General features: G+C 39.8%; 1 protein-coding gene across 1 annotated transcript; it reads left to right on the forward strand.

Moving 5' to 3' along the window:
- The first annotated feature begins 18,331 nt into the window (after window positions 1-18,331).
- Window positions 18,332-104,233, forward strand: LOC145985272 (uncharacterized). The gene is made up of 3 exons (XM_083119091.1): window positions 18,332-18,409; window positions 54,582-54,870; window positions 101,370-104,233. The coding sequence occupies exons 2-3, from the start codon at window positions 54,582-54,584 to the stop codon at window positions 102,983-102,985; spliced, it is 1,905 nt and encodes a 634-aa protein (XP_082975217.1). The 5' UTR covers window positions 18,332-18,409; the 3' UTR covers window positions 102,986-104,233.
- Window positions 104,234-144,179: the final 39,946 nt, after the last annotated feature.

Raw genomic sequence — 144,179 nt, forward strand, 5'->3', positions numbered from 1 at the left:
CCTTACATCACTAACGTGGAAGTCCTATCGCACTGCTTAAAAATATACATTGCGTTACGTCCTGTGGGAATGTGGATGTGTTACTTAACGTCGTTTTTATATCTATTTGTGTACATGATGATTCGATTTAATTACTAAAAGAACAAAATGACGGAAGACCCTTGTCCTGAGTAAGATCCGAATACAAAACATTGGCGAAATCTCGAGTCGAACGCTCAACGTGGTGGACCTATTTCTATACATATTTTGGTTACTTTGCGCCTCTTCTCTACCTCCTTGGTTAATGGCGACGATGAGGATGATGGGATAAATGACATTTTGCAGTCTTTCTTAAAGAAAAGCTGGGCCAGGAACCGGTGCGGAGACCGCCTTTATGGCAGTGACCCTCTGTTGCCGCGTTTACCTGCGAAGGATCTCGCGGTCAAACAGCCAATTAGACCACCGCTTGGGCAAGAACCGACAACGTTAAAATGCAACCTCCCCAAAGCAGCCATTAGGGAAACAGGATCTTGTCAAAATAACCGTTCTGCGCTGTGGTCGCACACCGGTTTGTACGCCGACCCAACTGTAGGGTTCGAAGCGGGTTAGGCAGACCTCTTAGCTCAGGAAGCTGGTCGAACTAAACCACCACTCTTATGTGTGTGTGTGTGTGGCAGAACACACTAAATCAAAACTACAAGATTGTTCTCTGGAGGTCACGGCACATATTTCTTGAGTCAGTTCTTAGCATAGCTCCGGTTCGCGAATAGAAATGTCTCCGATATTATTGAAGCAAGATTAACGACATGGCGTGGGGTTCCTGGAATTAAGAAGAAAAGTAAAAAGAAAAAGAGACCGAGCGAACAATATCAACAAAGCTTCCCGAGGGAGTCGAATTGCGCCGGGAAAATGCGTCCGCCTCGATCCATGTCGCTGGTGAATAAGAGGGGCAATACGTTAGCAGAGCAGAGCCACGGCTACACCGGTCAACATGACCGCTTTTTCATCTGTTGTTCTGGCGGAATGCGCGCCACATTTTCCGCAGCGGCGGGAAGAGAATATATATATATATTTAAAGATTGATTAGAGCGAAGCAGCAATATCACCGTGGAATACGTCGGCGTATCGTTTCATTGTGGAGAAAAGTGATTCTTGATTTCGGAGGGTTACAATCAATCATGGAAACCGTCTCGAAATGTCTTACGCACACAAAGGAATCCCAAAAGTCACATTTCTGCCTTTCAAAACGGCTACATGTTTGCTGAATGTTACAAATTATGGACAAAATAGATGCTAGCACGTTCGCCATGGGCTCGAAAGTAATTATAGTGAACTATTAAACTGTTCAGGGAACAAGTTGGTAATCACGAGTTCAAATTTCGGCACAATGATTAAGATGATTTTCCTCTCTCGATCCAACTCAGCAGTTTTCCGTTTGGCTCTGGTCGTCTTTTGTATTTCCATTCTCCTACAAGTAGGAATTGTAATTAAATGAATTAATGAACATTACTTTATAGACATACTATGTAGTTGAATCTGTACTATTCCCTATCCACTGCAGGAACGAAGTTAATGGATACAAAAGTACGTGACTTCTGATGAATGTATTGATCGTAGCAACACAGATCATAACATACGGTTCCAAAACATTAAGATACACTGTTAAGAATGACAATCAAAAAGAACTAAATACCGCGTGGCCCAGAAGTATTTACCTGATTACAAACTTTATTCATATCCGCTATATGCAATGTAAAGATGTGAAAGTGGTGCCAAAATGTTGGAAAACTAACCAAGTTTTTTTGCTCCAGGTTTCAGTAACGTGGCTGCAGTGTCAGTGCCCAGGAAACCGGAAATGTTCACAAATCAGGAAAAATCTCAGTGTGTCACGAGACCCGGTCACCAATAACAGTGAAGAGGAACTTTCAAACAACTTATGGAAAGATGCCGCCCGATGTTGAGAGCATTAAGTCGTGGTATGACAAGTTCAAGACCATAGAATCTGTTGCTGATTTGCCGAGAAGGGGCCGAACCACCAACCTCAGCGATTTCAAACAACGTAAAACATCAGCCAAAAAGTTATCTTTATGATATCTTACACAAACGTTTATTTTTTCGTGCATACAAAGTGCAAATTGTACAGGCTTTGTTGCCTGATGATACCAGGGGACACACAGCTTTTTTCTGATTTGTGAACATTTCCGGTTTCCTGGGCACTGACACTGCTACACTACAGCCACGTTACTGAAACCTGGAACAAAGAAAACTTGGTTAGTTTTCCAACATATTGGCAACACTATCACATCTTTACCTTACATATAGGGGATATGAATAAAGTTTGTAATTAGGGAAAGACTTCTGGGACATCCGGTATATTTGCGTGTTATTTACTCGGGTTCGAAAATTTGCTTGCAAAAACCAACTATTTTGGCATTCTCACAATTTAATAACTATCAATCATTTTCTTCGTACTTTCTGGCATAGCACATCAACTGTTCTAAGCTTAGAACTATATCAGTTTTCCTTGGAGCCAATACTGAAATAAATGGGGAGTCTTCTTACGAACGTAGAGCACGGTAGTAATGATAGATTAAGAATACAGAAGAGCTCAATGACTAAATGCCGGTTGCTAATTTTGACTATTATTCGATTTGATCAAAACTGATTCGTTTTTATTCACTTTTGAGGTAATCAGTGTAGCAGCCGACTGATTCCACGTCAAATCACCCAGGCCATGACACCTACCGATTCAGTAATGAAACTTGGTGCATTCGTTAATACTACCAAGGTAAGAACACATGCACATTTCTTCTTCTGCATACCTCACAGTTACTGAGAAACACGATGCTGAAGTTTCAGAACTTTACCCGGATCGGTCATTGCCAAGGGCATGATGGTGGCGTGCAGTGCTTAACGCAAAAAGTTATATCTGAGTCAAATCGACATATCACTTTGAATTCTTTTTCTAAAGTTCATATATTCCATTTAAAAAGTTGTCACCAAGATTTCTTTGCACTGAGAGTCAGGAAAAATTATTGTATTGTAAATAATGTTAATTTTATTGTGTCAATATCTGACGTTACTAAAATTGCATTATCACTAAAAGGCACTGCAGTTATCATGCATCAAGATTTCTCAGAAGCCGCGTGTATTTGTTTGCATAAAGGTATGATAAAGCAACATCACTCAACGTCGAAGCTGTTGGACCTTACGAGTTGTAGAGCTACGATCAATATATCCATGTGCAATTTCAGTTATGTTTACTTGAACGCGTGGAAGAAGTTGCCAAACATCTTGCTCCGCTGTCAATCCAGCTCGATCAAGGAAGAATGGAGGATGCGTGGAAACAAGACTAGATGCAAGAGTCGTTCCCTTCTCCCAGCCAATGTAATCTCCTGCTCAACGTACGGAGAGATCGGATATCATCTCCGGATCATTATCAGGGGAAACGTTATCTTTGTTCCGGTGGCATTATGCAAAGTGGCTGTCGTGGGTAAATCCCCGTCAGTGCGATGGTGACAATTTCTTGCAATCCAACTGTCTGGAGAAGTAATGTTGATTGTGTGAATGGTACGGAGACGAGACATGGCTTGTCACAGCCTCTTCTCTTCTTTTGAGCAATGAAGTCTGCACTGGCGGACACCGGACATGCTCACTAAACTCGGGGCTCTCCAGAAATTTTGCCAAATTGCACTGCTCTACAATGTAATTTTTACCAAAAAAAAAGTTATTTATAGAGTTTGCGGTGCTGAATTTCAAAATGACTTTTGTTGACCGGCCTTTGCTTGTTTTCATGTTACGCAGTAAAATATAACTTTGAATTCTTGTCTTATGCACAAATAGGCCACTCGGGCCACTCCGAACCACTCTGTAACCTTCAACTGAACCCGGGATCCCATGATTACAAGTCAACGACGTTATCACTATACAATCGGGGAGGGCCGGGAAAAGTATCTAAAGCCATATACAAACGTACTTTATGCCCTACATATGCAAGAACTATTATTTATAATTGCAATAACACGAAAATACGTTGATCATTGCCAAAAAAAAATGCTCGTATGCGGATGAAATAACACATGATAAAAACACATTTTCTTATGCAAACAAAGCCGAGAAATAATGTAGATGTAATAGTTTGCATGATTCTTTAATGTTTCTCGCAAATATCAACATATTTGTAAATTTCCTACTATGTTAGTCATGTTGCCATGGCAATACTATATAGTAGTCTGAATAGTTATTTCAGTGTTATTTTCCCCAACCATTTTTCAAAATATTTTTTTTATCGGAGGTTTTGCCCAATCCTCCCACAAATTCTTGCTACGCAACTAAACTTCCATCTGGTTCTTCGCCTTGGTCTCTCACAAAATAGTTAAAACATGCACAAATTTCTCCGATGAAGAGCCAAGTTTCGCCTGAGCACGTCGTACCACTTTTACATGCAAAGTTTTAAGAGGCCTTACATGTTAATATCATACATTTTTTTCTTTCCAAGAGTATTGACGTTCGTTGGCGATGCATGCGTGTTATTTCCAATTGGCAGCGCAACAAACAGTTCCGAGAAATTGCCTATGCGGTATTTTCCATACGTGAGAGAACCTTCGGACAACAGTAACAATTATATGGTCTTCACGAGCACTAGAGACCTTATAACGTTTTTATTGTGTTAGTTACAGACAAAACCTGACGTAGATGGTGGTAAAGAAAGACAAACAAGCTACAACACGTGATAATTTGGCACGCACTATGTAGCAATTTAAGTTAAAAATAAAAGCATCGACCAGGACTCGAATCCATGGCATTTCTCTACCAACTGATCTGCAGAGCCAGAATTAATTAGTTGCTTCCCGCTGTTTTCTACGGAGTTTGCCAAATCATAAGGTACTCGCCAGGGAGTCTGGGTTCGAATCCTGGGCTGGGTGTTCTCTGTGTGCCCGTTCATCAATTTCATCGTATCATCACTCATCCTCGCCTCACTACCAAGTAGTACATCCTGGATTGCATTTAGCAGACTACGTAGGCTCTGGCGGCTGGACCTGCAGTCAGGATAATCCTCTGCAAGTCTTGTGTTGTGTGGTCCGTATGTGTTTGTGATTGTATTTTCATCAACATTTATCATTACAATTAGCCAAAAGTTGCAGAAATACGAAGTAAAATAAATAAATAAATAAATCATCCTTATCGTCGCGATTAGCAGAAAAGTGGAGGAAAAGTGGCTCTAAACACCAAATCAGATCATAAGGTAATATACAGCTATATGATGGGAGGTACTATGCAACGTCGACGTCTTCAGTGTTGTAAAGACAAAAGGGTACCATTAACTCGGACTATTTTCGCACCAAAAGCGAAACCAGTGCTTGCTCACTAGCTCTACTGGTAGAGAAATAGAACGGCATGCCATAGACGCGCGTTTAAGCTATAACACTGTCGAAGAGGTGAACTACACATGATGACATGCGTATTTCGGGCAAGTAGCACTTTGAACAGATTGCTGAATTACATACAGAATCATCATTTCTTATCATTCCTTTCCGCCGATAAGCCCGTCTCAACTTCCGGTATCTCAGAAAATACCAACGTTACAAGAAGGAAATTGGGTGCGGGGTAGGGCTACCATATAAAAGCTCGGTACAAAATAAACAGACTTAATCTGACTGTGAGAGACAACAACCGATATAAACGAATGTGTATATCTCTATATCGAACTAACAAACGTCTTAGAATCTTGAGAAGATGAAAACTTATCAAATTTAACGTAAGATGAAGTAATTCGATTGATCTGTTTGTTTGTTATATCACAGCAAAATGGATTGTTTTCAAGATATCGCAACATAAACAATCAAGCAACAAATATAAAATTAATCGATTTGGAAAATCTCGAAAAGGTTCTATTCCTGGGGATGCTTCGCCCCTTTTGGGTACGTACTTAAATGTTATTTACCACGGCTACAGACATCTTAATCTCAGGGGGATAGGTTCTTTGTTTGAGAATTCCAAATAAGAAAGCGTTTTATAGCCAAGAGGATATAGTTAAATGCGGATCTATATTCTGAGAACTATACAAAATACAGAGAAAATATATATATATATATGTATAATCGACAAGGCTTCTTCTTCTTTTCTTCTTTTATCATCAAAAGGCTTCTTCTTCTTTTAATATGGAAAAGGCTTCTTCTTCTTTTAAATGGCTTCCTTTTTTAAAAGGCTTCTTCTTCTTTTATTATCAAAAAGCTTCTTCTTCTTTAAAGGGCTTCTTCTTCTTTTAAAAGCTTCTTCTTCTTTTAATATGGAAAGGCTTCTTCTTCTTTTATTATCAACAAGGCTTCTTCTTCTTTGATTATCGTAAGGCTTCTTCTTCTTTTATTATCAAAATTCTTCTTCTTCTTTTATTATCAATTTCTTCTATGAACAAAATATATGCATGTCTTCTTCTTTCTTCTATTTACAAAAAATAGTCATTCCCGTTTTTATTCATCGCTGTTCTTATTTCCTCTATTCATATCAATTCTTATTTCTTCTTTCAGCAGCAATTCTTATTATCTTCTATATTCCGCCGAGATATTCTTATATTCTCGATAAATTCTTCTATTTATTCTTTCCGCAGCAAATTCTTATTTCTTCTATTCTTCTTTGCCACTGGAAAAGAATCTTATTTCTTTCATTTATCGCAAATATTTCTCTTTACCGTATCTCTTCTCAATAATATAGACAAATCATTATGCTGCATTCCTTGTAGAGAATTGAACCAAAGCTATAGAGGATTCTTAGGGGCGTCTAATCTGACAACAGCGCCACCTCCTATTTAACGACCAAAGGGGAATAACCAGTATCGCTAATAGCAAGCACTGCCAATGGCCCAGTGCGACTAAGAAAAAGCGCAACCGAAAAGTGCTTCGGGGCGTCTAATTTGACAACAGCGCCACCGGGGACAAACAACCAAAACACTGACGATGTTCTCCTCGTCAGGAAAATAAAAAGAGATTGAGATGAGATGCATTTCTGAATTTCATTTACTCACTTAATAACTTTCCTAAACGTTCCATATGCGGCCATATTCTTAATTCTTTTAATTTACTATATACATCATTCTATTTACTTCTTTTATAGTATTTGAACTCTTCTTTTATATATTTCTCAATTTACTATAATATATATAATCCCTCTTCTCCGCTCTAAGTTTTTATAATTTCCTTTGCTCCTCTTTATATAGCGTGCTGCCATCTCTTGTCGATTCCGAGAAACCATTTCTCCTTGCAACATTCATTGAGTTGTGTGAAACTGGCACGTGACAGGGAGATCATTACATTTATTCTTTTACTAACTAACTCTGTGGTCAACAATGCTTTCTCGTTGGGTGACATGTGTTCAGCGCACCTAGTCCCATCGCCGCTGTTTTCTGGCTTTTGAGACTGGATTATTTCTTCACTGATTTCATCCACTCGTTCTCATCGTCTCAATTAGCCGAGGAAGGTGGAGCAGCGACGTGAAGTAACCACAATGAAAGTCTAGGTACATTTCTAATGACAAGCGACAGGCGACAAACTATAAGCGACGACCAACTCTTTTCCTTATGGAAATGAACCTTCAGAAATAAACGCAACCTTTCGCACCAGGGTGACATGAAAAGATGCACGTGTCGTATGTAGCTTGCGTGTCAGTAGAACTGCACCGTTTTCTCGATCGTGGTTCTGTGCAGTGAATGCTTTTTTTACAAACTGGACGTGTTCGTGTCGCTTATCACTTCGGTCTGAAAGCTCTTATAAGAAGGATAAGTACAATTCCGGGAATTTTACCGTAGAAAAAGGAAATTTTTGGCATCCGATAGGGAAATTTCTACCTGACCCAAGTACAACCCTGGCGCCATCAAAAGCCCTCAAGACCCCATCGAAAGCCCTCAAGACCCGTAAGACAATCTCCTGTTGATTCGGCGTGCTCTCATCTTTCAGTCAAGGTCCCTAGGCGGCTAACTGGTCGTTGTATCGATCCCATCACGGGTCCAAACTTGGAGGTAAACATCCCTGGTGCCTCGAGAGCACAGCTCAAATAAAGTACCACTCCCGAGGAAGAAGGCCGTGTCCACAGCTCATTGTGAAACAAGTTTGCCTCCGGCTCCAACGGTAAATACAAAGCGAACTTTTAACCTTTGTGTTTTTCCGAACTACTTCGAAACTTTTAGTTCATTGATTCAAGAAACAACTTAAAATATATCTGTTTTCTCTCTCTTGTCGGGTCGTTCTATTCCATCCTGGTTCTTACCAACTCTTCTTCTTATCACGTATTTTAATCGCCTGTATTTTGCTTTCTCCAGAAAATTCATTACAATTTTCTTCCCATGACTAAGATAGATTAGACATTACGTTTTGTAACAATTATTCTATTTCGAGTATTTGATAGAAAAAAATGTCCTATACTTTTCCTCCATGAATTTCGTTTGCGGGAGCTTGTTTTAGATATTGATTAATTAAAATTTAAAATATAGGTTCACCAGCGATTAGGCTACTTGCGCCTGTCAGTTCATACGGGCAAGGCCTGCATCAATAAGGATACGTAGGGCAGATGTAGAAAATAAAAATGTTAATCATTTCGCGATGAACTAGTCAAGAACCTAGAAAAAATCTGCCTCAATCATATTATGCTAAACTATCTAGACGGAGGCAGTGGCGTAGCATGGCATGAGGGTGTCGTGTCGTTTGCGCCGAGGCTTCTTATCGGTTCATTTCCGCCGTGACATATGTCAAGACCTTCCTTGGCTGGTTTTCCCACAATCCAGAGTGTCATCACCGCCGCGCGCACTTGTGTTTATGGGCACATGGTGCATAAGGTGGACTTAAAACATAAAATCGAACGTGTGTTTATGACGATGCACAGAGTTCTGTGTTTACACTGAAATGTTAAACCTATCCAGAGAGTCAAATATGACTTTTCTTTACTTTTTTCAAACGACGTTACACAGGATTACTTGTATCAATTTTATTCCACAACAGAAAATACATAAATCAGTATCAGCCTATTAACTATTAATCATTTATCGTTAATCGTAAAAAAAAAACATTGTAAATACAGTATTGTTAAAATATTGAAAGCATTCTACAAGTACTACGTAAATGTACACTTTGGAAGCAACATAAATGTGCCAGTCTATTACACTTAATTAATATACACTACATAAACACACATGCGCGCGGCGGTAATGACACTCCGGATTGTGGGAAAACCCACCAAGGAAGGTTTTGACATATGTCGCGGCGGAAATAAACCGATAAGAAGCCTCGGCGCAAGCGACACGGACTCTGGCATGAGCTCACCGGGGCAGCCAGGACCCTTCCTGAATTTTGTACGAACGACACTGCTATACTATGAATTCCTAACAAAAGCATAAATAGTTATTCTTTATAAATTTTGGGGTAACAAATCTGAAAATGACTTGTGTTGATTGGCTACTGTTATGTTACGCAAGGAATGTATGTAACGCTTACATGTATTCATAAGGTGTTGACCGTTCTTCAGTTTTCTCTCGTGTAGCCAGTGTAAAAGTTCGACCAAAACCGGATCCAACGTGAGCATAGCCTTAAAAAGGGCAGACAACTATGTGATTTTACGCACCAAAGCACGCGTGAAGACATCCAGAGAACAAGAATTAACGGTGAAAAGGTTCGCCTGAGTTCATTTTACAGAAGCGCTTTCCTTTTATTTCTGTAGCTCTAGGTAACCTTGAAGGTTTTTACAATGCACCGGAGGGTTCTTGAGAAGTGTGGCTGCTCACTGCCGTGGGAACCGGCATCCGTCGCAGAGGCGCGAGGCGTTTAACCCTCATTTAGCAGCAATTAGACGAGGTAATTAAATCAAGCAAAGCAGCATCTCGCTCAATTACTTTTGCTCAGAATGGAAAGTACTCTGCAAGGAAAAGCATCTCGCCTACTCTTAATTCGTCAATTAAGATAATTTCCACTAGGACTCCGCCCAGCTGTTCCAAACACACATTCATCTCTCGCTGCCACGTTCAACATCTTGAGTATTCTGCAGCAGAATTCCGTGGCGAAACCTGTGTTCGAATCTCAGTAATTTTATTGGGTGGCCTGTTGTGTTTTTTTCTTTTTGCATCGCGTTTAGTCGACTCCCGTGGCGGAGTGGTGAGCACAGCGCGCTACGACGCCAGAAGTCCAGGGTTCGTGTGAGTGAGCGATTTAAAATTGGTGGGTTCGTCGCCACATATGGCCATTTTGTACCTTTCAATGTATACAGGGAAATCCTCATATCTAAAATTCTTACTTAAAAATGTTAAAACCACGGTTGTAAGAAGACCCTTCAGAAAAGTTAAAAGAAAAGTGCGAGGTTGTAAAGTGACCTGTACAAGACGAACAACACATTAAAAAGTACGAAAAAACTAAAAACTTCTTCACAGACAGTGCAAGAGACCAGCTCTTGGTAAAAAGCTAAGAACATTTGTTAAACGATTGTCATATCCCAACAGGGATGACAAGCAGTTGGGAAGATGAAAAGTCTGTCGAAGGAAAGAAAAATCAGCACATATGCCGAACACTTAAAACGAAATTACAGACACGAAACCTTGGAGGGTCCAGTCTTTTCAACCAAATCATCCACATCGCCGTGATTAATAAAAAGGTGGAAGAAAAGCGACGTAAAATAACCTAATCAATCAATCCTGAAAGAGCAAGGGTAAAAACCAAGGGTAAAATGTAAAAAAAAGGGGAGAAACAGAGGAAACGAGAGAGGAAATAAAAATAAAGAAAAGGGGGGATGAACCACTTGTAACTATTTCGTCCATCCTTGAGCTTCGCCCTCTAGCGACGCCACTGGACAATCTTCATGCCAACTACACACTCACGAAACATTCTCACTGGCGATTCATTCATTCAACTTTTCAAAATGAAATTTGCCTTCTGCAGTTGCGAAAACCACCATCCTGCTGCAGCTTATTTTAAGCTACTTACAGGCAAATACCTCTTGCATTATCTATGTAGCGAAACGCGTGGTTGGACGGCGTTGAGCCGTGGCCAACAAGTAACATTTGGGCTAAATATAGGTTTTGAAAGGATTTCCATTTTTTCTACTATTTTCATTATTCATCTGCTAACGTTACAACAAAAACACAAAAGACAGCGTATCCTGCAAGGAGATTAACAAACAATTCATCCAATATTCAAAATGAGTTTATGAAATTTCAGTTTTTTAAAGTAATAATGCTTCTATGTTATCTATTTTTATCAGCTCCGACGTTTCAGATGCTTGACGATGGATACAATAGGTTCTGTCCGCGAGGCTAGCGACGCCAGGCGACGGACAGACGAACTACTGCACTTTTAATCCAAAGACAATCAAAACGGATGCCTGCGTAGAGACAATATATTGATCCATTTAAATGTTCATCACCTTATATTGCAGAGGGAAGTTGCGATATCTCAAGAGAGAAAAGGTGAACACTGTCTTTTCCCAACGAAATACATAAAAATTGTTTACAGCTGAGGCCCATGATACGAATACCTACAAGATTTCAACTTCTGTAAACCCCGGGTTCGATCCTCTGTGTAGGAACATTCCGGAACGCACGTTAAGCTGCAGGTCCAACCCAGACTAACATACCTGGGCATAAAGCGGACTTGAAACAAAGTTTTTGGAGCAAGAACAACATAGTTTGCAACACTAGCGATGCTTTTCAACGAAGGAACAAGCCAAGAACTCAGCATCAGTTGGTCATGAGGGAGCCATCTTCTCGGACGTGGGGTGTAAAGGGCGACTTTTTCTACAGACACCTAAATGTCAACCTCACTTCCACGTAGTACACCCTAGACTGCATTTTGCAGACTAACGAGGCTCTGGCACTGGACTCACAGACAGTATAAGCCTCAGTAGGGCTCGTGTTGTGTCGTCCCTATTTGTTTGATTGTGATGGCTTTTCATCCATATTTCCACCATTCATCCTCATATTCGCGATTAGCCAAAAGTGCGTAGAACGTTTACAAAGCTCTACACAGCATATCAGAGTGGATAACTCCAACAGAAATGCCTTTGGACTAGCATATGAGCACAGCTCCTGTTAAAATTAGGAGGTTCACCATAATTCATAAGATTCTCTTTCCCAGGCACTCGTAGCTGATGCTTAACGCTAGTACCTTCTAACAAGGGTCATTCAGTTCGATTAACTGTGAAAACACATTTCGGTGTCTCGAATACAATTTTAAACTGTAGGCCACAAGCTTGAGTAATTCGCTTGTGAGTGTAAATGCTAGCGAGCTCTCCGTTCGGTGCGAGATTTCCTACTGTAGGCAGGTCTTCAAGAGAGTAAGCTAGCTATCCTCCTGCAGGCAGGTCTTCCAAGAGAGTAAGCGAGCTTTCCTCCTGCAGCATGGTCTTCAAGAGAGTAAGCGAGCTTTCCTCCTGCAGCATGGTCTTCAAGAGAGTAAGCGAGCTTTCCTCCTGCAGCAAGGTCTTCAAGAGAGTAAGCGAGCTATCCTCCTGCAACAATGTATTCAAGAGAGTAAGCGAGCTATCCTCCTTCAGACAGGTCTTCAAGAGAGTAAGCGAGCTTTCCTCCTGCAGCAAGATCTTCAAGAGATTAAGCGAGCTTTCCTCCTGCAGGCAGGTCTTCTTCAAGAGAGTAAGCGAGCTTTCCTCCTGCAGCAAGGTCTTCAAGACAGTAAGCGAGCTTTCCTCCTGCAGCAAGGTCTTCAAGAGAGTAAGCGAGCTTTCCTCCTGTAGCAAGGTCTTCTACAAGAGAGTAAGCGAGCTATCCTCCTGCAGCAATGTCTTCAAGAGAGTAAGCGAGCTTTCCTCCTGCAGCAAGGTCTTCAACAGAGTAAGCGAGCTTTCCTCCTGCAACAATGTCTTCAACAGATTAAGCGAGCTTTCCTCCTGCAGCAAGGTCTTCAAGAGGGTAAGCGAGCTTTCCTCCTGCAGGCAGGTCTTCAACAGAGTAAGCGAGCTTTCCTCCTGCAGGCAGGTTTTCAAGAGAGTAAGCCAGCTTTCCTCCTGCAGGCACGTCTTCAAGAGAGTAAGCGAGCTTTCCTCCTGCAGCAATGTCTTCAACAGAGTAAGATAGCTTTCCTCCTACAACAATGTCTTCAACAGAGTAAGCGAGCTTTCCTCCTGCAGCATGGTCTTCAAGAGGGTAAGCGAGCTTTCCTCCTGCAGGCAGGTCTTCAACAGAGTAAGCGAGCTCTCCTCTTGCAGGCAGGTCTTCAAGAGAGTAAGCGAGCTTTCCTCCTGCAGGCAGTTCTTCAAGAGACTAAGCAGCAAAGCAAAAGTGGGAGAACCGCTTGCGTTTGGAAGGCGTCCAACTTTTCACTGTGCCACTTCCTGTATCCTCCGCCATGATTACAAGTGCACATATAATAGCCATCAATACTTAATAACGGTAATGGTCACTCTAAACGGTCACTTTTTACGGTAATTATATGGCAGCGGAAATTGTCATTTCTCCAGCCAACATTTTATATCACGCACAAACCGGAACTCGAACCCACAACCTTGGGTACTGGCATCGTGACCAGCAACTCAGAAACTCGGCCTCCGAGGTAACTGAGCGAGTGGGCTTCTTCGTATTGTGTAGACAAACTAAGCTAATGATGCATGAAACCATTAAGGTTTTCTTCACAGGTATTTTTTACTTGCAACGGAAAAACATGGAAAGCCCTATAATATAAATTTGCTCTGAACCTTTGAACTTGTAGCAGAAAGGAGGCTGCAGAACTTTTCTGCTTGTAACAGGGCACTTGTCTACTATTTAAGCAAAGGGAACACACTACAGTGTTTGCTATGTTAATCGTCTCTATTGTTCCGAACCAGTGTAAAGAGTTAAGGTCTTCTTGTATACCAATGACCCAAATAGTTATATTTTTACTAGCTATAAATATCATAGAACTGCGACATCCACAATAATAATATGCTTTATTTAACTCCATTATGTGGATAGTTCCGTATTTCACGTCATAAAAGTTGCAGATTTTACGCCAGATGTTTCTGCATAAAAGTAGGACGCGATTATTGTGAAGCTCTCTTTTATTAAAAAAAAAGAAAATGAGTCGGCATAACCGGTACTTACTTCGTGACAGTTCAGCAAACATTTTTCCGGTCTGGAAGAAGATTTTTTTTTATTTTGATTTGATTTATTTTACTTCGTTGTTGTGCCACTTTTGGCTAATTTGCGAAAATGGAGATGAGTGATGATATGATGAAATTGATGAATGGACACTCACAAACATCAACGCCCAGGCCGGGATTCGAACCCGGGAGCCCCTAGCGTCGTAGTGCGATGTGCTAACCACTCTCTTTTAAGGACAGTCCCTAAGCGGCAGCTTTCCCCATCACACTTCATTCACTCATTTCACATTATTACTCAATTTTCTGTATCATTTCTTTCAAGACAGACAATACAAACATCCAAGTCCAAGCGGGATTCGATCCCGGGACCCCTGGCGTTGTAGCGCCAACCACTCCGCCACGGGAGCCGGCGGAAAAAGGAAAAGGTTAACACATTAGTTGTTCTTAATTTTCCAATTCCACTCGTGTTGCCGGACTTAACCAAATTTAATCTTCTCTGACCGAAGATTATGCGCCTTTTGTTTTTAGTTTCTTTATCTGACGCGCCGATGCGATGATTATAAATCAGTTTTGGACTGAAAAAACAGGGTTCAACGATCAGGGTGATGAAATACTGTATTTTATTTCGGTCTTCATTATCTTGTTCTCTTTCAATTCAGCTTCTTCTTAATTGATCGGTCTAGTGTGTAGCCGGCGCAATAAAGAAAGTGGTCGGGGGGGGGGGGGGTCCACCGCTTTCATTATAGGCTGTATCCCGGATTCTATACCCGGTAGAGGCACAAGTGGTTCGGATCCCACTTTAAACTGTAGGTCCAGTCCCGATTAGCCTTACTGTGCATAAAGTGGACTTAAAACACTAACTCAACTCATTTAAGGCTGTGTCCGAATCGACAGCTGTTGCCGCCAAAACTACCGTTCCGACCCGCGGGATTCACGTGCCGTTATAGTCCGAATCCGAAGCACCGTTCCACCCTTCGAAATCTCGTACAGTTACAGTCCGAATTCGCGACATGAGTTGATGTTTAAGGGAGAGATGGAAGATGCAACAAGTGCACGCTTCAATTCGCCGTAGCCCTGCGCTCGCCAGCCACATTGCAACTTTCGCTTTGTAGAGGCAACGTTTACTGAATATATAGCCCAACACTCAGTGCTATTTGGACATGTTACCGATGCTACAGCATTAAAAGAAATGTAAAACAAGAAATTCACATTCCACGCTTTCAATTCAAGTATAGGTATTTTCCACTCTTGCGGCGGCCGGTCCTAGTTCTGGCGAGGTAAGTGGGGAGCGGGGATTACACCGCAGACTAACCAGACAACAGCGGTGGCACCGAGAGACACGACGCGGCGGGAAGAAGTACTACTGGCTGCTGCGTTTCTTATCGTGCTGGATTGGTCGCTTCCTCGCTCCCCACTTCCCTTGCCATTATTAGGATCGGCCGCCGTAACAGTAGAAAAGACCTTTAGTAGGGAAGCATCGTGTCTGCATTCTGGTTCCATATTATGTGCCTGCGCGGTGGGAAACGTTTGAGCTGACATCTGGCGGCAAAAGAGGAAACTGTACGACTCGGGAGCCTTTCGATTTGGACGACTTTGAAAGGAGTAACGGAGCGGTTGCGAATTCGGACCCGGCAATAATCATTTGGAACTGATCTAGTAGTAAGATCACACCTAATGAACTTTGGTGATCACAAGAAGGCATACATGTATTAAATGAAGATGCCAGCAGAAAAATTCAGTGGTGCAACGTCAAGCGTTCTTGTAATATTTGCGCTTGGGCGCCACGTACAGTTTCATGAGGGACAGTTATCGCAGATGAAAAATTATCGACAGCGTCCTTGCATGAAGCGGCTCTAAGGTTCATCCAGCCTCTAATCTCTAGGTGCCTGGGAGCAACCATTGGGTGTAAAACGTGGTGCTGATCACGCATTTCCACTTTGGCTTAGAACGAGAATGCACGAAGCTCTACCTCCACAACCCCCTTTGTGCTGTGCCTTCATGGGAAGCTGCAATGCTTTACCTTTTCATTGTTACAATCGTGTTTTAAGCCAAGACAGAATCCTGTATATTTAATATTTATAGATACATAATATACATAATACCAAAACTACTTCTCTGCCAACATTTAACGTTTCTACGCCGTGCCTATTCAAGTACTCGTTCAAACAATTCACGAAAGCGTAATGCCTCCAAGGCCTCGCTTTGAACATCGTTCTCTGTGTTTTGCAGTTTTCGGTACGAGCAGACAAGGGCAGTCACAAGAAAACGGTGTCGTCCGCAGCAAGCTCAGCTTTCAATTGTTTTACACGACTGCTAAAGAGGTAGTTCCAACAGCTTTCTCCTTAGTTTCTGCAATTTCAGTTCCAGGGTACTGGTCAGCACAGCTTCTAAAAAATATTAACATGTAATGATTGCATACGTCTGTTTGTGTCAACCTTGGCCCCCTAAATGCAAACCGATTGCCTATCTGTGTTGTTTTGCATGTTCTCGATCGCTCTCTTTTCCCTTTATTTCGCTCTTGCTTGCTCTTCCTTTGCCTCTCCTTACTCTCTTTTACTTGCTCTGTCTCTCTCCCTCTCTTCCTCTTTCTCGGTCTCTCTCCTTTGCTTCTATCTTTCTATCCCCATCTTCTTTCTTTCGCCCTCTCTTTTCTCTCGCTTTTCCTTCTTTCCTTTCACTCCCTCCCTTGCTTATTTTGTCTCTATATCTCCTTTTAGCATCTCTTTTTTCTTTTTTCGTCTCCTTTCTTCTATCTTTATCTTTTACCTCCTTGTTTCTCCTCTATCTCCTTTCCTCTTCCTTGGCCCACTCTTACCTCTATTCCTCTTGCTTCTTCTTTCTCCCTCGAGCGCTTGTTCTTTCTTTTTCTGTCTTTCTCTCTTTGCCTCTTCCTTCTTTTCCTCTTTTACTTGCTCTCTCTTTCTCCATCTCTTTCTCGTTCCCTCCCTCCTATCTCTCTCTCTCTCTCGCTTTCTTTCTTTCTGAAAGTCTCCGACCATTTACAATTCCGGTCCGGGAAAGGAAATCAGCAAGCGTAAATGGTTCCTGGACCGTAAGGAACCTGTTTATCTTCAAAGTATTTTAGTTTGGTTCAGGAACACTTTTTCCGGAACAATTTAAACACGGTTCAAGTTCGGTATTGAACTGAAACAATACGCAACTTGTACCGAACTTCAATTGCGCGAGATAAAGGGTTCCGGTCCGGTTACGAAACTCAATAGAATCCATTCGAACTTATGGATTACTGAACCTTTAACAACCCTGGTTTTCTTTTCGCTCTCCTTGCAGCTGGTCGGTCTTTCCTTCACCAATTCTTCTAACGATCCTCCTGCATCAACACAACCACTACATTATGGTTAAATGATAAGCGATGGCATGGAACGTGAAAATTTTCGTCCGTCCTACGCGCAACGAATGGCATTCTGCAGTAATTAGGAAAACATAAAACGAGCACCCACATGTATCGCGTTTGCCGCCGAACAGTAGCTAATTGATATTCGGTTCGACAAATTATGGTCTCCTCTCACATACGACCCGCAGAGCAGTCAGCTTCGATCACTTGAAACATTCATCAACTAGATTTCTGCGTTCCCGATACACATTGTGCGTGGGGAATTGTTCATTGTTAATACTGCTATTTCCACATACATACTTGGTCCTTGATCTACGTACATTATCCAGAGGCGGGAGTGGAATCGGACTGCGGACGCAAAGAGTGTCTCTGATCAGTGCTGCCCCACAGGGGATATTCTAAGTTTCATTAAACGTCAAGTGGACGCCATGTTTCTATTAACTTTGGATTATGTTTTCGTTAAATATACGGATGAAACCTTTTTTAAAAAATCATTCATGGAAGAATACTGATGATGATGATGATGATGATGTTGATATAACCATAATTGTAATAAAAGAAGGTGTTAACATTCGGAAAATCTATTATTGTCCATGTTTTTTTTTTCTCTGGTCTCCTTAAACCCGTACATAAAAACTATTATATGGATACTTTTCTAAACATTTCTCATTATAGCCGCTTTTATACTGATGCGGCCTCCCCAATGGCGTAGTGGTAAAGTTGTCGCTTTCTAATCAAGTAGTGCCTGGTCTGATTCCAGGTGGAAGCACTTAGTTGTTCGGAAAAGCGGATTTAAAAAACAACTCAACAAAACTTATACTGATAGATTTATCTTATTTTTCTAGTAAGATTTTTTATTCTAATGTACATTTTATTATTATCAATATTATTTACAGTATTTTTTAATCATTAATAACAATGAATATTCTATTTCGTTCCAGGAAAGGGATACATCTATGAAGTACACTCAGGTGGTCAGCAAAGGCAACTGACTTCAATCTCTCCATACAACTCAAGGTAAGACGGTGAATCGCGCTATTCTTTCTGCTATTTGTATATCAGCGTCGCTTCTCAGAGTATTGCAGAAATCTTTCTCTATAAAAAAGTGTGCCCTGTCCTCACTAACTGACTCCTGAATACACAGCCCAAACCTATGGACCTATAAACCTAGAAAGTTTAAGGCCATCTTCCTCATGACCTAAGCGCCCACCACTATAAACCAGGGCTGGGCAACTCGCGTAAATTTTAAAAGCCCGCTCTCGTATGCACGTGTGCACTCAGAGCGAGCTAGATTCCAGAAGCGCTGTGAAAGGGACGGAGAGGAGGGTGCAGTGTTGCCTTAGATTTACTTACGAAATACACTGAAATTGAAACTGCACACCCACTCAAATTGAAAAACCACCCACACTCCGTACAATGTTTAGCTGACAACTGTCGACTCGGGGCATAATCTGTAGGAGCAAGTAAAGAAATTTCCCATGCTAAAAGTAGGAGAAAGGAAACTAACTAACTAACTCTCTAGCCTTCTTAAACCCGAAGGTTTATGGCTGCAGCAACACAAGCGTTCCGTGTGTTCCTATCGTGGGCAAGATCAATCCAATCTTTTCCATCCTTACCAATTTCCATTAGGTTCATCTCAATGTTATCACTCCATCTTCGTCTTGGCCTTCTTACAGGTCTCTTACCATCAAGTTTTCCAACAATCCTGTAAACTCTTCTTTCCTCTCCCATTCGTGCAACACGGCCTGTCCATCTAAATTTTCCTGACTTAATATTCTAATATCATCTGGGCATGAATACAAATTATATAGTTCTAAATTTTGTAACCTTCTCCACTCACCTGTCTCCTCATCTCTTTTAAGTCCATATATTTTTCTATTTTCAAATACTCTTAAATTATGTTCCTCTTTTAATGTAAGGTACCAAGTTTCACATCCATGTAATACTACAGGCAAAATAATTGTTTTGTATTATTAACTTTCAGTTACTTAGATATTGTATGAGAAGAGAAAAGTAACACACATTTCCTGAAATAAGTCTGCTTTTTATTTCCTCTATAATATCATTTTCCTTTGTTAGTATTACTTCTAAGTGTCTTGATAAATGCTATTATTATCATAATTAGTATTAATACTGTTAGTTTAACAGAAACTATGTGCATGCTTTCATGAGATGCTGTGAAGTGAACGATGAAGAGTCGGAACCAAATGAAACATGTACGTATTACCCAGGATTCGAACTCAGAACCTCCGGCTTCCGCTCTGCCACGAAGTGGAACGAAAAACTGTCGAACTCATTTTTCCTCATTAGTAATGCCGAACCCCGTACTAGGTCGATTGGCGAAACAAATATAATTGAGCTGCGTACGCCTATAATTAACTTACCGGGAGAATGGGAGTTCAGTTCGACAGCAAACATCGAATGCCGGGAACAACAAAGCCGTCGCCAAATGGAAAATTAATGGCCGTCCTGTGCTGTTAGATAAAAGCTTCGGTGGGTGGAGATTACGTTTGAGATATTAACTGGTGGAAGTTGATTTACGTGTGTCTCTTACTGCCTTGTTGGCATGTGGCAACGAATCATTGTGGGAGAGAGAGAAGTTCTTGTCTTCAGTGGACCGTTCGATTCTTGTGTTTTTGTGGTTGTGACACACTTTTCCTGCTACCAGGGGCGGCACGGTGGGGGGGGGGCGCACCCCCATTTTCAAAACCTACTTTAAACCGTAAACATTATTAACTCTTGGATGGCCATATTAACTTATGACCAGGAAACGGATATATTTATAAATATATATATATCTATGTATGAAGCTGAAATCAGTTATATTTTATATTATCTTAGCGCATCATGGCATGTAGACTCGAAATATTCAGTTTGTATTTTCCATATTAGGTTTTGGCTCATATTTTACATATTTTATTTATTTTTACATATTATTGCCATACATCAGAACATTTCTCAACATATACTCCATATTCGTGAAATAACTATGTCCCTGTGTGACAGAAAGAGTTGGATGAATTTCTTGCTAATAACTGACAAATTTGAAATATACTCCAATAACTTCTTCCATATTGAACGCAGTTTTAGGCAATATAAATTCACGTTCGAACATTTACAACAAAATTTTGATATTCATTGGTTTGGAAACAGAAAATGAAAACACATTTTGTGTCGTTTTACAACTAATGTGAATATAAGCGTACTGTATTCTATGTAGCTCGTTTTACAAATTTACCTCCATATTTAACTCCATATTTTGATGGAAATAACTAATATATATTTACACATTTAGCACATTTTTTACTACATATAAAAATCCGCTCCCTGGTTATGACTTAATAAAAGCTTGGTATCGCAGAAGGTTTGGTGTTGAAGTGACACCGCTGTTATTGTATACAACAGGGACATGCCATTGATCCTAATCTGAAGGAAACCCCACATTTAGTTTCCTTTACTTTGGGGTAGTTCTACAATGATTAGTGGCTGTTGCCTTTCTTTCGCCTTTATTGTTGTTACAAATTTATTCTTCATTTGAAACACAGAATATATGTCATTGGCCTGCCTAAATAAGCTTCGTTGTTTCAAATTACACAAAAAAACGTTTGTTGTGGCCAAAACAAACAAATTAAGTAAATCTCTTGTAATCTTCAGTTTCATTGGCGTATTTTCATAAAGCACACTAAAACTTGATTGGTATTTGATGTAATGGCTAAAGCATGCATGTTTCATGTTTTCTTTATTTTCAACATTGCATCCTCAAAATTTCATTCTTCACTCCCTCAACACTCTAAAATAGTGATGGACGATATCGGAAATTTGACATCGCAATATATCGTCAAGAAAATATCGTCACAGACGATACGATACGATATTTTTCCGTATCGTGATATCGGCAATATATCGTCTCCACGATATATATCACGAAATATCGTCACGATATATCGCAAACACGATATATATCGCTAAAATATCGTGACGATATATCGCCAACAAGACATATATCGCCAAATATCGTGACGATATATCGCCAACATGATATACATCGCCAAATATCGTGACGATATATCGCCAACACGATATATATCGCCAAATATTGTGACGATATATCGTCTAGTTGATATCGGCTGGACGATATTTTTTCAATATCGCGATCTACCGGCTGGCCGTTTATCGGCCTACTCTAAAATGAATAATCCTGGCACTGCCGCTGCTTCCTGGTACTTCCAAGTGAATCGCGACGATGAGGATCAATTGCTGAAATTGACGAGACAAGCAAAAATGACACGCGTATATACCGAGTGCTCACGCTGAAGAAACGTAATGGGGCATGTGTATACGAAGTGTTCGATCTGACGCCCAGTGTTCGAACACGTGAACAGCTGAAGAAAGGTGTTCGAGCACGTGTTCCACGGCTGGCCAGGTAGCCGAACACCCGGGTTCGAGTCCTGGTCGGGTACACAAACCACTGGAGTCGTACCGCGCTGCGCTGACCACTCCGCCACGGAGGTTTACGTTTGTAGATCCCCCACCGGGGATCGAACCCGGGACCCTTGATCCCAAGGTGACATCATTACCACCACGTCACGAAGGAGGTCACGCGCTCCCCCGCCGAGGCGTACCTTGTGGAATAAAATCTTTTGATAGCCGTGTAAAATAAACAAAAGTTACCAGTACCTTGCAGTTGTGTTTCGCAGAAAAATTATTAAAAGCCTCGCTAGGGAACTACAGCAAAAAGAACCACAGAGAACAGAGAACAATAAAAACAGGAATTTCCTCGTCTTTTGATCGACAGAAATTGTTTGATCCGTGCAGACCTACAAGTAAAGTAGACTTTACCTCTTTACTCTATCTTTCTATTTGTATTTTTTTTTAAAAAAAAAAGAAAGGGAAAAATAAAAAAGCCTCTCTTGGAGTTCGCGTTCCGCTTTCTCCATTAACCCTGTCCTCGGTGCGAAGCTATGTTGTAATGTTTGGGCTCCTTGCGTTGTAAATGGCTCTGTGAAGTTCGATTAAATCGCCAGATGGGATGTTAGTGTTGAAAGGGAATTTGTAATTACATAATGGAAGTTCTCGCCATATAGAATCTTCATTTTAAAAAATATTCGAGTTGCTTTTTCGCATATCGGTTCCAGACAAATGGCGACATTTCAAGCTTAACTTTCGTCTGGAACCTTCTTCTCGGAGCGATTTTATCAAGCGGCAAGCGTTCCTACACTTGCAGGAAAAAAATATTATTTAGCACAAGAGTTCCTTGCTATCGTGTGCTTATATATAAACTGCTCACAAAAAGTTTTGCATCACCAACAAAAACTGTATTCCTGGGAAGAAAATAAACATACAATTGCTCAATCAGTACAAGAAAGAAGAAAACGTGGAAAACATGGGAATGGCATGAAAAAGAACGTTCACACTAATCCAAAAAAAAGAAAAAATGACACACTGCTGAAGTAGCAAAGGGAAACAAATGGCACAACAATGCTACCTGCCTATTTGTTATGTCAGACAGGATGTTTACCACCTGGTATATCCCCCTCGAGCTGCAAAGAGGTCTTCAACACGCCGGGGCATGCTCGCAATGAGATGATCAAGGTCATCCTGTGGTAAACGATCCCATTCCTCCTGTGCTGCCAAAAGAAGCTCACGTGGAGAGTCTGGGAGCACAGGACGGTGTGCCATTGCATTCCTCACCATGGCCCAAGCATGCTCGATACAATTCATGTCTGGGCTTCCTGGCGGCCAGGGCATTCTGTTAATTTGGGCCTGCTGCAGATAATCTTGCACCACCCCTGCACGATGTGGCCGGGCATTATCATCCATGAACACAAGAGTTGGACCAATGTTCTGACGGTATGGTTCCACAGTTGTTTGTAGGATGTCTCTGATGTAACGCGGTCCTGTCAGTGTCCCTTGAATTGCAATTAGGGGCGTTCGGTGGCCGTGCATAATCCCTGCCCAAACCATAATGCCACGTCCTTGGAATGGATGAACAGGTTGCACATGACGAAGTCTCTCCCGCGGTCCTACGCCTCTCCACACTCTCACACGTCTCGAATCAGGCCTCAGACAAAGCCTACATTCATCTGTAAAGAGTACACACGACCAATCTGCAGGTCCCCAATGCACATGTTCGCGTGCTCACACCAAACGATCACGCTGTTGGTTTGCACTTAGAGGTTGCCGACGCATGGGTCTTCGGCAACGTAAGCCTCTTGCTCGCAGTCTATTGCGAACAGTCTGGGTCGAAACACGTACGCCTGAGGCTTGTTGGAGGTCATTTCGCAACTCATTTGCGGTCCTGGTATTGTGCCGCAGGGCTGCGATTCCTAGCAAACGGTCCTGGGATGTTGATGTTACCCGTGGTCGACCTGAACGGTGGCGATCTGCTACTGTCCCACTGTCTGTGTACCTTCTCCATGTTCTGCTGACATCGCTCTGTGCGATTCCCATCGTCGCGGCTACCGCCCGTTGTGACATCCCACTCTGCACGAAGGCGATAACCCTTGCCCGATCGAACTGCGATATTGTACGCCTGGGCATGTCTACAACGCACCTTCACTACTTGAGTCTCTCTACGTAAGTGGGAGATATAGCCTTGACCATTACCACCCACAATACTGAGATGTTCGAACACACAAATATGCTCAGCTGGTCGTGGCTGTCGTCTGAAGAGCGAGTTATGCGGGGTTGAATGGGTATCTTGCACAGCACAGTGTGCTTTCTTACAGCTGGCCCAGTGGGACATGTTGCGATTGTTCTTTCTATTGGGACATGTTGCGATTGTTCTTTCTATCATTTCTTGGGTGATGCAAAACTTTTTGTGAGCAGTTTATATGGAATATACGTAATACATAACTGTAAATGCATCAAATCAAGGTTGATTAACTATGTCGTGCATTAATTGACACAGTTAAACGTGTAATTCCGGTTTTCTTGAAATTATTATATCAACTGGTCCTCCCAGATGGCGTAGTGGTAACGTTATCGCCTTGTAATCAAGGGATCCCGGGTTCGATACCCGGTGGAGCCACATAGAGGTTCGGATTCCACTTTAAACTGTAGTCCCAGTCCCGATTAGCCCTCCTGTGCATAAAGTGGATTTAAAATCAAAACTAAACCTATTATATCTGTTCGTTTGATGCATTTTTAGTGCATCACACGGAAAAGCAGATCATAAAAGTGCCTCTGTGTATTTTGATGCATTTGAATGTGGTATTACTGCGGTTATTGGTATCAACTCGACAATATTCACGTATATTGTAGGCAAATACGAGGGTTACATCAAAAGTCATGGCAACCATTTTTTTCCCACGATAACGCGGTCAGGCAAGAAATTATAAAATATACAGTAGTGGAGACCCCGTCACATGCAATGTATTGTGACGCCACTAGATGGCAGTGGCTGCCAAGACATTGAACTGAGCGAAGTCAGTGCGTGTTGAACAGTCGTGCAGGATGAATGTGACCCGGCGTGAACGGCGTTCTTATGTGAAAAATAGCAGTTCTCCGTGGAAAAAATGCGAGAGAATGTCACACTGAGCTTGTGGAAGGAAGCTCTGGGAAATGATGCACTACCATTCCGAACTGTTGCGAGGTGGGCAGCAGCATTCGGCCGTGGAAGAGAAGCAACTGCCGACATGCAACGTTCAGGACGACCTGTGACTGCGCGTATTTTGTATTTTTTTTCTATCCTGATACAGATTCCTATGTTGTCCACATTATCGTGGAAAAAAGTAGTTTCCATGACTTTTGCTGTAACTTTCGTATACACATTGTCAAATTCTACGCAGGATGCAGATAATTTTCGTTGGTTACCTCCAAACAAGATTTTCTATATTTAGCCCTTCTTCCTGCTAATCCTCCAATTACAGTTGCTAAAATTCCACATACAAGATAAACCACAATAGATTAGAATACACCCGCATTTCGGCGTGCAAACAACCATCTCCCAGCAAAATCTACAGATTTATCAATATCCACTTCGTGAAACTACAAATTTGCGCCATCTATTAGCATTGACGTCATAATACATGAAGAGTGTTCTGTTTTCATTCTTGCATTTCAAATGTCCAAAAACTCAATTATGCATGATTTAGAGGAAAGTGTAAATGACATTTCAATGGAAATTATCATCTAATGCGGTCGTGTAACCAGATGATCATATTCGAAATATTCAGTGGCCGATCAGCCTGTATCGTTACTATGCCAGGCTGTGTCATGTACATTCTTGCCGAACTGAGTGGCATGCTGATAACCAACAATAGATCACGTGCAGATAAGGAGAACGCAAACCCGTAACTAATTCAAACACAATTGACTTTCCTCATAGACTCTGCATGCAACCTGGTGAAGTGTGCCATTGTAATGCTAATATATATGTTATCGTTCTGTTTACACTATATAACAAGTGGATATGTTACTTCAGCGGATACGGAAACAAATTCATCGTGTAGAAAGGAAAACTGACTATTCCTATTTCCTATTAATCTTACTTCTGTGTCTATTTTAAGGAACTTTGTTATTTTTACTCGCTTTTCTTCGGCTCTTGTTAACCGCGACATGAGGACCAATGTCGAACTTACGAAATGGACGATGGGACAAAAAATGTTTTTATGTAAGTTTTATGTAATAACATAGTTACTTTCGTTTGAGTTTAACCAAAGCAAAAATGACAAATTTCTGAGAATTAAGCTGGTATGAATGATATACATGAATAACCCGTGGCGCAATAGCCCTTGAGGGCCAGGGACCCACCTGATACTACTCACTCACTCACCAGAGGTGGGACATGTTCCAACCAGTTACGGTGTGACGTGTGGTGAACACGACGAACCCCCAGTCGTTGTTGTAGATTTTCAATGACCGGGTTACGCTACTCATTCGTATCTCCCCGATTTTTTCACGATGGTGGGTGGCCACCGGTCCCACTCACAGGCCGGCAGCCCTCCCCCCCCCAAAAAAAACTTTGCTTGGGCACCCCTTACAAGGAGCCTAACGTATAAGTTTCTACATTATTTCATTTTGGAACAACATACTATTTGTGTGATTAAAGTTCATAAATTAATTGGGAATTCTATGTGAGAACATTTTAGGTCCTTATTACTTCGGATTTCTAATTCGAATTATTTCTTCCATTTGCGATTATAAAACTTTTGCACACAGCACTTTTCATACAAAGAAGGAAAAAATGCGCATGATTCTCTTCTGAAATGGGCAATCAACACTGTGCAATCCACCCAGCTAAGTCTTTATAGTGTCCAGCGTGCCTTTGCGTTTACTCCATTTCAGAATTTCTTCTTTCGAGCACCTTGTGAATTTAGAGAAAACAAGATGCCTCGCTCGCCTCGCTAATTTTAAGGACAATACAATAATATGGATTTGCTCTCTCTCCTCTTGAACTTATGAAGAAAGAGGGGAACAACTGCCTCTGGATTATTAGATGTTTCACAAAAGGAAACATTTTTGTAAACCTGCACATTTCTGTTGGTGTATTCAGTCCCTTGGAAAATGTTAACCAGTGGCTGCAAGGTAAGCAGTGTGTCCCTACTACTGAAAAAAAAAAAAACGGCACCCCGCAAACGAAAAAAAAAGTCTGCATTTATGCTTTGCTTAGCTTTGGACCCCCAGAATATGGGAAGAAATCGACGCCTATGCAGTGATGCCTAACGGTGGGGGTTGATATGAATTTCTTATTAAATATTTTATATATTTGAAAGTGGTGCGTTACATATTTTCCTTTTAGAGTGCATAATCCTACATGAAATTCATATTTATATTTGTGGGTTTGTTACTTCGCGTCGGATTTTCTGCCACCTTTGGCTAGTCGCGACGACGAGGATGAATGAATGATTAAATTAACGAAGGGACACTCACAAAGAACGCACATACCTAGACCGGGATTCGAATCTGGGAACTTCGCTGGCGAGTCCAAAAGTCGGTCACTTGAAAGCGTTCGACCACCAAGCCAACTACATGGATTTGCGCCATTTTTCTACTTTTCATTGAGTATGCAGTTGTCTTAAAATTCAAAATATGGTTTATCCAAAATTTGAATAATTTCTATCTGATTTTAGCAGGTCTGTTACCTTACTTTCGCTTCAATAGTGTTTTGAACAATGAAAGTCACATCGCAAAATAATAAGATGCGCGTGTAGATTCATCTCTACGATTTCCATATTTCTCAAAAAATTCCTGCCGATTCTGAATTGTGCTTGCAATTCAATAGTGGCACAGACGACATTTGCAAGTAAAGTACTCGAACAAATAAAGAAAAATGAAAGAAGTGACAGAAAAATAGTTTAATATATTTTTACATATTTTAGTGATTTATTGCAAGCTTCCGTGTTTGAATTGTACAAAAATACTGACCTTAATAATGACGTGGCCAGCTCGCCCAGGATTCAAACCCAGGACCCTTGACTCCGCAGCACGTTTACCACTTCCTCAGAGATGCCAGCTTCCTATAAACCCATTTCTTTGCATAATGTTAGCTGGTTGGCGAGAATATCTCGCTGAGTGCATAATATACACAAGAATCCCTCGAGCTTACGGAAATTCTCAGAAATTTCCTTCGCATTTGAGTTTCTCTGGGTTTTTTCTTTGTTCGTTTTCTTTTTATTTTTTTGCCGGGTACAAACTTCGTCCTTGTGATGCGCTTTCATACTCCTGACGTATCTTGTCTCCTTTGCGGTGGGAGCCCTTGCAACGGCATTCCTCGCGTTGTCAGTCTGCCGGATGTGGATGAAATGTGACAAAGCGATGTCTGGAGAAGACTGGAAGCTGAGATACGGACGCAGGCAGAGTTGGAAGAGACAATCACGTGATCGAGAGAAAGCTTGGACCATTCTGACTGTACCAAGCAAATGTGATGATCCAACTGAACATACTTCACCCACCCTTTGCTTAGTAAATAAGAAAGGGAATCGAATTAGTTGAGATGAAGATGTGAAACATTTGTTTTCTAAACCGTACAGTCAACAGCAATAAAAACGGGGCACCTGTACTCTGCCCCGGCTATCTCTGGCGCAAGGCCATGCATAGCGGCTTCCTTGTGTAACGTTATGTGTGTTTCCTAACTATACGACGGTAGCCAAATTCGCTACTGTAAAGTCCCTATTGAAATTCGAGCACCGCCGTAGAGATAGGCAACACACAACACATTCCAGGTAAGCGAGTATTTCAAGACTTAGCTGTCCCAATTTTATTGAGGCAGACTGTACGCAAGTCAACAAACTCTAGACTAAATTTCGTGAACGCACATTGTCATTGAGGCAGATTGTACGCAAGTCAACAAACTCTGGAGAAAATCTCGCGACCACACATTTTTATTGCGGCCGATTGTACGGAAATCAACAAACTTTGGAGCAAATCTCGTGAACACAATTTTTTTATTGCGGCCGACTGTACGCAAGTCAACATTTCTAGACCAAATTTCGTGAACGCACATTGTTATTGAGGCAGACTGTACGCATGTCAACAAACTCTGAACCAAATCTCCCGAAGACACGTTTTATTGCGGCTGACTGTGCCAAAGTCAACGAACTCTTGAGAGACAGTCTCGGTTCGATATCACTGGTGAACGCTGCATCATTTCCACACACCCTGACTTTTCCGCATGCAGCATGATCGCCTTGGCTAGAAATACAGTGGGTTTTGTGCATATTTTTCGCATGCCAAGTCGGAGTCGTGATGCAGTCGGCAAAGGTTAAAAAAGAAAGAAAGAAAAATGGACGTCGATGTTTTGTAGCACGTTCGTAATCCTCCAATATCCCGAGTGAAACCTCATGAATAATTTACGCGGTAATTACGACTTATGTCACATATTGGCTCCCCCAAGCAACACCTTCTCGTAAATCACGCGGGAAAAGCTGCCGAGAGTCGCCGGTCTTTGCCTCCAACTGCCCCGTTCAACCCTTCCCCAAGGCCCATTTACACATGGCGGGACACCATAGTGTGGTGTGGTGTGTGTGTGCTTCACATACATCACAGATGCTATAAGGTAAAGGTCAGTGTTGTAGCACCAAATGTTCAGAGGGCAGTGGCGGCGATTAGGTGCCACTTTTGACACCCGCGCTATATGCTAAATCTTATGTGCCAAGGGAAAGCAAACTGTCCTTGCCCCCCAGTTTTGGAACGCAATCGCCGCCACTATCAGAGTATATACGCTAACATTCGTGAAACTTTGTGTGAACACCATGTCCCCATTAACTTTGGATTATATTTCCGTTACATATATGGATTAAATCAATTAACTTCTCAAAAAATGCCATTAATGATAGAACACTGACGGCGACGGTGATGAAATACTCATAATTGAAGGGCTCGTATGTAAACATGATTTTTGAGTTACAAAGTAAAATGTGCCATCCTTGAATTTTCGAGTGAAATTGCCATGTCATACAATTTCCATTGGACTCAGTGAAGCCTTGAAATAGGTAAACACAACACGAAAACAACTTCCCTACAGTATAGCTTCTAATAACCTTTTTTCTTAATGAACTCAGCAATGACAGAAATGTCACTTACCATGTTTTACACCCGAGACCTTCAATTGGCATAAATGAGGCGTGTTACAATACACAAAGTATTTTTAAAATGCTAAATGCGCGTTTCAATGATTGCATTAGAACGTAAAGGATACAGTACAATATGAAAAACTTGGAAAAAATATATTTTAAAGACTTCGGTATTTACATTGAGCAGTAAAGTCTTCAGAAGCTGTTTCTACCTATAAAGTGCCTCTTTTGATACGTGTTCATACTTGTCACAAGAACATTTTGCACAAATTCTAGAATGAGTGAGGTTTGCCAGAAGGTATACGGCGTATGCCCTCGACTACAGGCCTGGTAAAGCTGGTATCAGAGATTGCACAAGTCTAAATCTCTCGCTCTTTCTCCTCTTTGCTCTCCTTCTCTGGAAGAGAGAGAAAGATAGTCTCTCTCTCTCTGTCTCTCTCTCTGTCCCATGTGTAGAAATAGGAATAATACCACAGTATCGTCTGTCGCGTTGTCGTCTCAAAATTATAGAAGGTAAAGGTATCCACTGTCCATTACGCCATGCCATGAAAGCACATAAACGGTGTGGAGATATTATATACAGTATGTATATATTTAACTTTCCATTTCCATCAGAAATATATTTCTAAAAACTGAATCAGTAAATTACATTAATTAGATTAACTATGTAATAGCTTAAAAATCGTCATCGTCTTTTTTACGGTAGTTGAATTGCAGAGAAATTGATGTTCATATCCAAAGGCGCCCGCGGGGGGGGGGGGGGCTGAAAGCACCTAATGTAATTCGAATTGTGAAATTGTAGCGTGAAAACCAAGACGAAGAGTGCCGTGGAAGACAGCGGATTAAGTGTCTATGGAAATTATCCTACGTGGGGATGATTTATGAGAATTTTCTTACCTGGGTGAAAGCATCACTCTACGTTTCCCTCACTTTGAGCACTGCTAGCCCCTTAGAAAAAATCCTGCGGGCGGACTTGGTCAATTGTCCACTCGACATTTGCAGGGTGGTTACGGCTTCACCTAACATACCGATACAGGCGTTTGTAAAAATATTAACAACTCAGTTTTGGTGATTTTTCTTAATTGTACGGATTCTATTCCTCGAGCTTCAATGTGTCTAACTAAATTGAAGCTAATAAACGGAACAGACGGAAAGAAACGGAAAAAGCGCGCTAGACTCCATACGCAAAGGAAATCCAGTACTTAGCAATCCCTGTAAAAGTTTCATATCCACACGGTGCGATACACGGGGACTTCAAAGAACCGTTTGCTGGCGGCGGCGATTCAGCAAAGAGAATCCCTTTACACCCACCGGCAGCCGTTATTTCCAGCTTGCTGATCGAACTCTCCAGGACCACCTGTTGCGGCAGTTGGAGGAAGCTCGTGGCTTTCGGAAGCTAAAACTTTGGTCACGGGTTGCCGCCAGATACTCTTGCACGTGTAAATGCCAAGGAAAATTTCCTTGTGCGTTTGACTTGTATTAGAACTAGTGATGGGCATTAGTCGACTAATATTAGTCGATTAGTCGATTATTAAAACCATCGAAAAAATTATCGACTAATGAAAATTAGTCGACTGAAAAAATTAGTCGACTAATATTAGTCGAATTAGTCGTTCGACTAATATTAGTCGAATTAGTCATTCGACTAATATTAGTCGAATTAGTCGTTCGACTAATATTAGTCGAATTAGTCGTTCGACTAATATTAGTCGAATTAGTCGTTCGACTAATATTAGTCGAATTAGTCGTTCGACTAATATTAGTCGGATTAGTCGTTCGACTAATATTAGTCGGAAACATTCCGACTAATATTAGTCGGAAACATTCCGACTAATATTAGTCGGAAACATTTCGACTGATTTCAGTCGGGAACATTCCCACTAATATTAGTCGAAATGACCGAACATGTCTCATTTCCAGACGAACAATCGACTACTTGAGCAGAGGGCTTATTGTCAAGAAGGGAAGCAAAGCAGGTAGGTATTTCTTGGAAAGGTCAGTGACTGGACCAGCTCTGGTATGGAAAGGGAAAGCTGACCCTGCTGTAGCTCTATCCCCCCCTACCTCCAGGGGGCGATGCCTACCGTCATTCATGTCGCTATTTTTGTTTTCTCTCAAGGGATACACATTCATAGTTCCGAGAGTTTCTTGGTATTCACAGGCCAGTGCACATTGTTGGTGCAAGAAAGACACCGCAACATTTTAAAAGCAAAACTATCCATTTCTGACCTTCAGATGAATTAGAGGGTTTATGATAAATGCATTTTACTGAAATGGAAATATTCTTAAACTTAAAAAAACCGGTCGAATATAAGAAGAGAGTTTACAATCCACCAGCTCTGATGCAAGGTAAGGTAAAATTAATTTAATTAAAAATAAACATTAATTATGTTCGTGGGGCAAATACTAAAATATACGCTGTCCAGAACGATCTCAAACTTGCTGCAGTCGCTAGATGTTAATTTACCTTTCTGCCCCTTATGGGGTACAAATTTGCCAGTACCTTCCCGATGGCGCAGTGGTAGCGTCGTCGCCTTGTAACCAAGGGGTCCCGGGTTCGATACCCGGTGGAGGCACAAGTGGTTCGGATCCCACTTTAAACTGTAGGTCCAGTCCCGATTAGCCTTACTGTGCATAAAGTGGACTTAAAACACCAACCCAACTCAACAAATTTGCCAGCAACATCGGTGGCAGAGCGCGCAGGGTGGTTCATTCACATTCACGCCTTTTACGGCTCCGGGTTCGAATCCTGTGGTGGACATGGGTGTTTCTTGTAAGTTTCCACTCATCCATTTCCTGTAATCACAATTCATTCTCATCATCCCGATTAGCCTAAAGAGGCATAAAAGCGATGTAAAATGAGGATAATAATAAAGAAAGATAGATGATGTATGTTACTTTGGGTAACCACGACGATGAGGACGAATTGATCAAAAAGAACATCCATGTCCAGCCTAATACTCAAGGGGTGGGGTAATGGGGTCATTTACCCCCTCCAACTATGAAATGTTAATTAATTTCGTGTAGGCCAAATGCATTTTATTCAGTAAGATGAGCTGCTTGAAAGTGCCATTTTTCACAATTATAAATCCATACTTAACTCCCTCATATTTCGATTATAATCACGAACATTTGTGCCCGCGGTGGCTCAGTCGGTAACGCGTCTGACCACCCTGCAAAAGGTCCGGGGTGCGTTCCCCAGCCGGTTCAAATCCGGGAACCTTTCTAACGTTGGAAGCGGCCCCAGCGCCCACCCAGCGTCGAATGACATGGGTACCTGGGGCCTGGGGGGTAAAGGCGATCAGGGGCGTGATGCTGATCACATCACCCCCACTCACGACCGGATCAAGAAAGTGTGGGGCGTTAGCCCCACACCCCCTATACGCCTTTATGGCGTGTTGCTAAGCACAGGGGAGCACTTTACCTTTATAACGAACATTTTTTGGTACATATCAATCCGTTCCCTATAACCCTTGTTTTCCTATCAATGAATATTCATTACTCTAAAGGATTGTGTCGAATTTTGCCTGTATTTGCAGTTTTGATAATTAGCATTGCATTTCTGCCACTTTTGGCTAATCGCGACGATGAGGATGAGTCATGATCAGATGAATTTTGATGAAGATACTATCGCAAAGTGTCATGAAAAGATATGGATTTTATTTGAACCAGGAACTTTCGGTGGTAACTTCGTTAATCCAGAACTCAACACGTTCGTCCACCGAGTCTGCCATGACAATGCGTTGTCTTACACTATCATTTTGTAATCAATAGATCGCTGGATTTATATGCTGGGGCCTACATATTTTATACTGCCCCATTGAGCCTACATGAGTATAAACGTAGAATTAAAGAATCTCAAATAATAATAAAAGTTCAACTTTTATTAGTTAGGAAAGGAGTGAATTAGAGGTTCGACTGAACTTCATGTCCAGCCACGTCAGCAATGGGGCCATTTTTTCCTAGAACTATGATACGTTTTAATGTGAAGCTATAAAAATTTACGAATATAATGAATTCTATTTCGTCCTTGCATAAATGAATGGGTTGTTCGCAGAGAGAGGCAGGCTCCAGTCTGCCATATTTGGTAATTGTACCCAGGTAGTTTTATAACAATTGATGCAAGTCTACCAGACATCCACATTTTTTGGGACAGTCAAATCTTTTTAATCCCTGTCCCGAGTTTCTTCTAACTAACCGTCGCACCCTGCTTTTTCAGTCAAAAAAATGGTTTATAATCTCTCATCTCGTAATCGTCGCATTGGTGCGTTAGAGAACGAAACCAATTATAGCGGCGCATGATCTTTCGACACAGTTTCGCAATACTCTGGTAAATTTTCTCAGGTGTAATATTTCGACTATAATGCACAAATCAATAACAACTAATGTCTTACTTTTTTGTTTCATACCGAAAAAAGGCTTACTGTCACAAATAAATTATGTTTGTCGTTTTAGACTATTCAATTTCAACTTATTCGCTAGTATTTCATTCATCCTAATATTGCACCAAAGGCAGTTTACATCGTAATAAATAATTTTTAACTGATCAGAACTATATTTTTAAAAGCTTCACATAATGGTCACACCCCTTTAAAAATTTCGACCAATATGTGTTGGATAGTATGGGAGCAAGAACTCGCCTCCACTGTTGATTAAAGGAAATTTGAAAACACTGTTAAGGAATACAGTACTATTAGAATACTATTAGAATACTTCTAAGAATATATGTAAACATCAAACATGAAGCTGTACGACGTATGCGAGGTATCTATCAGTGAGATTGATTTGTTCCGTTACTTTAGATTTTAATGTAGCATCTCTATAATTGTATGTCTAACTGTAATACTACTATAGTAAAGTTATCGGTCACATCTGACACTCCAACAAACAACATTTCGCATCATTTCTTTGTTCCAATTAGGATTTGTCCCCCCCCCCCACCCAAGACACATGATAATTCCCGTCTATGGGCCTGCCTATGTCTTCTTTACGTCTTTATTTGAAGCCGGAACCTTGATGGTGACTGACATCGTGAGTACACAACTCAACGTTTCGGGCCACAGAGACTGTTCTCAATGTTCTCATGCGTGACCTTGTAATGAAGAGATCCCGGGTCTATTCTCTGTGCGCCTACACACACACAACACACACACACACACACACACACACACACACACAACACACACACACATATATATATATATATATTATATATATATATATATATATATATATATATATATATATATAATATATGTGTGTGTGTGTGTGTGTGTGTGTGTGTGTGTGTCTGTGTGTGTGTATAAACATTCGTTTATAAACAGTCCAATTTAGCCTGGCTCAGCTCAGCACAAGAGTGGAGGAATTTGAAAATAATAAGAAAAATATATAGTTCCACTTTGACTAATATTTGTCGTTAACGACTGATTCGACTAATATTAGTCGAAAGACTAATTCGACTAATATTAGTCGAAAGACTAATTCGACTAATATTAGTCGAAAGACTAATTCGACTAATATTAGTCGAAAGACAAATTCGACTAATATTAGTCGAACGACTAATTCGACTAATATTAGTCGAACGACTAATTCGACTAATATTAGTCCAACGACTAATTCGACTAATATTAGTCGAACGACTAATTCGACTAATATTAGTCGAAAAAGTAGTCGACTAATTTTTTCGACTAATTAGTCGATATTTTGTTTCGACTAACGACTAATTAGTCGATGGTGGAAATTAGTCGATGGTGCCCATCACTAATTAGAACTTGCAGAAGGAACTAGCCATTGTGTTAAAAACATATAATATAATTGAACACCAGAAAGTACACGCCTATTTCAATTCCTTAAACAACGGGCAGTGTTAAAACTTTGTTCTTGATTCAATTTCTAGACGAGCCGTGGTGCTCCAGTCGAAGTTTACAGTCATATGTTTATTAATTTGGGAATTCTGTAATGAGGATTGAAATAGTACGAAATAACATGGAGAGTGCTTGAAAAAAATACACCGAAAAATTCAAATTCCTACTCTTCGTCACGAAGAAAAGAATTTGAACAAAGACAAAAGAGAGTTAAGCAAAGGAAACGAAATAAGGAAGTTGTAGATCTCGCATCCACGTGACAGAACCTATCAAGTTTCTCGAACCTGTAAAAGTAGAGAAAGCTGATCGTTGAATGAATGACGTCGAACTCAAAACGGGAATATTGTAGAAGTAATAAGAGCAGAAACAAAAGACTGTGCCGCCGAACTTGCAAAATTAAGTACGGAATTAATATTTCAGTACTCTCTCCAGATATGAGCATATTTGCCCTTCATTCAACATTGAATAACGAATCGACTGCTGTTTAAATATATTGCAATGTATACGGAAACAGAAGGTACGGTTGGTATGAAATATAAACATTAGCACGCCATCAAATTGGAATAACAAGGCAAGGAAGTTTCACCAATCAAGGGTCTGCCTGGAACAGTGGCCCTATTACTCCCGAAAAGTCGAACAGTTCCGTTCCATTGCTAAAAGCTCTCGCTACGAAAACAGTCCAGTCAAGGTCGGAGCTTCCCCTTGCCTCCTCCACACCCCTGGCCCTCCAGGATTGCCACACTTCTTCTAAGCTGCTCGGTCGACACTTCGCGCGTTGTGCGTATGCGGTTGATTTCGTAGATTGATATTGTTGCTCATTGGCAACACTGTAGGTGGGTGGCGTGACCTTGAGTGGACTGTTTTCGTGGCGAGAGCTATAGTCAGTGACTATATTCTTGTTGGGAAAAAAACTGCGTGAAAGGATCGTGCGCAATAGACAGTTTTATCATTGGAAAGCGATGTTGCCATCCGTTCCAGGCCCGTAGGGGGCTGAAACCTAGGGCAGCATGCACAGAGGGCGCCATTCAAAGATTGCCTTAAAAATAATAATAATAATAAAATCAGAATATGCGACGGAGAAATTTACACTTGGTGGAGATATATTCTGGTAATACTGCCGGAAGTTTGTTTCGCACAGTAGTAGAGCTAGTAATAGTATGTTTTTAAATATGTTCTTCAGACACTAACATAGAACTGAAATATCCTTAATTATACAATTTTTTTAATTAGTAATGCAAACTACGAATCTTTAAGTATAACCTATATTTTTAAAATGAGATTTTCTTTTGTTTCATCATTTCAAAATTTGTAGGATGCAAATTCCACAAGCCATGGTATTACAATAATAAATATATGGAAGGACGCACACAGAAGTCAGCACTTGGTAGTACGGAGAAGGGGGGGGGGGGCAAACCACAAACCTGCCTATGGCGCCAAACTATCTAACTATGGGACTGATCCGTTAAATGTCACATTAAAGACTCGCTTTGAACTTGTGCATAAGATTATAAGTCATGCAGCTGTAGTTCGTTCTTTTTCCAATGGAGATTAGTTCGTACAATTAACCAACAGCATTTAAAACTGTAAATACAGCAGATATAAAAACCAAGCATTAGGCAGAAATCTTAAATGGTTCGGAAACGAAGAAAACATACAGAAAATCATCGAGGAGTGCGTAAGACTTTCACTGACATAGTAAAAGGTGTAACATAATAGAGGTAGTTACGGTAACAGCTCCATGGAAAACAAGAGAATACAGAAAACAAGAGAATACAGAAAACAAGAGAATACAGAAAACAAGAGAATACAGAAAACAAGCGGGTAATCTCAAGAAGTGGCTTCCGATCGACGACCTGGAAGCAAAAAGCACAGCGCAAGGGAGTGAGAGATCGGAGAGGAAAAGAAAGCTGAATAACTCGTTAAGCCGAAAACACTTCCAGCCAAGTTTTAACTCGAAAAATTCAACTTGCGGGTAGCAACTAGAAGCAAGTAAAATACCTGAACTTAGAAGAATAGTGTTCAGAATGTGCGTGAACGCGTCCTGAGTTTATAATTAGATCGCCTCGTTAATGCAATTATAAAAAACTTTCGGCAACTCTGGTAGGACTTTCCTGCTCATGGTTCGCTTCTGGATAATCCTGCACCAAAAACAATTTCCCTTAACTTTGCATTCGTTGGTTGTTTTTTTCGGGCACGGAAATAGCTAAAACTTGCTATTAACTATATGGTAATATGAAGATGGAACGTCCTTATTGACAAATGTATTTTGACGTTTGCAATCTACTCTCATCTTTGTAACTATAATTTTTATTATTACAGTGAGATTTAAACCAATAAACGTTCAGTTTAAGAATTCACACTTATTCTAGTACATCTTAAGAGTTTAAATACAGAAATTAAAAACAGATATATTAGTCAAACACTTTCGTCCCAAAAAAATATTTTCTTCCATTAGTCTATTAAATAATATATTAATACAAACACACACGTATACACTTAACGAAACGTTGGATCAATCGCTTAAGCAGAGTTTAATAGATTCAGGTATAAGTGTAAAAGCGAATTAATTTCGAATGTTTTTCCTGTAGAGTGGGGTGCATAAGTATTACCAAGCAAATTGCCCAACCAAATTGCCCAACACCCGGTGTGTTCTCTGTTTCACGCAATGAAAGCTTCAGGAATGGAGACAAAACGTCAAGCTGGTGACATCTCTGCACCAGGAGACGTTAAAACCAAGTCCTTAAAATACGTAGGATGCAAGAGAAAAATCAATAAGAATAGTCATGAAGAATTTACCAATCAATACTTGAACACGTTGAACATTTATTTTAGTTTTATTGGATAACAAGGAAACTTATGAAAAATTAAATTTTTAAGTGTGTATTTCAGCGCGGCTTATCTGCCACAACACGATTATTTTTATATTTTTGTTCCCAAACAATTTAAAGAATATCTTATAAATCACATATTGATGCCTTGAAATCTGAGTGTATCACTTCAGAACAAGATTCAGGCAACCTCATTGATATGTCCTACATTCACCACATTTGTCCTGTTATAAGCTGGGAATGCGTTGAAGGATTTGCGCACCTGAACAAGATAACATCGCGAGTCACGCGGAACGACAAAACAAAACATCACGAAACAAAAATAAAGCAGACACGAACCTTAGCAAAAACAAACAGTGTTCCACTCAAACAAACACACATGCAGGCGTAAAAGTAAAATATTGTACTCAGTCTAACTTCTGGAATCCACCACTGCGCAAACCCAGGTAACACCGTGAGATCTCTACAAAACACAAGTAGAAATTAGTTCATTTCAATTGCAACAAATCACTACTGGCCAGTAAATATAAATAAAAATAGCATGCAACCGTTCCAAAGTGTGGTATAGTAACGAATTCAAAACGATTATTGCGCATATGCGGACGATTGAGTGTTGCCTTGTGCTAACTATAGTAATAGTAGGTTTACTATTTAAACAACCACGATGATTCACACTACAATTTAAATTAATAACCTCACAAAACTGTTATAAGAACAGGAAGACAGTGTTTTAAAGAATGTGAATGCTATTCAACAACAGTTTAGAACATAGATATTAACAATAGAACCTGAACTCAGCAACTTTGGCTAGAAACTGCAAACGCGGTGTGAGCCATAAAATAAAGAAGAAGAAGCCTTATGCTAACTTGTACAGTATTGAAAGTTCAATTTACCATGCGGACGTAACAGTTGTCAGTAGTGGCGTGCCCAAGGGGGGATTGGTGGGGGCTATAAAGCTAATATCAATAATGAAATTACCTAAATAAACTGAAGAACTTAAAACATAATCCATAAAAGATATTAATGCTACAAACAAATACAGAAAAAATAATTGCTGCTTTTACCACTGGTATAACTACAACTGTAACCAATAGACCAATGATTCTGTATTTTATGTATTAACTGATCTATTCATAATATCTTACTTTAATATTTAGATGGTATTATGATTCGATTCGATTCATAAACTTGTGTGCATCCCAGATGGCGTAAAGTTAACGTCGTTGCATTGCAAGGGGTCACAAGTTCGATACCCGATGGAGGCACATTATGATTAAGATCTCATTGGAACTGTAGGTCCAGTCTGTGGCAGTGGCGTATGCTGGTTATAACGAATGGGCAATTCATCCACACACTCCTGAAGTCTCTCTGCAAATTTATCTCAACATCCACACAGTATTTATGAATATAATATCATATATGTGGAAAATTTTACCTTATTGTTGGGATCACAATCGATTAATAGTTGTGATTGCAGTTAATCTACATTTAGAATATCAAATAATAAATCAAGAAAGTATAATAAACCTATAAATAAAACCTGTAACATAGAATATGAAAGGAATGTGCTAGTGAAATAATCCATGTTGTTGGATTAAATTAATTAGGTTATTTTACGTCGCTTTTCTGCCATTTTTGGCTAATCGCGATGAGTGATGATATGATGAAATTGATGAAGGGACATTTACAAAGAACACCACCCTGCCGAGATTCCAGCAGCTTGAGAAAGCCTATCGGACATTCCGCGGCAAGCGGTTGAAAACATTCTCGCGCTCTAAGCAAAGAGATGTATGAATCAAAGATTGGTTCGGAAGAATATTGTGAAGAACTACAATGTATTAAATTTTTAAAAAAAAAATATTCCCGGGTCATCTCCGATTACCTAGATGACCCAGAGTATACGCCGCTGGTCTGTGCATAAAGTAAACTTACAACAAATCTCAACATAAATTGGTCTGATATATACACAGCACAGTCTCCACAAGGTCAACTTCAAAAGGATGCCGCGTTGTTTCTCTGCATGATAACGCGTCTCTCCCCCATCCAGCATCCTCTCCTTTTACCCTCTCGACGAAGCGCCTTCGGCAGCATCATATTTCAGATTTATTCTCCCATCATTTTCCCTCTGTTTGCCTCGACAATCTGCAGGGTATACAAACACTTGCTGCCGCCGGGAAATCGCCAGCCTGGAAACTTGGGCGATGCTTTCGGTCGTCGCGGGGGGGCCGACACAGTCCCGTCATGGTGTCTGTTTACTGTCGTCAGCCATCTGAAAACATGGGATCATTGTGTGCGTTCCGAAATGGCAACATCCCCCCCCCATCCCCCCACGGTAGTGGAAAAGTACATTTATACTAGGTTCTGAAAAGTTTCCTGCTGTCTTCTTTTCTCAGACTTTATTCTACGTTCGAAGGAACTCTTAGATATGTCTTTCCGGTGGCGTCTTCAGAATTTTTTTGTTTGCGTGGGATCAAGGGTGAAGTACAATTTCCAAGTGGGCTGTGCTTTAGTAGTCACGGCTATCATATTTTTACTCTTGTTTTTTTTATTTTCTATCTCCTTTCCTCCCCCTCCCTTTCTACCATCCTTTATCTTTTCTCTTCCTCCCTCTCTTTTATCTTTTTCTGTCTCTCTCTTTTCCCTCATTCGCTCTTTCTTATCCTTCTTTTCTTTTTTCTGTCTGTCTCTCTCTCACACACTCCTTTCGCTTTTTCTTTATACCTTTCCCTTCCTTCGGTCTTTCTTTCTTTCCTTTTTCTATCAATCTCTCTTTCTTTGCTTATTCTGTCTTCCTTTCCCTTCTATGTCTCTCCTCTCTCTCTTTACATTTCCCTTCTCTGCATTTCTTTCTTTCTGCCTTTATTATTCTCTCTCTTTTCGTGTATTTATTTATGCATTCTTTCTAGTGTTGCCCACGAGACGAGACTTTGGCCTGTCTCGTCTCGTGGAGTCTCGTGGAAATGCTGTCTCGTCTCGAAAATATTCGTTTGTCTTATGACACATGGTCAATCTCGTCTCGTCTCGAATTTTTAAAAGCCTGTCCCGTCTCGTCCCGTGGGCAACACTAATTCTTTCCTTTTTAGTTTTCTCTCTTTCTTTCTCTCCTCTCTAGTTCCTTTTCTTTATTCCTCTCTTTCGTTCTTCGTCTGTCTATACCTTTTCAATCTCTTGCCTCCACTTGTCTCATTTCCTGTATCATTCTATCTTTCTATCTCCTCTTCCTCTCATTCACTCTTTCCTCTGATTCTCTATGACTTTCTCTTCTCTTTCTCTATCACTTCTCTTTCTTTATCCATCTCCCTGAGGGTGATTCTTGCTCTAAACGATTCATCCTCGCCATAGATCAGTGATTTCCAGCTGTGGGATCAGTCACCAGAGCCTTGTTTGTGCGCAGAAATGCGATTTTAAGGGTGTATCGTGTGGAAGACAGCTTGACTTGTGAGGGCTTTGCCTACAGTTAAAGTTACCCATTAGTAAGTTTATTAATTATTATTTAACTTGGCAATTGTTTTTGTACAGACTCCATGTAAGCGACATCGTTCAGTGGTCGACTCACACGATCTTGCCACCTAAGTTCCGGGTTCGCATGCTGTAGCCCTACCTCCAACCTCCCCCCCCCTTTCCAACACACACACACATGTTGCACACCGATCAATAATACAAATTATATAATTAGCCATTCATTGCGTTGACTACAACACGCTCTTTGGGATTCACAGAGGTTGTGAAAAGGTGCTAACACTTTGAAACGAACGTCCTGTTTCCTTCTGTTGTTGGCACACGGTGGTACGAATTCAAGAATAAATCAATGAAACGGAGAGAAAAACATTACATAACAGTAAAACGTTCAATTCACTTGTCCTTCCATTACTATCTGTCTCTGTTTCTCCACCTTCCTCGATTTGCTCAGAAACTCTTTGCAAGTCGGAATAGAAATACACGTGGTGATAATTCTTATAGTGATATGGAATATATTCAGATTTTGTCTTAACGTTGTTAATGTATTGTCTTTGAGTTTGCTTACTCGTTGACAAGTCTTAAGCACGGATCGAAATTTTTCGCATTTATTTTTCTTACAAAAATCGGTAGGTTATTTTTTTTTCACTTTCGCGTTGCTTTCTCAAAAATTTCGCACTATCAAATAAAATATCTTTAAAATAAAAATTAAAATAATTGCAAATTCCTCTCGTATTCACTACAGAACTTGAGGATCAATGTAAACAAGAAAAGTTGTCAAAAGTGTGGTTGTTGCACAAGTAATTCCATGTTAAGAGTTGAGTTAGGAGCGTTATGGGCTTTTACTTTTGAGATCACCAGCGCCTAGTATGAATGTTTTGTCGTCAACGTTCGAGTAGAAACGCATGAATATGCAGTAAGCATAGGAACTCTATTGTTATCGTTTTCTACCCCTTATCTGACGAACAAGATCATGTTTCAATGACGTAGCTCTTCGTTTCTTGTGTTTTCCGCGATTTGGGGGCTTAAAGTAACAGCATGCTGGCTGTTGCCACTGGCTGCAAACACGTATTAGGAAGAGGGGAAGGGATATGCAGACAAAAGATCGTCAATGGGCTGTTTTGAATGCTTCTTTGAGACAATAGAGTGTTTTGCTCCGTTGGAGGGAGGATTTAACAGTATTCTTAGAATACAAATCGATATGGTTATGTTGCTATTTCTACTTATTTTCCTTTAAAATTAGTGTTTCCAGATACATTCATTAGTCGTGCAATTTCCGCTCTCGTATTAAACAGTAACGGTGGCTCACTGAAACAGTGGATCACTGACTTTTGTTTCGGCGTGTACTACAGCAGGTCTTATAGTAAATGCGAGCATTTAAAGTATTTAATCGTAAGTAATGTACTTAGTTTGGATTTCAAATAAAGATTTGTGGACCTCCGTGGTTAGCACAGCGCGCTACGCCGCCAGGAGTCCACGGGTTGGAATCCCAGCCTGAGTATGGGGTTCATTGTGAGTGTCCCTTCATCATTTTCACCTCGTCGCGATTAGTCAAAACTGGCAGAAAAGCGAAGTAAGTTAAACCAAATGAATCAAATTAACCTTTATTGAGAATTGAGTATAGTAATACGTGAAGTCTGTCGTCGAATTTATTTGAACGGAAATATACAGATGGATTTCCTTGTAGGTGACACTAAAAGATTTTAGATGCGGCAACACTGATTGCAGCAATACATTGTCTCTAGGATATGTTGAAGTTAGTAGTCTGTGATAATGCCGCAGAATTTATAGTTGTTAATTGTTGTGTGCCAGAAACTAGTCAATTATTGTCGTGTGTGTACAGTAAAATGGATTTAACACGGGAGCACTTCAGAGCAATGATTTTTTACGATTTTCGAGCAGGTTTAACGCAGCAGCAATGTTATGAAAGGCTCCGAAATGCATTTCAGGAGGAAGCCCCATGCCGTGCGACTGTGTTTAATTGGTTTTTAGAATTTCGACGTGGACGTCAGAAACTCAGTGATGAATTACGTGATGGTCGTCCTGTGACAGCAACTTCTCAAGAAAACGTCGACAGAGTGCGTCGCATGATAGAGGAGGATAACCGGGTGACATATGCAGTTATTAGTGCAACACTGGGTATTGGTATGAGTCAGGTTCAAACGATCCTGCATGACCACCTTGGTGTCAGGAAGCTCTGTGCCAGATGGATCCCACACCATCTTACTCAGGAGCAAAAGCAGGCACGGGTCACATGGTGCATGAAAATGCTGGACAAATTTAACCAAGGACAATCAAATGCAGTGTATGACATCGTAACAGGTGACGAAACTTGGGTGTACTGTTATGAACCCGAGAGCAAACGACAGTGGACGCAGTGGATCTTCCCGGATGAAGACCCACCAACAAAAGTCAGGAAGGGACGAAGTGTTGGCAAACAAATTGTTGCCACTTTCTTCAGTCGGACGGGCCATATTGCAACAGTGCCGCTACAGGGACGTCGGACCGTTAATGCTGAATGGTACACTACGGTTTGTTTACCGGAAATCGTACGGAAAGTTTGTGAAAAACGCCCACGAAGTCGCATTATTGTGCATCAAGACAATGCGCGCAGCCATACAGCAGTACGAACAATTGAATTCTTCAAAGCCTCCAACATCGAAGAAATGACTCATCCTCCTTACAGTCCCGACCTCGCCCCTTGTTATTTCTTCCTGTTCCCTAAAATCAAGGATACATTACGAGGTTCTTCATTTCCTACTCCCGAGGAGGCAGTCACCGCCTTCGTTCAGTGCATTCAAGAGGTGCCTGCAGATGTGTGGTCCCAGTGCTTTCACACTTGGTTTGAGCGGATGAACAAGTGTATCAACTGTCATGGAGAATACTTTGAAAAATTATAGCATTCATACTTTTGGTCTCCAGTGTTTTACTTGCGTGTCTAAAAACATTTTGTGTGACCTATCGTATTGTATTTTTGTTACTTAATTGATGTACTTTATTTCCTTAGTTTCTACTTCCTGATAGATAATGAAGTGACACGAGAATGCCCACATTCAACTCTACAGCGAACTCTACCGACAAGAAACTTAATTTCCCTTTAGGTTAACATTGCACTTTTTATTGTTAAACATGCGCCTGTATGGGGTACACAGTATATGGCAGAATAAATACATCATCCCCCCCCCCCACTTTTTCCTCGTTGCTCTCGTCTATCTGCAATTGCTACGTACCAGAGAGGCAAACAAAAACTGTTTATTAAAGTTGACTTTACGCTACCCCTCGTTGTTTACACGTAGTGCGTGCGTGGTTACAAACGCAGTTGAAACCCTTCCAAACGAAGTCACTCCATCTGTGATTGAACTAACTTCACTTGTTTGAGTAAACCCTACGTCCATGCAGGTAAATCGGTACTTGGGTTACAGTTGGGCAATGTCTCTCCGCCGGGAATCGAACCAGGGATCCACTGATTACAAAGCGACAGCGTTAACAACGGAGGAGGGAATTGGAGAAAATAAATTGGGGTAGTATTCACATGCGATGACTTTGAAAAAGAAAAAAACAATAATAAACCTCCGTGCCAAAAATTGGAATTGAATCCAAAAACTTACGAAAATGGATCATGTTCTAGTATCGTGCAGATCTCAATGTATAAGTTATTAGACCAGACACTTCGAAAACTTCGCCCAAAGAAATTCATTTCACAGCTGCTGCTTACATTATTAAGAGTAGAGTCTGCAAAAGATTACTCCTACTTTTTTTTCCCGGGGGAATTACTGGAGGCTTGATTTTAAGAGAAAAGTTGCACTTTCCTTCGTAGATACATTGTTCCATGCGAGCCGGTTTCGTTGGAGGAAAAAAAAGTGTCTCATAAATATGTAGTTTGCGGAATATGACAGCATTGGTCGTTATATCGTTAATCACGGGACCTCTTTGCCTTTCGTTGTTTCTACGTCATGCAGGAAAAAGATGCCCCCCCCCCTCTTCATTTCTGCTCAGTCAAAGACTGAGTTCACGTTGCATGAAACAAAATGCATTTAGGACATGAATATTCATCGGAAGTCTTCATCGCGAATTGACTCTAGTAGCCACTCCGCACCCCTCCCCCCTTCTCCTCTCTCTCTCTCTCTCTCTCTTTCTCTATCTCTCTCTCTCTCTCTCTCTCTCTTCCGTTTCGCGGGCGGAAAAAGCAATTATTTTGATTTAAAACTCGCCAAGTTCTCTCCATATTTTTTGCGTGCATCCTTACGCCTATGATGAGCTAAGGATACACCCAGGAGCAACAGTCGAGTTGGAGTTTCAAATACAGAGCGACATACCCTGGGGTTATCAGGGGGAATTGTATTCCTCATTAATTTTCTAGAAAAAAGTTGTTGGATTCTGGAAACGATGGTAATATATAGCAGTCATAAGTCATGGTGTGGTGCTAAGCACAGGGGAGCACTTTACCTTTTTTACCTTTTACCATAAGTTAAAAATAAAACTCCGGCCCTCCTTTCTGGTAGCAAGTAGTAGCTTTTCGTTCAACTATTCATGAACCACAAAATTCAAAACATGCAAGGAAAATACAATGGGGCAATCTGTGTTAAGGGCTATGACTAAGCAATGGTGCGATGGGGTGTCGCCGCCAATCTGGACGAGGGTGGGCTCTGGCTCAACGTGAAATAGTCTTCACCCACACTCTGTCAGCCCAAATGGCCTATACTCTGTCCCGGGGATCTCTGGAGCAAGAAAACGAAAGTAAGTCTCGAGAACTAGTGCGAGCGAACTGGATTTTGTGGTAAGGGAAAATAGATTTCAGTTACCAGCCCTTGCAGAAGTGTGTACTGCTTCCGCCTACTCGCTTTCTCCCCTTTCCTTCCCTTATGCGCGGTCTTGCTCCACAGATTCCCGAGATAGAGTATACGTAAGGTGTTTGCAATATCCTTTGTAGTAGAGAGTTACACTTACTCATATTCGAACAGAACCGGGAAAAGGTAGAGATATAAATAAGGAAGGAAGAAAGAAACTGAGAAAGAATAGTTGAAAGGACAAGAGAGACACGGGATAATCTAAAAATATAACAAAAATAGAAATAAAGAACGAGGAAAATGAACAGAAAGAGAAAAGGGGAGATATACAAATAGGGAATATAGGAGGGCAAAAGATGCAAAGAAAGAGAAATAGATGAAGAAAGAAAAGTAGAGAACAGTGAAACGAAAACAGAAAAATGTAATGGAAACCTAGTATATGATGCACTAACCTCCCTCATATGGACCACAAAACTTCGTCAAATTGATGTGCATTGACATTATAAGGGCATATAGGCTCTTCATGAAGGAATAGTGTATAGAAATCAGCCCCTAATCATTACTTTTCATGTGCACCTCAAGCTTCATAACGCTCAACGATTGTACCTCTACAGGACCACTAAACTGAAAATAATAATACAAACAAAACAGGTGGACTTCCATTAACCGAACTTGCACAGTTGATGAAACAACAAAACAATTGAACCACTCTGGTCTGTTATTAAGTTAATTCTACTGCCATCAACCACCCATCCCCGACAAAAACGAAAATCTGCTAATAAATACATTATAAGTTCCATATTTCAGAGGCTGGAAAAAACCTCCCTTCTGTTGGAGACACCATTAAAACTTGTCACGGTGTGTGACAACGATATCCAGCGCCATCTATTAACGAACGGTTCTGAAACTAGATTACAGTAATCAAATTAAGTTTCTGCCCCCCTGACCTTTGATTTTTCATCACCCCACACCCTCTCGGAAGCCTTTTGTTTACAGATTAACTCCTCTCTATATTGGACCCTATGACAGTGTTGGTTATGTGGTTCGTACCTGTGGTTCACTAGCCTCTCTCGCCGTCAATACAATTTCGGTGCCCCTGTTGGAAGAGAGGATCGCACAGAAGGGGGAGGAGGGGGCTTATGCAATTCCCATATGTGTTGAAAGGCTTTTCCCCGAACGCACATATAAGTGCAATCTTCATTATGTGGGGAATGTTAAGTCACAATATACAACGAAGTGGAGGGGTTGTTGGATGTTACATTCCCTCCCTCTGGTTTAGCTTTTACATAAATAAAGGACTAAATACAGGTGAAATGCAAAGTATAGGACTCACTATTAAAAAAAAGAAGGTATAACATCTAGATAGGGTCAGGTAAACCCGTTTACAAAATTTCGAGGCAAATCACTGGATAGAAGTTGTTGGGGACAAGAAAGTATACTTTTCTTTGTATTGCACACAGGAAACCGCAACACTATTTTAGCATTAGAAGACACTACACGTTCCTGACGATTTAATTCCATAAACAATTCAAGGTCATCGTATTGGGTTTCCAATTTTATACTTACAGTGTCCCATATTAGCCGTGAACATATCAATATTATAAAAAATAATTTGTTAAGGGTATTACCATGGTAAGGGCTTATGACATGAATTATATTTTCTAATCATTTAATTTAAAAAGTATTTACGTTTAAAGTTGGGAGTCACCAGCATTGAAGTAAAATGCTTTGTGTTTTGTGTTTTTCGATGTGCACAGAATTTCAACGGATAAGCTGTAGACTGAAAATAACGTATTGCAATCTCCTAACCACTAACATGTGTCCCTAAGAATCGAAGCCAAGGACCCTTGATTACAAGCAAGGCTGGGTTGGAAGTACCGAGAGGGTGTGACAATTTCTTTCTCTCTCTATCTCTTTCTTCCCTGTTTTCTTGGGTTTTCCCCTGTTTTCCTGTCTCTTTCTTTCCTTCTTTCTTACTCTCTTTCTGCATCTTTATATTTCTGTTTCTCTACCTACCATTTCTTCCTCTTATCTTTCCTTCTTTTCTTTCTCAATTTCTCGATCTATTTGTTACTCTTTCCCTACATCGTTCGTTCTTTCTGTTTCTTGTTACGGTTCTCTATTACTTTCTTTCTATTAATTTGTCCCGTTCTTTCTATTTCTCTATTTCCTTCTACTTCCAGGCTCTTCTATATGTGTTGGTGTGTGCATCTCTCTTTACACTCTTGCACTTTTAACCTTCAATAAGGAGCTTTTTACACCCTTCAAATAAGAATTCTTATTTCAAACCGCCTGTCTCTCCTTCTCTAATCATCTGTGTGCATTCTTACTATTTTAGTGGGCAAGAGGGTGGGCCCTGTGGCGTGGTCGGTGTCAGTGACATGAATGTTACATTTCAGTATACGGGCCTCTTTCATTCTTAAAAAAAATATACTTTCTCTTCGTAAAGGGGCAATATTTCAAAGGCGTTTAAAAAGTGTTTAGAACTTGGGAAAGTGAACTTTCAATAGATTTCGTACCGGTTATGGCTTTCTCATGTATACATGGCGTGAAATCTATTATTGTAAAATAAAACTGTACGTGGCACAGACCGTTTAATTATTGTAGGTCCCGTCAAGGCGACGGAAAAGTAGAGGTTTATTTATCACTGTTACACCTGTGGCTGATTGTGACCGTTTGTGAGATGACAAACAGCACACCGGGATATTGTCCTGTCTCTCTCCGATGCAGTCCGGCCTTAGTTCCAAGACAGAGATTACCACTACGGTATCGGGAGTAACCAGCATTTAATTGACACAATATGAATGTCGTGTGCGTCTCAAACTCTCACGGTTTGACCCTGTCTTCTCAAGGATCCTTGCAATTAAGATTCGCAACAAATGGCACATTTCGGTCGGCGAAACCGAAGCAAGCATCGCACTTACCACCCGAAACGTCGATTCACCGCACCTTGCGACGAAATTGCCTGTATTCACGACACGCCGTGCAATAACGCGGTGCCTCATCACCTCCGTCCGCATTTCCCGAAGCGAGCGTCGTCTCGTTCGGGGGGTTCTTGCGGTGGCGGCGTCTTGCGCTATTCGATACGCATTAGGAGACGGTAATCGCTCATAACGGCCACGATTATCGGGTTTAAAGGAGGCTCCGCACCGCAGGATCCGGCGGGAAGACCGCACTGTAACCGAAGACAATATACCCCCCTCTCTCTCTCTATCTATCTATCTATCCGGGTTCTTTTCCCCTTCCTCCTTCTTGTCTTCTGTTCCTATTTATCTTCCAATATTTCTCTCTCTCTTCTTTAATCTCGCTCTCTTCTATCTTCCTCCCTCTTTTACTCTTTCCTTCTATCCATTTCTTCCTAATCTCTGCTCTATTCTTGTTTCCCTGTTCCTCTCTCTCTCTCTCTCTTATCTCTTTCTGTCTCTCTCTTTTTCCCTCACTCGCACTTTCTTATCCTTCTTCTCCTTTTTCTGTCTCTCTCTCTCTCACACACACTCACTCTTTCTTTCTACCTTTCCCTTCTTTCTTTCCTTTTCTATCAATCTCTCTTTCTTTGCTTATTCTGTCTTCCTTTCCCTTCACTGTCTCTCCTCTCTCTCTCTCTTTACATTTCCCTTCTCTGCATTTCTTTCTTTCTGCCTTTATTATTCTCTCCCTTTTGGTGTATTTATTTCTGCTTTCTTTTCTCTTTAGTTTTTTCCCTCTCTCTCTCCTTCTTTCCTGCCTTCCCCTGTTTTTCTTTCTTTCATTACTTCTCTGTTCCCCTTTGCTGGGCCTCCTGATAGTGTAGTGGCTAAGAGTATTCCCTTATCGAAGAATACTAGATTGTACTCTAAATGGAGACACATTGCCCACTGGTTCAGATCCGCCTATAAACTGTACGTCCAGTCCTAATTAGCCTACCTAAACATAGAAAAGAGACTTGAAACATTTCCACTCCCTTCCCCCCTCTATTTCCTCCTCTTTCCTTTCCATATATATCTCTCCTACAATTATCGTACACAAACAGTAACTTACCTACAATTATTTTCCCTCATCTGGACATTGATTGAAGAACAGTGCCAGATGTCGCGCACACCTGTGCTGCCCTCTGACACAACCAATGTTACATGTACACCTTGTAATTTCGAAAAAGAAACAGGTTTTTATGAATATGTCATAATGAACCCCACAAATAGTCTTAATGCATAACATGCGTAATAATTTATCGCTATTTTATCAATTCGATAAATACCCACAGAGATCATCCATACACATCGAAAATTATTGCAAGCGACTCCATAGCTATTTTAACCATGTTTCTTTTTACTTCGTACAAAAACATTTTTTTTACACCCTACTAACTTTTCTCATACTGAACGTTCATGTTGTTTAATGGTTAAAATATACCCACATAGACAAAGTTAATACCCAGTGCAAGACTCATGCCTATCGCCTTTGGTTCAAAGTCTCGGTTGGACTTTCCGGACACCTTGTACAAGGTTACAGAATTTCAATATAGCATCTACACCGTGTTCACAAATTATTGGACGATTTTGTAACACTACAGTTTCACTAATATTGAACAGAAAAGACATATTACCACCATCTGAAAGTGTTTTAAGTCCACTTTATGCACAGTAAGGCTAATTAAGACTGGACCTACAGTTTAAAGTGGGATCCGAATCACTATGTGCCTCCACCGGGTATCGAACCCGGGACCCATTGATTACAAGGCAATGACGCTACCGCTGCGCCATCAGGGAGGCATGTGAAAGAGGAATATTTGAAATTTTACACAGACCTTAAATGCATTCGATGTGCTCCCAACGTGTGGCAGGGCAGATGTCCAGGCAATACTTACATTTTCACCAAACCTTCTCAAGCATGTGTGTGACGTCTCCGATGGTGGTTTCCTCGGTCACCGGACCTCACAGCAAGCGATTTCTTCCTGTGGGGTTTCATCAAAGTCAAGGATTTCGTACAGACACTGTCAGAATTGCAAAAGTGCATCAACACTGCCATCGGGAACGTCACGTATGACATGCTTGAGAGCGTTTGGTGAGAATGGGAATACTACCTGGACATCTGTCCTGCCACACGTGTGGCACACATAGAATGCATTTAAGGTCTGTGTAAAACTTCAAGTATTCATCTTTCAAATGAAGGTAATATAAAATATGTCTGTTCAATACTAGTGAAACTGTATTATTATAAAATTGTTCAATAATTTTTGGACACTGTGTACATACTTTGAGTGATACCACATGCACTATACAGGGATACTATAAATTACAGCGCCTAGAATAACGTAGTGTGGAAAACGGCATGCTTCTGCGCTCTTAGGCTGGTTCCACTCGAAAATGATCCGCTAGAGGCGCTGGTGTTGACCCCGGTGCTTGGTGTTCGACTGCTTATAATGGAAGTAAATGGAGTTTTCGCTGCAACGTCTGATTCTTTTACATGAAGCATTTCTATGAATGCGATAATTGCTATGATATTTGGTACAGTGGTCGCGAAGATATTAACGAACATTCTAGACAGTCGACACGTCCTGTTATCGTCATACTTTCGTTAATAATACGGGAGAAAAAATACGCGTGGAATGTTCTTGGCAACTAAATTTTTGTGTATGAATTAGGTTCATTATTATTATCATCATCATCATTTCTTTTAAAGATATACACACTGAAGCATTTGTATTTTTGATATTTACTGTATCTTTTCTTCCACTTTAAACTAATCACGGCGATGATGATAATGATGATTGCATGAAACGACAAGGGGAATCCCACAAAACTTTCTTAGTGCCATCGACATGAGTGTAAGGCAACTTTCAAACCAATGGGACAATCGACACGGGATGTTCACACTGTCATACTAGTGACACACACTTCCAGACTGTAAAATAGCATTCATAGCACATGAGGGTCCAAACAGCAAACGACACGTTCATATGACGTATTCTCGTGCTACTTGTTACTTCGGTCGTAAAGCTCCTTAAAGGAAGGGTGCTGAGACCGAAGCGACGCGCTACAGGGGGAGTTCCCAACTAAGTGACAAGCGACATGGTGCCTTCAGTCTATTAGCAAGCGTTGCTTTCGAACAACAGATAGGCGACACGAGAAACCGCACAATACAACAACAGATCTAGGCGACACGATAAGCCACACGTGTCGCTTTGTCGCTTCTGCGTCGCTCAAACTGGGCCATTTCCTCAATAGCTTGCAACATGTGGCCGTGGTTTGTTGTTCGCGCATACGCGATGCAATGAGTGTCTTGCTTTAGTGAGATTGCGCACCAAAGTGACAAGCGGCACGCGACACTTATCGCTTGAGGATTTCATACACCGAACGCTGGCCTGTGCTTCCCGTCATGCCGCTACGATGTGAAATGTTGCTCTTGATTGGCTCCTTTCCAAGCGACATGTGTTACTTCGGAATGAAAGTTGCCTTGCACCGAATGACCCATGTCGCTTTGGTGTGAAATCCTCGTATCGTTTGTCGCGTGTGGCTTTGGTGTAAAATCTCCTTGAGGAAACGGTGCAGTCAGAGCTTTTGTCCCTACGGTTCGAAAGGCTGCATTGACTTCCGACTGCTCGCTTTCAAGCGACATTTGTGGTTTGTCGCCTCGGTATGAAACATCTCTCAGGATACTATTTATATTCTAATAACATAGAAAAATAAACTCTAATACACAGTCTAAGACCTGACGTCCGGAATCACATTGCGATGTTTCTTCTTGTGTTACGCATGCTATTTATTTATTAATTTTATTTTACTTTTCTTTTCTTTCCAAATTAATGCCATTTCGTGACTGCAAATCACTCCACAAATATAACTGTTTCCATCAATTCACTTACCGCCTTTCTAGATAAACAAATCTACACAATATATTCCAAAAACTAACTAAGCCGCATTACTTTCATAACAAAATTAGCACCTGGGTCGATCGCACTGCCATCTACTTGTCATCGTCTCGGGGAACCAGTTTCTTGGGTCGTTTTCCACACTACGTTATTCAAGGCGCTGTACTATAAATGATTCATCCGATTTCAAAACACTGTATTTTCCAAAGTATTGCACATACATGAAAATAACTGAAAACTCACCAAGTTTGCATCGTAACACACCAGTTGGCACCACGAGTGCAGTGCCTGTACAAAATGGCGGCAAACCGAGAAAAGAGTTTTTGTGTGTTGGAATATGCGAGATGTTCATCTGTTATTGCAGTGCAGCGTGCATTGAGAAGAGAGTACAGAAAAGAACCACCATGTAAACAGAGCATTTGCTTACGTACCCCCCCTGCCAAGAACACTGGTAGAGCTCAGGGAACGCATCAATGCTTCTCTGATGATCATTGGTAGGGGATTGCTACGAAATGTATGGGTGGAACTCGACTGCCGCTTGGATGTGTGTTCTGTGGCTAGAAGGGCACACATAGAACATTTGTAGAATGTGAAGAAAACTTGGTGAATTTACAGTTATTTTCATATAACATTCAATGTGAGGAAAGTGGGTGAGTTTACATTTATTTCCATGTATATCATTCATATCTGTATGTGCAATACTTTGGAAAATAGTGTTTTAAAATCGAATGAATCATTTATAGTAGCCCTGTATTTTGATGCGCAAGATTTCTGCACGGCTGCCATGTGAATAACAAATATAACCACGTCTATATGTTTGCAGTGACTTCATTCTTACAACGGATAGAGATTAGAAATCCAGACTCTGAACAAATCCTGCTCTCCGTTTCAGATGGACAAGCTGGCCCTTGTTCTTCTGGCGACGTGGCTGGGGTTCGTCTCCGGGGCAGCGGACATCGACGACAACCTGGTGCTCTCGAAAGAGATGATCCGAGCCCTCCTTGAGCCCCACGCGCCGAAGAGGCTGCTGGGACAGCCGGAGATCCCCGACCCTCTGGCGCTGCCCTCGGACGAAGACAGCTACAACGAGCTCCTCAACTCCCTAGAGAACTTCGGAGACGGCGATCGGCCGGGGTCTGCGTCCAGCGGCACGCACCACTTCGTCTCTTCCACGTTTCCAGGTGAGCAATGTGTCTTTCTTTCACACAGCGTCACTAGAGTAGCCTCGTCTAGTTCGCTGCACTTCTTGACTCTCTCTGCACTCAAGAGTCTGGTTGGTCACACAGTGTAACACAGACTTGTCTACTTCGTTGATCGGGTGTCGTGTAGTGTATTTGATGTCTGCACCGTTTGCACTGTTCTGGAGCGGTGTAATGTGTTGTGTATGGTCACGTGGTGCGTGCCAACTAATCAAATGTACGTTTAAAGCAGCAGACAGGCATTTGTTGAATCTTCTGAACTTGAACAACGCTTATCGTCTGCTTGGTTGAACGTCATTTCCTTTCACCAACCTGACACCTAGTGTCAAAAAGTGCAACGACCTAGACAGAGCTATTCCCGGATTTAGGAGGTCTTGGTTGGGAGCATTGGGGCTATAGCACCGGGCTTCCATTTGCAAAGGGACCTCCAAAGAGGAAAAATTGCTTTGAAAAGGCCCACAAAGTGAAAAAAATGAAATTTTTGAAATGTGGTACAAATATTTTAAATAGATAGCTATCTGACATAACTAGACCTAAAATACATGATTGAAATTGAAGCGCTCGGGGGTAAAACATGATGGCAGTTTAGTCATTATTGACTTTCTTAAGCAGAAAGCTATTATTATTATTATTATTATTATTATTATTATTATTAGAGCTATGCTGAAGATACATTGTTTTCGTGTTGTATTTTTACCAATTTCAGAAGGCTTCAATGAGTCCATTGCAAATTGTATGACAGGAATTACATGCGAAAATTGAATTATTACTCTTTTTACTTTTAACTCAATAATGACCTAAATGTCACCATGTTTTACCCCCTGAGCCCTTCAATTGTATATACTAACTCGTATATAGGAGGGTCTCGCAATAAATCCGGGACTGGTGCTACCATGGTGGAATGAGTATAATCAGGTATTTTTGTAGAGGGAGTCTGAACGTTGATATCAGTAATAATTATGTAATAATAATAATTAGTACACATCTCTATTCAGGCTGCCCCAAAGGATTACGTACAATATACAGATTGTACACGATGAACCTCCGGGATTTTGAAGTGATGGGAAATTAAAACGAACACACCTGCAGATTTTTGGGTAATTTTATTGCAAAGAGCAACTCAAAAAAGTTTCTTAAAAAAATACCATACTTCTATGTGAGCACCTTTAGTGACACGAAGAATGTCCAGCCGGTATTCCACTTCGCGCCACGTCGTCAGGGACGGTATCAATGGCAGCAACAATTCCGTCACGCAAAGCATTCACGTTTGGCACCTTCGTTGAGTAAACTGCGTCCTTAACATACCCCCAGAGGAAGAAGGAGTGATATCTGGGCTACGTGGTGGCTTGCCTGATCGACTTCCGCCGGCTTGTCAATGCTTTCTCTTGAGAAGGCGCCATTTTCACAAGCGACAGCGCTGCCAAGCATGACGCACACGAACTACAAAAAAACCAAACAGAAACTTGAGCGTATATGGCACCAAATACAAAAGACTGGATAGTCGTAACTTTATTTGCGTTGAAACCCCGGAGGTTCATCGTGTACACCCTGTACCTTTTCATTAACCGTTTGTACTTAAGTGCATTACTTGTTGTGATGGCACCTTCTGTCCCACAACTATCATTGCTAGCGGCTAGTCTTCGAAAGATGGAGTCTGGTGAAAATTAATGTTGATAGATGCATTGCTCTCGTGTGCCACGACGGGCAGGGGGACAGGGGGGTCTCCTCCATCAGAACAGGAATATAGCATCTAGCCTTGTGGTACGCATGTAAACACGAAATTTCTCGCACGGATGATTCTCATAAATACGACATGCTGTGTCCCAACGGTCCACAAACAGGAGTATGAAAAATTCAGCAGACATATTGCGCAAGGGAGAGTTCAGAGGGATTTTTATTTGCTCGCGGCTAGAAACCAAAAATAATTTCATGTTTGTCGTTGATTTCGAATAGGAATTCAATGGGGGTCAAGGCCCTCATGTGGCACTTCTCCGAACTATATTAAACACGTGTGGAACCTTCCACTCTTCCTCAAAGTAAAAAAAAAGGCAAAGCTATACATTGCACCGTCCCATTAAGGCACACTGGCGTAAGCAGGATTTTTCTAGGGGGTGCTGGAAGGTGCATAGCTGTTTTCTGGGGGAAGATGTCGGCATTCACAGCAAGATATTTCGTATACTTAGTACTTCAAACTCTCAAAATTTGCAATCGAGGGGGGGGGGGCGAGTTTGCATTTACCACTGTTGGTCTATCCCGAGTTCTTCACTGCTTTTATTTGAAAATGTTGATTTTCTCAAAATTTCGGAGGGGGCTGTAGCCCCACCAGCGGCCCCTCTGCATACTCCACTCCATAGAAGGTATAGCCTGACAAATTCTCCTTCTCTAATATGATCAGTACCACGCTTTAATCCTATTTTTCTGCCAAGGTTGCTTCCAGGTAACCAATGATCAGAGGACGAGTGTGCCCCAGAGCCGCTTCATTCGGGGCATTGTCGAAAAAAGTTTCATCTAAGATCAGTCACCCCGACAATCGAACCCGAGTATCTTGTGTGGTAGACAGATGATTTACCAACTGGGTGTGTCACAATAGCTTTATGGAATAAGCGTATCTTTAAAGAAAGAGTCATATAATTTGGTACACCTTTTGACCATGCTATTTTTATATTCTAAATGAAAAATTAAGCCATTTTTCAAATCATGTGTGCGTTGCCTATCTCGATGGCGTAGTGATAGTGCCGTCGCCTTGTAGTCAAGGGGTCGGTCCCTGGTTCGGTACCCGGTAGTGATCACACATGATACAGTGTTTCGGATCTCACTTTAAACTGTATGTCCAGTCCCAATTAGCCTTTCTGTGCATAAAGTGGACTCAAAACAACAATTCAAATTCAAGTCACGATCCAAAAATTATTTTCTTCCTGTGTTAAAAGTACTACTACAACATTGGGCAACTCGCCTACACATGTGGAGGGTAGCGAGCGCTCCTGCGGTGCGAGCTTCCCACCTGCACACAAACTCAGGGCAGTAAGCAGCAGAGCAGGAGCAACCATACATGCCCTCTTTAGTTACACTCCATCGGCATCGCCAGAACTTTTTGTAGGGAGGTCAGGCAATTGATCAAACTTGAATATTAGATAATAGCAGTAATTATTATTATTATCATGCATAAAATAATAACTAATATAAACTCAATATAATAAATTAGTTTTATTGAAAATTTATTATTATTATTATTAGAATTATTATATCCTTCGGGAGATTTTTATACTCGACCCACCAGATGAGTGAATATCCACAACTCATTTCTTAAACTTTTTACTACATTTATGCTGTTGTGTACTGAAATTCATGCTTATTCTATTTTGATACTAACACACCTAATTTAAGAAAAAGGTTTAACGCTTAGAATGAAATTTTAGCCATAGTTTTTATGTTGGGTGACCTGTCGCATAATTTGGAAAGTATGTAACATTTTTTTTCTCGGTTTTAATGGTAGAATATAAAAACAAACTGATTCGTGTATTTTACATTTATAATTGCTTTCATTTCACGTATTTATACTTGGTTATTCTATTGCTTGATTGATTGAGTTAAAATGTTTGGGTGCGTAGCCACGCATGGTTATTTTGCACCCTTCAGTGTATGCGGGGAAGATCCCCTTATCTAAAACCCTTACCTCAAAATTTAAAAAAGGGGTGTAGAAAGCCCCTTTGCAAAGGTTCAAAATGCGGGTTGTAAATGGGACTCCATAGGACATACACAACACATTAAAAAAGGTACAAGCTTCATGATTTTTTGTAACTTGAACTGAACGATGCCAATTTTCAGGGAGGGGGAGGGGGGTCGACGGACGCATTCGACACCCGTACCGACGACCATGTTAAACCCCATCCCCACCCCGGAACGACCTGGATTGATTGATTGAGTTGGTGTTTTAAGTCCACTTTATGCACAGTAAGGCTAATCGGGACTGGACCTACAGTTGCTTAAAGTGGGATCCGAACCACTATGCGCCTCCACTGGGTATTGAACCCGGAACCCCTTGGTTACAAGGCGACGACGCTACCACTGAACATGACTTGGATCATCAGTTATTAGGGGCTTACACACACAAGATGTTACACTCTAAAAAGCTAGCTAACATATTGAGGTAGACCATTTTTGGAAAAACCACGAGTTGAAATCTGTGACGTTTCCTCAATGTATGGTCTAGTTAACGCCATGCCTGCTTCGATTAGGAAAAAAAAGCTCACGGTATCTATGATAGAAACTAATCAGAACTAGCAATATGGCGGTTACTTAGAAACGGAATATAGGTAGTTAGTTTCCTTTGACAAGCAACAGAGGATGTGGTACATGTCGTTCAAGTGTAACGCTAATTCTGATAGGGTTGCCGGGGAAAGGGGAGCAAGTAGGTCTCTTCTGATTAAAGGAAATCGAACTTCATTACACGAAGGGATTTTTCAAAGCGACGATTCTCGGATTATATGCGCGCAAGTCTGAATTTATTACTACTGCTCTAGATCGATATGGTAACATACTTCCTGTGAGGTGACCAAGACTTCTATGTCTAAACAACGCTTATGCATTCGCCTCGGGAAGCTGCCGCGTGAAATGAATGCTGTAATAAAGAATTACTTATTGCACACAAAAGAAAGACAAAGATTTCCTCGGGAAGGGCTGTTCGTAGGTTATTTTTCAGAAACGGCGATCAATGCGTTTTTTTCTAAACCTTGACACCAGTGCAATTAGTAATATTACCCAATAATTTCTTAAAGCCTTTTTTTCATTAAATCACATTACGAAGCACACTTATAACTAACTGATGTAAACATAATGTATCTTAATAAAGTTTCGATGGCATAGTGGTAACGTCATTCCCTTGTAATTAAGGGGTCCCGTGTTCGATGCCCTCTGAAGGCACACAGTGGTTCGGATACGACCACGTTAAACTGGAGATACAATCCCGATTAGCCTATCTGTGTAGAAAGTGAACTCTAAACAATACCTGAATTCAATCAACTTTCAATTTTATAATACAACTTCATCATATTCTTGTAAGTTTGTCCAAATTGAAATCTCCTTTTGTATCAATGTATCATGTTCGAAAGAACGTTGTAAAGAAAATTCTCAAGATGTCCACACCACATTTGGTCGTTTATCCTCCGTGGTGTTAAAATGTTGTTGCTTACAGCCATTTCTCTGTGTTATATTAACACCACTGGTAAAGCGTTGACCAAAATGTGAGACCTCTCTCTGTGTTGTTGAACTGCTGTGATTTTGTCAGTGAAATATGATATTCTGACACATTCTGCATTTTTCCAGTATGCAGATTACAACAGTACCTTGTGACCATCCATGGAAAAAAATGTTTATGAAATCATGAATGTAGCACCTCAAACCTTTGATATTTCCAGGTTAAGCTCCTTTTCAAAGTGCTGTACATGTGTATGTGTGTGTGTGTGCGTGTATGGAAAAAGAGATCTGCAAAAATTGAACGTCTAAAATTACACATTCCTTTAAGACGCCTTTTCGGTGGTCACATACAGAAAGATACAAGGAGTTTCCTTTTTCATGCATCGACAAACACATTTTCTCGCGTCGCGATGGTGGTTTGGACAGAAAAGTCGACGACAAAGTCATAAGCTAGCATTTTCAGGTTTCCTCGGCCCACGGATAGAACGGAAAGACCATATTGCATAAAAAAAAATTGCTTCGCTTTCAACGGGCATTTTTTATTTCAGACACACACACACAGAAAAAGGAATGCTTATTCGGTTACACAAAATTTGTTTTCCCTTTCTCGTGAGGCCGCTGAAAAACTTTTTTAGCGGGGGAGAGGAAGGATGTGAATTCGAAACTTGTAAAAATCGAATATGGTCAAATCCGCGGGAGGATATTTCCTTTCATCAAAGAGGGTTTTACGTCAAGGACACATGGAAGTCAAAAGACATCCTGCAGTCAGGGCGAGAATTTAGTCTGCCTGCAATTTTTTATTTTTTTATTTTTTTTATTTTTTAGAAAGTATCTAGTTTCTCTGAATTATCTCTTAAACTAAAAATCGTGGCGCAGGAGGCCTTTGAGGGCCAAGGCTTCTCACAGGGGCTGTCATTGAGTGGCGTATAGTATGAACGTTGTTGGGTTCCATGTTTCTAGGGTTTTGAGACGCCAGCTCCCTGCTTCTATTCAATTAACCTCCAATTGTCCTCCCGATGATTGCTCAACGCCGAAATTTCGATTCCAGGACCGCTTGCACTAGAGGCGAGAACACTAACCATTCAGTTACGCAGAAACTTTCTGATAAATCCCATTTGTTAAAATTTCCTGCAGACAACTGATTGTCAATATTGTCTAGGTATTTGAAGCAGAGATCAGACTTACGGCATCTCAAAACTTTTAAAATCTATGCAATATCTCCTGAAATCTTGGTGAAGAATTCTAAATATAGCTAAATTTTTGAATTTATGAACCCAACGTGGTGCTTCAAAATAATACATAATTTTCGTAAAAAGTGCTACTAAGATTTCGCAAAGGTGTGAATAACGTGAGAAAAAATATTATCAGTTAAGCCTATCTTCAGCTTTGCATGTAATGCATTAGAGAACGATGAGTAAGCTTAACGAAAACCGCTACACCATTGACAGAAAAAAAAAAAAAGCTTTCATGCGGATGTGTTATGCCCTGGTGCCTTTCAATATGAAACAGAGCGTCAGTTGCGTGAATTTCTCGGTTCCCCCGTTTTGTATTTACTCTATTTATTTACTTATTATTTACATGGTACAGTATAATATAAAATAGCACGTGTAGGAAGTTATTTTCGTGACCAGATCTATTTTGGTATCCAGAACATGTCACGTTTACAATTTGAGTAATGATGTTAATGATTTTATTAAAGTGTTTAAGTGCTGTATTGTGAAAACTGGATTAGTATTAACATAATACCAGGGATCATTGACGGAAGGTGAGACTGAAAAGGGGCACACTTGACACAGACGAATAACACACGATTACACAGAGCATTATACAGGCTGTAGTTCCAGGTGCCACAGCATCGTTGACCTGCAAGAAAGTTGTCCAAGGTGTACTGTGTGGAAAAGAGGTGACTTTCCAGAACGTTACCTTTTACATCTCGTAAATCAATCCAAATTGAATTTTAATACTGAAAAAATATTTAAAAATCTGTGCCAATATATAGATACGCTGGGTAAATGACATATATTGATTGCTACAACTACATGTAAAATCTAATACAATCATAAGCATGAATAATGCATTATAGCCATGTTACCACAGGCTATTAAGAGGTAATGAATACTAATTATGAGTGAGGTTAGCCACGGAAATAACGCGCTACAAAGCCTCTACAAAACCTGGCGAATAGGTGGGAGCTTTCGAAAGAAAATATGCATGCAGGCCGACAGCTTCATTCGATATTCATCTCGTCAGTTGCTCAAAAACGTTATACATAAATTCATACCGGTTACGTATTTCCCATGATCCGAGCTTTATTCTGCGAACATTTACAGGTTAATCTACACGATTTCCGTTAATGTTTTTGTGCCTTGCTTTTCGTTTCGTAAGGGAGGAGATAAAATGCTTGGGAAAATAGAAGGGTTTATGAAATAAGATTTTCCCCCTATTTGCCAGGGTCTAGCCGCGGTAATCGAGTACGTAAGGAAACTCGGGTTCAATTCCTGGAGTGGTTGATTTCAGGTGGAAAATTTGTTACTGTTCTCCTGCATAGTGTGGCTCTGGGGCTCAGCCGGCCTCTTAATCAGTCGGCAACTGGTAGCATCGATGAGGTTCTTAAAGGTAGCAGGAGTAAGGTGCTGATCATATCACCCCAACAATGGCTGGGACCGTGAACGTGTGGAACCTTATCTCCACATAATCCATATACGTCTTCATGTCACGGTGCAATGAGTATTAACTTCGTCTTTATCACCAAAAATTGATTGATTCATGGTTTATTTTACTTCGCTTTTCCGCCGTTTTTTGCTAATCGCGAAGGTGAGAATGAGTGATGATATGATGAAACCGATGAAGGAACACTCACCTAGAACACCCATGTCCATGCCGGGATTCGATCCTGGGACACCGGGGGTCGTATGCTAACCACTCTGCCACAGAGGTCGGCTTAACAATAAAAAGATCAACCTCGGTGGTGGAGTGGTCAGTGTAGCGCGATAAATCAGAGGACCCGAGTTCGAATCCAGGGTAAAACATTGATGTTTATGTTTTTGTCCTGTTGAAAATTGAAGCGAATAATAGAAAAACAAGCCGTGGAAAGAATTTTTTGACAAACTTGGTGTAGTTATATTGCTGTCGTCAAGAGGTTCGCGGTATTCGATAATGGGAGGGAAAAAGTGGATAACGATTTGACCACACCAACTGCTGTAAAGATGATTTTGATTTGAAATTCTTATTGGGAGCTAAATGCTTTAAGGGACTGGTCTGAAATTTGAGCTTTAGTTTTAATTCAACTTTAATCACAGATAGACTGAAACTACAGTTTAAGCTAGTATCCGAGCCACTGTGCAATGTGCCTACACTGGAATTGAACTAGCGGACCTTTGATTACAAGGCGACAGCCATTGGAGAGATCCTGGTGTGATATTACATGTGAACGAAATCAATATAGCGGGCCTACCGTAACAAAACTTTGGAAAAGGCATTTGGCGTCTCAAGATGTTATTTCATACATAACTGTGGAAGATTCTTGATCGGAAGACTCCAAAACCAGAAAGTAAATTCTGCTTCTACCGAGGTCCCGCGTGGCATTAGAGACAGCCATCTCCGCGGCTGGGATATTGCCTCTTCGCCGTAAAAACTTTCAGAGACCAAGTACCTCAAGTGGACAGACACTGCTCATCAATCATAACGGTAGAGCTCTTTCTCGCGCAAGCTCCAATCAGAAGCCACGATGGAAAAATTCGGTCTAAAAGACGATACCTTAACCATCGTTCTTCTTCACTTACCGAGCTCCGGGTGTGGTGGTGGGCACCACGAACGGTAGGCAATGTTGAATCCAGCCATTTTACTCGGTAGGGGGGGGGGTGATTATCAAACTTCACGGGAGGAATGTCATAGACATCATGTAATTAAATTAAGTGTAATTTCGACCGCCGCGGTAGCTAAGTAAATTCCGCGACGAGGCGAGGTGTCTAGCAAGCGCTCCCCGAACATTCGTCAAGTAGAGTAGAATCAACACGCGGAATTTAGTTTCTACAGACAGGTGAATATTATATTAACAGCAGAGCGAGCAGCTCTGTATCAGTGAAGTTAAGTGAACGTATGTAATTTCTCAGACATGCCGGTCAAAAGGTTAAACACTTTGCAATTTTCCTTTGCAAGAGTGCAGCAAAGGCCGACCACGCTCGCCATTCACGAATGGCTGAGAGATGTAGTGAAACTGCGCGTTGCGGATGTTTTGATTATTGAAGTAGATTTCGTAAAACACCAAGTGTTTGTTAAAGTAATCACCGAGCAATTTTGCAAGGACGTAATAGCACGTAGTACGGGAACTTTCGTATTCTCAGACGACACGGGAGAATATGAAATTCCAGTTCACAGAGCAGACCAACCTGTTACAATCGTTCGTATTCATCTAGTTCCCATGGAACTACCAGAAACTGCTATAACAACTGAAATGTCTAAATACGGAATAGTACAAACAGTACGAGATGAAGTGTATTCCACCTCCCTCCTCTATCCAGTCAGAACAGACAGGAAGATAGTCCGTATTATTCTACAAAAACCGGTGCCTTCTTATATTATGTTAAATGAAGAGCGTTATTGGACTACGTATGAAGGGCAACCCAAACTCTGTTTTAGATGTGGTGCAGAGAACCACTTACAGCATCAGTGTCAGCATAGAGTGGCAAGGTCGACACGTACTACAGGATATGCTGCAGCCGTGGAAAATACACTCCCCAGTTCTTCACACCCTCATACGGAATCAACTGTTAAAGACCAGAACCATTTTACCAGTACCGGCATATCGACAGGCCACTCCAGAGGACCACAAGGAACAACAGGAGCAGATGGTAGTCACTGAAGACAACGAACCAAAGGCAAGTACTACGATTCCCAAACCGCCACAGTTAAATCAGCAAGAAGATAATGCAAGTGACGGCAACAAGGAAAGTGTGCACGAAAGTGCAAGTAAAAGTGTAAGTGGGAATGAATCTATAGTTCCAATTACTCCATTCGAATTCCCGAACCAAGACCCCCAAATCCCTACAAGTTCGATGTTCGCAGAAGCAGAATTTCCAAAACCCACCCCAAAAAAACCCCTCTCACGATCCGCCAGAAAAGCGAGAAAAAATGCTACAGACCATATGACCTTACGTCCGAAGAAACAAAAAAAGGATGACGTGGTAAGTACAGCAGTAGAAGTACAGCTTAAGTCCAAGAGTGAAAAACCTATTCAACCGACACCTTTTTTAGGAAAAGAAGAAAAAGTTTACAACTAATAGGGGCAGGGATAGATAAACCAAGTGATACAGTAATGCGTACAGTTCTTGATTCAGGTAGTGACGAAAAGATATGAGTGATTCTGCCCAGCGTCAAAAGTGGAACAATTGCAAAGCGTAAAGTACTAACAATTATTAATGCATTGCTTAAATCAGATCCTTACATCCATAATGTGCATATTCACATTAGCAACGATTAACCTTAACAAATTACAAAGTCAGAATAAACTAATGGCGTTAAATGATTTTTTGACACAGTCGGACATTGATATAGCCTTCCTACAAGAGGTAGGCATTGACAATTTTTCATCTTTGGCAAGGTACAATGTTCATAATAATTTTACTGCCACATATCAAGGCACAGCAATAGCGGTACATCAAGGAATTGATTTACATAATGTTACCCTCCACCCATCAGGAAGACTAATAAGTGCGGAATTAGGTCCTTTGTTTTTATGCAATTTCAGGAAGTCATAATAAGCATGAACGAGAACATTTTTTTCTACAATCCTAAGTCCAGAATTAACATCGCATACATTAAATGCGTTAGTGGCAGGTGACTTCAATTCCGTCCTAGATAGGCAAGATCAACAACCTGGTTATAATTTTTCTCGGGCACTCTTATGAATTAACAAAAGGTTTACAGTTACAAGATGCATGGAGTTGTAAACATAGAGACCAAGCAGGATTTACACATTTTACAACTCAACGTTCTTCACGCATTGACCGATTTTATTTAGCGAAGGGTTATAAAGAAAATGTACATAGTGTAAGTGTGTTTCCCGTTTGCTTCAGTGATCATAGTGCCTTAATTTTAAAAGTAAAATTGGAACAAAACAAATCATGTATGGGAAGAGGATACTGGATGCTAAACTGTTCAGTATTGGCGGATAAAAATTATGAACTGCTAATAAAAGACACTTGGCTAGAGCTAGTTAGGCGTAGATCACCCAGTAAGTCCCTAACAGACTGGTGGGAATTCATTGTAAAACCAAAATTTCGTTATATTAGTAAAATGTATAGTATAGAAAAAAGTAGAGATTTTAACAACATGTATAATTTCTATTATGCCGTGTTACACGATTTACAAAATCTAGCATTACAAGGTAATGCAAATATGCCTTACATTAACGAGATGAAATCAAAATTACTCTCTCTACATCGAAAAAAGAGAAACATCGTAAAAATTAAAAGTAAAAAGTTACCTTTGGATAATGATTAAGAGGCAAATTTATATCATATTTTACAAGAGCATAGACAAGTTAAAAGTCACCTAATAACAAAGATAATAGATGACAAAGGAGAGATTACAACTAATCCCAGAGTAATTCAGAGTACATTCTTACAATATTATTTAAAATTAATGGGTCAAGCTCATAATCCCTTAGAATCCGATTGGGACTTTACGAACCAAGTAACAGAAAGACTAACTGAAGAAGAGCGAACGGAAATTAATAAACCCTTTACGAACACTGAAGTAAGAAATGCAGTTTTCAAAGCGGCCAGAAATAAATCAAAGGCAGAGGATGTCCTGCCCTCGGACTTTCATCAAACCTTTTGGAATCTTTTTGGGGATGTTTTCACGCAATGGGTCAATGATGTGTTACAGAGTGGGAAATTAGGGTCCTCAAGTCGAACAGATGAGCACACATCAGTGGCGGTCCCTCCATGGAACAGAGGGAACAGGCTGTTCCCTTCTACTTATCGCCCTTTTTATCTATTTAAATTATCTATAATTACATAATAAAAACACTTCTTTCTTCCGAAATCAACACGCAGAAGAAAAACTTTCACCGTGACTGGACGTTTGTTTACTTCACCTACCCTCGTCGTCCCACCCTCTGCTGGCTGTTGCCGAGTATTTCCGACCACGCGCGAAGGTAAACGATCCTCATGGTGCCGCGGAAGCTGAACTCTCTAGCTGTTCCCTGGGAGACACATAGCGAATTCGTTTTCCTTCGAGTTTTTGCTATGTGCTAAAGTTTAATTGCGTCGTAGTGATGGTTTTGAGTGTAGTAAGTCTATAGTTTCCTAATCTCATTGCAAAATTGCGTCTGTCATTCATAACGAACTGGAAAAATCTTCTACAGTCTAAGCGTCTGCTAAATGCCTTGGCTAAACGCTGCGAAATAGCTTCCGAGGGAACAGCTCGCATCTAGAGGCCAGCATAGTCTGCCTTTTACCTATCCACTGCCCGCTTGCACGCGATAACAGGTTTACCTGATCGCCTGCCCACGGCAACGAGTCGACTTGCGTCTCTACCCGGGTTCTTAGTCTTCAAGGCGCTTACAAGGTACCTGGGCATTCAACAAGACCCGGGCGCCTGCAAAACCTGCTGGAAGGAAACAGCCCTCCGGCAGCGTGTCGCTCCAGGTGTTTCATCACCACGTGGACGGCTGCAGCCAGTGTTGCCTACTTACGTAGCTACTAAATCCTACGAAGTCCTAGGAGGAGCTTCTTCTCCAAGGAGAATTTATATACTTAGCGATTTCAGTTCAGCGTAAGCAGTTTTTATCTTATTGCCAGGAAATGCACGCAATATTACAGCTTCATTTATCTAAATGAATGATCGAGCAAACAAAAATCTCCTCACTGAAAACTAATTGTTTTTCATTGCATGGTGCCTTAACCAGGCACGCAGTGGCGCAACCAGAGGGGGCAGGGTGCATTGCTCACAACCTTGGACGAAAATTGTCTAGCGGAGGGGTCAGGGTGGGGGTCAAACATTAAAGCACAAGTCTCATCAAGTTCAATGCCGTAGCAAAGGGGTAGCGGGAGTCGGCCCTGAGCGCCGAACGATCTAAGTGAGAAAAGTTTTAAAACAGAGAATGCCATGGCGGCCCGTGATATTATTTGCTATTAATGTTGGTTTGTTACGACTTGGATGAATTAATTATGTAATACGTCGCTCCATGTGAAAAGAAAATATTGTAGATGGAAATTTTACATGCCATATGCATGTACATTCGGAATGCATTTATCATGCACTTTCTTTCTTTCAAAAATAGTTTGTGTGCTTGTTTCCATTATTAGCAAATGTGAAATTGACGTGTTGAAAAAAAATATTTCTAATCCTCTGTTTCAACACAAATGCGTGAGAACCGACATCTACCCCCTTTTTGCGTGATTTATGAGGATAATAATGCCTTTCATGCTACTTTATTACTATTATTGTGATTGTTGTTGTTGTTACGTTTATCCAAGTACTTGCCCCCCCCTCCCAAATGAGGGTAACGGCAATGCCCCTGGCTGGCTACGGCTCTGGTGTTCGCAGTAGAACAGTGTGTTGTTTGACTCGCGACCTCAGCGTCGAACGTGACATGTTTCAGTCCTGCCCTATATCACTATATATACGTATGTTGGTTATTTACGACATATACTTATGGATCCTGTGCCACGGAAAACCTATTTCAATGTGTGTGTGGGGGGGGAGCAACATTCGTAAATCTCATTTCATTGGTGATGTGGCTTACGAAGCTTTGAGTTCCCTTTTTTAAGTAGTGAAAATCTATTGCAGTTGGCAACACTGCAGAACGGTGTGGGCCCGGTGCAGTTTCTACTCGAAGCAACTACGTCATGCAGAGGGAGGGGTCTGCAGTTGATGGAAAGAACGAACTGAGACCTACTAGGTATCGTAAGACTGCGGGTACCCGGCGGGTCTACAATGCCTGCCAGGAACGATCTGGACAGGTGGGCATACAAGCTGCTCAAGCGAGGATGTTGCGCAGGTTGCATGGCATTTCAGGAGCGATGTCTCGCGAACGGGTCTGCTCCAGGTCTTGTGCAGGCCTCTGCTCGCATCCACCTGTTCCACCAGCCCCAAGACGCACGCAGCGGCAGCACAAAGCGAATGTTGCGAGTGTTGTATGATCGACCGGCTGAAGACGAAAGATTTTAGTTCATTGAACTTTACAGAAAAGACAGCAAACCAACACCTAACCTAACCGAATTAAAAACTAAAACTAAATCGTACACAAGGCATTTTCAAACAAGTTACTACAACTCTGTAACTGTATACTCTTCCAGTGGCAAATTATTGTTGTCCTTGTTTGTTCCCGAGAAGGGAGTTTGGAACAGTTCGGGTTTTGTCACAATTTCTACAAATCTAGTGGACGCATGGCCGTCCGCAGGCTTTTTTTCCAGGGAGGGGCAAGGAAGGCATTTTTTTCCAGGGGGGGCAAGCAAGGTACCTTTTCCCCAATAATAGTGTTGTACCCTCAAAAAAACATTGCTTAAATTTGAATTTATCATATTCATGCAATAATTAACACATATTATTGTGGCTGAAAGGAAATTATATGTGACAAATATATAATTTTTGGTTGACTTTCATTTTCCGGGGGGGGACACGGCCCCCACTTGCCCCCCTTCCGGACACCCATGAGTGGACGTCATGAAAAAACTCGGCCATCTGATTGCCATTATTGCATTGAGGACGTTTGAATTACAATGTTTAACTATAAAAAAAATGGAGTTCCGACATTTCCGACACCGTCATTTGCGACACTAAGGCAAAAACTCGTTTTTTCCCGTCATAAGCGACACTGCTTGGATTTTCCCCTACGATTTCTAATTTGTTTACCAGAATTAGCGACATTTGCGTACGTGCAGTAGCAATAGCGTCTCTGAAGAAAGTATTTCCCGAGGCTCAGATCAGTGGTTGTAATTATCACTTTAACCAATGTTTGTGGCGAAAGGTGCAGGAGTTGGGACTGACAAACGATTACAAAATAGATCCAGACGTGCGGCTGTGTATAAGAATGTATATAAGCTCTGGCTTACCTCCCTGTGGCTGACGTCGATGATGGATGGCTGTGTGTGATGGAAGATGCACCAAACCACGACATATTGAGAAAATTTTTCGATTATTTCGTTGAACAGTGGATGAACAACTCTGATTTCGACATTTCCATATGGAACTGCTCCCAACAGCGGCACAGGACTAACAATGCAGTCCAGGGATGGAACCATACAGTTAATGTATTGACGGAAAAGTCAAGTCCTAACGTGTACCAATTAGTGAAGACTAAGATTAGAAGCTGTGTACAACGACTACTAATGTGAGAGGAGGGCCTTGAATCTTAAAGGGAAACGTAGACGACGTCAGTACATTACATTAGATGAGAGAATACAAAGAGCGTTTGCCGACTATGAAATGCATAGAGATCTTAAGCGCTTTTTGAGGAGAATGGCGTACGTTCAGAAATTAGAATGAAAATAGTAAGATGTTGGTTCAACCACAAGAGAAACGACGCATTCTATATTTCTACATTGACAAGGGATTGCAGTCTGCTCGTATACTGACAAGGGATCTAAACAATCCGTCATTGACAAAGGATAAATACATCCAGCTTTTAAACACCCAGCTTCCATGATGCCAGTGTGAAGGAAAACTAACAAAGGTTTTAAGAAACACACCAGCTTCCATGATGCTGCCAGTCCTAAGCCTGGATAAAGTGTGACGGGAAGCTATTTACACTTTGTGTCGCAAATGACGGTGTCGCAACTCTCATGGAATATATTTTCCATACAGTGTCGCAAATGACGGCAGAAATGCTAGTGTCGCATACGACGGTGTCGCAAAACTCGTGGATTCAAAAAAAAAATGTCAACTTAATCTACAAATAGAGAGATGAAACCGGTTTCGACAAAACATTTTTTCTCTGATCACTCATAAATTGCTTTTATTAATGTTTCCTATGTTGCGCATCAACAATTTTGTTTTCAATGTTTTCTTTACATTATATCATATTTGCTTTAACATTGGTATTTTCATAATTTTAACGTGCTTCATGTATGTGACTTCTGAATTTTTTTAGCATATGTTTCGTATGTTTATTTGGTTCATTTCAACAAGGGTTGAATTTTACTTGGTCTACTGTATTATATTACGATAGGTATGGGAGGGGAGGGGGCAAGTGCATGTCACCTGTTCCCCTGCCTGATTTAGCACCGCACGCCACTGGCACACATGGCTACTGAACTGTAATGTTACCACTAGACGGATGTGTGGCAATATTCTACATGGCGAGACAGTGTGGCGTGATCCAAAAAGTTTCAGAAACTGCTGGTCTACCTCACGACCATGTAGCAAGGTTCCACTGTTTGCTGCAAAGAACAACATCTGTCCCTTGTCCCAGCTAACTGTAGAGCAGGGCCGCGCATATCGGCAGAGGAGGAGGAGGAAAATCGAGTGGTGAAAGCGCAACGTTGCCAACCATACGGTCCTGACTGTACATGTACGGACATACGGTCCAGACCTTAGTCCGTACGCTAAATGCACGACTTGTCAAAATTTGCTCCTGCAGTTTTATTCCTAATATTTTCCTAAGAAATTCTTAAACCAATCGTACGGACCTCGAGACAAAAATACGGTCCGTTTGCAATGTGCGTTCGGTATTATCCTTTTCAGAAGTTTGCAACGCTTACAGGAAATCGGGTAACTCCCGTCGCCCATTACGCAATATCGTTTCTCTCGCTGTTCATTGGTGGAGCCGTCTCGCGTCACTACTTGCGCAGAGACTTGTTCTCGTTCGCTTGGTCTACAGTTAGCTGGTACGGAGTTTATGTGTATTATATATGTGTGTATTTGGAGTTTTAAGTCCACTTTATGTACAAACAGGTTAATCGGGAGTGAGCCTAGAGTTTAAAGTATAATCTGAACCACTATTTGCCTCCAGTGAACCCCTCGACCCCTTGATTACAAGGTGACAATGTTACCACTTCATTGTCGGAAATTCCCACTTGTCCCAACGGGCAGAAATTATGAACTGTGTGTCAGGATTACACACATTACTTGCTCTATTTGCAAAAATAAACAGCGTTAAGTTTGCATGTGTGGGTTCTGTATATCGATGACACATTTACTGCATAGCATACGCGAATGTTCGCAGTAGGATGATGCTTGAATGAAGGAGGCATGGATAGTCCCTTGGAGGCCCTACAGCTGGTAGCACGCACCGAAGTCCAACATGAATTTTCCTCAGGGAAAAGTATTTTCCCTTTTTTGACAACAGGGAAAAAAAATCTCAAGGGACGAAGAAAAATAGAGGCTAACTGGAGGTCACGAGGCAATGATGTTCTGTTGGGTTACATTTTCCCCCGATATTTTTGTGTCCTTTGACCTTCTCTCGGGAGTAAGGGACGAAATAGAACGATCAAAATTCTAGGGTGTTCGGGAAAAGGCATATAAGTCACAAACTGTGATTTTCTGTTCTTTTCCTGTAAGTCTCACTGAATCAATTAAAGAAAATATTATAATTCTATATTGACCATGTGTAAAGATTCTTAACATTGATGATCCAACATGTATATCATGTCTGTAATGTTTGCTATTAAAAAAAAACGCAAAGTCTCTGCTGTAAAATTGCATTTATTTTTTACTTCAGTGTTTTTTTTTCGAAACTGCCTAAAATTAAGGAAATTCTTCGAAGGTGTATAGCGTACTAGGTTGCACCAAATGAGAAAATTATGAAGAACGTAGAATAGCCATAATTGTTATTGATCTGCTGAAGCACTAAAAACTGAATATTTAAGGAATGCAGAATCTCGGGACATTCGTACGTCAGTAGCTTACCCACGAATTTCGTAAACGAACGGATATGGTTCCTGTTTTGTTTAACTAGATGGTTCATCACAAGTTACCAACTAATCCAGGAAATACTGTTTCGAATGTCGCACCATCGGAGCACTGAACTTTTCGCTTGAGCCAAGATTATGCCTCATCCAGCGTACCTCTTCCACAAACTATCCAGCCAATAAAATAATCTACCAAAACAAATGGACATTTTATTAGGCTGTTGTGTAAAAATGTGTAGCTTTTTTTCAGGCTGTTCAATGTAAAATGGCTATTGCTGTATTTGGAATCATTTCTTATATTTAAATATATCAAGGTAAAGCTACCCTTTGCACAATTTCAACAATGTAACATGCCGCGAAGGCATAAGGGGGAAATGGTTCCACACAGTGGCGTGCAATGGAATTTTGAAAGGGTGGGGGTGTTACGTATACTTTTTCTTCACAAGTCAGGCCTCATTTTTCCATCTTTTCCTGCCTTTGATGTTCTTTTGGGAGGTATATTGGGTCAAATGGTGAGTGTTTTTGACCCCCACCAACCCTTCCCCCTTGGGCACACCACTGAGTCCGTACATAGTCACAATCTCGGCCATTTGTGGAGGTGATCAGCACCACACTCCGGCAGGCTTTACATCCAGGATTACCCCAGCCGCTTCAAACAGGGACAATGTAGGGAAAAATTCCCATCTGAAATCAACCACACCAGGAATCGAACCCGGTCTCCTCCCCCTGTCCCCTTTACCCGTCTGGCGCCTCTGATGTTATCCTCGTCTTTCGAAATGGGTACACTCGAAATTTTGCAACTGTGATGTCAGAGCTGTTTCCCTACTTACTTTCTTTTCCTTACTAAAGTATTTTTCAACACTCCATCTCACAAACATGTTCACTCTTTGGTTGTCGAACAACCAACCGAGATAGTGAAATATTTTCGCTTAATTTCACTTAGAAAACTTCATTGGCAAAAGTGGCTGACAAGAGTTCGTAGCACCTTGAAAAACAATTTTCCTGAGGAGCTGAATCCATTTAAAAACTCTTAATCCGAAGCGCGTTTACACTGGTTCCCTTCTTCTCTAACGATAGTTTAAATAATTTCTGCGAAGTAAACATCGAGCCCTTAAGGTTATCGAGCTGTGAAATTCATTAGGGTAATGGACCGAAGTCGTTGATCTCCGCTTTCCCTTGCGGTATCAAATTGGCTTCCGGTCCAGCAATTATCTGGGAGATAATTCCGCGTTGGTTTCTCGTCTCTGGCGACACGGCTCCTTTTCGTCTTCCTGAAACAGGCGTAATACGAGCTTTAGACTTTGGCGCAGCAACTCAAAAGCGATCCCGCTAATAGCAGATAAAATACAGGGCAGACAGTAGCAATATGCATAAGGGACGCGTGAAGGTTGCGATTTAACTGGAGGGGGTTCATCTTCCCCATCAGGTATGGTTTCGTGCTTTCAACCATGAACAATGCAATCCATAAAAAACACACATGGCGCAACAGTCCTTGAAGGGTTAAGGCCTTGCAAATGGCTTTTCTTGTGGGTTTCTTGGTATCGAGTCCCATTGCCGGTGTTTTCTCGCTTTCGAGACCGGAGTCCTTTATTGCTCCCAAGTAACTCGCCAATTAGCTTCATCATGCAGATTCAACATCGTCATTTTGGAGCTCTCACCGGAAATCGAACCCGAGATCCCTCGCGCTAACCATTAGGCTACGCGGCAGCTTTCCAATTCAATTCAACCTGGACAAGATTGTTTGAATTCGACCAGACTCTTTTTCAAAAGGGCTGAAAATATTACAGAAATCTGATTCTACACTATGAGAATACTCATTTTCAAGAAGGAGGATTACATAACGTAAAAACAGCAACTTCAGCGTCTCCTCTACCCCTCTCAAAAATATTTCATAGTCACCCCCTTTGTCCGCGGCAATATGCATAATTCCCCTAATATTCCTGCGAATAGCGTGAACTTTGACGCAAATAAACCAAACTTCATGCCGGGTGGACATTTTTTGATCTGTAAACCAAAATAGTTACCATACACTGCTATAGATGAATACATAAAAAGGTGAGTACTTCGGGGAAACGACGTCACGTTCATTTTCTGAAGAATGGCTATTCTAATTTCCCATATATTCGTCAACCTGCGTGTGAATTAGTCTTGTCGGACCAGATTTGGTTGTAAAAATGAGGCAATCTACAATCGCCGCGCGTTTCGTGGAAATTTGTGAAGATATTCAAGTTGCATAACATGAAAATTTCAAAGACAAAAGAGTGGCATTTTGCTTATTTTCCATTACGGCACTTAAACTAAAAGTCTTTGTAACATTACAGTTCTGGAGAGCAATAAGAGAATGCTCAGATGTGCTGTTACACTTACAATGCCCTTGTGTATACCTTCGAAGCTTATTGGATAATAGTAGGTACTGTGTATTTCATTCCGCAATCGATTTTCAACTGTTCGTTAACCTACACGTAAATAGTTAAGCTCACTCTATAGCTCTTGTCCAGTCTTACGGCAGGCGTCCTACATGCTGGCAAGGGAAGTGGGGAGCGAGGAAGCAATCAATCCAGCCTGTAGAACGAGGTGCGCGCAGGACCTCCTCCAGCGACCTCGTAACTCTTGGCGCCATCGCTGTTGCCTGGTTGGTCCGATGCGTGAGTGAATGTGTAACAGCCACAAAGAAGCCGTCGATGAGAAAAGGTCATACATCCACTTCTGTCCCGAAGTAACAAGCGTCAAACAATAAAACACTTTCTTACAGAAATACTTTAAAATGTTTACCTTACATCGAACAAAAAGCATTCTAGGTATGAGCCTCTGACCTTACGTTCGATTGCGCTATTGATTGCAGCCTAATAATAAAGACTGAAGTGAGGGAGCGTTGAACGAAGTTTGTACAGCATGGCTAAACAACTTCGAAACTAATATTTAACTTTGTGTGACACAACGAAAGTGTTGCCATCTTGCCCTTTGAAACTCTACTAAACAAATTTGGATAAGTCTAAAAACAGCACCACTAATTACAGATTCCACAGGAAGGGAAAATGATCCGAGATTAACTTGTGTAACAAGTTCAAAGAGTATCCATTAACCTAATGCGGTAAGTGGATACACTAAAAAATAAACCCTAAGCGTAAAACTTGGAATACGATATCTACAGTACAGCGCCTTGAATAACGTAGTGTGGAAAACGACCCAAGAAACTGGTTCCCGCGACTGATGAGAACGTAGATGGCAGTGCGATCAGAATCGGTGCTAATTTTCTTATGAAAGTACTGCGGCTTTGTTAGTTTTTGGAAAATATTGTGTAGATTTGTTTATCTTGAAATGCGGTACCTGAATTGACGGAAACAGTTATATTTGTGGAGTGATTTGCAGTCACGAAATGGCATTAATTTGGAAAGAAAAGTAAAATAAAATTAATAAATAAATAGCATGCGTAACACAAGAAGAAACATCGCAAAGTGATTCCGGACGTCAGGTGTTGGATTGTGTTCTAGAGTTTTATTTTTCTATGTTATTAGAATATAAATAGTATCCTGAGAGATATTTCATACCGAGGCGACAAACCACAAATGTCGCTTGGAAGCGAGCAGTCCGTAATCAATGCAGCCTTTCGAACCGTAGGGACACGAGCTCTGACTGCACCGTTTCCTCAAGGAGATTTTACACCAAAGCGACACGCGACAAACGATACGAGGATTTCACACCAAAGCGACACGGGTCATTCGGTCCAAGGCAACTTTCATACCGAAGCGAAACATGTTGCTTGGAAACGAGCCAATCAAGAGCAACATTTCACATCGTAGCGGCATGACGGGAAGCACAGGCCAGCGTTCGGTTGGTGAAATCCTCAAGCGATAAGTGTCGCGTGCCGCTTGTCGCTTTGGTGTGCAATCTCACTAAAGCAAGACACTCATTGCATCGCGTATGCGCGAACAACAAACCCCGGCAACATGTTGCAAGTTATTGAGGAAATGGCGCAGTTTGAGCGACACGTGTGGTTTATCGTGTCGCCTAGATCTGTTGTTGTAATGTGCGGTTTATCTTGTCGCCTATCTGTTGTTCGCACAATTAGCAGCGAACGCTTGCTAATAGACTGAAGGCACCATGTCACTTGTCACTTAGTTGGGAACTCCCCCTGTAGCGCGTCGCTTCAGTCTGAGCACCCTTCCTTTAAGGAGCTTTCCGACCGAAGTAACAAGTAGCACGCGAATACGCCATATGAACGTATCGTTTGCTGTTTGGACCCTCATGTGCAATGAATGCTATTTTACAGTCTGGAAGTGTGTGTCACTAGTGTGACAGTGTGAACATCCCGTGTCGCTTGTCTCATTGGTTTGAAAGTTTCCTTACACCATATGCTTACACACATGTCGATGGCACTAAGAAAGTTTTGTGGAGTTCCCCTTGTCGTTTCATGCAATCATCATTATCATCATCGCCGCGATTAGTTTAAAGCGGAAGAAAAGAGACAGTAAGTATCAAAAATACAAATACTTCAGTGCGTATATCTTTAAAAGAAATGATGATGATGATAATAATAATGAACCTAATTCATACACAACAATTTAGTTGCCAAGAGCATTCCACGCATATTTTTTCTCCCGTATTATTAACGAAAGTATGACGATAACAGGACGTGTCGACTGTCTAGAATGTTCGTTAATATCTTCGCGACCACTGTACCAAATATCATAGCAATTATCACATTCATAGAAATGCTTCATGTAAAAGAATCAGACGTTGCAGCGAAAACTCCATTTACTTCCATTATAAGCAGACGAATACCAACCACCGGGTGCAACACCAGCGCCTCTAGCGGTATAATTTTCGAGTGGAACCAGCCAGAGAGCGCAGAACCGTGCCGTTTTCCACACTACGTTATTCAAGGCGCTGTACTACAAGGTTGCAAGGTATTGAAAGATCGAATTCCGACACTTGTCGCCCTTACCCATTCTAATTATCGTTGTTAGTTACAAGCTGTAAATGCAACATAGTATTTTTCCTGCATGGAGTTGATCTGGGGTTCACCCAACCTCTAATAAATGGGTGGATATTTGGTGTGACCTGATCACATCACCTCCAACTCCCCTCCCCCAATGTATCTTCACGGCTTATTGCATTATGCAGTATAATACTCTTTAGAATTGTGTTGTGTTCTGTCCATTTGAGTTTATGATTGCCCTATCATCAATTTCATCTTGTCATCATTCATCCTCATCTCCGCGATTAGCCAAAAGTGGTAGAAAAGTGAAGTAAGTAAAGCAAACCAATCAATAAGAAATGCACTCGGTAATGTTGTTACTTCGGAACTGAGGTTGCAGCCTCAACCTCTATCGTACACAGGATTTCTTTCGAAGAGGAGGCTGCGTTATGGGAGAAGCGGAATGCACAATGAAATATTTCGAAATTACATTTTTTTAATCTTCGTTTTGATGAAAGTTGTTGAAAGACAGAAATGGTAATTTGAAGAGAAGTTTGCATTTACCACTTCGGTTTCTCCAGTTATTTACTGTTTCCATTTGAAAATTTAGATTGTCTCAAATTTTAGAGGGGGGCTGCAGTCACCCCAACACAGGACACGCCTACGAAGACCACTAGATCAAAGTCAGTTGGGAGTGCGGGCCAGCAACGTAATGCCTTAATTACACGAGGCTAGAGTTCCTGCTGGACTTGGGACTAGGCGTGCACAGAGAACTAAATGCACCATATCGATTGATACAGCAGAACGCATCCATTGATGCACTAAACTGTGTTTTGTGGCCTCTGCGAAGAATCAGATTCACATTTGATGCATGTTGGTGCATTTTTGTATATCGTAAAAGAAACACCAAAGTGCATCATGTGATGCAAATGAGGATTTCTTTCAGTCGAGATGCACTTAAATGCATCCGTTGATGCACCTTCCTGCATCATCGGAAATGATGCAGGAAGGTGCATTAAAACGCATCAAGGTGAAACAAAACGCATCAACGGATGCATTAAAGTGCATCTCGACTGAAAGAAATCCTCATTTGCATCACATGATGCACGTTGGTGTTTCTTTTACGATATACAAAAATGCACCAAAATGCATCAAATGTGAATCTGATTCTTCGCAGAGGCCATAAAACACACTTTGGTGCATCAATGGATGCGTTCTGCTGTATCAATCGATATGATGCATTTAGTTCTCTGTGTGGTGGAACTGGCTCATCTGCTACTTTCCTCACACGATACACCGTACTTGTCGGTACACTTTTGTTCCCACAAAGCATGAGCAGAACAGACAAGCTAAAAAGATGGAAGAGCGATTTGAAGAACGTTGTAGGAGAATAGCTACTGATGATATTAGAAATTAAAATAAAGTAGAAGAAAAATATGGGCTAGAAGTTTGGCTCAAAAGAATGAACTCTGGTACACCGAACGGCGAAAGAAACAGTAGGCGAATTGTGCACCACCATTTTAATTCGGTCTGTATCACACATTGAGATGACAATGAATTGGAATAATGACGTCAATAAGCAGAGAACAGTGCCTGCTTCGAACCAACATAGTTTCATTCCTTAAAACAACAATGGATGTAGAATAAAAAAGTAATTAAAATAGCAGTGGACAATTTGCCTACCATTATCTATACGTTGACTGTACATGTATATGCATTATTCATGCATGAGATTTGCAGTATTCATTCATTAAAATATAATTTTTGTTCAACTAAATGTCAAACATATCATCGTTTGGATAAATTGCTAAATATTAATTAAAACAAATGCACATCATCTCGTGTTATTTTCATTTCGTCGAGCAGCGAACAAAAACAGCCAACCATCGGAAACCACAGAAAAAAGAAATATCTCTTGACAATGTCACACATTATGTTCACATGATCAAACTCTGAATGTTCCACAGAATCTATCAGAGAAAACCAGTTTCAATTAGAACACGGTCTAAAGATCAAAACCAGTCTAGCAGCCATCGTTTCCAGCCAGGAAGCCAGTCCAGCGCCAACTAGGGTATTCCTACTTGAAATCCAGTTCCGTGTGAAAGTCAAAGAATATCTCCCACTGATACGCGTGGAAACACGGCAACAGAGCTTTTTGTCAGCTTCTACTGAAATCGAATGGTGTAACGCCCACTACACCGAAACGTGAGTAATTTCCGTGCCAGAAGTCTGCAGGTTTCTAGATTGAAAGCTTTTTCGTTGGCCGAGTCTCCAAATGCCCTCTCGTGTAATTCCGCGTCTCTTCGTTTAGCTCCGGCAAGCTTCATGCTCGGCCCTGCTGTAACCAAGCATGGAAAATGTTCTGCGGTTCGGTGCGTGGCGCCGCGGTACATGGGCGGACTACCCTCGGGAAGGCACATGGAATTTTCCACTTGAAGGTTCGGGGTGGTGCATATCCGGCGTCTCAGTGGGCGATAACAAAATTCGGCCTTTAGTGACGGCGTAAAAAACGCATCACACGCACAAGAGACGGTGGTAAATCCGCCACTGGTTCACATAGGCAGTTCCTTTCCCGAGATCCGGTACGTTGGGCAGGTCTCTTTGACGGAAGCAACAAGTGTCTCCCGCGGAAACAAGCGGCGAGAAGGCCTCAAAACTTGAGAGACGACAATTAAGACGCCGCCCGAGAGTACTCCATTGACTGCAGTGCATTGCGGGTATCCAAAGGACCCAATCCATCAACTGGTTAAGTAGTTTCGAGCTTTCTTCTCTTCCTCTTCCCAGAGATTGAGGCTCTCGTGGACGGCATCCATCATGGTGAAAGCAGCCTCCCTCCTGCCCATTGGAAACCGGATTAGAAGTTCTCTTCTCTCTCTCTTGGCGTGGTTCGCCCAAGTAATTGCTTTCTACCGGAGGAACTTTCGTCGGGTACTTTCCTTAATATAACTTACAATCTTCTTGCGGAACTACGAAGGAAGAAGAAACTTAAACAGAATAAGGACAATGGCGAACCCTACGTTACTTCTTTCCAAGAAACGCCAATCACGAGAGATATAAACTTTGGTAAGCACTGAACCAAAGATTCGCATCGTCGTTAGAAAAAGATTTCCATTATTCTCCTTATGTTACTTAACTCCTTGCTCACGTCACTGAGGAACAGTAGCGGCCCAACGACCTTTTCTAGTCGACAGCGGTGGCACCAGATTGTGTCGAAGATTTTGCTGGGCCGCATCTTCAAAGAAAAACTTATATTCCTTATTATCCATTCATTTTCCATTTTATTTTTCTCTTGATAATTGTATATTTTGACATGATAGGTTAACAGGTGGGTCAGCTTGATTTTGGATGGGACGTGGCCCACCCTGTTAGCACCGCCCCTGTTAGTTCAGGGTAAATGGTAGTTTATTTTATCCCTTGCCCTTCAGGTTCACTGAAGGTTTCTCGCTGTTCTAGACATGATCTCCGAGGGTGATCGCTTCATTTTAGATGAAAATAGGGACGATTGTCATTATTATTATTATTATATTATTATTATATTATTATTATTACAACTGGCAATTTAGTTTTTGATGTTTCCGGAAATCGCCAAAATTTAGAAGTCAAGTGGAGTATTCCTCGTGAGGACGATCGCACTCTCCACCTTTCCCCTTAATCCAACCTGTTACTAAAACTCCTAACTCCGTTACGCTAAAGCCCTGAAGCTATTTTTTTAGAGACGCATGGCCAGTGAATCAAGTCTCCTCAGCGATATTTTCTACAATTCTTGCGTGTCGCCTTCTACTTTTCAAGTAGTCCCAAGTTTCGGGAATCTCATCATGGGATCCAACCCAAGACCTCTGGATGAGAACGCAAATCATTGGACTATGCAAGAACTCGCGTTAAGTAACGTGCTATTCCCGTGCTGACCTCAGTGGTGTAGCAGTCAACATAGCGTACCCCGACCGCGCTGCGATGCCAGAGTTCGCGGGTTCGAAAATCGGCCTGGAAATGGGCGTTATTTGTGAATGTTCCCTCATCAATTTCATTACATCATCATTCATTCTCATCTTCGCGATTAGCCAAAAGTGGTAGAAAAGCGAAGTAAAATAAAGCAAATCAATCAATTAATCAGTAACGTACCTCGAAGTCAGAGTTACTCATAGTTCACTTCATGCACAGATATGCTAATAGGGACTGGACCTACGTTTAAAGTGAGATCCGACCACTATGTGCCTCCACCGTGTATCGAACTCTGAACCCCTTGATTACAAAACGACGATGTTACCACTACGACATTGGAGAAGCCCATTTTGGGATTAAGTGTCGAGGACTTTCATTCATTTTCATCTTCGCGATTAACATTAAGAGCTAGAAAGATGGCGTAATGAACATAATTATAAAATACAATATCGCACGCCAAAGAAAATCTAGTTCTCCTTATGTTCAGTAGTAACATGGTTTGGTAGTATGTCATATATCCAGCGTACCCTAGCCCCAACAGCTGTCCGTCTTGTGTATGCCACTACAGGAATATTAAAAGTCCTGGGGTTCTAAACGAACATGGTGTAATGAGCACAGTTCTCCGAATAACCTTGCCCTCAAACAGAACCCAAAACATGTCAACTGACAGAAATGTGTTAACTCCAGTAACACATTAACTGCTATTGATGTAGAGTCACTCGGGGGAATACGCCCAACTTTTTTTTGGCGGTTTATAGCTTCGCTAAATGAAGGAGTGTCGCAATAAAAAGGATGTCAAATGAAAGCTACATGTTTTGTTATTGTTAGTACTTATAAGTTTTATTACTGTAAGTCTTATAGCAAGAGAACAATAGAAAAATAAACAGATGAACGTCAATTTGGGCAAATCATCCCGTGTTCAGGGTAAAATGCCAACCCATTAACTCTTTCAGGGGCAAGGATTTGCTCGCCACTGCACCGGTTGAGGGGCGGTGGTTAGTTGCAGTAACCACATATATTGGAATTTTGTGGGGCTACATGCAGATGTGGTTAGCTGTGCTGGCCACAGATATATTTCGTATACTTGCCGGTAGATCGCAGCACAAGAAAGTTATTGCATTCTGAAAAGATTACCGTGAATAGACAATAATAATGGGGGAACCCCCGAATGTATCCTAACCTCCACCCGCATACATTCGAGGGTATGCGCATGTCCCAGTGCCTCTGATATAAACTGGGACGGCAGTTGCTCGTATTACGGTTCACCCATTATTGTTGCACACACTACCTTTATTTAAATTATCCTTTACTACAGTACACATATATATATATAAAACAAATATAAGAAGAGAAAGAAAAAAATATATATATATATAAGACACATACATATACATGGTTCCCAATACAGTGATTTGATTATTATATGTAAATTACAAGTCACAAATTACACATTACAGTATTGTTAGTGGTCTTCACAGATACCAGCACATAGTTATATTTTAGTATAATTGTGTCATTTTTATTTAGTTATGTTTATTTTATTTCTTTTCACATTCTTTTTCTTGTTTTATGTATGCACTGTGATCCGGATTCCGGACTCCCGGAATCTATAGTATGTTTAATCCATGCCGCAAGACGAACCGCCAAGGACAGATCGCAATAGGTTGAGGACCTTTAGTTATTTGAATTTATTGTTTGGGAGATTGCTCACCCCAGAGGCTAGGTGTTCTTATCCCTGTCGGTTCGTCCTACTCCTCCTATTTCAGTCCATGACTTATGTAGCTTGAGTTGCGTTTGAAATATTTTAAAGTTAATATTAATTGTACAAAAGAGTAAATAAGGTATGACAATAAAATAAAATAAAAAATAAAATAAAACAATATTGAAATGCTAAGTTGTCGATCAAAATGGGTACACTCTGATCTTCATTATATGACATACAGTGAATTAAGTTGTTGTTTTTTTTTTTTTTTTTTTTTTTGAATTTGTTAGAATGAATAATAATATAGTGCTTGTTTAATTTGATGTTAATTAGTTTGGGGTTTAGATTAGACATTGGAATGCCAATGCCACCGGGTGCTGGAATACCAGCATACCATATTTCTTTAAATTTTTATTTTTATTTTATTTAATTACTATATATTTTAACCTGGCTTCCGCCACTCTCAACAAATAATCTTTGTGCTTTTCCCCTAGCATCCGAACAGGACGAATTCTTCTTCTTTCTGCGGCTTCCCGTCTTCCAGTTGATACCACGTAGTGCCTTCTTCTTGATACAGTTGGTGGTGCCTCATTGTTCTTCATCATTCTCTTCCTCCTGCTCGAGGGCCGGGGTGATCCTTTGCCTTTGTATTCTCGCACTTCTCCTAGGTTCTTCCGGTGTTTGTTGGCTGTTTGTGGGGGCCGTGTTACGGTGTCGTGTGTTGAATTTCTTCTTTTCTTCTTTTGAGACTTCGTCAGCCAAGATCTTCAGATTTTGAATTTGCTGCTCGCATAGAAGTGTTCTAATATCAAACGTAGGAAGTTCTCTTCGCAAAGTTTTGATCCTGTCAGTTGTTTCCGGGCAGAAGAAGACTCTATGCTCGGGAGAATCCTCCGTAGCTCCGCAGTAGGTACATTTCGGTTCCAGGGCACTGCCAATTCGGTGAAGATATTTGCCATACGGTCCATGTCCTGTTAGAAGTATCTACCCGCCCTCCATTTTACTTCTAAATCTAAAGGGAGATGTCCAGTCAGGGTTAGCAATGCTTCTGTGGAAGTTGTTCCAAACGCGCCTGTTGTTCTTAGCAATATTCTTCGTTGAGAAGCCCTGAGAACTCTGACGTTCTTTTTCAAAGCTAGACTCTCAAACCAGGTAGAGGCTGCGTAAGTCACAATGGAGTAGTATATTGCTCGGATATATGCTTCGATTGTGCTTGGTTTCAGGCCAAACTGTTGGGATGCCACTCTGGTGAGTTTACCCATCGCCATTTCCGCCTTTGCTGTAATGTTTTTGATATGTTCTCCGAATTTTATACCCTCTCCCATGGTCACGCCGAGGTATTTAAAGTTGACCGATCTCTGTATAGCTGATCCCAGTATCCTAATGGATGGATTCCTGCTGGTGCTAAGATGGCCTTTAGCGATAAGATATTTAGTCTTCTCTGCCGACAGTTCTAGTTTAGCGTCTCTGCACCAGTCTCCCAAGGTTTTTAAAGCATTGTTTGCCTTGCGTTCCACCTTAGCTCTAGAGTCGTCAGCGCAGACCAGGACGATATCATCCGCGTAGGCTATAATTCTGACCACGTCCGGATTCTCACCCAGGGTACGAAGACAAGGTTCTAAGTTGATATTCCACAGGTGAGGACCCAACACTGAGCCCTGTGGGCATCCCTTCGTCGTGGTTTTTGTTAGTTTGTTATCGCCTATCCTCAGGGAGACCCTGCGATTTCTAAAATAGTCCTCCAAAATTTGAAACAGTGTGCCTGGACAATTTATTTTCTTTAAAGTCTGAAACAGGTTAGGCCACCAGAGGTTGTCAAAGGCGCCGCTGATATCAGCGAAAATAGCTACAACTATTTTCTTGTTTGATCTTGTAACTTCCTCCTTCAGAGCGTTTATTGCATCTTCCGTCGATCGGCCCTTTGTGAAACCGAACTGGCTACCTGTGTTGCCACACATGGTTAGAAAGTCTTGCAATCTTTTGTTTAACATTTTCTCGAATAATTTCCCTATAGTATTGAGGAGGCAGATGGGCCTATACGACTTCAAACTTTTCTCGTCGTTCTTGGTTTCCTTTTTAATTACGGCAAGTTTTCCCTCTTTCCATGATGCAGGGAATTCCTTGCGAATCAAACACAAATTAAACAGGGCCGTTATGAAGTTAATTGTTTCGGGGGCGGATAGTTTAAGAATTTCTGCAGGAATTCCGTCTGGCCCTGGTGCTTTACCATTTTTCATAGTTGCCAATTCTCCAATGACCTCCTCCGGCTCGAACGGTACAATGGGTATGGAATTTGGACATTGTCTGCAGCTTGTTCTAACCTCCTTGTTCTTTTCGTTGTCGGTTTCCTCCTCGTCATCCGGCAGCAATCCATGTAGTAGCAATTCTCCTGTCTCCTTCATGTCTCTTGTAAAAGAGCCATCTGGTTTTCTTAGTGTTGTAATACTTTCTTCTACTTTTATTTTATTTGCCATTATTTTATAGGGTAATCCCCACTTGTCCCGTTCCAGGTTGTTTTTTACGAACTTGCACCAGTTTTTGTATTTAAAATCCTTCAGCTCCGCTGCGTAGCGGGCTTTATCCCTGCGATATGCCTCTAAATATACTCCTCTGTTGTGAATATTTGTTTTCTGGTATTGCCTTCTGGAGTTTCGCATTTTGGCTCTAAGCTTGGTGAGATTTGTAGACCAGGGTTTTAAATATTATTGGACGCCATTTCTGCCTAACACAAAGCAATGTACCTTGTATGTGCCGTGGTTATCGCTGCTAACCACATGCAAAATATAGCATTTCAACAAACAACATGCAACAAAGCATTATATACTTCTTACCATCAACAATAGTGAGTGCAGATAGAAAAAACGGACACTAAATGTACAACAAAGCTTTTCTTACAACTAATCCATTCATCAATGTTAAAAAATGTCACAAACACGCGAAAACAGCCAACCATGCCAAGCACAAGACCGCTGTCTATTCACGGTAATCTTTTCAGAATGCAATAACTTTCTTGTGCTGCGATCTACCGGCAAGTATACGAAATATATCTGTGGCCAGCACAGCTAACCACATCTGCATGTAGCCCCACAAAATTCCAATATATGTGGTTACTGCAACTAACCACCGCCCCTCAACCGGTGCAGTGGCGAGCAAATCCTTGCCCCTGAAAGAGTTAATGGGTTGGCATTTTACCCTGAACACGGGATGATTTGCCCAAATTGACGTTCATCTGTTTATTTTTCTATTGTTCTCTTGCTATAAGACTTACAGTAATAAAACTTATAAGTACTAACAATAACAAAACATGTAGCTTTCATTTGACATCCTTTTTATTGCGACACTCCTTCATTTAGCGAAGCTATAAACCGCCAAAAAAAAGTTGGGCGTATTCCCCCGAGTGACTCTACATCAATAGCAGTTAATGTGTTACTGGAGTTAACACATTTCTGTCAGTTGACATGTTTTGGGTTCTGTTTGAGGGCAAGGTTATTCGGAGAACTGTGCTCATTACACCATGTTCGTTTAGAACCCCAGGACTTTTAATATTCCTGTAGTGGCATACACAAGACGGACAGCTGTTGGGGCTAGGGTACGCTGGATATATGACATACTACCAAACCATGTTACTACTGAACATAAGGAGAACTAGATTTTCTTTGGCGTGCGATATTGTATTTTATAATTATGTTCATTACGCCATCTTTCTAGCTCTTAATGTTAATCGCGAAGATGAAAATGATTGAAAGTCCTCGACACTTAATCCCAAAATGGGCTTCTCCAATGTCGTAGTGGTAACATCGTCGTTTTGTAATCAAGGGGTTCAGAGTTCGATACACGGTGGAGGCACATAGTGGTCGGATCTCACTTTAAACGTAGGTCCAGTCCCTATTAGCATATCTGTGCATGAAGTGAACTATGAGTAACTCTGACTTCGAGGTACGTTACTGATTAATTGATTGATTTGCTTTATTTTACTTCGCTTTTCTACCACTTTTGGCTAATCGCGAAGATGAGAATGAATGATGATGTAATGAAATTGATGAGGGAACATTCACAAATAACGCCCATTTCCAGGCCGATTTTCGAACCCGCGAACTCTGGCATCGCAGCGCGGTCGGGGTACGCTATGTTGACTGCTACACCACTGAGGTCAGCACGGGAATAGCACGTTACTTAACGCGAGTTCTTGCATAGTCCAATGATTTGCGTTCTCATCCAGAGGTCTTGGGTTGGATCCCATGATGAGATTCCCGAAACTTGGGACTACTTGAAAAGTAGAAGGCGACACGCAAGAATTGTAGAAAATATCGCTGAGGAGACTTGATTCACTGGCCATGCGTCTCTAAAAAAATAGCTTCAGGGCTTTAGCGTAACGGAGTTAGGAGTTTTAGTAACAGGTTGGATTAAGGGGAAAGGATTTGCTCGCCACTGCACCGGTTGAGGGGCGGTGGTTAGTTGCAGTAACCACATATATTGGAATTTTGTGGGGCTACCGCAGCACAAGAAAGTTATTGCATTCTGAAAAGATTACCGTGAATAGACAGCGGTCTTGTGCTTGGCATGGTTGGCTGTTTTCTCGTGTTTGTGACATTTTTTAACATTGATGAATGGATTAGTTGTAAGAAAAGCTTTCTTGTACATTTAGTGTCCGTTTTTTCTATCTGCACTCACTATTGTTGATGGTAAGAAGTATATAATGCTTTGTTGCATGTTGTTTGTTGAAATGCTATATTTTGCATGTGGTTAGCAGCGATAACCACGGCACATACAAGGTACATTGCTTTGTGTTAGGCAGAAATGGCGTCCAATAATATTTATAAAACTACGATAGAACAGATTCTATTTGAAGACATTTCTTGGGACCCTGAAAGTGACCTGGATGATTGTACCGATTCAGATGACGATCCAACCTATAAACCAAATAACACTACGTGCATGACAGCAGGAGAAAGTGACAGTGATAGTGTGAGTGAGGAGTCCGAGCCTGTTGGGAATCAAACTGTTACCGTTCCTTCATCCCACATTTCAGTGCCGGTAGTGGTGCCACAAACTCCGACATGGACTCAGACTGCTTCCGTGCCTGACGTTCCTAACTTCATTGGAGATGGAGGAGTTTCGCAACATATACACGATCTGCAGAATCCTACGCCATATTCTTTGTTCTAGGAACTCTTTACGGACGATTTGGTAGATCACATTGCTTTCACACAAACCTTTATGCAACCCAACAAGGAAAACATTTTGTACCAACAAGTGGACAAGAAATTAGAGTAGAAAGATTCTTCCCAGCTATTGAGAATATTGGTCGTCTGCTCCGGATTTGCATGATTCCTACAATTCATCCCTAATGACAGTCAAGCGCTTCAGTTTTTTATTGAGCCATTTACATGTAAATGACAACAATTTGATGCCCAAGAAGGGGGAAGACAATTTTGATAAACTGTACCTTTGCTGAATTTGATAGAAGAATCATTTGCAAGGTCATACAAACCTCATCAAAAAGTTGCTGTAGATGAGTCTATGGTGAAATTCAAAGGGAGGAGCGTAATGAAACAGTACATGTGTAATAAACCCACAAAATGAGGTTATAAAATTTGGATGCTGTGCGATGAGTCTTATTATAATTTGCGTTTCCAAGTGTATACAGGAAAAGTAGGCAATAAGCCTGAAAAGGAACTTAGTCTCAAAGGAGACTACGAGACTGACAGAAAGAGCAGAAAATGGTGGCACCGGCTGTTTTTTCACTTTGTTGATTGCTGTGTTGTGAATGTTTTTATCATTCATACGGGGTTGGAATTGGAACAGTACAGTCACAAAGACTTCGAAGAGCAGTTTATCAGGGACTTGTGAGTAAACAGATAGTGTCATCAAGGAAATCTGACAGTCCACGATCGCAGAATACAGGAATTGTAGCCGTCAAAAAATACAAGCCATCGGTGGATGCGGCAATCCGATTGACGGAGAATGCTCATCAGCCAAAGAAGTCTACATCAAGAAGATGTGCTTACTGCAGCACAAGGAAAAAAAACTTGTGCAAACCATCTGGTCATGTAGTACATACCAAGTACCCTTATGTATGAACCGCAAGACCTGCTTTCAAGATTTTCATTCCAAGTAAGAGTTTTTTGTGAGTTCATCAGCAAATATCAGCATATTTCATCATAAGAAAATTTATGTCAAGATTTAATTTCACATGCAAGAGTTTATTGTTCTGACATCTTCTGCTATACAATTTTGTGCATAATTGTCATGCAAATTACCTTCGAACTAAGTGAAATAATATTAAAATTCAGACTTTCATCTCCACCTGTGAAGTAATTACCATAATTTGTTTGAGCACTAACTAAATGCTACAAATAAAATACATTTTCTTGTCTCTCTCTGTTTTGCTTGCATTTTGTGCATCTCTGTATATGCAATTGTGTGTGTGCAGTGGTTAGCATCAGTAACCACATTTGATGACGTCATATCTAGACAAACATTGATCACAGTTTGATGTTGTTTATAGAAATGATATTACAATTAGTATAAGAATTACCATTAGCATTATTTTCAAAATTGAAGTGCAATTTCTATTTGTGCCCCTCAAAGGGGTAAAAAAAACGTGGTTACCACAGGAAACCACCACCCTTCAAAGAGTTAAGAGCAAAATGCGCAAGAGAAGAAACAATTGTAATACTTGACATGATATATTTAAAGGAAAAAAATACACAGCATTAACTGGAAGATTATTAACGTTTGTTTCGTAAACAGAACATCATTTGTACATTTGAATAGCGTTTCTAACAACATTTATTTTCAATTTACCATAGCCTCTTTTACTTTTTACATTTGTGAGAAATTGCATTGCACTTTGGACACATGGACGTGAATTTGGTACATATTTCATGCATCCACATACTACAATGAATACACTGGATCCAGTCACATTGTGGTCCTTTCTTCTCATAATAATGCCCATGGGCATATTGTACTTAATTTCTGTGGGCATATCACCCCACAGCTACAAGCAGAAAATTGAATCACTGGGTTGGCAACTCTGAGCACCATGCGGCAGTTTCACTCTGCAGATATGTTTCCCTGACTCTTGATCTTTACACCAAATATAATTCAGTTTCTTTCTCTCTTGGGAATATTATTGCACACTGTTAAAACAGCAACGTCCAAAAAATTATTACCTCAAAAATTGTCTTCTTACCTCATGAAATTAGCCCTGGATGGCTTCAGATTCTTCTCACCTGCAGCCTCGTCTCACCACGGGGGCGCTTCAAACAAGAGTCGCAGAGTTGCCATAACATTAACGTTGCGCAAGATACGAAGGGGTGGGCATTTAACCCCCGAGTGACTCTACTACTGTTGTTGGATCAAAATAAACAAAGAGAATGCATCAAAGGGCATTTTTGGTCAGGTGCTGTTCCGTGTGATACTCCAAAAATGCATAAATTGACACAATCCGACAGGATTATTTGAAAGGAACCAAAATTACGCACTTCAATTGATGCACTAAAATGCATCTACTTTAATTTCAACTTGAATTGATGCATTTCGATTGGAAAAATCAAAAAATCAATCTATCAACACAGAATACGGTTGCTCATACCGCGATACATAAACAAATAGAAAGTATTATTGTTAATTATTTATTGAAATCCGTTCATAAGCGAACAACCGTTTAACAAATACTTTACAATGAAAGAAACGGGCATCTATCCGTAACTGAAAGATCAACGCAGGACTTTTGTTTACTGCTAACTTTTACGGGGGGGGGGGGAATGAAATACCTGATCTTCCTTTCATATCCTCAAATTTCAAATTAAACTCGGGTTCAACGTCTTGTCTGTTTTTTTTTCCTTTTTAGTTACTTCTTTTCTTCTTTGCTCTACAACTCACGGAATTCAAGAGGGCAGAAAAATAAAGGCTCTTTAGATGGAATGTTTGAAAACGCACTCGGACTAATTTTTGATTTGTCGCTTGAAGCTAGTGACGTACCAAGTATATTTCCGGTTGTGCGTGCATCAACCGCTGAATATATTCTCGGAGAATGTCGAGTGGCTTGGTTATCACAGCGCGCTACGACACCAGGGGTCCTGTGTTCGAAACCGGACCTAGATGCGTGTGCTCTTTGCGAGTATTCCTTCATCAATTTCATCATATCATTACTCACGCTCATATTCGCGGTTAGCCAAAGTGGAGGAGAAGCGAAGTAAAATAAACCAAATCAATCAGGAATTGTCGAGCAATCTTGGACTCAGTGGTTTCAACCAGTGTTGTTCAAGGTCCGGGAATTTTAAATAAATTCAATTCCGGTCCAGGAGAAAAAATCAGCAAGAGTAAATTGGTTCTGGACCGTAAAGAACCTTTTTATCTGTAAAGTATTTCAATTCGGTCTAGCAACCATTTTTCCAGATCAATTTAAACACGGTCCAACATTAACACGGTAAAATGCCACTAGAATGAACATTTGTTTGTTCTAGTATTAAGTTATGTCAGGTTTCAACATTAACACGGTAAAATGCCACTAGAATGAACATTTGTTTGTTCTAGTATTAAGTTATGTCAGGTTTCAACATTAACACGGTAAAATGCCACTAGAATGAACATTTGTTTGTTCTAGTATTAAGTTATGTCAGGTTTCAACATTAACACGGTAAAATGCCACTAGAATGAACATTTGTTTGTTCTAGTATTAAGTTATGTCAGGTTTCAACATTAACACGGTAAAATGCCACTAGAATGAACATTTGTTTGTTCTAGTATTAAGTTATGTCAGGTTTCAACATTAACACGGTAAAATGCCACTAGAATGAACATTTGTTTGTTCTAGTATTAAGTTATGTCAGGTTTCAACATTAACACGGTAAAATGCCACTAGAATGAACATTTGTTTGTTCTAGTATTAAGTTATGTCAGGTTTCAACATTAACACGGTAAAATGCCACTAGAATGAACATTTGTTTGTTCTAGTATTAAGTTATGTCAGGTTTCAACATTAACACGGTAAAATGCCACTAGAATGAACATTTGTTTGTTCTAGTATTAAGTTATGTCAGGTTTCAACATTAACACGGTAAAATGCCACTAGAATGAACATTTGTTTGTTCTAGTATTAAGTTATGTCAGGTTTCAACATTAACACGGTAAAATGCCACTAGAATGAACATTTGTTTGTTCTAGTATTAAGTTATGTCAGGTTTCAACATTAACACGGTAAAATGCCACTAGAATGAACATTTGTTTGTTCTAGTATTAAGTTATGTCAGGTTTCAACATTAAAACGGTAACATGCCACTAGAATGAACATTTGTTTGTTCTAGTATTAAGTTATGTCAGGTTTCAACATTAACACGGTAAAATGCCACTAGAATGAACATTTGTTTGTTACTGTCAGGTTTCAACATTAACACGGTAAAATGCCACTAGAATGAACATTTGTTTGTTCTAGTATTAAGTTATGTCAGGTTTCAACATTAACACGGTAAAATGCCACTAGAATGAACATTTGTTTGTTCTAGTATTAAGTTATGTCAGGTTTCAACATTAACACGGTAAAATGCCACTAGAATGAACATTTGTTTGTTCTAGTATTAAGTTATGTCAGGTTTCAACATTAACACGGTAAAATGCCACTAGAATGACCATTTGTTTGTTCTAGTATTAAGTTATGTCAGGTTTCAACATTAGCACGGTAAAATGCCACTAGAATGAACATTTGTTTGTTCTAGTATTAAGTTATGTCAGGTTTCAACATTAACACGGTAAAATGCCACTAGAATGAACATTTGTTTGTTCTAGTATTAAGTTATGTCAGGTTTCAACATTAACACGGTAAAATGCCACTAGAATGAACATTTGTTTGTTCTAGTATTAAGTTATGTCAGGTTTCAACATTAACACGGTAAAATGCCACTAGAATGAACATTTGTTTGTTCTAGTATTAAGTTATGTCAGGTTTCAACATTAACACGGTAAAATGCCACTAGAATGAACATTTGTTTGTTCTAGTATTAAGTTATGTCAGGTTTCAACATTAACACGGTAAAATGCCACTAGAATGAACATTTGTTTGTTCTAGTATTAAGTTATGTCAGGTTTCAACATTAACACGGTAAAATGCCACTAGAATGAACATTTGTTTGTTCTAGTATTAAGTTATGTCAGGTTTCAACATTAACACGGTAAAATGCCACTAGAATGAACATTTGTTTGTTCTAGTATTAAGTTATGTCAGGTTTCAACATTAACACGGTAAAATGCCACTAGAATGAACATTTGTTTGTTCTAGTATTAAGTTATGTCAGGTTTCAACATTAACACGGTAAAATGCCACTAGAATGAACATTTGTTTGTTCTAGTATTAAGTTATGTCAGGTTTCAACATTAACACGGTAAAATGCCACTAGAATGAACATTTGTTTGTTCTAGTATTAAGTTATGTCAGGTTTCAACATTAAAACGGTAACATGCCACTAGAATGAACATTTGTTTGTTCTAGTATTAAGTTATGTCAGGTTTCAACATTAACACGGTAAAATGCCACTAGAATGAACATTTGTTTGTTACTGTCAGGTTTCAACATTAACACGGTAAAATGCCACTAGAATGAACATTTGTTTGTTCTAGTATTAAGTTATGTCAGGTTTCAACATTAACACGGTAAAATGCCACTAGAATGAACATTTGTTTGTTCTAGTATTAAGTTATGTCAGGTTTCAACATTAACACGGTAAAATGCCACTAGAATGAACATTTGTTTGTTCTAGTATTAAGTTATGTCAGGTTTCAACATTAACACGGTAAAATGCCACTAGAATGAACATTTGTTTGTTCTAGTATTAAGTTATGTCAGGTTTCAACATTAGCACGGTAAAATGCCACTAGAATGAACATTTGTTTGTTCTAGTATTAAGTTATGTCAGGTTTCAACATTAACACGGTAAAATGCCACTAGAATGAAAATTTGTTTGTTCTAGTATTAAGTTATGTCAGGTTTCAACATTAACACGGTAAAATGCCACTAGAATGAACATTTGTTTGTTCTAGTATTAAGATATGTCAGGTTTCAACATTAACACGGTAAAATGCCACTAGAATGAACATTTGTTTGTTCTAGTATTAAGTTATGTCAGGTTTCAACATTAACACGGTAAAATGCCACTAGAATGAACATTTGTTTGTTCTAGTATTAAGTTATGTCAGGTTTCAACATTAACACGGTAAAATGCCACTAGAATGAACATTTGTTTGTTCTAGTATTAAGTTATGTCAGGTTTCAACATTAACACGGTAAAATGCCACTAGAATGAACATTTGTTTGTTCTAGTATTAAGTTATGTCAGGTTTCAACATTAACACGGTAAAATGCCACTAGAATGAACATTTGTTTGTTCTAGTATTAAGTTATGTCAGGTTTCAACATTAACACGGTAAAATGCCACTAGAATGAACATTTGTTTGTTCTAGTATTAAGTTGTCATGCTCAGATAGGCTACTCGGGACTGAACCTGCGTGAATTCAATCACTGTAGGAGCGTAGAGGCTAATGCTGTCGCCTTGTTAGCAAGGGGTCAAAGGTTCGAATCTCAACGGTGACACATTGCACAGTGATTCGAATTCAAAAAGTAGACAAACTTTGAAAATCTCTTGAACCACTCTAATATGTCCATCCGCAGGAAATCGCACCAAAGACCTGGTTTATAAGGCGACAGTGTTGTCTGAAAAAGGCCTGTCACTACGGGATCAAAAACAATACAGGTGTCTGTAAAATCGTGACGAAACCGAGAATTATACTCCGACAGTACGGTCTCGAACGCGACGGAAAATAATAACACTAGGTGTGAATATAATTGCATGTAAGACACTAATTGACCTCACGGCAGGTGTAGTGTTATTGCTACCGTATTGTAATCAAGTGGTCCAGAGTTCGTTTCCCGGTTGAGGTGCGTTGCACAATTGTCCCGATTACAGTTTCAGCTGTAGATCCTTTCCATACTAACCTATACCTCAGCAAAAGCCGGACGTAAAACTTTTAACCATATACTATTGTGGTGAATGTACGACAATTGCGACAGCGGGCAATTGCAGTTAAGGCAAAACTGGGGACAATTTCAATGATGTCTTGGAAAATGAATTTTTAAAAGTTGCTGGTAGGAAAATTGCAACCAGTATGGCTGACCTTGGATGGTGACAAACTGGACTTAACCCCACCCAGATCATTCACGAAACTTAATCGCAACTGAAATTAAGATAATTCATGTTGAGCATGAAATCCTATGTGCAATTTCACGTTCAATTTCCGAAAACAAACATGAATTCATCTGCTATTAATATTATAATTTGTATTGATTGTGTAAATTTATTATAAAAGAAACGCTCGAAGGTTACAATTTATCCGAATAATAAATTGCCTTTTTTTATTTATGTACAGCAATTATTGAATTTTGACCTGAATCAGTTACATATTTCGTCTTATCAGCATTCATCGTTATTTTCACGATTAGTCAAAAGTGGAAGAAAAGCGAAGTAAAGCAAGTAAATCAATCAGTCTAGTTGCAAGTGGTAGTAGCTATTACTTTTGTTGAACTGACTTACCCAAAGCTCGTCCGCTGCTCCTTTTCACGTTTTCAGCACGCAATGACGTGATTGTAGCTGCAAAGCGCATTGTCCACAGTTCTGACATCTTTTTTGTACCCAAGAAAACACTAAAAAGACGACAAAAGTCTGCATCAAACTTACAATCATCACAAACTTGAAACAAACTCACAAAATCACCAATCTGCAACGTACAATGCAAAATGTTTCGCAGAAGGCCACTGACAGCTAAAAAAAACAACAGGTTGATGCCTTATCAACCATGATAGAGGTGCGTCAGGTGACTCGGCAAAAGCTCGCCGTCTGCTTACCCTCAAGGCCATGTGCTAGTTTGTGTTGAGGAAGCGAAATTGACCTTTCTTCTTTGTTGCATTAAATTGTTTAAATACAAATGGGTCAATCCATATGAAGTCATACAACATGGTTGCTTGGCCATTTTTAAAAAAGTTTATTTTTTTTTTGTGGTGTGAGCCTCATATGTTGACAGTTCAGAACCACTGTTATTTTATTTCTACTATCACCGATTTGAAGATGGCGGGCATTCTTTTATCATGGCGCGCGTCATTTTCTCCATTCGTAAGCATGAGCGGCAACTTTTTTATCTCAGCTCTGGTAAGTCCTACGACAATGAGACAAAATCTGTGATGTTAAGCACATTATAAGCTACAATTATATTTCTGTGTAATTTTCTAAATATTATTCCTTCATAATGAATTTTAAGGTCAAAATTGTGTATTTTAATCGCTCAAAATGACATTTTCTTACATCTTTTTTTTGGGGGGGGGAAGGCAGTTTGTTTGACACTTGAATTTTTTTGTGCAAGTACCTGTGTACCAATAGAGTATGTCAAAATTATTTGAAGCATGAGACTTTAATATTTCTTTCTCTACAGGGTCATAAACATGTACTTTTTGTTAAAAAATTCCAAGTTCAGGGTTAAATATCTCTGGTGGGCAGTTGTTTAAAAATCTGAAATTTGTACACAATACAGTACTCTATGATAAGTAACTTCAGTAAAAATTTTGAGTTTGAGATTTAATTGGTTTAAGAGATACAAAACTCGTGAAAAATTCAATATTTTGTATTAAATATGGTATGCCTGATTTCATTTTTTATTAACATTTTATGTTAAAATTTTGCAAATTGTAATTTGGAATGTCAATGAATAACATTTCAATCCTGAAATGGATCTACAATAAAGTATATATACGAGGGCGTGCTGAAAAGTAAAGCTTCCTATGTTTTTATTTTCTTTGTTACCTTGTAAACGGATTTTGGATTTTGAGTAACCATACATTGCACTTATAAGACTTTCCCGCTTCTCCATTGAAGGTTTCAAACTTCTATCGCCAGGGGGTGCTGAACTATTGCAAGGAAAATGGCAGCATGTGACCATGCAATGTCGGTGGAGTGCCTGAAGTAGCGTGCAATGATCGAGTTTCTAACCGCAGAAAATGCGCTACAAATTGACATTCATCTGAGACTGAAGGCATTTTATGGGGATGAATGTGTAGACATCAGTACTGTGCGATCTTGGGCTGTTCATGCTTGTAAAGAAAACCCAAGCTGAACACGATTCCGATGACCTCCATCAGTTGCAGTTCGCCGCCTTTCACTCCATTCTCTCACATAGCTAAGATTTCTTCAGCTGGGGGTTTTCTTTAAGAGCATGATAAATGCATGTATGTATTGTTGGGGTCCAGTGACCTCTGTACTTGATGCTTCAACCTAATTTTCTCACCTCTTTAGATTAATCGCGACGATGAAGAATGAAAAATTGACGAAACAGGAGAAAGAACAAACACAGTAAGAAGCTCATTGCCTGGCCGGAACTCGCACACAGAACAAACGGTTGACTTAAAACACCAACTAACTCAAAGAACTTGGCTACTGGGTGGCAACGGCTTTTAGGCAGTTTGATTGGGGGAGGGGTGAATGGGCAACATAGGTCTCGAACATTTCCGCTCTAGTTTGATTGATTTGATTGATTTACTTTATTTTACTTCGCGTTTTGTGAGTTTTGGCTAATTTGCGAAGATGGGGATGAGTGATGAAATGAATGGACATTCACAAACAACCAAGCCCGAGCGGGATTCAAACCCGGGACCCTTGGCGTTGCATTTGTGCTCTGGTATGCAACCACTAAATGGCCCCTTATAACTTTCATTTCGGGCGTGCCTTAATTAATACAAGAAGAAGTCAACCCCACCTCAGACCAACTTCTTGGCAGTTTTTTTTAAAATTACGGAATGTACTAAACCTTGAGCCACGGTGGTATTTTCGGAAGTGCGTCTGACTGTCACGCCTGGTACCCGGGTTCCATTCCTGGGAAACCCCTTCAACTGAGCGGCTCTGGGGTTCGTCCAGCCTCTAATACGGTGTAAATGGGTGCCTAAGAGCAACCCTACAAAAGGCGCTCCATACAAGTGGCCGAGTTTGTGAAAGTGTGCCCTCCCTATCTCCACATCCTTTTACGCGGCTGTTATAATGTGCAAGAGCCAGCAAAAACAAAAAAAAAACATATACTATACCGCATATACTATATCTTGAACTAAGAATACGTTATGTAGTCTAAATGTCTTCCACTATTTGGCCTCCCCGATGGCGCACTGGTAGCGTCGTTGCCTTGTAATCAAGGGGTCCAGGGTTCGATACCTGGTGGAGGCACATAGTGGTTCGGATCCCACTTTAAACTGTAGGTCCCGTCCCGATTAGCCCTACTGTGCATAAAGTTGACTTAAAGCACCAAATCAACCAACCAACCAATCTTCCACTATTGCATTCTGATTGCATTCTGTCTGTAAAGTAAAACATGGGGAAAGAGCACTGTTAGAGACACTGGGGTCTCACATGGTAATGGATATTGCCGTAGATAATGTTGATTGATTTTTTATGGGAACACATAAACCTTATCAGTATTAATGGAAAACGATATTTAAGAATAGATAAATACTCGTATTAAGTCAGGAGCTAATAAAAGGGGTTGTCAGGTAAATTAGCGTTTCATACGAAATCCAAAGAACTATTACCTTCATAAGCAAATCCTTGTAAAATAGTACTATAAACAGCTTAGTTCAGTATCGACATTAACTGCACGTTATTCAAATGTTTTCATTTTAGATAAAGAAATTGTTAATATGCAAGGTGGTGAAACGATTTATCCTGTAAGTATATTTCATGATCCGTTAATTCGCTTCCATAATCCCCTAAAATTATGGTGTGTGAAATTGGCTTCTCTTTATGTTCATTTAACGAGAAACGAAAGGATTACGTAGTGTTACAATATAGCGGATTTTTAACAGCTATCCCAATCATTTTACGTAAAAGGGGAAAAGCCTTGTTCCGAATTAGATTAGCTTTACTGTGCGTGAAGGCAGTATTGACCTTTGTAGATACTGGCTAAACGTCCATAATCGTTTAAAAGCTTTTTTTCATATGTTTGCAGAAGAGTTTGAACTATGTCAGTTTAATTGGAATATGTGAAATTCGCATCATTCATCCCTTTGGGAATGTGTCAATTGATATAAAACTTATAATGTGTTTTTCTTTTTTTCGAATTTTCAAGCTTCCAAGTCTTCCGTTAATGGTGTTTATTTAATTTCAACAGAGAAAAACGCGTTTTTAATATCACACGAATAATTTTAGGCCTGGAAAACTGCCTCACATACGACAATGGAGCACTTCGCACTCTAAGTTCCTACAACTTACACCTTATCAATGTTTGAAAATAACAGTTACAAGGAACACTTTTTTTAGAAATTCTAACTGGGACTAGTTACTTTTAAAGTTAAGTAACTGTAACAGAGTTGTCAACAGTTTCTCTTACAAAATGTAGGACATTTTCAGTAATCAGGCTATTTTCTCGTATGCTCTCATTGCATGTGTCTATCGTATATTCACAATGTAATGCTTTCTGTTAGAGCTGCGTTCTAGTCTGTGGTCCATGGCGGAGTGGTTAGCACAAAGCGCTGCAAAGCCAGGGGTCCTTGGGTAAGACATGGATGTTTGTGTTTGTCCTGAAAGTGAAAATAGATAATTCAGTAAAACTGATATGAGAGAGAATTGAAAGATATGGACAAGGGAAACCACTGCTAAGGGGTTTTCCTTAACTAACAAACTCTTACTCTCTAGCCTTCTTAAACCCGAAGGTTCATGGCTGCAGCAACACAGGCCTTCCATCTGTCCCTATCTTGAGCAAGATCTATATACTCTTTTCTATCCCTACCGATTTCCTTTAAATCCATCTCAACGTTGTCCCTCCATCTTCGTCTTGGTCTTCCTACAGGTCTCTTACCATCAGGTTTCCCAACAATAATCCTGTAAACTCCTCTTTCCTCTCCCATTCGTTCCAAATGGCCTACCCACCTAAGTCTTCTTGATTTAATTATTCTAATAATATCTGGACATGAATACAAATTATGTAGTTCTAAATTATGTAACCTTCTCCACTCACCTGTCTCCTCATACCTTTTAGGTCCAAAGATTTTCCTAAGGATCTTATTTTCAAAAACTCTCAATTTATGTTCCTCTTTCAATGTAGGGGACCAAGATTCACACCCATATAATACTACAGGCAAAATTACTGTTTTGTATATTTTAACTTTTAGTTTCTTAGATATTAAACGAGAAGACAAAAGTTTATGAAGAGAGAAGTAACATGCATTTCATGAATTAAGCCTACTTTTTATTTCCTCTTTAATATAATTTTCATTTGTTAATATTACTCCTAAGTATTTGAATTTGGAAACTGGTTCAAACGAGTTGTTATCAATAATTAGATTTTGATTATTACCTAACACTTGGTTTCGGCCTGTAACCATATATTTAGTTTCCTCTTTGTTAACTTCCAAACCTATCTCTTTAGCAGTTTTGAAAAATATTTTAGCATTATTCTTAATTGTATTTATATCATCCCCTAATAAGTCTACATCATCTGCATATGCTAACAACTGAGTCAACTGGGGTTTTCCTTTGACAAATAAAAATGTCAGTAGGGTATCTGACGGACACGTGGGAGATCCGAGTTCGATTCCCTGCTTGGGTGATTTCAGGTGGGGAGTTGCTTTTGGGTTCACCCAATCTCTTAATAAATGGGTACCTGAGAGTAAAGTTGGACAGAGCATGGTGCTGATCACTACACCTTCACAAATGGCAGCGATTGTGAATATGTTGGGCCCTACCGACACATTTCCCCATATACATGTTGTAGGGGGGTCGGTATACCTTTTTTAAGTGTTTCTATTGCTGTTAAATTCATACATCCTTATTTTCTCTGATATTTGCAGAAATTGATGCCAGGGGCTTTCACGAATCTGTGTTTGATGGTTTTGGGGACTACTATCCACCGTGGAAGCGCCACAAACTGGCGTCATCTTTTGGAAAGGACGGCTGGCGGGGGAAGAGAGACCCTCTGGGCTTCAACGCGAGAGGCTTCCACGAAGACGTTTTCAACACCGACTTCGGGGCTTTCCACCCGATGAAGAGGTCAGAGATGCTTGAAGAGGGAGACGAGTGGAAACCGCGAAACGCCAGGAGGGGTTGGAGCAACGACTTCCTCAACATGTACATCCCTATGCAACACACCACGTGGAAAAGGTCCATCCCAGAGGTTAGTGCGGCCGGGCAGAACCTTGAGGATCTGGGGACGTTCTCTTCCGTCCGGAAGAAACGGGACACGGACGGACAGAGCGGAACAGAGAACGACAACAAGGAGGAGACCAAGATGGATCTACCGGAGAAGAAGTACGGAAACAACTACTACAATGATGCCCTCACCAGAGGGTTTGGGAACATCTGGGGCATGAAACGGCAAGGACCGCCTCTGTCTACCGGCAAGAGGAGGCCAGAGATGGACTCGAGCGGTTTCCACGGCGACACCTTCTCCAACGGCTTTGGGGACTTCTACACTATGAAGAAGAGCGAAGAGGTGAGTAAGAGGCGACCTGAAATGGACTCCAGTGGATTCCACGGCGACACCTTCTCCAACGGCTTCGGCGACTTCTACACCATGAAGCGAAACACCGCAAAGAGACGTCCGGAAATGGATTCCAGCGGGTTTTATGGCGACACCTTCTCCAGCGGGTTCGGAGACTTCTACCCCATGAAGAAAAGGCGGCCCGAGATGGACTCTAGCGGTTTCCACGGCGACACCTTCTCCAACGGCTTTGGGGACTTCTATACCATGAAGAAGAGTGAGGAGGTGAATAAGAGGCGACCTGAAATGGACTCCAGCGGATTCCATGGCGACACTTTCTCGAACGGTTTCGGCGACTTCTACACCATGAAGAGGAAATCCGAGAGTAAGCGAAGGCCAGAGATGGACTCCAGCGGTTTTTACGGCGACACCTTCTCCAGTGGTTTCGGGGATTTTTACCCGATGAAGAAAAGCAAAGATAAGCGCAGACCAGAAATGGATTCCAGTGGCTTCCACGGGGATACCTTCTCCAATGGGTTCGGCGATTTCTACACCATGAAAAGAGCCGACAAGTCCAACACGCTCTCTCGCCTCAGGTTGCTTCTGGGCAAGATGGAGCACAAGAGAAGACCCGAAATGGACTCCTCTGGCTTCTACGGCGACACCTTCTCCAATGGCTTTGGTGATTTCTACACCATGAAGAAGCGCGAAACGGAGCACCTTGGGAACGCATCCGGTCCTAACGGAACGGAAACCAATAACAGCAGCCTGAAAGAAAACGTGAAGCCATCACAAGACCACAAACCCAGTCGCTCCAAGAGAAGCGTTGACCATCACCACAGACAACACGCGGCTCCACACACGGTGGACATCCTGAACCCGACGCTCCACGGCGCATACCTCCTGAAGCAAACCCCATCCGTCAGCCTCCTAGAGGGAAGAAGGTTCGCAAGAAATTCCGGACGCTTGAGAAGTATGGCTCGTTAAACAACATTAAATTAATAACAACAAACATTCAACAAGCAAATGTTTTTTCTTACCAATATTGTTGATTTCATTGCATTGCGTTGTTGTGATATCGATTAAGCTGACGACTATTTGTTTGGATGGCTGGACAGATGAAGATCACGGATTAAGGTAGCAATATGGTTTATCGATGATCACTGTTAAAATTTATTTTGCAAATGTGCATATTCTCGTTTCAAACCCTACGTTTAATAAATATGACTGACGAATCATGTATAAATAAATTTTGGCAACAGCAGTATTTATAGAAATTTTTGCGCTCAGAATCGTCCAATAGGAGTGAGAGATGTTTTGCTCCTGGTATCCCTGACACAGAGATTGTATGTGCTCTAATACTAGTCAGAAATAACAATCAATTATCCATCTCTAACGTTTAGATATAACTATATATATAGACGCATAGATCAGCTGCATTCTTCTTGAATATTTCTCAACAAATGTCAAAGAATATTGTTCCATTTATGCGTGTGTAACACTGTGTGACCATCAATATCTCTCTTTCATAACCGCGAAAGCATTTCGAAAGAGAAAGCGGGAGAATGTATAATTCGTATTCCTAATGTACTCTTTTTCAAATCCTATTTCGTTCTATTCAATTCCGAAAATAAATGGGAGAAAAAACTTGCAAATCTTGTACCTGATTATGCATTAAAAATGTAATAAAATTAAACACTTTAAGCTCTTATATCACTTGTCAACATTTCAATACTTTATTTCTCTTTCATGTATAAATCCACTAGATAAAATTTATGGTATGTCGCAAACAAAAGTGAGAATAACTGAGCTGTGTTTCATCTTTAAGAAATATATTTCTAACGGCTTGTGTTAGGATATTAGCATATGCCTGCTGAAAAGAACATTTCTATTTTTATGATTCCAAGGCACAATCATAGTTTTTGAACAAATTCATGTGTTCAAATGTACACAAATATATATTTTATGCCTTTTTAAAAAGATAATCCGTACTTTATATTGTTTTGACTGCATTCTTAACAAATAAAACAAAAGATATTGCCAAATTGTTGGGTGCCACCGAAAGTGCTCGATTCTGTCATTTGACCGACGACAAAGTGAAGTCTCTGTATCATATTGTGAGCTTTTACAGGGGGAAGATCTAACTCGTTTGCATGCAAATAAGTCTATGAATACATTCTGTAATTACATCTGTTAATGTCAAAGTGATAAACTCAAAGAATAAAAAATAAAATAACTATTTTCGTCATTTTTATGTTTTGATTTGCATACCTTTTCCTGAAGAAGCTAAACCTACACAATGTACAGTCACAGGCACGTCTGGGTTGTAAAAACCACCTTGGGTTCATTACAATTCAGAAATGCCCACGACTGTACAAGAAGTGACGATGGGCCAAATTAAAAACTTACAAGTTAGACAAAAACATACAGGACGCAACATGTACAGTTCAAGGGTAAGTAAGGTACGTTCTTTGCAGAAGGTTCTCAAAGCTCCAACCGTGGTTAAGTTAGCTTTGTTCTTTTGATTGATTTGGTATATTTTACTTCACTTTTGGCTAATCGCGAAGATGAGGATGAATGATAATATGATGAAATTATGAAGGGACACTTAAAGAACATCAAACCAGGGACCCTTGGCGTCAGAGCGCGCTGTGCTAACCACACCGCCACGAGGATAGGCTAGTTGTGTCGTTTTAAAGTTGGAGGCAGAAATGAGCAATGGTTACTTGCCGTCTGGACTCTTAAAGCCTACAGAAATTAAAGAGCAAATGAATTGATTGATTCGTTAATTTGGTGTTTTAAGTCCAATTTATGCACAGTAAGGCTAATCGGGACTGGACCTACAGTTTAAAGTGGGATCCGAACCACTATGTGCCTCCACCGGGTATCGAACCCGGGACCCATGATTACAAGGCGACGACGCTACCACTGCGCAATCGGGGAGGCCTAACAGCAAATGGTAATTCAATACTACTATGCCACAACTACCACACTACCACAACCGCAAGTTTACGAATAGAGGACAATAAAGGCTTCGCTTCACGGCCAGATGGATGGAAAGGCTTTCGTATTGACGACTGCACGAGCCTTCTGAAGCTTTTTTTTTTTCCTCAGGTAACCAGACACTTAATCAGCACTTGAAAATATGCTTAGATTAACAAGTAGTCTAGTCTATGTTGAAAAATAGTAAACGGGAATATGCAAGAAAGAAATATAAAGTTTTCAGTTGACTCACCATCGTAACTGTGTGTGTGTGTGTGTGTTCCATGATTGTTCATATAGTGGGTTTGAACTTTTCCCCAAGGCTATAAGTGGACAGTACATAGTAATAATCACATTCAGAGTCATACTTTAACTAAATCAGAGGTTGGAAACCGGGTCGTGGAATGGACTGGTATTTGGAGTTCAATTAAAGTCTCACGCCATTTAAGAAGGTAGTTGGTCAGTGGTAGTTGAAAGGAGCTTTTCACATATTCCCTTTATCTTCGCAAAATAAACCCAAGAAAAATGAACGCTTGTTTGTTCTGATTTGCTTTTTCCATTTCGTGCTCAGATAGACTAATCGGGACTGGGTCTACAATTTAAAGTGTGGTCCGATCATCCGAACCAGTGTGCAGGATATTTTCACCGGTGGAAGCGACCTATGCAAGTGGTTCCAGGGTTCTACGAAGATTCATATATTGAAACATCCTCTTCGCTCTTGTTTACTCCAAACTACTCACAGACATTAGAATTGTGTTCTTTTTCGTTAATCATCACGATTTTTTTAAAAATATTTGACAACATATTTATTTATAAAGTTTTGAAATAGACAACATTTCCAATTACTTTCATTGGAGAATTAATTTTGGAGGTCTGTTCACAGATTTAGAACACAGTGTATAAACATGGGATCTAGACTTAGATAGGAAGGAGTGGAAATGGGGAGGCTGTGTAGGGATAAAAAACTGTGTGCAGGAGTCCTATTCAGTTTCTTGGTCATGGTCAGTTTTCATGGTTTCGATAAAAACATAGTGGAAGTAAAACTTTTTCTATTGTAGATAATAACGGCAGTTCTAGGAGATATTCTAAACAGAATCTTTGTTTTTTTATTTTTAAAAAAACTCCTCTCTAGAGATAGGTCCAACAGCTGATTCTGAAGAAGTTTTTCTAAAATAAAAATTATTTTTAGAATATCTCCTAGAAGGACATAGAGAATATCTTTAAGGATTACCTTTGCTGTTTATTATATACTTGTAATAAAAACTAGGTTCATAGCAAGACAGAACTATTAACATCAACAGCGTGGTACGTCGAATTGAAGACATTCTACAAAAGTTAAGAGAGATTCCGTCACCAGTGAACTTTAATTTGTATTAGAAAAATTAAATTCTAAATTACTGCAAAAAAATCATACATGTGGAAATGAATGTATGAGCATTTGGAAGCATAATGGAAGGAGAAACTAAGAACAACAATAAGAAGATAGAAACGAAAGTAATGAAGCGGAGATTTCTGCGAAAGGTCTACTAAAAACTTCCTGTCTTAATATGCTCTCATCATTGTTGCTGCCTGTCAAATGACAATCCTAAATATAAAAAGAAAGTCAATTACTAGAAAGTTCTCGGACTGCTCTTGGACATATTATATGAAGAAGCAGTGACAATTATGTAGAATCAAAGCAAACAAGGTTCATAGTCGGGGCATAAACTAGCCAAGCCTTCTCTCAATTCGTCCACGGATCGTGCATGTGCATATCAAAAGCGTCTTATGGAAATTGGGTAACATCTACGTTCTGGCGATAACTCATCGGAAATGCACTCAGAGCAAGTTGGGTCAACTCTTGTCTGCCTGTATGCCTTGTATGTTATTCAGCCATTATTCCTAAACTAGAAATTGTTTAAAAAGCATCTGAAGCAATTTTGACCATGTTGGAGCGATAAATGATTTAAACTGCCTGGTTTAATTATTGCCACACAATCTCGTAGGCAGGCATTACACTAGAACAGGTTATTTCTTTAGTTGTTCGTTTCTGTACCTCAGTCTATGCAGTCAAAACAAGCTCAAAAGTATTTAAATCTAGTGTCTGAGACATGATACTTCAATTTTTCGTCATGTAAAGAGATGATTTCTGAAATATCCCCAGTGTCGTTCTGTATGTGAATGTGGAAATTCTCCCTGTCAAATCTACTCTGTTAGGGAGATAGGCTAATCGGGACTGGACCTACAGTTTAAAGTAAGATTCGAACCACTAAGTACCTCCACCGGATATCGAACGTGGGTCCCCTTAATTACAAAGCGACGACGTTACCACTCGTCATCGGAGAGAAAGAAAGAAAAAGATTTATACGAATTGAAGGGAAATCATTGGATTGGATTGATTGATTTGTTGTTTTAAGTCCACTTCATGCACAGTAAGACTAATCGGGACTGGACCTACAGTTTAAAGTGGGATCCGAACCACTATGTGCCTCCACCGGGAATCGAACCCGGGACCCCTTGCTTAGAAGGCGACGACGCTACCACTGCGCCATCGGGAAGGCCGGGAAATCATTGGAGAAGCCCAACGTGTGCCATTTGAAAATTTCACCAATCGAATGCATGCTTGTGCAGCATGTCATGCCGCTACGGTCTGAAACGTTGCTATTGTTTCATTCCAAAGTAACACTTGTCGCTTGTCACTTCGTTACATCAAAGGGGGAGGGGGCACGCCTCCTGCCTGGGAAATGATTGATTGATTGATTGATTGATTGATTGATGATGATTGATTTGTTGTTTTAGGTCCACTTTATGCACAGGAAGGCTAATCGGGACTGGACCTACAGTTTAAAGTGGAATCCGAACCACTGTGCCATGTGAATCCACCGGGACCCCTTGATTTCAAGGCGACGAGGCTACCACTAAGCCATCGAGGAGGCCCTGGGAAATGAATGTCAACCTAAGAGTATACTGTATATTTCACACATATAATCTCATTTCAGTCACAGTAATTTATGTTAATTAATACGTACAAGGGTTGCAGGAACATGGTAATTTCAAACTTCTAACTGAACGAGTGTTTTTTTGAGGGGGCAACATAATTATGTGGGCAAATATTCCTAGTTTGCAACCCTTCCTTGGAAAAAAAAACCCTTCCCACAGTGCCATGCTCTCAATTTTCCCATTGGCTATTTAAGAAGTTAGTTCAATACCATGTATACTACATCTACTTCTGTATAAAGAATGGTAAAAGCAGTAAATTCAGTGACACGTAGTATACTGTATAACACATGCAATCATGACATATCATAACAAATGGAAACTAGAAACTATTTCCCAAGTTGAGTCACATAAATACAACAGCGAGATATATATATATATATGTAACAAAAATCTACAGCATAGATGCTTTAGGGAGGGGTAAACACGACGTGCAAAGAAGAGATAAGTAAACATTTATTATCATTATTATTATTACTATTAAAAATAAGTCAAGTTATTTTTAAAATTACGTAATTTATGATTCATTTTCTCATACAAATATGTTTCCCGAAATTTACTCTTGCCTCAAGGACAAATTGCCGGCCGCCTGGCGGAGTGGTTAGCACATCTAGCTACGACGGCAAGGGTCACGGGTTCGAATCCTGGCGTGGGCATGGATGTTTGTGAGTGTCCATTCATCAATTTCATCATATCATCACTCATTCCCTTCTTCGTAAATTAGCCAAAAGTGGCACAAAAAGCGTAGTAAAATAAAACAAATCGATCAATCAAGGACAAATTTTCATTCTTCGCCCATTGTTATTGCACTATATACATCACCTACATTAATCATATCCCCGCTATACAACAAAACTGTCTATTGTTATAGACTAATTTTTAAATCTTAATATCAGATGGTAATTTCAAACAATAAAAACAACATAGGTTGTAGAATAAAAGATAATGAAATTATCGATGGACAAATTGCCCACAATTATATTTAACGTTGACTGTTCGGTGAACTGCACAAGTATTGCTCGGCAAATTATGTATGACCATTTTCATTAATTCTGCTCTTGTGGCCTACGTGGTTTTAAGAAAGGGGTTGTCAGCAGCTTCTTTGGTGTTTTTTTTTTCAATTCTTGAAGTTCTCATTGCGTAGAACAAAGAGAATAAACATGGTGATGGACAATTTTCACGGCAATACTTATGCATTTCCGTTGCCCCGTTAATTCACACCGTGATTGCGAGCGCCCTCAAATTACACAAAAAGTATCAGATGGATTCACCTCTATGTATACCTTCACATGGGCGTCCGGAAGGGGGGGGCAAGGGGGAGCCGTGGCCCCCCTGGAAAATGAAAGTCAACCAGAAAATATGTATTTCACACATATAATTTCATTTTAGCCACAATAATATGTGTTAATTATTGCATGAACACCATAAATACTAATTTAAGCAATGTTTATTTAGGGAACAACACTATTTTTGGTGAAAATTTGCCTTCGTTTGCCCCCCTGGAAAAAAATACCTTCCTTGCCCCTCCCTGGAAAAAATCCTGCGGACGTCCATGTACCTTCACATCACCACCAAAGAACATGGGTAGTCTTGACTGTTTTCAAAAATGAATTTAGCACGCGCTAGAAAGAAAGTCTACCGGAAATATCTGTCCCATGCAATCAAGAGTTTCAACGAAGAATATGGAATTAAATAATATGTGTAGATCTTGTATGCACAAAACAATTGGCTATCGAAATTCGATCCACTTTTCTTAATTTGCAGGATACGTGCGTTCACCAGCACACCTAGCAAAAATACCTATTAAAACTCAAGAAAATTGCAAATGTGGTAATGAAAATCCTGACGCGCGACATTTATTCCTAGAATGTCCAATTCTCTCAAATCAACAAATTACACTCTATAAAGGTATACAACGTTTGAAAATTTAATTTCCCATATCACGCTCTTCCCTTCTATCAGAATTATCTCCTCCACTAATATGGCTTCTGTATGCATATGCTCGAAAATCTAGGCTTGAAATATAAAGTGATTCTTATAAAATAACAGCAAAAGGATAAAAGTTATTTATTCATATATTCGTTTATGTTTGTGATGCTGGTGAACTTGAGTGACTATCTACCAACTTCAGAAGAAAAGCATTAAAACAAATGCAATAACAGAAACGATGTCCAAAGTCGACGGGATATTGTGTGATATTGTTGACAGGGTCATGTAAAAGAAGAAGAAGAATTGCAGGATATACTCTATAACGTGTATTTCGGAGGGATAGCCTGTGGTTGATGGAAACTGAGCTGTTTGTGTAATATTGTGGTAATATTAATAGTTGTTAATTAAGTGAGTACTGTTTATAAAGAGAGAATTTTGTGACTGGAATTGAGTTAAACCCATATACTTATTTAAGTTGAAGTTTAAAACTACGGTAAAAGGAATTATACTCATTAATATGATTTTCGTAAGGCAGTCTTGTTAACGTCATGGCGGATGCCATAGGTTATATGGAACTTAATAATCAAGTAGAAATTATAACGAACTTGGTAGAAGACAATGAAATTGTTATAGAAGATAACATTATAGAAGAAACATCTAGAAAACAAGCTAAAAGAGTCAGATCTTCTGAAGATGATCAAGTTCCAGCAAAAGCGGTAAGGATAGACAGGTTAGATAATAGAGATAAAGTAAACACGTTTGGAGAAGGTCGAAGAGAAAATAATGTAGACAAGTGTAAAATGTATTATGATACACATAATGGGCCATATTTAGTAATAATGACTAGTACTAAAGGTGCAGAAAAGAAATTTAACTCTATGAAAATAGGCAATGAATTGCGAAAGAAAGATATAAGGGTCAGATATATCCAACCAAGTGGTTTATTTAGAGCAAAGATTTATTTTTACACCAGGAATGAAGCTAACAATTTCATGAAAAATATGCATTTTCATAAAGAAAATAATATTGATGTGTTCATCCCGGAATCCTTATTGGTGAAGGAAGGATTGATATATGGTGTACCCACTGAATTTGAAGAGGAGGAAATCAAGGAAAGTATTGAAGACCCGACAGTAATATCAGTGGAAAGAATGAAAAAGAGAATTCGAAAAGATGATGGTTCATATTATTTTGTTCCTACTAAGCTAATATCAATCACGTTTAGATCTCAAGAAATGCCTAAACAGATTATAGTGGTTAGTCACATTTTCGATGTTACTCCTAAAGTTAGAAATGTGATACAATGTAAGAAATGTTACAGGTTCGCACATTCAGCAGCCATATGCAAGGATAAAGCTAAGTGTGCTAGATGTGGAAGAGAGGAACATGAAAATTGTAATGAAACTCCGAAGTGTTTAAATTGCGGAGGAGAACATGTTGCTATTCTATATTCTATACCCTATTCTACACCCTCGAATTTTGATTTTTTTTTTCTTTCATTATGAAGGTTATGTGATCCTATTTCTGAATAAAAAAACATTGGAGCGCGGAAAGAAGTATTTACGACTCTACAGCCGTTTGAAGTGGCGATTTTGTCGTTTGCAATAGTTCGGACGTATTTTTAACTATGTTCGCCGCGCTTTCTTTTTTCGATGAATTTAGGGGTGAATTGAGTGCTAATGAAACCTAACCTAACAGGCCTAACCTAACCTTGTGTGAATGGTTTGTGGGGCTATCCGTGGATGGTTTTTGGGGCTACGAGTGAAAGGTTTCCGGGCGTTATCGCACATTTACCAAGGCATTAAAAATTAGCCGGTGTCACCTGCCCCGAACACTATTTCTCACTTTTGTCGCATTGACTCATGAAGAAACAAAAATTAGCCAAATTTAATGCTGAAAGTAAAGCTGAGAAGTTAACTTACCTCTTTTCCCCAAGGCCAGGCATTGCAGGTGGAAGTTGAAACTAAAAGTCGTTAAGTGCAGTCAGTCGTATGCAATAAGTCGTCTTTTTTGTCCTTTTCCACAGAATATTGCCCTACCCCGTCGTTCCATGATAAAAATAAGAAGTCGCAAATTATCCCAGCCCACAAGTCATTCAGAAAACGGCCTACAGTTGCCGAAAAGAAATGTGCACGATGTTCCACAAGATAACGTATAACGTTAGCCAATGGTTCGTGGGGCTAGCTCCAATGGTTTGTGGGGCTAGCACCAATGGTTCGTGGGGCTAGCGCCAATGGTTCGTGGGGCTATCTTTTTAACTATTGAAACTTTTGCGTGGCCCTACTAACCTATCCACGTGCCAATGGTTCGTGGGGGCTAGCGCCAATGGTTCGTGGGGCTAGCGCCAGTGGTTCGTGGGGCTATCTTTTTCACTATTGAAACCTTTGCGTGGCCCTACTAACCTATCCACGCGCCAATGGTTCGTGGGGCTAGCGCCAATGGTTCGTGGGGCAGCAGACCATCTCCCTGTAAGTCAAGTACAATGTCCCGTATGTCTCGTCGAACAAAGTCCTCTATGTCCTTCATCCGTTGAACGTGTGTCAATCTCATATTTAGTCCTTTTGTATTAATTCAATGTCACACAAATCAATTCCAATGTCTAAAGTCGCACAAAACAATGTCAATGTCTCAAATATCCAATCCGCCAATAAATTACATAAATAATATATTGAAATCGCAAATTATCCCATTGCACAAGTCATTCATAACAAGAAAAAATTGCAAATTATCCCATTGCACAAGTCAAAGATAAGAAGAAAAAGAAAATGTTCAGACGTGCGCCTGTGACATGAATCTAAGAGACGCCATGATTATATCCCTGCAAAACCGTTTCGACGTTACATAAGGAATTTAAATATTGAAAAACGTAAGTTTCCTAGCACGTAGATCTAAAAAAATTACTTTCCGCGCTGTTTAGAAACATCGTTTCTTATGAAGAACTAATTTTCGTAACGAGAATATTTGAAATGTGCGAAAAATCGAGGGTGTAGAAAAGGGTACCCGAGCCCTGATAAGTCATGTGTAAAATGGGAAATGGAAAGAGAAATCATGAGAGTTATGGCATATGATAATTTATCCCGGCAAGATGCAAGAGAGAAAGTAATAACAGGTAATGTTCCAAGCAATTATGTTGTTCAAGGCAACTCATATGCTGATCAAATAAAAAACCATATAAACAAAAGTCAAATCAGTGAAATTGACACAAGAAAGACTGGTATTGTAGGAAATAGCATAACAATACAAAACAGATTTGAAGGCTTAAGTGATTGGGGTGAAAGAAAATCAGATACATACTTGGAAAATGTTTCATGGAAAAGAGTTCCTCCAGAACATCATAGAGACTATTCCAAATTTGAAAATAAATATGGAAAAAAATTCAGACTAAATTCCTATTCACAAACAAAGAATTATAATGGAAATTCTGAAGGAGAATCAAGTAAAGGTTCTCTAAAGAAATTACAAAGTAATCAAAAACAATTAAATGGAAAGTCTACAGGAACTGTAATTAAGACAAGGAAAAATTAGGAAGATGTGGATAGTACAAACAGAAGCATGCAGGAGGTGAGCACCGGAATCTACAACAATGAAGAACAGAAAAAAATCGTGTACTTTCCTCACATAACATCTCAGAAGGATCTTATGTATAATTTGTTACAATTAATGGCGAAACTTATGGCGACATTAACTAAAAGTTCTGACTTATTAAGCATAAAAGAAATACTAACAGAATGCTCACAAATAAATGGCCAGGTGCAGAAAATTATTGAGGATTTGGAAATTTTTGGAGAGACACCTTAGGGTGTGGAAGGAAAAATAATGGAAAACATTCGTGAGGGTACACTGGAATGTAAGATCATTGAAAGCAAGAAAGCAAAATCTGGTGAAATTAATAGATGAATATAGACCTGAACTTTTATGTTTATCGGAAATCTCTGTGAACCCATCAAACATAGATTATTTTAAAGTAAATCATTATCACATAATTTATGAAAAGATTAAAGATGATAGTAAAGGAGTTGCAATTATGATTCATGAAAGCATTCCATTTGAACCTATATCTTTTGATTATACATTGTCTATATACGACACACACAAAATTGAAGTCGTAGGAATTAAAATCGCTTTTATGAATCAAAAAGTTAGTATTATATCTATATATATTCCTACAGGTGCAGAGTCACAGAAATTAACGACAAATACATTATCGCAAATGTTTCAATGCATAGAAAAGCCTTTTATTATAGCAGGGGATTTCAATTGCCATCACACAATATGGGGAGATCAGGATGAAGATAAGTTGGGGAAAGTGTTAGTAGAATGTATGGATTTGTACAACTTTACTGTAATTAATGACGGGTCTGCTACGTATATAGGAAGATTAGGTACTCGGCCAACAGCTATAGATTTAACGTTAATGTCAGATGATATATGTGGTCAATTTCAGTGGGAAACAGACAGTGATCAAAGAACCAGTGACCATTATCCATGTTTCTTTTATACTGATACTAATTCAGTGAGATCTTTCACTATTCCGCTCAGAAAATGGAAAGTTAACGAAGCTGATTGGAATAAATATTCTAAATTACTTACAATCTTATTTAAAAATACAGATTTAAATAATATTGATAAGAGTACATATGATTATTTTGTAGATTCTGTTAGCATTGTTATGGACAGATCATGTACAAGGGCAAAAGAGGAAGTTGTAAAAAAGTATCCAATAGTACACTGGTGGAATAAAGATTGCCAAAATTTTAAAATACAGAGAATTGAAGCTACTAAAGTTTATAAAACAATACCAAATCAGGAAACTTGGATTAATTATAAGAAAGCAATAGCGCAGGCCAAGAAATGTTATATCAGCGCAAAGAGACAATTGTGGGCAAAGTATTGTGAAGACATAAATAACAAAGAGAGTATCAGTACCGTGTGGGCTAAATTTAAATCAATCCGCAAACCACATACCCCTCGATTAATACCACTCAAAGAAACCTGGACAGATGAATTTATTATGAAGGTAACATGTAATAATAAACAAGAACCTGCAGATGCCCCTGATGAAATTTTCTCTTTCAGTCCTAAAGATAGACATTCACAAGGATTATATACCAATATCATGATCGATGAAATAAGAGACATAATAATAAGAGCCAAGGACACAACTCCAGGAAAAGATGGAATAACATACTCGATGATTCAAAACTTGCCGGAATGTGGTATAATATATCTTTGTAACATCTACAACTATATAATGCATTCAGGAAATGTACCGCAATCGTGGTACACTCAAATGATTTTACCAATATTGAAACCTGGCAAAAGTCCACATAAAGGAGAATCTTATAGACCGATAGCTTTGTCTTCAGTACTGGGGAAAATTTTTGAAAAATTAATTCTAAAGAGAATAAGTTGGCATATAGAGGGACAGGAATTATTTTCAAGGCTTCAAGTTGGATTTAGGAAGGGAATGGGGTGTACAGATGCGTTGGCAATGTTATCATCAAAAATTTATGATACAATGAAAAGGAAAAGTAGTCTTATTGCTGCTTTCTTAGATATTAAAGGGGCATATGATAATGTAAATATAAATAAATTATTAAACATTCTACAAAATCTGAAAATACCTTATATGCATCTAAAAATAATTTGGAATCTATTAAAAAATCGTTGTTTATATTTTTACTTTCACAATAAAGTTGAGGGTCCTAGATGGATAACAAGAAGACTTCCACAGGGAAGTCCTTTAAGTCCTTTACTTTTTAATATATATTTAATAGATGTTCAAAGAATATGTCCTGAGCCATTTGGATTTATACAATATGCAGATGATTTATGTATATATGAGAGTGTCAAGCAAGTAGATAAAGGAGTCACCAACATGGAAGCGAAAATAATAGAGATAAAGAAATTTCTTGAGAATAGGTCTATGAATATATCGTCAGAAAAATCAAAGTTAATTATATTTAGTAAAAAAGGAGCTCCGAAAAATGTGAATCAATATACAAAAAAGTTACACATTCCCATAGAAAATTCAGTGAAATATTTAGGCGTTATATTTGATAGTAAATTAACATGGAAACCTCATGTAAAAATGTTAGTGAAAAAGGCAGAAGTAATTTACAATGTATTTCGTTCTATGGCTACAACAAAAAGGGGGAAATCATCCTAGTACCATGATGAATTTTTACAAAAACTATTACAAACCAACAATAGAATACGGTATTATAGCCTTTAATACAATTTCGGAACGTGTATTTCGACCTTTGGAAGTAATGCAGAGGAAAGTTCAACGAAAGTGTCTAGGATTGAAGAAGAGTACTCCCAATGTTGCTGTATACATGGAACCATGCGAATGGAACTTAAGATATAGGAAAAGAGAAATGTCTATTAAATATCTGTTGAAAAAAATGTCAGAAGTTAATCATCCGTTTAACGACATTCTATTCGACTTGGTTGAATTATATGATACAGGCAAAATTAATAACTGCGAAGATATAGAATGGGTGCAATTATATAATGAGTACTATGAGGATCATCAAAAATTATTGAAAGCAAGGAGTAAGCCCATATATACTCACGGAATGTGATAGTATTACTAAATCGTATTAGGTCAGGACATACAACTACTAAAAGTCATTTACAAAAGATCCGGATTGTACAAAACCCAAACTGTACATGTGGCAACAAGGAAGATATACACCATAACCTATTTGAGTGTAATAGATACACACAAGAAAGAGAGACATTCTATAAAACTCTTATAAACTGTGAAATTCCTTTTCCTCAGTGTTTGGAATCTTTGATTTGTGAACCTAACCTTACAGTTGGATATATATTGTTATCTTTTTTTACAAAATGAGGCTTAACTATTTAATAGAAAAAAAATTGTTCATAGTATCCTTTAATAATAATGTACTAAAACATGTAAGTTTATGTACAGTACATATGTATATAGATATGGGAAAAACTGCTTAGCGGTAATCCCAAGTAAAATGTAAATAAATAAAATAAACGTGTATTTCGACCTTTGGAAGTAATGCAGAGGAAAGTTCTTCGAAAGTGTCTAGGACTGATGAAGAGTACTCCCAATGTTGCAGTATATATGGAAGCATGCAAATGGAACTTCAAGTTATAGGAAAAGAGAAATGTCCATTAAATATATGTTACAAACAATGCCATCCGTTTAACAACATTCTATTCGACTTGGTTGAATTATATGATACAGGCAAAATTAACAACTGCGAAGATATAGGATGGGTGGAATTGTATAATGAGTACTATGAGGATCATCAAAAACTATTGAAAGTAAGGAGTAAGCCCATTTATACTCTAGATTTTCCTGTTTGTGAATATAGAGATATTTATTTTCCTGAACAATATACAAAATATGATTACATGTAAAGATGGAAAGATTATTACTTTATATATACAGACCGTTCAAAAAGTAGTCAAAGTGTAGGATGTGCTGTTTATGTTGTACAGAAGAAGGAATCAATTATGATACATTTACCGGAAGATTTTTCCATTTTTACAGCTGAAGCTTATGCAATTTACCAAGCACTAATATATACATATAAATTGCAAGAAAAAAAAATATTAATATTAACGGATTCCAAAAGTGTATTATATTCAATTCAGTCCAATTATGATTTATTATTTAAATGCTCCCCATACATTATAAACTGTGTAAAAACTTTACAAAATTTAAGGAGCAGGGGAAAGATAATTCATTTAACCTGGGTTAAAGCACATTGTCAAAATTTAGGAAATGATATGGCAGATTTGTATGCAAAACAAGCTAGGGTAATTCAACCTGTACTGGAGCTGAAAACCTGGTACACAGACCTTCTACCGAGGGTGAAGAAAAAGTTGAAGGAAAACTGGACGGAATGGTGCAAAGGTGAATTTCAAAATGCAGGCAGCTTTTATCAGAGGATAGCTAATTTCAATAGAATGAGACCTTGGTTTACAAAAGTTCAAGGTTCACGGAATGTGATAGTATTACTAAATCGTATTAGGTCAGGACATACAACTACTAAAAGTCATTTACAAAAGATCCGAATTGTACAAAACCCAAACTGTACATGTGGCAACAAGGAAGATATACACCATATCCTATTTGAGTGTAATAGATACACACAAGAAAGAGAGACATTCTATAAAACTCTTATAAACTGTGAAATTCCTTTTCCTCAGTGTTTGGAATCTTTGATTTGTGAACCTAACCTTACAGTTGGATATATATTGTTATCTTTTTTTAGAAAATGTGGCTTAACTATTTAATAGAAAAAAAAATTGTTCATAGTATCCTTTAATAATAATGTACTAAAACATGTAAGTTTATGTACAGTACATATGTATATAGATATGGGAAAAACTGCTTAGCGGTAATCCCAAGTAAAATGTAAATAAATAAAATAAACGTGTATTTCGACCTTTGGAAGTAATGCAGAGGAAAGATCTTCGAAAGTGTCTAGGACTGATGAAGAGTACTCCCAATGTTGCAGTATATATGGAAGCATGCAAATGGAACTTCAAGTTATAGGAAAAGAGAAATGTCCATTAAATATATGTTACAAACAATGTCATCCTTTAACAACATTCTATTCGACTTGGTTAAATTATATGATACAGGCAAAATTAACAACTGCGAAGATATAGGATGGGTGGAATTGTATAATGAGTACTATGAGGATCATCAAAAACTATTGAAAGTAAGGAGTAAGCCCATTTATACTCTAGATTTTCCTGTTTGTGAATATAGAGATATTTATTTTCCTGAACAATATACAAAATATGATTACATGTAAAGATGGAAAGATTATTACTTTATATATACAGACCGTTCAAAAAGTAGTCAAAGTGTAGGATGTGCTGTTTATGTTGTACAGAAGAAGGAATCAATTATGATACATTTACCGGAAGATTTTTCCATTTTTACAGCTGAAGCTTATGCAATTTACCAAGCACTAATATATACATATAAATTGCAAGAAAAAAAAATATTAATATTAACGGATTCCAAAAGTGTATTATATTCAATTCAGCCCAATTATGATTTATTATTTAAATGCTCCCCATACATTATAAACTGTGTAAAAACTTTACAAAATTTAAGGAGCAGGGGAAAGATAATTCATTTAACCTGGGTTAAAGCACATTGTCAAAATTTAGGAAATGATATGGCAGATTTGTATGCAAAACAAGCTAGGGTAATTCAACCTGTACTGGAGCTGAAAACCTGGTACACAGACCTTCTACCGAGGGTGAAGAAAAAGTTGAAGGAAAACTGGACGGAATGGTGCAAAGGTGAATTTCAAAATGCAGGCAGCTTTTATCAGAGGATAGCTAATTTCAATAGAATGAGACCTTGGTTTACAAAAGTTCAAGGTTCACGGAATGTGATAGTATTACTAAATCGTATTAGGTCAGGACATACAACTACTAAAAGTCATTTACAAAAGATCCGGATTGTACAAAACCCAAACTGTACATGTGGCAACAAGGAAGATATACACCATATCCTATTTGAGTGTAATAGATACACACAAGAAAGAGAGACATTCTATAAAACTCTTATAAACTGTGAAATTCCTTTTCCTCAGTGTTTGGAATCTTTGATTTGTGAACCTAACCTTACAGTTGGATATATATTGTTATCTTTTTTAGAAAATGTGGCTTAACTATTTAATAGAAAAAAAAATGTTCATAGTATCCTTTAATAATAATGTACTAAAAAATGTAAGCTTATGTACAGTACATATGTATATAGATATGGGAAAAACTGCTTAGCGGTAATCCCAAGTAAAATGTAAATAAATAAAATAAACGTGTATTTCGACGTTTGGAAGTAATGCAGAGGAAAGTTCTTCGAAAGTGTCTAGGACTGATGAAGAGTACTCCCAATGTTGCAGTATATATGGAAGCATGCAAATGGAACTTCAAGTTATAGGAAAAGAGAAATGTCTATTAAATATATGTTACAAACAATGTCATCCTTTAACAACATTCTATTCGACTTGGTTAAATTATATGATACAGGCAAAATTAACAACTGCGAAGATATAGGATGGGTGGAATTGTACAATGAGTACTATGAGGATCATCAAAAACTATTGAAAGTAAGGAGTAAGCCCATTTATACTCTAGATTTTCCTGTTTGTGAATATAGAGATATTTATTTTCCTGAACAATATACAAAATATGATTACATGTAAAGATGGAAAGATTATTACTTTATATATACAGACCGTTCAAAAAGTAGTCAAAGTGTAGGATGTGCTGTTTATGTTGTACAGAAGAAGGAATCAATTATGATACATTTACCGGAAGATTTTTCCATTTTTACAGCTGAAGCTTATGCAATTTACCAAGCACTAGTTTATACATATAAATTGCAAGAAAAAAATATCAATATTAACGGATTCCAAAAGTGTATTATATTCAATTCAGCCCAATTACGATTTATTATTAAAATGCTCCCCATACATTATAAACTGTGTAAAAACTTTACAAAATTTAGGGAGCAGGGGAAAGATAATGCATTTAACCTGGGTTAAAGAACATTGTCAAAATTTAGGAAATGATATGGCAGATTTGTATGCAAAACAAGCTAGGGTAATTCAACCTGTACTGGAGCTGAAAACCTGGAAGACAGACCTTCTACCGAGGGTGAAGAAAAAGTTGAAGAAAAACTGGAAGGAATGGTGCAAAGGTGAATTTCAAAATGCAGGCAGCTTTTATCAGAGGATAGCTAATTTCAATAGAATCAGGCCTTGGTTTACAAACTTCAAGGTACAAGGAATGTGATAGTATTACTAAGTCGTATTAGGTCAGGACATACAACTACTAAAAGTCATGGTAAATTTCTCGTATCAGACAAACGGATTTCTTCAAATTTACAGGAGAAATTACTTACAAAATGCAGTTTCTTTAGACTTGTGGAAGTTCGGGGAAGTGTTTTCTCGCATCGTTCATTGAATTATTTGCCGGTAAATCATCTATTTTTCGATATAAATGTGTGACCGATGCACGAAAGCTCTTGCATCCATTTACTTCCAGGTGGATGTAGCCTGTGTCTGATGACGTAATCCCGGTCAGTGTTTCCAAACACGTGTTTTGGTAAATTTATCGTATCGGACAAACGGCTGAAATTTGCTAGTTCATTTAATTTGAATATTCGTACTTACGTATTCTGCATTGAGAAACATTGCTGAAAGTGGCATTTCGCTTATTTCACAGAAATAAGCTCTATTTGCGACATATCGAGTAAGTTTTCTTCGTTTCTTTTTGCCTTCGGTAACACGCAAAATGGCGGTCACAGTTTCACTACCGTACTCGGCATGCAGTGTTTCCACCCCACTGCACCCAAAAATACCAACGTAGCCCCACAAACCATTGACGCATAGCCCCACGAACCATTCAAACATAGCCCCACGAACCATTTCCGGTAAGGTTAGGTTAGGTAGGGTCACTATAGGTTACAATAGTTAAAAATTGGTTTCGAAAAAAATATGCATAGCCCCACACACCATTCTCGCATAGCCCCACGAACCATTGATGCATAGCCCCACGAACCATTGACGCATAGCCCCACGAACCATTGACGCATAGCCCCACGAACTATTGACACATAGCCCCATGAACCATTGACACATAGCCCCACAAACCATTTGCAGAAACGTACCTTCTTCAGTTACAAAAACACGTGTTTGGAAACACTGACCGGGATTACGTCATCAGACACAGGCTACATCCACCTGGAAGTAAATGGATGCAAGAGCTTTCGTGCATCGGTCACACATTTATATCGAAAAATAGATGATTTACCGGCAAAATTCAATAAACGATGCGAGAAAACACTTCCCCGAACTTCCACAAGTCTAAAGAAACTGCATTTTGTAAGTAATTTCTCCTGTAAATTTGAAGAAATCCGTTTGTCCGATACGAGAAATTTACCAAAGTCATTTACAAAAGATCCGGATTGTACAAAACCCAAACTGTACATGTGGCAACAAGAAAGAAATACACCATACCATATTTGAGTGTAATAGATACACATAAGAAAGAGAGACATTCTATAAAAACAACAACTTATAAACTGTAAAATTCCTCTTCCTCAGTGTTTGGAATATGAATAGTGAACCTAACCTTACAGTTGGTTATATATTGGTATCTTTTTTTAGAAAATGTGGCGTAACTATTTAGTAGAAAATACTTTTATTCATAGTGTCTTTTAATATTAATGTACTAAAAAATGTAAGTTTATAGATATGTGGAAAACTGCTTAGCGGTAATCCCAAGTAAAATGTACATAAATTAAATAATGTCCTCTATGTGTTAATGTCCATTAGACAGTTTGAGCAAGTTATAGGATTTAAGCAATTGGTGGCCACTTCGCAACCTTGGAGGTAAAGGTGGTCGGAGGGTGATGCATAAACGAGTTCCCAGGCGAACATACGAACAGTCGATGACCGAAGTCAACAGATAAGCAATGGAAAACCAGAGAAGGATCTCTTCTTCGTCCAACAAAACGAAAAGCTTTGCTAAAGTTGTCCTCGGACAACTAGCCCGGCTGCAAAACCAAGAGTTAGGTGTTCAGTTACGACAGTCCAAAGATAGCGGTGACTGGGACACTCCGATTCCAGTGTCGGAATGCTGCGACGATGATTCTACGCTTATTGCAGATGTTCCCTTGGAAGAGCTCAGATCGCAACGCACTGATCACGCGAAGGAGGCGTCTAGGGAAAAACTCCTGAACATTCTAAAAGAAGAGAAACGACATTTTGCAATCCAATTTTGATTTTAGCAGAATAAAGGAACAGCTAGAGGTAAGGGTATGCATAAGTTAGTGCAAGGATTAATACTAGAACATTCAACGTCGTTGTTACTTATTGATCCTAGACTAATCTCGATTTCTGTTTTCCTTTAATGAAATATTCTCTTCATATAAGACTAAGCCCTTCTTGGTATCGGATGGTGATATACCACTGAGGATGTCATAGTGAGGAATTACGTATCAACGGGGCTACTTGGATTGCAATGTATTCTGAATTATTACGTTCTTCTTGGTATGGGACCTGTCACTGAATCGTAGATTAAATCATTTACATTATACCGCAAAACTTTGCAAAGTGGGAAAATTAAGGATTATTATCAATTTTTGAGACAGCAATTGAACCTAGGTCCCTAACCTACTCACCATAGGAAGTTCTCGGTTGTTTTTAGAGAGAGCCATTAAACCTAACCTACTCACATCTCTTGCACTATATTTATCTTTACATCGTTAAATTGTACTTACAGCACCAAGACTGTAAATTATAGATATACATGTAGTTTACATACAGCGCTACATGTAAACAGGGACCCAGTTGACCTTAACATATCTTATTGTGAACATGCAGGTCCCCGTGGCGGAGTGGTTAGTGCACATCACGCTACGACGCCAGGGGTTACAAGTTCGAATCCTGACCTGGGGATGGATGTTTGTGAGTGTCCATTCATCAATTTCATCATATCATCACTCATCCTCATCTTCGCAAATTAGCCAAAAATGGCACAAGAAAGGAAGTAAAATAAAGCAAATCAATATACAGTATGTAACATTGTTATTCGTACACACGGATTTTCAAAGAAAATGCTTTAATATCTGAAAGGAAATACACTCTTTTGAAATTGTTTCTTTACAATTCAATAACTAATATAATTAGGAACATAAAGTCTTACCCGAATTCTGTATAACCAATGACAATAATAAATTAAATGAAACTGAAAGAGAAACATGCCTTTTTTTTGTACAACTTTTCTATTCGTACACTTAATAATATAAAGGAAAGAAGTATATTCAGAGCAAAGTGACTGACAGTTCTAATACTTTGATGCGTATCATCCTTTGGCTTTAATTACTGCTTGACACCTGTTCTTCATAGAATTTAACAGTTTCCGACATGTTTCAGAGCTTATTTTATTCCACTCGGCTTGCACAACAGTTTTCAACTCTTGTTTGGACTTGACGCCTGCTTTATGGACTCGCCTCTTCAAAATTGCCCATAAATGCTCAATGGGATTTAAGTCTGGACTTTGGGCTGGTGTTTATAGAAGTTTGGGCACATTCCATATTAGCCAATTCAAACTAACTCGCGCCATATGCTTACTGTCATTGTCTTGTTGGAATCTGTAGATAGGCGGCATGTCCATTTTTTGGGCACTCTGCTTTACATTGTTCTTCAAAATATCCAAATAGACATATGCATCCATGATACAATCAATAAACTGGATGGTACCAACAACTTTTGACGACATACAGCCCCAAATCATTAATGACCCACCACCGTGTTTAACTGTAGGAACTGTGTTAATGTGTTTATTTGATTTTCTCCAGACCCTATTTATCCCATCTGACCCGTATATATTAATCTTGGACTCGTCTGACCATATGACACTATCCCAAAATTCCTGGTCCTTGTGGATGTGCTCTTTCGCAAATGAAAGTCTATTCCTGCGATTCACCTTATTTCGGACAGTTTGATCGGACATCATCTTGCCAGCAACATTTTCTACTAACGGTCGTAACTGAGGAACACTTAGTCAGGGGGTTTCTCGCACTCTTCTCAAAATAAAGCGTTCATCACGTTTATTCAACCGTCTATCTTTTGGTTTTCTCGACACATTCTGTGTTGAACCTTCCTCTCTAAATTTGTTTAATATATATCGAACTGTGGAGTGTGATTTATTGACTGTTGTCTAATTTTTCTTAACGAATAACCTCTAAGGGCCAAATTTATAATAACATCCTTCAAATCGGAACTAAGTTCCTTCACCTTGCCCATTTCGAACACGCTGATAGATAGACGATAAGTCTACAACAATACCTATGTTGTAGACAATTCCGCTTGACGGGGAGCGCGCCTGCATGTTCAAACTAGGAATTTCCAGATCCGGATCCTAGCGGATCCGAAATCCGGATCCGGTTGGTTCCGGATCCTGAGGATCCGGATCCTAAAATTTTTCGGATCCGGATCCGGAATTTTCGGATCCGGATCCGTTTTGCCATCCTACATGCGCTTCTTTGGAAAGTAAGACTGTGCTTATAACATATTGTTACCTGCTAATATACATATATACATATATATATATATATATAATATACAATAATATATATATATATATAGTGTGTGTGTGCGATTTGTAATTAATTAATATACTTACAAGGTAGGTAGGTCTAAGTCTCCCCCTCCGATTTCCATGAAACTTGGCAGGTGTATAGAGGCCCCCCCCTCAAATGTCAAGATGAGGAGAAATTGAAGTGGGGATCGGACCCCGAAACCACGTAAATATGGCATAGGAAGAAAGAGGGGGCATAGGGCCTCTCTATACACCTGTCAAATTTCATGGGAATCGGAGGGGGACACAGGGGTCAGATGATCCCCACGTCAATTTGTCCTCATCTTGACATTTGAGGCGGGTTTTGCCCCCTAAAACCGTTTTTTAGCTGAAACAAAAAACACGTATTTCTTCCATTGGGCTCCATTATACACCTGCCAAGTTTCATGGAAATCGGAGGGACAAAGGGGTCAGATCCTCACTTCAATTTGTCCTCATCTTGACATTTGAGGGGGTTTTGCCCCCTAAAACAGTTTTTTAGCTGAAACAAAAAAACACGTAATTCCTCCTTTGGGCCCCACCATACTGCCAAGTTTCATGGAAATCGGAGGGGGACACTTAGATAACCTCCCTTGTTAGTCTTACACTTTGTAATTATTTAACACTGCATATATTATAATGTTTTATTTCAATTTGTAAAACTGTAACTGTAGAACAATTGTATAATGTTTGTATAACATTTCTATTTTGTTATATGTGTTAAAGGTTTCATCCTGGAATGGAATGTCTCACATTTATATGTGTTTTCATTTCCAATACATTCGAATGAATACATATTCGTTTTAATGGCATTTACAAAATCCCCACTGACATTTGTGCACGAGTGTGTTAGCCGATACGTAGAAAAGTATTTTAGGAACGACACTTGAAAAAAATTATTGTAGGACTAACGAAAAATTTCTTTGTAATCGAAGATCATAATACCTTTTAAGGTGTGGTAATATTATAATGGGATTGAGATACGAAACTCTCGGATCCGGATCCATATCAGGAACTTTCGGATCCGGATCCAGATCCGAAACTTTCAGACCCGGATCCAGATCCGAAACTTTCAGACCCGGATCCGGATCCGCGGATTCGGAACTCTCGGATCCGGATCCAGATCCGGAACTTTCGGATCCGGATCCAGAACCTAAACTTTCAGATCCGGAACCGGAATTTTCGGATCCGGATCCAGATCCGTAACTTTTGGATCCGGATCCGGATTTTTCGAATCCGGATCCGTTTGGCCATCCCTAGTTCAAACTTGTTACGAAGTTGCAAACTGCACGAAGTCGCCCGAATAGCGGTGGCGGTGTATGCGAGGAACATTGAAACTCTTGCCTGTACGAATAACAATGTTGCATGAAACAGCGTGTTTTTCTCTTTTCCCACAAATTATATGCTCTGTTTATACACTTTGAACATACATTTATATTGACATTTGTTGGTGAAACCTTCAACCCTCAACCCCCGCTGCAGTGGCAAACGGGGGGACAGACCTTTGCTTTCTTCCAAGAAAATCGCCCCCGGCCAACGCGACCACTGCTGCCTCCCCCCGCCCTCCCTCCTCTTTTACTATCGCACATGTAAACATTCGCTCCCTGATGCCCAAACTGGACGAAGTACGTCACACCGTAAAGTAAATGAACGTGGACGCCCTTTTGATTACCGAAACGTGGCTCAAAGGACACATTGATGACAAAACCATAAATATCCCTGGGTTTTCAGTTTTGCGGAAAGACAGAAAACACAAAAATGCCGGCGGGCTCTTATTATATGTACGCTCTGAACTGCAAGCTTCATATATTTCGGAAGAACAAACAAATATTGAACATATAATAGTAAAAATTCGTTTAAAGAAAGAAACCGTTGGGATCTGTGGGATTTATAGACCCGGAGATATACCCTATTCTAAGCTATCAATCCTAGAAGATATTATATCAGATATTAACCATAAAGTCCATCATCTAGTGGTGTTAGGCGACTTTGATGTAGATTTCTTGAAACCAAACGAACCCGACATTTCCTATCTTCAATCACTTGTTAATCAGTTTAACCTCACTCAACTCTTATAATAATAATAATCATAATAAATAATAATAATAATAATAATAATCCGTTGCGCAACAGCCCATGAAGGGCCTAGGCATACCTACCGACTGCCGATCTCCCTCCCACGCTTTCCTTCGTCACCTCTAAGCGTGGAGATCTTCAACCAGTATTGGAATAGTCGGGGGAAGAGAGAGAGAGAGAGAGAGAGAGAGAGAGCCCGCCGTTATAGTAGGTCTTCTCGACCGGATTACGCTCACTCACTCGGAGCTCCCCAATTTCCTCACGATGGTGGGTTGCCTATACGCAGGCCGAATAAATTCCGACCAGAGCCGGATTCGAACCTATGCCGTCCCGCAGCGAACGATCTCAAGACGAGTGAACGCCTTAACCCGCTCGACTACGGAGGAGGACTCACTCAACTCTTAACTAAACCAACGCGAATTACCGCCAGTACTAGAACGCTCATTGATCCAATATTTGTAAGTAATATAAGTGATATTATCAATTCTGGTGTTACGGTACCAGTCAGTAATTCTGATCACTCTTTCGCGTATCTCTCTTTACGTTACGGGAAACCACAAAGTAAGGGCAAGACGATCACGTACAGGGACTACAGTGCGATAGTGAAGGATGCTCTGAAGGAAGATCTAGAGAGCATCCACTGGAATCCTTTGATGCACTACGAAAACATTGACGACAAGGTGCGTTTCTTTACGGAGAAATTGATTAAAGTGTTTGGTAAACACGCCCCACTGAAAACAGTTCGTGCAACAAAACGAAAAGTACCCTGGATTGATTGATTGATTTAGTTTATTTTACTTCGCGTTTTGTGCCTCTTGGCTAATGTGCGAAGATGGATATGAGTGATGAAATGATGAAATTGATGAATGGACATTCACAAACAACCAAGCCCGACCGGGATTCGAACCCGGGACCCTTGGCGTCGCAGCGCGATGTGCTAACCACTTTTTTTTTTTTTTTTTTTATTTCCTTTACTATTTACATCTGATTATAACAAACTTTCATGATTACTATACAGGTTTTACAAACTAGGATATATTACATTTAGAAAATTTGCATAGACATTGTTCTGTTTGTTTACCGACATATTTTGAAATGTGTGCCTTAAATAATGCACAAATTGTTCATGAAAGTCAAGTTGCTGATAAGTAGCGGCAAACCAAGCATAGTGGCCCAGTAACCACAATACACTGTTCTGTTTCTTGTTAGGGAAATAACTAAAATTGGGAAACAGAAGATGATCAATTGTAATATTCGTCTCATTGGTACGACAAATGACACTTACGAGTTTCGCAACATATTTCCATGACGTAGCAGTTATTAAGCATTCACTGAGCTTATGCACTAAACTATCAGGCACGTTACATATTACACATAATGACGAATCTGCCATGTGCAGATCATAAAGTTTCACTCGAGTCAGCAGTATTTGATGCACTATAACGAACCACGCCGATCGTATTCTTGTTGGGAGATGCTTCGCGTGTATATTTTTCCACACCACAGGCCAACGAACTTCCGGGTGTCTTGCAACTATCCTAACAGCCTGTTGAGACGCTACATGCATTCTTCTGTACATTTGCGACACCACTGGAACAGGCAGGGTAGGAGTTTGTAACAAGCCATAGCAGATCTCTACTAAGGTATCACGGAGGTACAGTCATGTTCAAAAAATCTGTCGCATGGATTTTTTCTAAGTCCAACGTCTTACGAAATTATGTTGGTAGCTCTGAAACAAGGAAGTGTTGTGAAATATACGATCCTCCAATCAGAGTGAAGTTCGATTCTGAGGAGCAGGAAGCGTGACTCACGGTCTTGTCCACAGGAAGTTCAACCAAGGCAGCATTTCCAAATATGAGATAACGTCCCCATTGGTTAAATATTGTTTCAATAATGCGAATCGGCAGAAAGATTGCGCAAAAGTTTACTTTGTCGTTTTAGACAATCATATATCACTCATTAGAACAATTTTCACATTGTTTTCACTACGTGAGATGACATTTCATTTACATTTACGATAAAATAGTGGTTTGGGTGTAATAACAGTTTTCATTAATTAATTTAGAGATGCATTTTTATTTGTTGAGTTAATGATTAGGTTAATTCGTTATTTCTCGCAAAAAGAGGGAACCACAGCTGAAAGAAAATACACAACTTGTATTTTTTAGGTCAAGAGTAGTGTTGCCCACGAGACGAGACTTTGGCCTGTCTCGTCTCGTGGAAATGCTGTGAAATGCTGTCTCGTCTCGAAAATATTGGTTTGTCAAAGGGACACATGATCAATCTCGTCTCGTCTCGAATTTTTAAAAGCCTGTCCCGTCTCGTCCCGTGGGTAACACTAGTCAAGAGTTCGTTTTAACATCACTTTTTGCACACATAGGCTAATCACGACTCGGGATACATTTAAATTGGAATCTGAAACATTATGGGGCCTGACTGGAACTCGGAAAAGGACACACCGATTACAAGACGTCGATACATTACCACTTGGTCTGGCGAACGCCAATAATAATGAGGGGTTGTGGGAGTGGGAGAGGGGTGACGGAAAGTTGAAAATAAATAGTATTTTTGGGGGTATTTAATGTTATATTTATACACATACAAACCTAAGAAAATATTTATTTTGATACATGTGTTGGGGGGTGGGAAAGGGGGAAAAGAGAGGGACGGAAAGATATTGGGAGAGATGGGACGAAGAGGTGATTGTGGAAAATGTTTTATTTGACGTTCAGTAATAAAAACAATCAAATCAATGATGATTATCTTATAAATACCATATTTAATGTAAATTTGTTTTTAAAATGGGGGCGGAGAGCTGTTTGTTTTACGTTCAGTGCAGGATAACAAGTGGAGACACATAGTGGTTCGTATCTCACTTTAAACTGTAGGTCCAGGCCCCATTAGCCTATCTGTGTATAACGTGGATTTAGAATTCAGTAGAAAATAACGTCGATCTAGTATTTTGGATTTTAGATGCGTTGAGACCACTAAAATTTCCAATTCTTATAAGAAGAAACCTGTCCTCATATTACCATTTTGAAAGAGATAGAGTTAATTCTATAATCTTACGTTGTTACTTTCAAAGAAGACTAATTCAAATAGTAACAATGGGAACGAATAAAGCTTACGAAAAGTTTTTGCCACCGTGCGGATTTGAACCTACGACCATTAGAGTGACAACCCAGTGCGATAACCACTACCCCACGAGTTCGTTCCTTCTTACGGCATGATTATGAGTTAAGACCAATTCGTTCAATATGCATTAGAAATATAATCCCCACCCGCCTCTTTATAAACAACACACCCAAACGATCCTTTGTAGCAAATGAAATAAAGGTGGTATGAATGTCACAAAACATTTAAGCAAAATCTACTATATTTACGACGCAATCGTTTTACATGGAGAGGCTACAGCTTCGAGAATTGAGGTTGTGGTTTGACAAAATTGTAGGATACCCCATATCGATAAGCCAAGGCTCTAGTGTGCACTAGATTGGTTCATTTGTAGTGACGTGCTCAGGAATTTGTAAAGAGGTATGTGAATATAAAAATGTGTTAATGCAAATTTTTTAAACAGTGAACTCATAATTTAATATCTCTATGTCCATCTCATTATCCTACTTAGGAACTAATTAGCATTGCTGGAGTCATACTGAAATGAAATCTCACGTGACAATGACGAGAAATTAGATTTACGGAAGGAATAGTTTTCATATTTTAAAACCTTGAAGGGCCATGGGCTATCTCCCGACTGTCAGTCTCCCTTCCACAATCCTACCTACAATTATCTTCAACTGGCAACGAGGTGACGTTGGTCAGCACGTCGAACCCTCAGCCGTTATAGAAGATATCTGAAACCAGGTTACACCAGTCACTCGTAGCTCCCCAATTTCCTCACGATGGTGGGTTGCCACCGGTCCTATACAGATAACAGGCCGTGAACCCAGGACGACTCGAATCCATGCTGTCCCGCTGCAGTCGGAATCCAAAGCACAGAGTCTTAGACCACACCGTTACAGAGGAGGAGAGTTTTCATATTTTGTTTCTTATAAATGTCGACAATACATTAAATATATTACGCACCAAAAATTAGTGTATAAAAATAGCCGGTTCTATAAGAGATTCGAACCTTCGATCTTCACTCAACTAGGCCGCTATTTTTAACAATTTCCCATTTTCTCACTCAATAACCTTCGTTGAACGTTTGTCTTAAGAGTCGTTAGCAATCTTGTAAACCTTATTAACCTATCTGCTGTCTATCACAAATGTATTTCACAACCTGGAGTACATTTTGATGTCTGCAATTTAGAACTTGACTTTCGTGGTAAGTAATTCTCTACCGTCTACTATAATAAATAAATCAAAGTCTACATATCTCATATTTTGTAAATGCGAAATGTCATTGTTAAATGTTGCAAGCTATTTCTTATTCCACCATTAGTTCCAGATTTAGCCACAGCAGTCTGGAAACCAGCGTGAAACGTGTTTCCCACACTTCCAAGGTCAGGTGAACCCTTATCAGTTGTATTGGATGCCTGTGAACATGTTACTTCATACGTCATGGTACTGTGGTGGATTTCTTCCCCTTCCCCTTTTACCTTGAACGGAAGTTATCCCCGACTGGGCACGACGAATCAATCACAGAAAAGCAGACTGTCTAGTAAATTGCATGCCATGTATTATTTTGAGCTCCTAGGTTTTGGAAAGTGAAATAAAAAAAGTATGTAACATTAATTCATAATGGTTGACTTCTTTGGGTATTATTTCATGACTCTTTTCTACTTACTCCAATGAAACTTTTGTCTACTGTTTTCAGTAGATCAATAGGTGTTTTGAAACATCTATGTTAAGATTTTTTAAATTTGAATTACAATTTGTGTGCCTGAAAACTTAGGGTATTTTACACCCATCACGCTATACGGGGTCCAGCCCCTTATCATGACAAAAATAAAAGCGTGTCTGAAAACTAAAATATCCTTACCTGGGTTAAAAGCTTAGCCTGTAAAGCGACAGACAGTCAGCACAAACAACGACAACACACACACAGTCCTACAAAGATTATACTAACAGTAGGTCCAGTCACCAGAGCCTCGTTAGTCTGCAAAATGCAGTTCAGGGTGTACTACATGGAAGTGAGGTTGGTTTAAATTTTAAATAGATATAAAAACAAATTGTTAGTGAGGAGGAATAAAAAGTTATATTTACAGCTAACATGCTGAGCTAAACACACTACAAGGGTGTAAGGGATGACCTTCCACGAAGTATGTACACCCAATTGTTGCTTCCACGTAGTACACCCTGGACTTCAGTTTGCAGACGAACGAGGTTCTGGCGACTGGCTCCATGGCCAGTATAATTTTCTGTGTTGTCCTGTGTTTGGTCCTTGTGGGTGCTGAGTGCCTCTTTACAGCCTCAGCTTTTAACCGAATTCAGAATATTTTAATATTTTAGTTACAACACGACGTTACAGTTATGTTATTTTAGTTCTGGTAAGGGGCTGGACCCCGTATAAAGTGACAGATGCAAAATAGCCTAAGTGCTGACGCACCCAAAATTTTGAATTCAAATTGAAATTCAAACACACTACATGCAATATTACATGTGGTACTGAAGAGAATATTTTACTTGTAGTTCCTCAACTGTAATTACACATTAGGCCTACTGAAAGTGTTCAGTAGGAAATCATTGATTTTGAGTAGATTTCCGAGAGACACAGTAGAGTAGGCTACTGCAATTGATAACAGAACGACGATGAGAATAAAACAGAGGTAAAAACAATGATAATGAAATGCAGAAGCGACCTGGAGCAAACAGGAACGTAGAATGTCTGGCAGCGAGACGCAAGAGTTGATCAAGCGATTGTAGCATCAAATTTAGCTTAGAGCTCATAATTGATATTTCTACATGAGCTCAACATACAAGTTACATACAATGAGAGAATTGAATTGAGTTTACATCTCACGTGATATGAGTCGAAACTATTGTTGCAATTTGAACTGTGAAGTGAATCAATATTCAATTCGATTAACTAGTGAATGATGATGTGCTGAGATTTTGTAACGAGATGTGCCAAATGGCTGACACTATAATAACTTATGGACACATTGATTTAATATATTTGAACAATCTTATAACGTACGATATTGCATGAAATTTTATTACTTGAATCTACATCACTTCATTGCAAAGGCTACAAGGCATTTTATGGGGTGTAAAATTCTGTGTTCGATTCACCGTTCGGTTAACTCTGCGATTTTTATTTCTTATTAAACCGAAAAATTATTTATTGCATTTTACTTATTACGAAAATTCGTATATTATTTGCTTTGCGAAATGTAGAGAATATATTGTTTTTCATGCTTTTTACAAGAATACATCTATGCATGGTGAACAAAAAATAATGTAATATAAATACTATTCACAAAAGGATGTCAATAGTATTTATTTGTTTTGTTTCTTGATAATTTTCTCTAAAATAAAAATGTATAACTTTCGCTGTACATGACATTTCGTCGAATATGACACATGGATCATTTTTATGCAAATCCTAGTAAAGTGATGATAAATTCAAAAACATATTCTGAAAAATTATTTTAAAAAATAACATTGAAAAATCATTAGAAAGGAGTGTTATTTTTTAAAATATAACAGTTGGGCTGAAAAGTTCGTAGGCTGACTCATAGATGGCGTTACTAGAATTAAATCCATGTGATTTTTACTTAGTACTAACCTTCAAAAGATACGTGTATAAATTTCACAGCTGCCGGATAATTAGTTCGTGAGATATAGCATTGTGAGTGAAGCAGCTTTTGTTATTGTGCTAAAATGGATAAAAAATAATTTCGTGTGTTAATAAAGCATTGTTTTTTGGCGAAAAAAAATACTGTTGAAGCCAAGGCTTGGCTTGATAAACATTATTCGGACTCTGCACCAGGAAAATCAACCGTTGAGAAGTGGTTTGCTAAATTTAAACGAGGCGAAATGAGCATCGAAGACGATGCACGCAGTGGACGCCCCAAAGAGGCTGTTACCGACGAAAACATCAAAAAAGTTCCACAAAATAATTTTAAATGATCGTAAAGTGAAGTTTATCGAGATAGCTGAGATTATTACATAGCGTTGTTGGAGCGTTTAAAGGATGAAATCATGAAAAAACGGCCCCATTTGAAGAAGAAAAAAGTGCTGTTTCATCAAGACAATGCACCTTGTCACAAATCTATGAAAACGATGGCAAAATTATATGAAATAGACTACAAATTGCTTCCCCATCCACCATATTCTCCAGATCTGGCCCCCAGTGACTTTTTCCTGTTTGCAGACCTTAAAAGAATGCTCCCTGGAAAGAAATTTAGCACTGATGAAGAGGTAATCGCCGAAACTGAGGCCTATTTTGAGGCTAAAGAGAAATCGTACTATAAAAATGGCATCGAAAAATTGTATGACCCCTATAATCGTTGTATCGCCCTCAAAGGCAACTATATTGAATAATAAAATCGAATTTTGTCAAAAAATATTTTTTACTATGTTAGCCTACGAACTTTTCAGCCCAACTGTTATATATAACATTTTTATTTATTTCAATTATTAATTAAATACAATACTTAGTTGCTATATATAATAATAATAGGGGTAATCGAACAGAAGTCAAACTTATAATCTTCGGCGTGTAATACTGACAGCCTATCACCGAACCACTTTACCATCATAAAATAAATTGAAGTTTTTTTCTCGGAAATTACTGGCTAGTGCACGCTGGAACCTTGCCATACGAATATCTACCCTACCACTACAAGAAGCCACGTCACAACCTCAATTCTCGAAGCTGTAGCCTCTCCATGTAAAACGATTGCGTCGTAAATATAGTAGATTTTGCTTAAATGTTTTGTGACATTCATACCACCTTTATTTCATTTGCTACAAAGGAGCGTTTGGGTGTGTTGTTTATAAAGAGGCGGGTGGGGATTATATTTCTAATGCATATTGAACGAATTGGTCTTAACTCATAATCATGCCGTAAGAAGGAACGAACTCGTGGGGTAGTGGTTATCGCACTGGGTTGTCACTCTAATGGTCGTAGGTTCAAATCCGCACGGTGGCAAAAACTTTTCGTAAGCTTTATTCGTTCCCATTGTTACTATTTGAATTAGTTTTCTTTGAAACTAACAACGTAAGATTATAGAATTAACTCTATCTCTTTCAAAATGGTAATATGAGGACAGGTTTCTTCTTATAAGAATTGGAAATTTTAGTGGTCTCAACGCATCTAAAATCCAAAATACTAGATCGACGTTATTTTCTACTGAATTCTAAATCCACGTTATACACAAATAGGCTAATGGGGCCTGGACCTATAGTTTAAAGTGAGATACGAACCACTATGTGTCTCCACTTGTTATCCTGCACTGAACGCAAAACAAACAGCTCTCCGCCCCCATTTTTAAAACAAATTTACATTAAATATGGTATTTATAAGATAATCATCATTGATTTGATTGTTTTTATTACTGAACGTCAAATAAAACATTTTCCACAATCACCTCTTCGTCCCATCTCTCCCAATATCTTTCCGTCCCTCTCTTTTCCCCCTTTCCCACCCCCCAACACATGTATCAAAATAAATATTTTCTTAGGTTTGTATGTGTATAAATATAACATTAAATACCCCCAAAAATACTATTTATTTTCAACTTTCCGTCACCCCTCTCCCACTCTCACAACCCCTCATTATTATTGGCGTTCGCCAGACCAAGTGGTAATGTATCGGCGTCTTGTAATCGGTGTGTCCTTTTCCGAGTTCCAGTCAGACCGCATAATGTTTCAGATTCCAATTTAAATGTATCCCGAGTCGTGATTAGCCTATGTGTGCAAAAAGTGATGTTAAAACGAACTCTTGACCTAAACAATACAAGTTGTGTATTTTCTTTCAGCTGTGGTTCCCTCTTTTTGCGAGAAATAACGAATTAACCTAATCATTAACTCAACAAATAAAAATGCATCTCTAAATTAATTAATGAAAACTGTTATTACACCCAAACCACTATTTTATCGTAAATGTAAATGAAATGTCATCTCACGTAGTGAAAACAATGTGAAAATTGTTGTAATGAGTGATATATGATTGTCAAACACATACATGAATACATTATATTAAGCTCTTGAACTATAATTGGGACAATTTAATACTAATTTGAAACGATTAAAAGTATTAAAACGACAAAGTAAACTTTTGCGCAATCTTTCTGCCGATTCGCATTATTGAAACAATATTTAACCAATGGGGACGTTATCTCATATTTGGAAATGCTACATTGGTTGAACTTCCTGTGGACAAGACCGTGAGTCACGCCTCCTGCTCCTCAGAATCGAACTTCACTCTGATTGGAGGATCGTATATTTCACAACACTTCCTTGTTTCAGAGCTACCAACATAATTTCGTAAGACGTTGGACTTAGAAAAAATCCATGCGACAAATTTTTTGAACATGACTGTACCTAAGGTTGGGGGGAATTGAGGTCACGTTTATGGGAGACTCCAACGGTATACGAGCCAAGCAGTATCGAAGGACGTAACTGGTAATGCTATCCGGCCTCTGAATCATCGTCTCGAAGTCAGCTTGAATGCGGAGCGCCTGGCTCTTATGTTGCACGTGTGCAAGATTCAAGCCTCCTCCTGTATTATGTAAACACAAGGTCTCGTGCTTAACTCGTAACAACTGCCCATTCCCCACAAACCAGTTCACCGCACTTTTCAGTTTTGCTACATCTAGCATACGCATTGGAATTATTTTTGCTACAAACCAGACTTTCGACAGTGCATATACATTGACAAACGTGACACGTGCTTGCAAACTAATAGTTGGAAACTTATTAATTTGCAACACTGCTTTAACGCTCCCAATCACTCTATCATAATTTACGTGTATCATTTGTTGCAGAGAAGGCGTAAAGACTACCCCAAGAATTTTTAAGGCGTTAACAACAGGGAAGTGTTGTACAGGTGTGTTGGATGGGGCGGTATTTAAATACATCAGACAAGATTTTTTTACATTAATGTGGAGGCCTGAATGCACGCCAAATGCCGTCGTTAATTTATGAACCATATCGACATCCACAGGTGACTGAACTAAGATGCTGACATCGTCCGCATAAGCTAACACTTTTAGAGACTTCGACAGGATAGTAATGCCTTTTAGCTGTGCTTCCAAAGAAGTAAGCAGGGGACTTAGGGAAATACAGAACGCTAGCATAGATAGGGGATCTCCCTGTCGGACACCTGTCATTATGCGAAGCGATTTTGTCAAAAAACCATTAATCTGTATTCGCGATTCAGCATTGTGATAAAGCCCCTGCAACGCTGCGAGAAATGTCCCGCGTATTCCAAGTTTTTGAAAAACATGAAACATATAGTTATGGGTCAGAGAGTCGAACGCACGTTCGAAATCCAGAGCTAGAATCGCTTCATCTTGTGAACTTTTTGTATTGTGATGATTAGTAACTACCTCACGCAGCGTTTGCAGCACTGCATAAATGTTTTTGTTTCCACCATATACATATTGCATATCACCCACCAAGTTGGTGGAGTATGGCATTAAACGTGCAAGCATACATCGTGAGAAAATTTTATAGTCTGAGCACAAGAGAGTAATGGGGCGATAATGATTAATTTCTGTCGGCTTGGCGCATTTCGGTACCAATACTATAATTCCGGTCTGGGAAGTTTTACCCATTTTCTGTTGCTGAAAGACAGCATTGACCCACTCAGTTAAGGTCTGTCCCATTAGCGTCCAAAAAGTTTGAAATAAACTTGTAGGAAGCCCATCAACACCAGGGGCGGAGAATGGCTTTGCGCTTTCACCGCTTTATACACTTCTTCGATTGGGAAATCCGCGTCCAACTTATTTCTATCTTCATCTGAGAGTACCTCCGACACGGCATCCACCACTGTACCATAATTTGAGTTGTCCATGTGCTTCTGCGAAAACATCAAACTAAAGTGCTCATATATTTTACCTTGTATATCCTTAGGTGCTGTGATTTTATTACCCGCACCATCTGAGAGTTCAGTGATGATTTTACGTTGTGCATTATGTCGTTCTTGGATCACGTGACTAATCGAGACAGCTTCTTCATGGTCCACCTGAGGAAGTCTACTTCGAATTTTAGCACCCATACGTTTGTGCGCTGTCATGCGTAAGAGAATAGCCTGTACACGTTTTATATCAGTGTTGACCGGTCTCCCTGCCGATGCTTCGTCTATTAATTCGCGCAAAACTCGATAATAAAACTGATATTTATTATTCCAATCACGAGACCTCTCTTTACAGTATGCTAAACAGAATCGTTTAATTGCCGGTTTTAAGAACTCGTCCCACCAACGAAGGATGTCAGTATGTCGAAGGCGGTGCGCCTCCCAAAGACTCCATTGCTCATGAAATGCTCGTTTGAAATCGTCATCAGAAAGGATTGACGTATTCAATTTCCAATACCCATATCCCCGAGGCACTAAGGGAAGATCAATGTTAATTGCCATTACCACTACCAGATGGTCCGAAAAACATGTAGGTGTGAGGTAAATCGATGTTACTTTCTGACGCAGTAACGGGGTAACATAGAACCGGTCCAAACGGGACGCACAATTGTCTCTAATGTATGTATATCCCCTCTTACCGAAATGTTTATCTGTCCAAACGTCTACAAATTTAAAACCCGACACCAAATTTTGAAGAGAATTTGATGTGTAAAAACCAGGACGTTGATCTTATGGTCGCAATACGCAATTAAAGTCCCCGCCACATATGATATGTTCCTTTGCACCCTGCAATTCAGCTGCCACGTCTGTCGCAAAAAAATTATTTCTCTGTTGTCTCTGTTGAGTACCTGACGGGGCATATATATTGCAAATCCAAACATTTGCCACTTTCGCACATATAATTCGTCCGTTTGGATGACACGAAACATTTGTGATCGGCACAGTATTTCTCGCTAGAATAGCAGTCCCCGTTGCCTGACAATTTGCATTGTTATAGACTACTATTGATGGGGGTAAGTCAAAATTGGTCACTTGTACCTCCTGGAGGAAGGCTATATCGAGAGACGACTGGAGGAAAAAGTCACCCAGCGCCTCTTGTTTATTACGGTTTTGCAATTTATTAATGTTAATCGTGGCTATTCTGAGTGAGGTAAACATAGCTAAGTGGGTATTCCTAATCCTGATCAGGGACGCTTTAGCCCCCTTACTGGCAATAAGCTCGTTGTATACATTATACCAAACATTAACACAAAAAAACAGTAACACTATCACACGCATCATTAATTTTCATGAAGAATTATCTTTTCACTAGCACTAACACTAGCACCTAGATTATTAACACTTTGGGACCGGGTAATTCGCACTGGGGAGGGAGAGAGGGGGCTTTGGTCATCAATCTTCTTGGTCGGTGGGTTGATTTCCGCATCCCTTTGAGAACTTTTCTTGCGCTTCTGATTCTTCAGCTGCTTCTGCTGTCCTTCCATGGGTAGCTTCCTTCTGGTGGCATCCTTCAACGGGGCCCTTGAAACAGCAACAGGCTTCACATAACTTGGGACTTCATCTGGAGTCAGCTGGATATCAGAATTGTCATGCACATTCATCTGGTCTTCACACTTAATTTGGTGGGCACCCTCTGGTAGATCTTCATGTAGTTCCATTTGAACAGTTTCTTCCCGTTCCACTTCATCAGCCCATAACAGTGAAGTTTCCATGGTTTCGTCCGTCGCGTTGTTCCCCGAAATTGTTACCACTGCAGGATCGTCTTTCGGTGCTTTCTCAGTTGACGCTGTTGGTACATCACCCTCTGTCGTCTGACTCAATTTCGTTCGGGTGGGGATTGGCAACACTGTGGGTCGAGAGTCCAATTGTGTTTCTTTGACAGTGAGTTGCGTTGGTGGTCGATTGACGCGTTGGGCATAGGTGCTGGGTTCCTGGTTGTTCATAGATGTGCCCGCTTGGACTGCGGTTGAACTTGCTACGTTAGGATTAGTGCGTCGTCGTCTTTGGGGACACGTGGCTGCTGCGTGAGTCAATTCGTCACAGATCTTGCAAGACGGCTGCTGCCCATAATATGTGACCCAATATCTCGCACCTTGGATCGTGACGTAAGACGGTATTGACTGCTTCAATACCATGCTCAACACTTTTATGCCCGTGCGGGTACGATAGATATGTTCCTGCGAGTAAGTCTCGTCGTCAATAGACTGTATTTCGCCATATTTTATGAGTACCGCAGATAATGCCTCATCCGTAACTTCCATCGGGATGACATGTAGTCGCACCATTGTTGATATTCTGTCCGCCCATTCCAATCGTACATCATGATCACCATCCTCATCACGAAACACCAACATTCGTCCACACGTCCGTATTATTTGCTCACCTAACAGGTGTGATACCAGTTTAATGTATACACACTTACGAAAATTGTCAATTTCAATGCTTAGAACCTGGTCTTCGGTGAGAGCCAGCGTTTCACTAATCCAACGGTGTAACTTCACTGACGTGGGTCTCTTTTGAGCACTCGAAAAAGACAATTTTAACGTGTTAACACGACGTGTTTCCATTATACAACAGTCCGAATTACTTCTATTTGACTCGTAACTAGTATTCCTTCCTACTCACCAGGACACGGCCTCGTTCGAACCAAGCTGCAAGCGCCACGCGAGACGATGTTGCTCGTACGGCTGCTTCCGCGAGACTAACTCACTACGAAAACATTGACGACAAGGTGCGTTTCTTTACGGAGAAATTGATTAAAGTGTTTGGTAAACACGCCCCACTGAAAACAGTTCGTGCAACAAAACGAAAAGTACCCTGGATTGATTGATTGATTTAGTTTATTTTACTTCGCGTTTTGTGCCTCTTGGCTAATGTGCGAAGATGGGTATGAGTGATGAAATGATGAAATTGATGAATGGACATTCACAAACAACCAAGCCCGACCGGGATTCGAACCCGGGACCCTTGGCGTCGCAGCGCGATGTGCTAACCACTCGGCCACAGGGTCGGGCCCCTGGATTACAGATAATGTTAAATTAATTATGAGGTTACGCGACAACATGCTGTTAATATTTAAACGAACAAATAATCCTGACCATTGGAACGAATGTAAGAGATTGCGTAACTTCGCTACTTCAGTCGTAAGACAAGAAAAAAAAGGCATATTTTGAATACATCATTAATTCATCCAACGATTCGAAACACATTTGGCAACACCTGCGAAGCTTGGGATATGGCAGGAAAAACAAAAAGGAGAGCCTTCCACCCGCACTAAATGACGCAAACGCACTGAACAACCATTTCGTCAACGTATCCTCCAAAATGGAAATTAATGAAGAAGAGCTAGTCTCGCAGCAATGTGAGAAATGTTACGCTAGCAGTTTCGACCACAGTGCAGAGGCGTTCAGTTTCTGCGAGGTGGATGGTTCTCGCGTCAGGAAAGCGATATACGAAATCCAATCAAATGCATCTGGATCCGATGACATGTTAATAAAAATGTTAAAGCTCTCTCTTCATCATATCCTCCCACCGCTAACGCACATAATCAACTACTCACTCTCCACGGGCAGTTTCCCTGATTCTTGGAAGGAGGCAACGGTAATTCCCATCCCTAAAAAACAGAACCCGGTTTCTGTGAATGACTTGCGGCCCATCAGCATTCTGCCGCTGCTTTCAAAAATCATCGAAAAAATTGCAAATGATCAAATTCGAAAGCATATTGACAAACTTCATATCCTTCCCCGGCAGCAATCCGGTTTTCGCCCTCACCCATAGCACACAAACGGCGCTCTTAAAAGTAACCGACGACATTTTTAAATCGATGGATCAATCTAACGTATCGCTACTGGTGTTGCTCGACATTAGCAAGGCCTTTGACACTGTACCGCATAAGCTCCTTCTGGCCAAGCTTCATTATTATAAATTCTTGCCGACTGCACTTAAATGGTTCGAAACTTATCTTAGCGGAAGAAAACAGCGGGTTAAGACAGGGGAGCTATCTTTTCCACTTCACCTACGAGCTGGGGTGCCTCAGGGCTCGATCCTTGGTCCGCTGCTATTCACGCTCTCGGCCGCTGATTTAGTCAAGTCTGTGAAAATATGCAACGTTCACTGTTATGCTGACGACACTCAATTGTATATAACCACACGCATATCAAAATTGCAGGACGCGGTCGCACTTTTAAACCAAGATTTGAAGAACATAAGCGATTGGTGCGCTTCAAATGGGTTAGTAATAAATTCAAACAAATCAATATTTACAATTATCGGAACAGGCAGTCTCTTGAAACATATTAACATCAATGAATGCGAAATAATTCTTCGCACACAGCGTATTAAATTTTCTGAAACAGTAAAAAACCTAGGACTGATCATGAACCAGCGGCTCGATTGGTCTGAGCACGTGATACAACAATGTGGCAAGGCGTATTCGATATTAAAAAGCCTCTATCTTCTGGTAGACTTTCTCTCTCCTAAGATAAAATTAAACCTAGTGCAGTCTCTTATCTTCCCCCTATTTGACTATTGTGATGTCGTTTACGGGCTAAGAATAACAAAAAAGCTTGCAATAAAAATACAGAAAGTTCAAAACGCATGCATTAGATATGTATATAGAACAAAAAAGTGTGAACATATTCTCCCTGTGCTTAATGAGCACGGAATCCTCTCCATGGCACGACGGAGAAAACTGCACTTGTTTTGTATACTACACAACATAATTAATAGCAAGAGCACAAACTACCTCTTTTCGAAATTAAACTTCAGAAGCAAAATTCACTCGCATTCAACCAGAAACGCTGCCAGTTTCAGCTTACCTCGTTGCAGAACTTCAGCTTATCAGGCCTCTTTCAGCTACGCAGCACCCAAAGCCTGGAATGCACTACCAAATCTAACCAAAAATCAAAACTTCAGACGTTTTCGCGATATGCTCCGTGAATCACTGACCAACGATCAGAAGCAGGGTAAATCAACTTATGAATAATGATAAATACTGTGAGTTGCCAGAATTTGTTTTTTTCTTACTATCAACTTTCTCGACTTCAGTTACTTTATTATCTAATTCACTGCCAATATTGTTCCAATGTATATTTATTCCTATTGTATTTTATTGTACTTTGTTGATCAATTTCTTTGTAATCTGAATTTCATTTTAATTTTTAGTTTTCATCTGTTCTATTGTATGAGATTTTATTCCATTTGTATTTTATTGTACTTTCTTGTTCATTTTCTTCGTAATCTTGAATTTTATTTTATTTTAATTTTTAATTTGTACTTTTTGGGGTTAGGTGGTAGACCAGCAACAGCTGAACCTCGCCCAGCAATAAAGTCAATTCAATTCAATTAACATTAATTTCCAGGTACATATGAATATGATTATATTTACTAGTAGATATGACATCACTTTTGCACAATTCTGAGAAAAACAATGAAAACTAGTATAATATTAATAGTGTAAGAAAGAAATTTGCCGTTGTTGGCTCAAATATTCAACATAATGAATAGTTAATTTTGCAACCCTCAATGCACCCCCCTGCAGTATGCTGCTAGACACAGTGGAGATGAAAAAATTAACTCCGATACCTCAAAAATGTGACTCAGGTCCCTTTCTGCAATAAGCCATTCATATATAATGTGAATATAAGAGTGCTGGGTTCAAATCCAGGGTGTAGTATGGATGATAATAATTTTCTTTACCACTGCCATACACCATACCTTTGTCATGATAAACCTAATTGTGTAAATATTCGGTGTAAAACTGGTGAAAAAGATATAAGAAACAAAAAATATATTGTCGAGAATCACATCGCATTGATCGAGTGGTTAGCACATTGCGCTGCGACGCCAAGGGTCCCGGGTTCGAATCCCGTTCGGGCTTCGTTGTTCGTGACGAATTCCGCTCGGGCTTGGTTGTTTGTGAATGTCCATTCATCAATCCGATCATTTCATCACTCATCCCCATCTTCGCAAATTAGACAAGAGGCACAAAACGCGAAGTAAAATAAACTAAATCAATCAATCAACCAATCACATCTCATTGATAAACTC

This window comes from Lepisma saccharinum, chromosome 3, assembly GCF_977018435.1.
Source record: "Lepisma saccharinum chromosome 3, izLepSacc3.1, whole genome shotgun sequence".
NCBI classification, from domain to species: domain Eukaryota; kingdom Metazoa; phylum Arthropoda; class Insecta; order Zygentoma; family Lepismatidae; genus Lepisma; species Lepisma saccharinum.

What these genes read in the sequence shown, in the direction of transcription:
- LOC145985272 (XM_083119091.1), top strand. Translation starts at nt 54,582, where the DNA reads ATGGACAAGCTGGCCCTTGTTCTTCTGGCGACGTGGCTGGGGTTCGTC. An exon ending in CGTCTCTTCCACGTTTCCAG is followed by an intron (nt 54,871 to 101,369) that starts GTGAGCAATGTG and finishes TGATATTTGCAG; the next exon opens with AAATTGATGCCAGGGGCTTT.